General features: G+C 48.6%; 1 protein-coding gene and 1 long non-coding RNA gene across 2 annotated transcripts; one reads left to right on the forward strand and one right to left on the reverse strand.

Annotated features, from left to right (window-relative positions):
* Positions 1–18,149: 18,149 nt before the first annotated feature.
* On the reverse strand, positions 18,150–28,445 carry LOC119972679 (tumor necrosis factor receptor superfamily member 11B-like). Its single transcript, XM_038809782.1, has 4 exons — positions 28,328–28,445; positions 23,456–23,828; positions 21,731–21,913; positions 18,150–19,227 (listed from the first exon to the last, which is right to left on the reverse strand). Exons 1-4 carry the CDS (start codon positions 28,343–28,345, stop codon positions 18,899–18,901), a joined length of 903 nt encoding a protein of 300 aa, XP_038665710.1. The 5' UTR covers positions 28,346–28,445; the 3' UTR covers positions 18,150–18,898.
* A 22,868-nt stretch (positions 28,446–51,313) lies between these two features.
* LOC119972953 lies at positions 51,314–91,010 on the forward strand. The gene is made up of 3 exons (XR_005462192.1): positions 51,314–51,377; positions 84,318–84,427; positions 90,571–91,010. It is a non-coding gene; the product is annotated as an uncharacterized LOC119972953 (long non-coding RNA).
* The last annotated feature ends 53,169 nt before the right edge of the window (positions 91,011–144,179 follow it).

The raw sequence follows: 144,179 nt of genomic DNA on the forward strand, positions 1-144,179 counted from the left end.
AATGCGCTGGGTCAACTCAACATCTTCCTGCGCAAGGATGAGCCTTGTACAGTGCAAAAGGTCGTGCATTGGGCCCATCTAACTCAGACCCAGATGAGTGGCTTCTTCCCGGGAGTGGCGGATGTGTATGAAAGTTTAGGGCAGCACGGTAGCATAGTGGTCAGCACAATTGCTTCACAGCTCCCGGGTCCCAGGTTCGATTCCTGGCTTGGGTCACGTTCTCCCCATGTGTGCGTGGGTTTCCTCTGGGTGCTCCGGTTTCCTCCCACAGTCCAAAGATGTGCAGGTTAGGTGGATTGGCCATGCTAAATTGCCCTTAGTGCTTAAAATTGCCCTTAGTGTTGGGTGGGGTTACTGTGTTATGGGGATAGGGTGGAGGTGTGGGCTTGGGTAGAGTGCTCTTTCCAAGAGCCGGTGCAGACTCGATGGGCTGATTGGCCTCCTTCTGCACTGTAAATTCTATGAAAAGGTGTGGAAAGGAGCCAGGGAACCATTCCCACATATTTTGGGGGTGTACAAAATTGGCCAGCTTCCGGAGGGCAGTGTTCGAGTGTCTATCGGGGATTGATGGTGTGAAGCTGACACTGGACCCTATGGTGGCGATTTTTGGGATGTCGGAGTTGCCGTGATGGAGGAAGGGAAGGAGGTCGATGCCGTGGCTGCCGCCTCTCTGATTTCCCGGGGACGGATTCTCTTAAATTGGAGATCGGCAGCGCCATGTGCAGTATGGTTGGGGGACCGATATGAGTTCCTCAGGTTGGAGAAAATTAAGTTTGCCCTCAGGGGATCGGAGGAGGGGTTTGTAGTATGGTGGAGGCAATTTCTGTCTATGTTTGAGGATTTTTTTGTCACGTAGGGGAAGGAGGATGGTGGGGTTGGGGATTAAAAGGAGGAAAATTGAACAAACTATGTTTGGGTAGCACGGCAGCACAAGTGAATAGCACTGTGGCTTCACAGCACCAGGGTCCCAGGTTCAATTCCCCGCTCGGTCACTATCTGTGCGGAGTCTGCATGTTCTCCCCGTCTCTGCGTGGGCTTCCTCCGGGTGCTCCGGTTTGCTCCCACAGTCCAAAGATGTGCAGGTTAGGTGGATTGGCCATGATAAATTGCCCTTAGTGTCCAAAAAGGTTAGGAGGCATTATTGGGTTACGGGGATAGGGTGTAAGTGAGGGCTTAAGTGGGTCGGTGCAGACTTGATGGGCCGAATGGCCTCCTTCTGCACTGAGTGTTGTATGTTCTGTGTAATATTTTTTGTTGGTGCTATGTGGATGTTTTCTGAGAGTGTTTAGAGTAAATATATTTTTTTAAATGTTCAACATGTTATCAAATATATATGAGATCAAAGGCAATGACTCACGGGTGGCACAGTAGTTAGTTAGCACTGTTGCTTCGCATACCAGGGTCCCGTGTTCGATTCCTGGCTTGGGTCACTGCCTGTGCGGAGTCTGCATGCGTTTCCTCCGGGTGCTCAGGTTTCCTCCCACAAGCCCCGAAAGACGTATTTGTTAGCTGAAGTGGACACAGAACATAGAACATTACAGCGCAGTACAGGCCCTTCGGCCCTCAATGTTGCGCCGTCCTTTGAAACCCTTCTAAAGTCCCTCTACACTATTCCCTTGTCGTCCATATGCCTATCCAATGACCATTTGAACGCGTTTAGTGTTGGCGAGTCCACTACTGTTGCAGGCAGGGTTTTCCACGTCCTTACTACTCTCTGAGTAAAGAACCTCCCTCTGACATCTGTCCTATATCTATCTCCCCTCAATTTAAAGCTATGTCCCCTCGTGCTGGACATCACCATCCGAGGAAATAGGCTCTCGATGTCCACCCTATCTAATCCTCTGATCATCTTGTATGCCTCAATTAAGTTACCTCTTAACTTTCTTCTCTCGAACGAAAACAGCCTCAAGTCCTTCAGCCTTTCCTCATATGATCTTCCCTCCATACCAGGCATTCTTGTAAATCTCCTCTGTACCCTTTCCAATGCTTCCACATCCTTCCTATAATGTGGCGACCAGAATTACACACAATACTCCAAATGCGGCCGCACCAGAGTTTTGTACAACTGCAACATGACCTCATGGCTCCGAAACTCAATTCCTCTACCAATAAAAGCTAACACACCGTACGCCTTCTTAACAACCCTCTCAACCTGGGTGGCAACTTTCAGGGATCTTTGGACATGGACACTGAGATTTCTCTGCTCGTCCAAGAATCTTACCATTAGCCCAGTACTCTGTCTTCCTGTTATTCCTTCCAAAATGAATCACCTCACACTTTTCTGCATTAAACTCCATTTGCCACCTGTCAGCCCAGCTCTGCAGCTTACCTATGTCCCTCTGTAACTTGTCCACTCTGCACTGTCCACAACTCTACCGACTTCAGTGTCATCTGCAAATTTACTCACCCATCCTTCTACGCCCTCCTCCAGGTCACTTATAAAAATGACAAACAGCAGCAGCCCCAAAAAAAATCCTTGTGGCACACCACTAGTAACTGGACACCAGTCAGAGTATTTCCCATCAACCACCACCCTTTGTCTTCTATCAGCTAGCCAATTTCTGATCCACACTGCTAAATCACCCTGAATCCCATGCCTCTGTATTTTCTGCTATAGCCTACCGTGGGGAACCTTATCAAACGCTTTACTGAAATCCATATACACCACATCAACTACTTTACCCTCATCCACCTGTTTGGTCACCTTCTCGAAGAACTCAATGAGGTTTGTGAGGCACGACCTACCCTTCACAAAACCATGTTGACTATCTCTAATCAAATTATTCCTTTCCAGGTGATTATACATTCTATCTCTTATAAACGTTTCCAAGACTTTTCCCACAACAGAAGTAAGGCTCACTGGTCTATAGTTACCAGGGTTATCTCTACTCCCCTTCTTGTACAAGGGGACAACATTTGCTATCCTCCAGTCCTCTGGCACTATTCCTGTAGACAAAGATGACTTAAAGATCAAAGCCAAAGGCTCAGCAATCTCCTCCCTAGCTTCCCAGAGAATCCTAGGATAAATCCCATCCGGCCCAGGGGACTTATCTATTTTCACACTTTCCAGAATCGCTAACACCTCCTCCTTATGAACCTCAGGCCCTTCAAGTCTAGTAGCCTGTAGCTCAGTATTCTCCTCGACAACTTTGGCTTTTTCCTGTGTTAATGCAGACGAAAAATACTCATTTAGCACCTTTCCTATCTCCTCGGACTCCACACACAACTTCCCAGTACTGTCCTTGACTGGCCCTATTCTTACCTTAGTCATTCTTTTATTCCTGAAATACCTATAGGAAGATTTGGGTTATCCTTTATCCTACCTGCCAAAGACTTCTCATGTCCTCGCTTGGCTCTTCTTAGCTCTCTGAATTCTCCCTCAGTGTACCCTGTTGCTCGTTGTGTTCTCTCCTTAATTGGCTCTGTTTATGACGGTTAATACGGTCGCCTTCCTTAATTCTAATTACGTTTGCTCAAGAGTCGGCAGGTATCTTTCGATACCGCCACAAGGTTCAAAACCGAATACTGATCAAAGACTCGATACACCAGTTAGTAAGTTTGAAATCAATGCTCATTTATTTACACACACAGTCAAATATACTCATGCACAAAACTCTACCAACTAAACTATCACTACTACTTAGCTTCGGGTACCCACTCAGTCAGAGGAACAATGGCCGTTGTCCGGTTCTGAGGCTGCTGGTGTCGAGCTGGTACAGAATAGTAGCTAGGAGCGCCTATCTCGTAGCGTGCATTGAATTTGAACTTAGTTGTTACATAAGAACTAGGAGCAGGAGTAGAACATCTGGCCCCTCGAGCCTGCTCCACCATTCAATGAGATCATGGCTGATCTTTTGTGGACTCATCTCCACTTTCCGGCCCGAACACCATAACATTTAATCCCTTTATTCTTCAAAAAACTATCTATCTTTACCTTAAATACATTTAATGAAGGAGCCTCAACTGCTTCACTGGGCAAGGAATTCCATAGATTCACAACCCTTTGGGTGAAGAGGTTCCTCCTAAACTCAGTCCTAAATCTACTTCCCCTTATTTTGAGGCTATGCCCCCTAGTTCTGCTTTCCCCCGCCAGTGGAAACAACCTGCCCGCATCTATCCTATCTATTCCCTTCATAATTTTATATGTTTCTATATGTTTCTGGTGCAGCTGCTAGGCAGGCCTCTCGTTGCTTAGAGCCAAGGCGAAGAAGAAGGATTCTCTCTTGGGGGCTTCTTCTTATACCCAAAGGGGATTTACGTGCTTTTGGGCGGGCCTTGAACTTGGTCCCAATTAATTGGACCGTATCTTGATCATCGGTATCAATTTCCTCCAATAAAGGGGTGGGTGCCCTGATTGCTGGGTGGGCCCTAGGTGGCCATTGCCCTGCTTTGTTCTAGTCTCCTCTGGCGCCGGGGTGTCTGCTTTAGTATCGTTTACCTAAATGTTTCTCTTTTGTCCCCGGAGATGGCTCATTAGTATGGTAATGGCTTTGCAGTATCGGTCTTGTCTGGGAGCTACAGCTCCAATCAACAGACAAACCTTGCACCTGCGTTCTTTCTTAGCTGTCCATTTTTCCCTTCATTCTCTGCAAGTGTCCATTTTGCAATCGGGTCGTGGCCACCCCTGGTGGCTGCAACCCAAACAGGCGCCGGAGTGTGGCGACTAGGGGATTTTCACAGTAACGTCATTGCAGTGTTAATGTAAGAATACTTATGACAATAATAAAGACTATTATGCAGGTCTGTTCCAGGTTCCTGAACGTTATCAAAACCTCCATCCAGATTACTGAGTGACAGGATTACTTCCCTTCATCACCTTCTCCCAGGGACGAGGGCACAGGCAAGGAATGCCAATAAACTGGGTGCCATGCATCATTGGAGGTCCTCATTCAGAAAACCACCAACATCCGAAAAGAACGGTGTCAGTGTCTTAGCAAGCCAGTAGGGGCCCTTCAGTACAACCCAGAGTGAATCCTAGAGTTCATTATCATTAACTGTATACTTTGAAGTGTTGGAGGAATCAGCAACGACCAACAGAGATGTAGACAGCAAATCTTGAAGAAAGATTCTGCTGGTCAATCTCTCCCTGCTCCTACTACCAACACCCCCTTCTTCCATTTGGTCCAGTCCTGATATCTATCATATCAACGTCCTCAAACTGAACAACGTTCGTGTTCCTCCAACATAAATAATTTATGAAAACCGAAAGTGATACCAAAATCAAAAGATGTTTACTTTCCCACTCCCACAGACTCTATTCTTGATTTGAATTTGATAAAATTTCTGACCATGTGAGGTATTATTAAAAATACTGACTCATGTATCCTTGGAGGCTGATTTGAAAAAAATTCTGTTCTTGATTTGATTCAGACTTACATGTTTTTTCATTCCAGCTCCTTATCCTTTCTCATTCGTCTTTAATATGCCTCGGTTGACAGCACTCATCCTTTCTCTGTTTCCCCCTGCTTGTTTCTGCATTTACAAGCCTGTTTTAACACTTATAGCAATGGGTACAGATAAATCAGGATACATGAAACGAGCTACAATGTCAAATAATGACAATCAGGGAAAAATGACTAAGTTCTATAAAACAATAATTTTCACTTGTTTTTAATTAAGGAGGTTCCTAAATGCCTGTGTTAGATAAATACAAAAAAATAACTTCTCAACAGTACAGAAAGCCATGAAAATAGGTTGTAATGTATTTAAAACTGTGCAATGCTAACAAAAGTCAGTGATATGAGCTCATTCATTTGGCATTTAGAATTTGGACAGACCATTAGGGAGAGAGGGAGGGAAGGTAGGAAGGAAGTGAGGTGTAATGTGTTGGGCATAGTTCAATAGATCTTCTTGAGGTATTTTTAGTCTTAGGTACCTCAACAGTAAGTATTTACTAACTAGCAGAAACTATACATGTCAGTACAGTAAAGATTCAAGCTTGGAGCTGACCCCATGCTTGCTTAGAATCATAGAATTTACAGTGCAGAAGGAGGCTTCTACACACATCTCTGTCCAACGCTACCCTGACCCATTGGTGTGGGTCATGTTTCTCTTACATCACTTATGAGAGGTAATGTACTCCATGTGATCCCTTTATGTGACAACCTTTATACTTTAGCCCCCAGGTTTTTATCCAATGTACTTACAAGTTATCCCAGTTTGGCCCATTTATTTACATCATTACTACTTCCCCATCTCACCTACCACCACCTCAACTCTCTACAACCATAGGTTCAGGCAGTTTGGCGGTCCTATAATCCTCCTACATCTTGTTCTTTCTACTGTCACTGCAGGTAAATGTTGTTAAATCAGGGTTGTTCTGACATCTGGATGTCATCCTTAATTTATCTCCACAGGGTGGGACCCTTCGAGGGATAGGAGGAGACTCCTCCCATTTTTCCCAGCTGTACCCTCTGGGCCACCAACTAGGTATGACCGGGATTGGTCATTGTCTTTCCAGATGATAGTGCCTTCTCTCTCAAGGTCTTTAATCCAGACCTTGTCATCCTTTTGTACTTGTGGAAAGTATCTGGTGCGGAACCTTCTGTTGTAGGCAAAAGTGTGCTTCTGCCTGCAGGACTGCTCTTTGTCTTGGGTGCTCTGGTAATTCTTTATCAGAGGGCCTGTTAGAGCGCAGACCCCTCTTTATACCTTCCTGTATGACTGTGGGTATCTTGGGGAGCTGGTACAGTGGTGAAAGCTGGATGTTATGGCAAATTGGGGAAGCACTCCTTTTGAAATTGTGGGCCATATTGGACACAATCTCAGCTGGGATACCATGCGTCATGAATATCATTTTCGATGATTTCATTGCGTATCTGTAGTTGTCATGTATAGTTGCTTCACCTCAACCCACCTGGAAAGGTAATCTACCAGAACAATGATTTGCTGTTGGAGATGAACAAATAGCACATTTCCCATGGCCTAGTAAGGAACTATGTGGGCATAGGTTCTGGGATTGATCCTGGTTCTGTAGTGCACACACCTGGCAGTTCATTATTGCGTCCAGAATTGCTCTGGAAATGCCTGGCCACCGGTTATTGGATTGGGCTCATGTCTTGCACAATATGCAGGGGCTGTTTAGCACACAGCTAAATCGCTGGCTTTGGAAGCAGACCAAGCAAGCCAGCAGCACGGTTCGATTCCCGTAACAGCCTCCCCGAATAGGCGCCGGAATGTGGCGACTAGGGGCTTTTCACAGTGACTTCATTTGAAGCCTACTCGTGACAATAAGCGATTTTCATTTCATTTCATATGATGCCCAGGTTATATGGCTGAATTTGTTTAGACGATGTCCAGCTGAAGAGAAATTGGGATGACCAATATGGCTGTAATTTCAATGGCAATTTTTGACCACAGTATTTACTTTTTTCCAGGTGTTGTGTTGTCCAGGAATTTTAAAATTATAACTCCGTCCTACTATGCTGATTCTACACACTCTGGACTTCCATGGGATTTAATGGAGTCTTCTGCTGAAGTGAGGAATGTAATTTCTGCCGTCACCTTCCAAGTCTTTCATTGGAGCTTTTTCCTGGCACTTTCTTTCTGCGTCTTGGCTACTTGATCTTTTCCTCAGGTCAGAATTCTTTGTTCTTCAGTTTTCTAGGATTTTAATTTTCTTCTGCAGTCTCTGAAAGGTTTTGAGTTGTTACATTCACTGTGGCCATGTTATAATGTGGTGAGTGTAATTTGGTAAGTCTTTTTTTACATTTAAACTACCCAATTATTTTTTTTTCAATTAAGGGGCAATTTAGCATGGCCAGTCCAACTAACCTGCATATCTTTTGGGTTGTGGAGGTGAAATCTATGCAGACACAGAGAGAATGTGCAAACTCCACACGGACAGTGACCCAGGGCCAGGATTCGAACCTGGGTCCTCAGTTCCTTAATCCCGGTAATTTTGTAAGTCTTATTAAAGAATTTAAAGTCTTAGATAGTTCAACAGCAAGTATTTATTAACTACTAAAATACTGTACATAGGTACAGTAAATGTCCAAGCTAGGAGCTGTCTTCATGCTTGGTTTACACGCAGCTCTGTCTAACACTACCCTGACCCCTATGTGTGGGGCACGAATTCTCTTACATCACAGTGTGGGCAGACCCACCTCAATCTTTTTGTGCCAAACCTTTATACTACAGGGGGAACAGAGAGAGAGAGGGAAGAGGAGCAAGGAAGGAAAGAAGGAAAAAATAGCACCTTCCAGTCAATTAAGTACTCTTGAAGGTTGGCCAGTGTAGTAACTTAGGAAACACAGCAATTTGTGGACAGTAAGCTCCCGCAGACAGAAATAAGATCATGATCAAATCATTAGGTTTATATATGATAGTTCCATGATAAATGTTGGCCAGGGCACCTATGGGCAGTCCACTATTGCTCTTCTCCAAAACTGTGCTGTGGGATTATTTATACCCATCTGAGGACATTGTGAGCGGAATCGAGTATAAATAGGCCGGTTATTCTTCAATTATACCTTTGGTCCCTTCTTCCAAGTCATGTATATAAATTGTAAAAGATTGAGGCCCCAGCACTAATCCTTGTGGCAGAAGTATTAATCCAGAAAGTTGAGGAGATTTCTTTCATTAGATAGTGGTGAAGTTCTGGAATTCAATGCCTGAAAGGATGGTAGAGGCTGAAACTTTTACCATATTTAAAAACACTTGAACATGTGCTTGAAGCTCTATAATCGAATCAGAGCTGGAAAATGAGATTAGGCTGCATCGTTCATTTTAAGATGACATAAATGAGATCAGTTGAATGATCTCCATCTGTTGTCGTAAAAGGTTCATTTTTCTATGAATGGTCACAATTCAATTTTTGTGCTCAGAATGTGTCACTTACTGTCAGATTCTCTTTAAGTTTGAATTTTCCACATATAGAGCCCATGCTACTAAAACTGACAATTAAATGTGACTGTGTGCATTTGTATATGTACTTAAAGTCAAAAGTACTTTTCTCAATATTGTCTGTACTTATATTGTTAAGTATAATGCTGATGGCTTTTATTCTTGAGGAATATTGTTTGTACTTTATATCACACATATATAATACTGACAATTTTTACAGTCTCTAAAATTGGTACATCATGTGCGTTATAACATAATGTTTTCTCAATGAGAAACTCATCTAAATGAAAATAACTGAGGCAGCCGTTAACCATTATCAGAAGATATATTTTTGCCGTATTCCTTATTAAATATTCAACCATCGGGATATGTATGGAAACTTTAGATATTTTTCACAGCCCACAGGAGTGTTTCTCAGTTTCAGAGATGTAAAGCCTTGCTAAATCTATTACCTGACTGTACCTTTTGAAACACGAAGCCCAATTTGTGAAACATAAAATCATAAAACCCCTACAGTGCAGAACATAGAACATACAGTGCAGAAGGAGGCCATTCGGCCCATTAAGTCTGCACTGACCCACCTAAGCCCTCACTTCCACCCTACACTGTAACCCAATAACCCTTCCTAACCTTTTTGGACACTAAGGGCAATTTGTCATGGCCAATCCACCTAACCTGCACGTCTTTGGACTGTGGATGGAAACCGGAGCACCCGGAGGAAACCCACGCAGACACGGGTAGAATGTGCAGTGACCCGGGACCGGCATCGAACCCGGGTCCTCAGCACTGCGTCACTGTGTTGCCCTACAGGCTAGCTTTTCTTTCGAAATAATTCAATTGGTGGACTTCCGGTGGTGGCCATGGAGGAGTAGATCGCACATTCAATAGCTCCCACCTGAAACGGACTTTGGGATCTGTTTTTCCCAGATTTTTGTGGACTTTATGAAGTAAATCGGTGGAGTGAGCAATAGTAAGGAGGATTCCCCTCCCCCGATGTATGGATAGCTGGACCAGAAGTGGCCGGGTGAAACAAATTAGTCCCGATAGAGGGAAGCGAGGGGAGCTGGCAGTGCGGCGATGCATAGCAGACGGCAAGGACCAGGGAGCGATGGCTCACTGGCTGAAGTAGCAACAGATGGAGTTCTTCAGGAGTTGCTTTGCCGAGCTAAAAAGGGATACGCTTGACCCGATGAAAGCATCGATCAACCAAATGTCGCGACTGAGGCAGCCTAGGGGAAAGCAATTCAGGAGAGCGAATTAAAACTCTCCAACCAAGAGGACGAGATAACTGTGCTGGAGCAAAGGTGGAGGTGCTAGAGGACCACCACAAACAGATGCAGGAGAAGCTGGAGGAGCTGGAGAACAGAACCAGGAAGCAGAATTTAAGAATCGTTGGCCTTCCTGAAGGTATTGAGGGACCAGATGCGGGAGCATATGTGTCAGGTATGTTGGAGTCGTTGATGGGAGCGTGGGCTTTCCCTCGACCCCTGGAGCTGGATGGAGTGCACAATGCCCTGGCAAGGAAGCCCAAGGCGAACGACCCACTGAGGGCCATGGTGGTATGTTTTCACCGTTTTCTCGGCCAAGGAGCGCGTCTTGCGATGGGCCAAGAAGGAACGGAGCAACAAGTGGGAGAAGAGTGAGGTACGCATCTATCAGAAACTGGGAGCGGAGCTGGCCAAGAGACGCACGGGATTCAACCGGGCAAAGGCGACCCTCTTTCAGAGGGGGTGAAGTTTGGGGTGTTATACCCAGTGAGACTGTGGGTAACGCATGAAGACAGACACTATGATTTCGAGTCGCCAGATGATGTCTGGACATTTATTAAAGAGAAGAAGTTGGACTCGAGTGAAAAGGCACTTGAGCTTCGAAGATGAGAGGTGGCGGTGGTTTGTAATTGTGTTCTCTTTTAAACAAGATTGTATTTAGTCTTGAGCGAGAGAGTAGGTTGGAGGGATGATTGGAGGGTTCTTTGTTTAGTAAGTGGTTGATAAGGAGGTGGGGGGGGGGGGGAGGGGGGCTGAAGTTAGCATTACCCTTCGGGGATCTGGGTTTTGTTTTAAGTGAGTGTGTCTGTTCTGCTTTATGGTTATGTTAATGTCTTCTGGAGAGCTGATGTTTACTTACTGGGGAATGTTATTGTGTAAATAGGTTTTTTCTATGTGGGGAGAGGGGTCCGAACAATAAGCTGATAGTCTGATTGGCGCCCGGGGCGGGGGATATCGGGGTCAGCATGGAGCAGCTGACTCTCGGAAGCGTGGTGGGGGGTGAGTTAGTGTTGAGTTAGTGTTTGATTTGGGAGATTAGGTTTTTGGTGCTATAGTGGGGGGTGGGGGGGGGGGGGGGGCGGGTAGGGGGTGGCTGCTCTGTGGGCAAGGAAAACATTTTCTTCAGGGAATAAATGGGAGGTCAGGGGTGACTGCTGTTTAAGGGGGTCCACGGGGAAGCGGGGGGGGCATGGGTGTGAGGAGGTGGTAGCCCCCCCCCCTTCCCCCCCCCCCCCCCGTCCAGGCTGATTACGTGGAGCGTGAGAGGTCTGAATGGTCCAGTGAAGAGAGCACGCGTGTTCGCGCATTTAAAGAGACTAAAGGCTGACGTGGCAATGCTCCAGGAGACACATCTGAAGGTCACAGACCAGATGAGATTAAGGAACGGTTGGGTGGGTCAGGTGTTCCACTCGGGGCTGGCCTCGAAGACCGGGGGGGGAGGTAGCAATTTTGATCAGTAAGCGAATGGCATTTGAGGCTGGGAGAATTGTGGCTGATAAAGGGGGTAGGTATATAATGGTGAGTGGGAAGCTGGAGGGGGTCCGAGTGGTGCTCGTGAATGTCTACGTCCTGAACTGGGACAACGTGGATTTTATGAGGCGCGTGTTAGGTAAAATCCCGGACCTTGAGTCACACAACTTGGTCATGTGCTGGGAGTTTAATACGGTCATTGAACCCGAATTGGATCGCTCAAAATCCAGGACAGGGAAGAGGCCGGCGGCGGCGAGGGAGCTGAAGGGCTTTATGGAGCAGATGGGGGCGGGTAGACCCCTGGAGGTTCACACGGCCGAGGGTAAAGGAGTTTTCCTTCTTCTCCCACGTACACAAAGTTTATTCCCGGATTGACTTTTTTGTTCTGGCCAGGGCGTTGATCCTGAAGGTGACGGGGACGGAATACTCGGTGATTACAGTCTGGGACCATGCTCCACACTGGGTAGATTTGCTGCTTAAGGAGGAGAGATAGGCAGCGTCCACTGTGGAGACTGGACTGGTTATTAGCGGACGAGGTGGTTTGTGGGCGGGTGAATAAGAGTATCCAGAACTACCTGGAAACAAACGACATGGGAGAGGTATCGGCAGCGACGGCCTTGGAAGCTCTGAAGGCAGTTGTTAGAGGGGAACTAATATCAATCCGGTTTCATAGAGAAAAGATGGAAAGGGCAGAGATACTCCGAATGGATTGGAAATATGCGGAGGCCCCGGACGCGGGACTCCTGAGGGAGCGGCACAACCTTCAGGCGGAGTTTGAATTGTTGACCACAGGGAAAGCGGTAGAACAGTTGAGGAAAGCTAGGGGTGTGGTGTATGAATATGGGGAGAAGGCAAGCAAGATGCTGGCGCACCAGCTTAGGAAGAGAGAGGTGGCCAGGGAGATTGTGGGAGTAAAGAGTAAGGAGGGTAACTTGGTCTTAGACCCGGAGGGAGTGAATGAAGTTTTTAAGGAATTCTACAGCAAATTATATGAGTCGGAATCCCCAGTGGGTGCGGAAGGGATGAGACAATTTCTGGACCAGCTGAGGCTCCCGAGGGTGGAGGAGGGTCTGGTGGAGGGGTTGGGGGCACAGATCGAGATAGAAGAAATGATTAAGGGGCTGGAGGGCATGCAGTCGGGCAAAGCTCCTGGGCCGGATGGCTTCCCGGTGGAATTCAAAAATAAATTTCAGAGATATTGAGCCCACTATTGATGAGGACCTTTAATGAGGCGAGAGAGAAGGGAATCCTCCCCCCTACAATGTCACAGGCCTCGATCTCACTCATTCTGAAACGGGAGAAGACCCTGAACAGTGTGGGTCTTACAGGCCAATCTCATTACTAAATGTGGATGCCAAGCTATTGGCTAAGATCTTGGCGACGAGGATAGAGGATTGTGTCCCGGGAATGACAGGGGAAGACCAGACTGGATTCGATGTGGGCAGACAACTTAATGCCAATCTGCGGAGGCTTTTAAATATTGTTATGATGCCCTCGGAAGGAGAGGAAGCAGAGGTTGTGGCAGCGATGGATGCAGAGAAAGCTTTCGATCGGGTGGAGTGGGAGTACCTGTGGGAGGCGCTGGATAGGTTTGGGTGAGGGCTTTATCCGGTGGGTGCGATTGCTGCACAAGGCGCCTGTGGCAAGCGTGCGCACGAACCGGCTTCGGTCGGGGTATTTTAAACTGCACCGGGGGACAAGGCAAGGGTGTCCCCACTCCCCGTTATTATTTGCTCTAGCCATTGAGCCGCTGGCCATGGCGTTGAGAGCTTCAAGAAACTAGCAGGGGCTGGTCTGGGGGGGGGGGGGGGGGGGGGGGGGGTGGGGGGGTGGAGCATCGGGTCTCGCTCTACGCGGATGCTCTCCTCCTGTATATTTCTGACCCATTGGAGGGGATGGGTGGGGTCATACCGATCTGGAGGGAATTGGTAGTTTTTCAGGGTATAAATTGAACTTGGTGAAGAGCGAGTTGTTTGTGATCCAGGATAAACGGCAGGAGAAGAGATTGAGGGAGCTGCCGCTGAGGAGGGTAGATAAGAGCTTTCGTTACCTGGGAATACAGGTGGCCAGCAAGTGGGATTTGTTGCATAAACTTAATCTGACCCGGCTAGTGGAACAAATGGAAGGGGACTTTAAAAGATGGGACATGCTCCCGCTGTCACTGGCAGGGAGGGTACAGACCGTGAAAATGACGGTCCTCCCCAGGTTCCTATTTGTATTCCAGCGGGTGAATAAAATCATCTCGGGATTTGTGTGGGATTTGTAAAGAGAGTGCTGTTGGAATGCAGTCGGGGGGAGGGTGGGCTGGCGCTGCCGAACTTTTGCAACTACTACTGGGTGGGCCAACATTGCCATGATCAGGAAGTGGGTATTGGGGGAGGGGTCGGCATGGGAGAGGTTGGAGGCAGCGTCATGCAAAGCGCCAGTTTGGGAGCGCTGGTAACGGCACGGCTGCCGTTCTCGCCAGCCCGCTACTCCACAAGTCCGGTGGTGGTGGCGACACTGAAGATCTGGGGGCAGTGGAGGAGACATAAGATGGTGGAAGGCGCGTCCATCTGGACCCCCTTATGTAACAACCACAGGTTTCTGTTGGGTAGGATGGACAGCGGGTTCCAGAGCTGGCAGAGGGTGGGTATTAGAAGGATGGGTGACCTGTTTATAGATAGGAGCTTTCCCAGCCTGCAGGCGCTGGAGGACAAACTTAAACTGCCGGCAAGGAACGGATTTAGGTATTTACAAGTGCGGGCCTTCCTGAGAAAACAGGTGGTGGCCTTCCCGCTCTGCCACCACGGGGGATACAGGATAGAGTAGTTTCCGGTACCTGGGTGGGGGAGGGGAAGGTGCCAGATATCTACCAGGAACTGCTGGAGGCGGAGGAAACCCCGGTGGAATAGCTTACTGGCAAATGGGAGGAGGAGTTAGGAGGAGAGTTAGAGCCGGGACTGTGGGCGGAAGCTCTAAGTAGGGTCAACTTCTCCTCATCATGTGCCAGGCTCAGTTTAATCCAGTTTAAGGTGGTCCACCGGGCACACATGATGGCGGCGAGGATGAGCAAGTTTTTTGGGGTAGAAGACAGATGTGCGAGGTGTGCGGGAAGCCCAGCAAACCACGTCCATATGGTTTGGGCATGCCCGAAGCTTGGAGGGTTCTGGCAAGGGTTTGCCAGGGCAATGTTCAAGGTGATAGGTATGCAGGTGGTGCCGAGTCCAGAGGTGGCGATTTTATTTTATTTTAGGTGGCCTGTGAAGACAGAGCCATTTGGGAAAATGTCTAGTTTTTCACCATGTTAATGTTTAATGTTTACTGTTCTTTTTCTGTTTTTGTTATAAAATTTTACAAATACTTCAATAAAAATATTTTTTAAAAAAAGAAATAATTCAATTGAATTATTTTGCCCAAGCAAAAGGCGCTGAACCAAATTAAGGGTCCATAAATAAAATCACGGAAAAGATAGTTTTCAAATGAAGAAAAAGTGCATGCAAGTCTCACCTTTACACATTATTCCCCTGCTGGGGTTTCTACTCTTTCCCAGACCTTGGAGATGCAGGGTTAAATTGGGATGGGTCAGACAGAAAATGATGAATGGAATTCTGGGTACCTTTGCATGCGACATTTCAATTCTGGAGTAGCACTGTGGGAGGAGTTTGGGGAAGCCCCTGGCAGGATAAAATTTGTGCGAGGGGGAATGTTGAAAACATTCTGACTTTTGAATAAATCTTGTGGGCTCATTTGCTGCAATTTGTCCCTCTTTGCTTAAAGTCTTAGGCTTTTCAGACAGAAATTTGGTGAGCAATAGTGTTAGCAGACTAGTCAGGTATTTTGCATTTTTACAGTAAACATTGTTGTGATCGGATATAGTATTGCCATTACCTGTTGACGCATTAGTGATCAAGATTACTCACCACCACACAACTCTTATCTGTTGCAAATTTACAGTTTTGTTGATTTGTCTGCTACTGCTTTTATTATAATCTAATAGCCTGAGTCCTTACATAACTGACAGTCTGAGGCTCCAACTATTTAAGAAACAAAATGCCAGATTTGCACCGACACTCCTGACTAATTCCAGTCTTTAAAATCAAAATATTTGTTATAGAATACTTCCTCCCAACTTTGACTGTACCTGATCTAAATCTTCAGGTTATGATTTGTACAGGCAGCCCTCGGACTTACGAAATGACTGGTTCCTGAAAACCTTGTTGTAAGTCATATAACGTCATAAGTCGGAACCCATTTTCCCAGAGGACCAATGTTATAAATGGGGATTGTTTCCTGAACCGAGGCTAGAAATCACTTATGGGGCATCCAGCGGTCAAGAGCTCTCAACTCTTGCCCTGTCAAGTCGCTGGAGCAGCTTGTATGCCTGCCCTAGTTCTTAGTTAGTATGGGGATGCAATGACGCTTTCAATCACTGCCAGGCAGACTGAGTGACAGACTGAGTGACAGCTTTGCAGAACACCATCACTCAATTTGAAAGCATAACCTGAACCTTCCTGCCGCTTGCCATTCCAACTCACCATCTTTTTCCCATACCCACATGTCCATTCATGTGGGGTGGTGTCTTCCATGGAAGCAGATCACGACACTCTTTAAAGATGGAGCCCCAATCTCTGTGGAGTTTAATTTGCCAGCCCTATCAGGACCAGCCCTGCCAGAGTCACAGCGCAAACCACAGCCCTGGATTTATTTTTGACAGAGTGTCAGAAAATCTGGTCAGAAAACTTGGCTGTGTTTCTGGAGACAAACGCACCAGTTTTCAGTCAGAACACTTTGCCATTTGGGGGGGAAAATTCCCATAGAATTTCTACAACGCAGAATAAATCCTTTTGGCCTATTGAATCTTGCACGGACCCTCTGGAAAAGCACCCTACCTAGGCCTACTTCACTACCCTATCCCCATAACCCCATTCAATCTGCACATCTTTGGACACTAAGGGGCAATTTAGCATGGTCAATCCACCTAACCTGCACATCTTTGGGCTTCCACCCACTAACTCTGTTTCTCTCTCCACAGATGCTGCCAGACCTGCTGAGTTTTTCCAGCATTTTCTGTCTTTAGATCACTGTCAGATACCTGTATAACCTTGAACAGCTGTGAGTCTGAGTGTATATTAAATACAACATAAGCAAACATATAAATGCATTAAAATCATGATGGTTGTGCCAAAACAATTTATCAGAATATAACACTCATTTCTGTCCTAATAAAGGCAGTTTGATCTAACCAGTCATGCAGGTGGACAGTGCAGAACATCTGGCGCACATATGAAGATGCTGGTCTGGTGTTGTAAAGTCGAAATTGGGTATCAATTTACAAATCTTGGAAGTGCCGTTCTTCATAACTGGAACGTCAAAAAGTCGAGGATTGCCTGCAGTTGCTTTGTAAAATGGCCTCCATATCAATAGCTTGGATTTATATTGCACACATGCAGCTAGTGAATCAATGTCCCACTAGCACTTAGATTCATTTCCTCTCACCCCTGCACCAATGTTGTCTTCTGCACTCTGTTCTCAAGAAAGCAGTAAAATAATCAGTTGAACTATACTGGCAAGGGTTAAAAATACACGTCTGGTCAATTGCTCCTTTGAGTTAAATATAGAATCCCTACAGTGCAGAAGGAGGGCATTCGCCCATCGAGTCTGCACTGACCTATCGAAAGAACGGGGCCTCACGGTAGCATGGTGGTTAGCATCAATGCTTCACAGCTCCAGGGTCCCAGGTTCGATTCCCGGCTGGGTCACTGTCTGTGTGGAGTCTGCACGTCCTCCCCGTGTGTGCGTGGGTTTCCTCCGGGTGCTCCGGTTTCCTCCCACAGTCCAAAGATGTGCGGGTTAGGTGGATTGGCCGCGCTAAATTGCCCGTAGTGTAAGGTTAATGGGGGGATTGTTGGGTTACGGGTATACGGGTTACGTGGGTTAAGTAGGGTGATCATTGCTCGGCACAACATCGAGGGCCGAAGGGCCTGTTCTGTGCTGTACTGTTCTATGTTCTATGTTAACACACTACCGAGACCCACTCTCCCGCCCCATAATCCTGCGCATTGATCATGGCCAATCCACCTAATCTTTGGACTGTGGGAGGAAACTCATGCAGACACGGGGAGAAAGTGCAAACTCCACACAGCCATCCAGGTTTGGAATCAAACCCGTGTACCAGCCGCTGTGAGGCAGCAGTGCTAACCACTGTGGCACCCTGCCAGAGTTATTTGTGAATTGAATGGTCAAATCCAGCTACTGTATTGAAACGTAAAGATTATGCACATCAGAATAATAAAGTAAATATGACACTAGTAACAAACAGGAGAAGCAACACTCATGAATACACCAGGATTTGGACAGCAAGGCATACTAAACAATTTAAAGTTTAAAAAACATATTTAAAATGGATTCTGAATAAAACCATAAAATTGAGAAACATTCCTTAATATTGTAAAATGTAGATGGTGAAATAGTATTGGACAAGCTTGTGCCATCAAACAATGAAAGTAAATTGGAGAGAAAGAGACATGCTATCCAAGTTTTTCAACTTGCGCACATTAAGATAGCTCGCAAAAATAACAACAGTAATTTGGATTTGGATTTGTTTTATTGTCACATGTACCGAGGTTCAGTGAAAAGTATTATTCTGCGTACAGTCCAGACAGATCATTCCGTACATGAAAAGAAACATATAAGAGATGTAGGAAGAGGATCGGTATGAGAGAGCTCGCAGAGTTGCCATGCTCCAGCGCCATCTTGCTTTCCTGTATTCTGGAGAACCGCAATTTATACTGCATGAGAAGAGAGTGCTGATAGGTTGGCAAGTGGACTGGGTTTGGTGGAGGCGTTGCCATGGCTGCAGCATAGAACAGTTAACTGCCCTGCTTTGTTCAAATTCAAATTCTTTTTTCAGCAATTGTCAAGTTCCATAATACCAAACAAAAATATATTCTAATATGGCTGCTTCATTGTCACTACAGTGGAAACTTTGTTAAGTTCCTATACAAATGTGCTAACAATAGCTTAGCTATTACTAAAAAGAGAGACTTGTGACTGACGATTCTTTGTCTTGCTCCCAAGACAAAGGCCCAATTTCAAACACTCACAAGAATTTATACTCCAGGAGAAATGAATGCCAATTGGTGGGTGAGGCATTGCGATGAAGAATGTAACAGGAACTTTAGTGAGAACACACTGTGATAATTAATTATACAATAATGCTTGACTGGCAATGAAAAGTTATGAACACTGGTTTGGTTTTAACGAGTATTCTTTAGTTATGACAAAACTAAATTTACCGGAGCCGCATTCCGCTACTTTCAAAGCATTACTGCCCACTAACTTACTGAAAGTGCACAATTTGCCTGCTGTGCATTGACCTTATCTTTGAGGAACTTTTTTGACACTTTCCTTGCAACTTTATTAAGTTTGGCAGCCCTCAGAATTTTTACTAAATCTTCTGCGGTTACGTTTTCACCCTGCTGTTTCTTCCATTTGTCAAGGAAAAGCATAACCTGTTGATGCTCTTGCTCGTCATTCCATGTTTGCCGCATGTTTCTTCTGGTCTCATTGAGGAGTGCCTTCCCAAGACTGAACACTTTCCGTTCGTCGATTTTTTGCCGTGCCACAAAGTTAAAAAGTGCCTGTTCACACTCTGTAAACCCCTCTGAAACATAAAATGAAGTCAATTTTCATTTAGATTTGATTTCAATTCAAAGCTTAGATGGAATCATTTCTCAGAAATGTTAAGAATAATAGCTGGTTAGCAGGCTGTTACAAAGTTACAAAATCAGTTTTGCATTGCCATCATGCCGTGTCATAACTCTCGCGTTCTGATTCTCAGTTAACTAGGGCATTTTTTGTCAAAGTGCTCATGTTGGAAGGCTATGCTATAGGTTACATGGAGAGTAATGGATGGTCAGGAATGAATCACAAATATCGATGCAGGCCATGGCTGCTTTAAAGTCACAGGAAACATGGGGGAGGTGATTTTCAACAGTCTTTCATTTCTGAATTAATAGCTAAGCAGCTAAGGACCTTAAATAGCTTAAAAAGAAAGCTGTTTGAGTGATGAAAGTAAAAGTAGTCTTTGCACCAAATTGCCTGGCTGCAGTTTAGAAAGAGGAATGCACTGCATTGCAAGAGGCAGTTGGAATGTTACAGCACAAGGTGAAGCAACATGGGGCTGGATTCTCAACCCTGCCGTGCCACATTTCTGTTTCACCCCGCCGGCGAGGCGCTCCGTTACACCGGCTGGTCAATGGGTTTTCCCATTGTGGGGCTGCCCCACGCCATCGTGAACCCCCGGGCTGTCATCAAAATGGAGCTTCCCGCCTGGGGAATCCAGTCCATGATGTTTCCTATAAATTGCCGTTAAGTCCCAGGAGTATGACAGCTATTGGCTGCTATACTGCGTGCAACCTGCGTTGTTCAATGCTTATCGATTTTGCAGTGGGGTTGCCCTTGCCCAATCTACATAGGAATTAGGCCCACAAAAAAATTAATTGGGTCCCTTTTTAGGTGGAAGCTTATTCCAGGTACCGGGCCTTTTCAATCATGCATTTCATGCCTGTTGAAGGGCCTTTTGCTGAAATTACCATTGATGTGGGCTGTGGAATTCTCCAATGGACCAGAAGCAAGTTAGGAGAAGTAAAGGTGCAGCACACCAGCAGAAGTCCTCTTTCAACTCCACAGGAGTCACACTTGGACCTCACCCCCCTGTATCTTTCCCTCCTCCCAGTCTAACATAAAGGCTGTGACTAACAAAGTGGGCAGCCTCACATTTATCTCCTCATTAGGACAATAGTTCATAGAATTTGCAGTGCAGAAGGAGGCCATTCTGTCTATCGAGTCTGCACCGGCCCTTGGAAAGAGCACCCTACCTAAGCCCACACCTCCTCCCTGTCCCCGTAACCCAGTAATGCCATCTAACGTTTTTTAGACACTATGGGCAATTTAGCATGGTCAATCCCATCTTACCTGCACATCTTTGGACTGTGGGAGGAAACAATAGCACCTGGAGGAAACCCAGGCAGACACGGGGAAAACATGCAGACTCTGCACAGACAGTGACCCAAGCCAGGAATCGAACCTGGGACCCTGGAACTGTGAAGCAACAGTGCTAACCACTGTACTACCATGCACCCCCTGCCTGCCAAGGAATGGTCAGTGCCGATAGCTTCTGCTGAATTTGTTGATGAGGCTTAAGGGCCAATTTCCATTGATCCTTGAGCCTTTCAATGCAGGCACACGCTGGTCTCATTGCACTGAAAAGAGGCTCAGAGGAAAATTTGCCCCATGATATTTATAGATTTGGCAAACTAATGCTCAGAAAAAAATATTGGTGAGGGTCAGTGCTGGTACATGTCTGTTAGTGTTTTCACAGGGGATTTTCATAGTAACTTCATTTGAAGCCTACTTGTGCCAATAAGCGATTTTCATTCATTTAATTTCATTAGTGTAAGTACAATTGTGGTATTACAGATTCAGCAGGCCAATCTAAACACCTGAGCATGATATAAGGTCTGGGTGTCATCCTGAAAATGTAGATCAGTAGGACCGTACATGTGGCCGCCATATTTTAACCTACAACAAAATGAATACGTTCCTCCATATCAGCAGAATACAGATCTTACACTAACTCAGTCCTTCTACTTTTCTGAATGACAATGATTGGAGGGCCTACGTGCTTTCCCATCAGAAGAAAAACCAAGGTAAATTTTCCCAAAGTCAAATTTTCATTACAATAAGACAATGAAGTAAGCAAGTTGGCTTGCTTTCTGTTTAAACACATGTTTGCGGCTTTCACAAAAGAACAGGGTCACCTTGGTACACAGAGCAGATGTGCATTCTGCCTATAGTTATTTATATTAGCAACTCAATACAATGTGCAGATTTGTTTCCACTTCTGTGTCATTTAATGTGGAGATCTTTGAATAATGCACCAATAAATATTCAGACAAAATGAGGCAATGTTTTGTTCCTCCCTTTCCAACAAACTATCGTAGTCTTGACTATCTAGTTACAAGGGTGTATTACATGAACGTAAAAAATGTTTCATCCTGAACTACAATTACAAAGCTTGCTGGTTAGCCTGGAGGGGTACAATTTAACTGTTGCACATGTTTCATTCAATTACACATGTAAATATTTTTTTGTTGTTGAAATACCTCTAGCGCCATGGGGCTGGCAGGGGCTGCACAAATTATCATGCCACACAGTGCCAAGGATATCCAGCTTGAGGCCCAGTTCGGTGCAGTTTGTGTGTTTCTTACATGCCGCAGTGGTAGAACTCACTGAAGAGAAGAAGCCCCGAGCACATTTCCCACAAACTGTGTCTGCGTATGGTGTGCCTGATTAACAAAAGCAGTTAAGTGAATTCTACTTCAAGAAGTACACACAAAAATAAAAAAAACACAAAAAGTTGAATAACATAAAGGAGGAAAAAAATTATTTTGGAATGAATCAAGTGTTATAAATTCAATAAAACTACTAGACGTTTGTCTTCATTTTGGAAGTAGAATGCATTCAAAGCATTATTATGCACTCAGGTCTACTAAAACAAGGAGGATCAGAAATGTTCATTTATGAGTGATCACATGCTCCAAGTGTGTAAGATAAGTTAGGCAAACAAGATGTGCAAAGACAATGAGTGCGATTCAGCAACCCTGTCGTGCCCGTTTTGGATCAGGCCGTAATGGGCGAATCGTTCACGAGCCTCAAATCGGGCTCTGCGCCGGGCGCAGAACCTCATGGGAGACACCCGACTCCTTCCACCCAGTGCGATCTGGATCTCTCCCTCGCTGGGTTACATGGTGGTACCCTGGTGTGCTCCTGGCACATGGCATGGTGCCAGGATGGCAGTGTCAGTGTGCCCAGCTGCCATGTATGTATTTTCTTTTTATTTTATTTTCATGTACTAAATGATCTGTTTTAGTTGCTCACAGAAAAATACTTTTCACTGCACCTCGGTACACGTGACAATAAACAAATCCAGTCCAATCCAATGTTGGCACTGCCAGGATTCGGGCCCGGTGGGGCCTTTCCATTTAGAGGTGGGGGTTCCTGGGGGCCTTCCTGAGGTTGGGGTGGTGAGATTTATTGAGGGGGGGGGGATAAAAACCCAAAGGAGGGACCCGAAAACGTGGGGAGAAAGATCGAAGCTGCCGCTCAAAATGGGACACCCGATCTGTGAGGAGCCTTTCCTGCTGACAGGAAATCCCTCTAAGTGCGGCCTCGGCAGAGAGAATCTCCCTGAGACCAAAAACAATGGCAAAGTGCCGTTGAATACAGAAATATTTCTTGGCACATAAACACCCTGCTAAACGCGCTGTTCAGTGGACTTTAACTTGAGTCTGCTGAATTGTGCCCAATACCAGAACTGATATGTCATAAGTATCAGAAATGACTGGACAGGCTGGGGTTTTTTGAAAGAGAAAGTTGAGGGGTGTCAGAATGGAAGTTTTGAAATAGATTTGCTAAGGTGGATATGATAAAGATACTTTCACTTGAAGTGGAGGCCAAAATGAGAGGCCATAAGTAGAAGATAGCCCTTAAAAAATCCAATAAAACATTTGGGAGAAACTTCTTTACACAAAGAGTGGTTAGAATATGGAAGTTGTTACCACGTGGCATGATTGAGGTTTATAGAATAGATAGCTTTAGGGGAAGGTATATGAATACATAAGGGAGAAAGGAACAGAAGAATATACAGATAGTGTTAGATAAAGTATGGTGTGAGGACACTCGTATGGAACATAAACACTAACACAGACCAGTTGGACTGAAAGGCACTTTTCTGTGAGCTAAATTCTGTAATAGTTTTCAATTTTGTAAATACAAACAAAGATGTACATTTAAACTCGGTAAATTACAAAAAAAGCACATGATGGTACCTGCATTTTTCACTCCATATCCAGGGAGACATTCTTTCTGCTTCATACAAAATTCATATTTCCAGAAGAATCCATCTTTGCATGTGCACACTCTGTTGTGAGTCGCATTACATTCATGCTTAATGTATTGACTTTCTTTGCAGAAGTTATTGCAGTATTGGCATTTTTGTAGGTAATTCCAAAATTGAGTATAATGATTCGCTGAGCACGGTGCACAGATGGTGTCATGGTCATTTGTACAATGCCCCTTCATATATTGTCCTGGAGGGCAGCGGCTGCAGGTTCGGCCTTCATATTGAAAGGTAGGTACTGATGCCAGGCATTTCTCTGTACTTTCATAAATAATAAAGGCAAAAGCCAAGCTGAGCAATGACTAGGGAGAAAGAAAGGTTAACTTCAATTATAGAGGCAGTATCTCTTTGGACAATCAATGCAGCCCTACATTTAAAACTATGACAGATTAGTACTCCGGCTCACCAAACTAAAATGACATGTCTGTCTTGGGAGGGGGAAGAGGGCAATGGTGAAGAGCTTCAACGATGACCGCCTGACTCATCTACAGAAAATTGTAGACTGCCAACAGTTTAAAATAAATAAAGTAAGGGTGGGATATATCCTACTACAGATTCAATTATATTGAAAGAAACTATGTTATTTAATTGTCTTCTCCTATATTATTTAGTGACAGGCAGTTTTCTGTTAACATTGGAGAATAAAAAGGAAACTAATCCTCTTCCAGTGAGTGGAGATATTTGCTGGCTGAACCTATATTGCCATAATGAAAGTTTTTTTCCCTCCACAGTGGGTGGATGAACAGAAGGATTTCTTTAAAGTATAGTGACCTGACATCTTGAGTCCCTGCAATGCAGCACTCCAGAGTTAATAGCGTGCAGTTTCTGTTTCTCACACCCTGCAAATAGAGTAGCTGGTCTCAGTCATACTGTTATGGGGAAGTATTGAATTCAGCAAGCAATTCCTCAACGTCAGGGTAGATTGATTGATGGCTGAGTTAATCCTGACATGTGAGTTACATAAAAAGAAGTCCCACATACCATCATTCATAAAATGTTAATAAGAACATAGAACATAGAACATAGAACGATACAGTGCAGTACAGGCCCTTCGGCCCTCGATGTTGCACCGACATGGAAAAAAAACTAAAGGCTATCTAACCTACACTATGCCCTTATCATCCATATGCTTATCCAATAAACTTTTAAATGCCCTCAATGTTGGCGAGTTCACTACTGTTGCACGTAGGGCATTCCACGGCCTCACCACTCTTTGCGTAAAAAACCCACCTCTGACCTCTGTCCTATGTCTATTACCCCTCAATTTAAGGCTATGTCCCCTCGCGCTAGCCACCTCCATCCGCGGGAGAAGGCTCTCGCTGTCCATCCTATCTAACCCTCTGATCAGTTTGTATGCCTCTATTAAGTCACCTCTTAACCTTCTTCTCTCTAACGAAAACAACCTCAAGTCCATCAGCCTTTCCTCATAAGATTTTCCCTCCATACCAGGCAACATCCTGGTAAATCTCCTCTGCACCCGTTCCAAAGCTTCCACGTCCTTCCTATAATGAGGCGACCAGAACTGTACGCAATACTCCAAATGCGGCCGTACTAGAGTTTTGTACAACTGCAACATGACCTCATGGCTCCGGAACTCAATCCCTCTACCAATAAAGGCCAACACACCATAGGCCTTCTTCACAACCCTATCAACCTGGGTGGCAACTTTCAGGGATCTATGTACATGGACACCGAGATCCCTCTGCTCATCCACACTACCAAGAATTTTACCATTAGCCAAATATTCCGCATTCCTGTTATTCTTTCCAAAGTGAATCACCTCACACTTCTCCACATTAAACTCCATTTGCCACCTCTCAGCCCAGCTCTGCAGCTTATCTATGTCCCTCTGTAACCTGCAACATCCTTCCGCACTGTCTACAACTCCACCGACTTTAGTGTCGTCTGCAAATTTACTTACCCATCCTTCTGCGCCCTCCTCTAGGTCATTTATAAAAATGACAAACAGCAACGGCCCCAGAACAGATCCTTGTGGTACGCCACTCGTAACTGAACTCCATTCTGAACATTTGCCATCAACTACCACTCTCTGTCTTCTTTCAAATAGCCAATTTCTGATCCACATCTCTAAATCACCCTCAATCCCCAGCCTCTGTATTTTCTGCAATAGCCGACTGTGGGGAACCTTATCAAACGCTTTACTGAAATCCATATACACCACATCAACTGCTCTACCCTCGTCTACCTGTTCAGTCACCTTCTCAAAGAACTCGATAAGGTTTGTGAGGCATGACCTACCCTTCACAAAACCATGCTGACTATCCCTAATCATATTATTCCTATCTAGATGATTCTAAATCGTATCTTTTATAATCCTCTCCAAGACTTTACCCACCACAGACGTTAGGCTCACCGGCCTATAGTATTTTATAATACTATAAAATATGTATAATATTTTAAATATTTTATTTAAAAAAGTGATTTTTCAAATCAAATCCTGGTTTTAAAGACTATTTCATAGTAAATGGGAAGCATTTACTGGGCAGCACGGTAGCATTGTGGATAGCACAATGGCTTCACAGCTCCAGGATCCCAGGTTCGATTCTGGCTTTGGTCACTGTCTGTGCGGAGTCTGCACATCCTCCCCGTGTGTGCATGGGTTTCCTCCGGGTGCTCCGGTTACCTCCCACAGTCCAAAGATGTGCAGGTTAGGTGTATTGGACATGATAAATTGCCCTTAGTGTCCAAAATTGCCCTTAGTGTTGGGTGGGGTTACTGAGTTATTGGGATAGGGGGAGGTGTTGACCTTGGTTAGGGTGCTCTTTCCAAGAGCCGGTGGAGACTCGATGGGCTGAATGGCCTCCTTCTGCACTGTAAATTCTATGATAAATTCTATGATTATATCAGGTAAGACTTTGAGAATTTAGCTTGCCTGGTGTTTGAAAAATATTTAGACAAATATATCTGTTTGTCTTTTGTAAGTGGATTTTTATGTTAATTGCATGATAATCATTTAGATAATTATTACAAAACTAAATGTTGAGATTCTGAGTTTAGATGCCTGTTTACTGCATGCATCATTAATTTCCCAATATCTATGGTGGCAGATGAAGCTCCCCATCAGAGGTGCAACACAGAACATTTCCTCAATGAGTTGAGGGTATGGAAAAGAAAATGGACTGTAGGGAGTTGTGCTTCCAAAGGGTCAGAGGGTCAGGTTTAGGGAGGGGGGGGGGGGGGGGGGGGGAAGGGAGTCGGATTATCTCAGGATGGGTCAGGTTGTGGGTAGTAAGTTTGGAGCTGGTCAGTTCAGGGTGTTAGTCAGTTTGGGGGCATAATCAAGGGGGTGAATGGGTCAGGAAGGAAGTTGGATCTTGTCGGGAGGGGTCGTTGGGTTGAGGGAGCTTGGTCAAGTCAGGGTGGTGGTCTAATCAGGGTATTCAGGTCTGACGTTTGATTTGAGGGTCGGTTATGCTCCTCAGTTCAGTTAGTCTGGCTGATCACAGAGTTAGACCAGGTTTTAACCAGTGTAACATTTCCAGGGTAAGTATAAAGGCAAGTCCCACACATCTAGTCCAAGTGTCTGTCCTGAGCTTAGTTTTGGACACGTTTGTGAGGGTCCTGGGAGAGGAAATCAGCTTTTCAGAGGTTTAAGCTTCCCAGACAATTAAATTAAGTGTCTGTGTGTCAGGACTTCTATGGGTCATGATAGACATCTCCCAACTTCAGTCCAGATTTTGCTATTTTGGACATCAGAAGATTGGGGCCAATATGTTCTTTCCCTCTGCAGCCACTTTACTGAACTATAGGCCGCTTGCTGGAAAAGCTCCGTCATCTGCAATGAACACCAACACTTCTGACCATTCTGGGAGCTAATCCTGAGCCCAATCACCTCAGAAAACAATACATGAACTGAAGTAACCTTTGAGAAAGCAAGATCATTTTCAATTAAAACAAATGTCTTACAACATATTTGTTTTCATTACGTGTGGAGTTTGCACATTCTCCCTGCATCTGTGTAAGTCTTACCCCCACAACCCAAAGATGTGCAGGGTAAGTGGATTTGCCATGCTAAATTGCCCTTAATGGGAAGAATAATTGGGTACTCTAAATTTAAAATATATATATTCGGTTTCTAGAGTATCATAGAATCCCTACAGTGCAGAAGGAGGTCATTCGGCCCATCGAGTCTGTACTGAACCTCTGAAAGAGCACCCTACCAAGGTCCACTCCGTTCCCCCCCCCCCCCCCCCCCCCCAGTCACTTTGCTAATATAGCATCTAATTATTCTTAAATAGTTCTAGCAGTAACCACCACTCCAGCCTGAATCTCTGATAACAGATGACAACTCAGCAGACAAGAGGGGGACATCTCAATTCAAAAACCTGCTACATAAATAGAATGAGGAAGACAAAAAAAAGTTAAAGTATTGCATTTATATAGCGCTTTTCAGGACCACCAGCGTTTCAAAGTGTTGTACAGTCATTAGAGTGTTTTTGGAAGTGTAGTGACTATTGTAATATCGGAACATTAAAAAAATTAATTGAAAATAAAATAGGTTTCTGCCTTGCGAGAACCAAACCAATGTACCATTCACAAATAAATTATGATTGGTGCCGGTCACTTTCCTGTCAATTTCAGCACCTGCTTGTCCCGATCCCAACTTCATTGTTTGACTTACACATGGTGAAACAGTGAAGCACTCCCGCCTAAACTCTACGATAATCACGCCGAGGTCTTCACTATTTTAGTAGTAATCCCCCCTATATTCCCTCCATTCAGCTGTAATGCAATCTCTGCCCTGTCCATCATTCTGTATTCCGTCCAGTTTACTACTCACCGCTTTGCTGAGCTCCATCTAGCTCTTTGATGTGCTGCACAGGCGGGCGGATGCTGGATTCTATTCCCGAACCTGCAGAGGGTTTAAAGGCTCAAAGATCGTGATGGGAAATCCCCATTTTTGCGGACCTCCCTCCTTTGAGCTTACTCGTCCTCATTGGTTCGAAAGTGTTCAATAAAAAGCGATACTCATCAGCAGCAAAAAATCCTTTTGGGTGAATTGACTGATCAAACGCCTTATCAAAGTTTTGAACCAAACTGAGTGATGCAGGTCCTAAATTGACTCCCCCCCTCCCCAACCAGGTGCTGCTCCATCTAAAAATATAAAGCAACAATACTGTGGATGCTGCAATTCCTGAAACCAAAGTATAAATATAGAGCATAGAGCAAATTTCACAGCATCGGTCAAAAGGACAGACACGCTGGCATTCATCGACATGGCAACATTTAGGGGCTAGTGGAAGTGTTTATTGAAGCATTTGCCACTCTCAGGAAGTATACATTCAACTCAGTTCTTACTACAGGTCCATTTGTTTTATATTTATATCTTTCAATTTGGAAATGACGGTGCAAATTAATAATCTACATCAAGCAACATTATTTTCACGCGTCAGCCTTGATAGTTGTCTTCACACGGCATTATGAATAGGGGTGGAGGGGTTGACTTGGGATATTTTAGTGTGCCAGCCCTGACAGTGTGATGCCATTCTGTGCCTGTGGGTCACCCGCAGCATTAACCACGCAGCCAGTTTTGAAGAAGTGGAGGAAACTGCGCTCAGGAAGTCCCGCAGATGCTGCTTCATCGAGCTCAGAATAAAATTGCATTGTCACAAAAGTATCGGAAGCCTGAATCATCATCCTCTTTTTAAAAAAGAATAAACCTCTTCAGAACAAAACCGAAAGCCACCCCATCACCGTTGTTTTTTCAGCTCTCACTGGTGCGATGTGTACATGGCAGCGTTATTCTGTGTTTCTTTTGTGTTGTTTTGAAATCGCCCTTTCTGAGGAGATAAACTGGAAATGTCGTTTCCCGTTAGGATTCACTGCGGGGGACGAGTTTGGCACGCTGATTTATTCTGGTGTCCGAATTTTCCACAGCCATCTCCCCATCACACTCACATTATTCACAGCGTTTTATCCGAGCCAGTTCCCTCCCTCCGAGGCCTCCGAGTTTAGCCGTACCCTCCATGCTCTCTGAGTTTAGCCGTACCCTCCATGCTGCCCGAGTTTAGCCGGACCCTCCATGCTGCCCGAGTTTAGCCGTACCCTCCATGCTGCCCGAGTTCAGCCATACCCTCCATGCTGCCCGTGTTTAGCCGGACCCTCCATGCTGCCCGTGTTTAGCCGTACCCTCCATGCTCTCCGAGTTTAGCCGTATCCTCCATGATGCCCGAGTTTAGCCGTACCCTCCATGCTGCCCGTGTTTAGCCGTACCCTCCATGCTCTCCGAGTTTAGCCGTATCCTCCATGATGCCCGAGTTTAGCCGTACCCACCATGCTCTCCGAGTTTAGCCGTATCCTCCATGCTGCCCGGGTTTAGCCATACCCTCCATAGTGCCCGATTTTAGCCGTACCCTCCAATGCTGCCCAAGTTTAGCCGTACCCTCCATGCTGCCCAAGTTTAGCCGTACCCCCCATGTTCTCCGAGTTTAGCCGGATCCTCCATGCACTCCGAGTTTAGCCGTACCCTCCATGCTGCCCGTGTTTAGCCGGACCCTCCATGCTCTCCGAGTTTAGCCGTACCCGCCATGCTGCCCGAGTTTAGCCGTACCCTCCATGCTCTCCGAGTTTAGCCGTACCCGCCATGCTGCCCGAGTTTAGCCGTACCCTCCATGCTGCCCGAGTTTAGCCGTACCCTCCATGCTCTCCGAGTTTAGCCGGACCCTCCATGCTGCCCGAGTTTAGCCGTACCCTCCATGCTCGCCGAGTTTAGCCGGACCCTCCATGCTCTCCGAGTTTAGCCGGACCCTCCATGCTGCCCAAGTTTAGCCGTACCCTCCATGCTGCCCGAGTTTAGCCGTACCCTCCATGCTCGCCGAGTTTAGCCGGACCCTCCATGCTCTCCGAGTTTAGCCGGACCCTCCATGCTCTCCGAGTTTAGCCGTACCCTCCATGCTGCCCGTGTTTAGCCGGACCCTCCATGCTGCCCAAGTTTAGCCGTACCCACTATGCTCTCCGAGTTTAGCCGTACCCTCCATGCTGCCCGAGTTTCGCCGTACCCTCTATGCTGTCCGAGTTTAGCCGGACCCTCCATGCTGCCCGAGTTTAGCCGTACCCTCCATGCTGCCCAAGTTTAGCCGTACCCTCCATGTTCTCCGCGTTTTGCCGGATCCTCCATGCTTCCTGAGTTTAGCTGTACCCTCCATGCTCTCCAAGTTTAGCTGTGCCCTCCATTCTGCCCGAGTTTAGCCGTACCCTCCATACTCTCCGAGTTTAGCCCTACCCTCCATGCTGCCCAAGTTTACCCGTACTCTCGATGCGGTCCGAGTTTAGCCATACCCTCCATGCTCTCCGAGTTTAGCCGTACCCTCCATGCTGCCCGAGTTTAGCCATACCCTCCATGCTCTCCGAGTTTAGCCAGACCCTCCATGCTCTCCGAGTTTATCCGTACTCTCCATAGTGCCTGAGTTTAGCCGTACCCTCCATGCCCCGCCGAGTTTAGCCATACCCTCCATGCTGCCTGAGTTTTGCCGTACCCTCCATGCTCTCCGAGTTTAGCCGTACCCTCCATGCTGCCCGAGTTAAGCCGTACCCTCCATGCTGCCCGTGTTTAGCCGTACCCTCCATGCTCTCCGAGTTTAGCCGGACCCTCCATGCTGCCCGAGTTTAGCCGTACCATCCATGCTGCCTGAGTTTAGCCGTACCCTCCATGCTGCCCGAGTTTAGCAATACCCTCCATGCTGCCTGAGTTTAGCCGTATCCTCCATGCTCTCCAAGTTTAGCCGTACCCTCCATGCTGCCCGAGTTTAGCCGTACCCTCCATGCTGCCCAAGTTTAGCCGTACCCTCCATGCTGCCCAAGTTTAGCTGTACCCTCCATGTTCTCCGAGTTTAGCTGGATCCTCCATGCTCTCCGAGTTTAGCCGTACCCTCCATGCTGCCCGTGTTTAGCCGGACCCTCCATGCTCTCCGAGTTTAGCCGTACCCGCCATGCTGCCCGAGTTTAGCCGGACCCTCCTTGCTGCCCGTGTTTAGCCGTACCCTCCATGCTCTCCGGGTTTAGCCGTACCCTCCATGCTGCCCGTGTTTAGCCGTACCCTCCATGCTCTCCGAGTTTAGCCGTATCCTCCATGCTGCCCAAGTTTAGCCGTACCCTCCATGATGCCCGGGTTTAGCCGTACCCTCCATGCTGCCCGCGTTTAGCCATACGCTCCATAGTGCCCGATTGTAGCCGTACCCTCCATGCTGCCCGAGTTTAGCCGTACCCTCCATGCTGCCCACGTTTAGCCGCACCCTCCATGCTCTCCGAGTTTAGCCGTACCCTCCATGCTGCCCGTGTTTAGCCGTACCCTCCATGCTCTCCGAGTTTAGCCGTACCCGCCATGCTGCCCGAGTTTAGCCGTACCCTCCATGCTGCCCGAGTTTAGCCGTACCCTCCATGCTCTCCGAGTTTAGCCGGACCCTCCATGCTGCCCGAGTTTAGCCATACCCTCCATGCTGCCCGAGTTTAGCCGTACCCTCCATGCTCTCCGAGTTTAGCCGGACCCTCCATGCTGCCCGTGTTTAGCCGGACCCTCCATGCTCTCCGAGTTTAGCCGTACCCTCCATGCTGCCCGTGTTTAGCCGGACCCTCCATGCTGCCCAAGTTTAGCCGTACCCACTATGCTCTCCGAGTTTAGCCGTACCCTCCATGCTGCCCGAGTTTCGCCGTACCCTCTATGCTGTCCGAGTTTAGCCGGACCCTCCATGCTGCCCGAGTTTAGCCGTACCCTCCATGCTCTCCGAGTTTAGCCGGACCCTCCATGCTGCCCGAGTTTAGCCGTACCCTCCATGCTGCCCAAGTTTAGCCGTACCCTCCATGCTCTCCGAGTTTAGCCGGACCCTCCATGCTGCCCGTGTTTAGCCGGACCCTCCATGCTCTCCGAGTTTAGCCGTACCCTCCATGCTGCCCGTGTTTAGCCGGACCCTCCATGCTGCCCAAGTTTAGCCGTACCCACTATGCTCTTCGAGTTTAGCCGTACCCTCCATGCTGCCCGAGTTTCGCCGTACCCTCTATGCTGTCCGAGTTTAGCCGGACCCTCCATGCTGCCCGAGTTTAGCCGTACCCTCCATGCTCTCCGAGGTTAGCCGTACCCTCCATGCTTCCTGAGTTTAGCCGGACCCTCCATGCTCTCCGTGTTTCGCCGTTCCCTCCATGCTCTCCGAGTTTAGACGTACCCTCCATGCTCTCCGAGTTTAGCCGTTCCCTCCATGCTCTCCGAGTTTAGACGTACCCTCCATGCTCTCCGAGTTTAGCCGTTCCCTCCATGCTCTCCGAGTTTAGACGTACCCTCCATGCTCTCCAAGTTTAGCTGTGCCCTCCATGCTGCCCGAGTTTAGCCGTACCCTCCATGCTCTCCGAGTTTAGCCCTACCCTCCATGCTGCCCAAGTTTACCCGTACCCTCGATGCGGTCCGAGTTTAGCCGTACCCTCCATGCTCTCCGACTTTAGCCAGACCCTCCATGCTCTCCGACTTTAGCCGGAACCTCCATGCTCTCCGAGTTTATCCGTACTCTCCATAGTGCCTGAGTTTAGCCGTACCCTCCATGCTCTCCGAGTTTAGCCGTACCCTCCATGCTGCCCGAGTTTAGCCGTACCCTCCATGCTCTCCGAGTTTAGCCGTACCCGCCATGCTGCCCGAGTTTAGCCGTACCCTCCATGCTCTCCGAGTTTAGCCGTACCTTCCATGCTGCCTGAGTTTAGCCGTTACCATCCATGCTGCCCGAGTTTAGCCGTACCCTCCATGCTGCCCGAGTTTAGCCGTACCCTCCATGCTCTCCGAGTTTAGCCGTACCCTCCATGCTCTCCGAGTTTAGCCGGACCCTCCATGCTGCCCGAGTTTAGCCGTACCCTCCATGCTCTCCGAGTTTAGCCGGACCCTCCATGCTGCCCGGGTTTAGCCGTACCCTCCATGCTCTCCGAGTTTAGCCGTACCCTCCATGCTGCCCGTGTTTAGCCGGACCCTCCATGCTGCCCAAGTTGAGCCGGACCCTCCATGCTGCCCGAGTTTAGCCGTACCCTCCATGCTGCCCGAGTGTAGCCGTACCCTCTATGCTCTCCGTGTTTAGCCGTTCCCTCCAGATAAACGCGGGCAGCATGGAGGGTCCGGCTAAACTCGGAGAGCATGGAGGGTACGGCTACACTCGGGCAGCATGGAGGGTACGGCTAAACTCGGACCGCATGGAGGGTATGGCTAAACTCGGGCAGCATGGATGGTACGGCTAAACTCGGAGAGCATGGAGGGTACAGCTAAACACGGGCAGCATGGAGGGTACGGCTCAACTCTACAGCATGGAGGGTACGGCTAAACTCGGAGAGCATGGAGGGTACGGCTAAACTAAGGCAGCATGGAGGGTACGGCTAAACGCGGAGAGCATGGAGGGTACGGCTAAACTCGGGCAGCATGGAGGGCACAGCTAAACTTGGAAAGCATGGAGGGAACGGCTAAAGTCGGAGAGCATGGAGGGTACGTCTAAACTCGGAGAGCATGGAGGGTACGTCTAAACTCGGAGAGCATGGAGGGTGCGGCTAAACTCGGAGAGCATGGAGGGTACGTCTAAACTCGGAGAGCATGGAGGGTGCGGCTAAACACGGAGAGCATGGAGGGTACGGCTAAACTCGGGCAGCATGGAGGGTACGGCTAAACTCGGAGAGCATGGAGGGTACGGCTAAACTCGGGCAGCATGGAGGGTACGGCTAAACTCGGCGGGGCATGGAGGGTACGGCTAAACTCAGGCACTATGGAGAGTACGGATAAACTCGGAGAGCATGGAGGGTACGGCTAAACTCGGGCAGCATGGAGGGTCCGGCTAAACACGTGCAGCATGGAGGGTACGGCTAAACTCGGGCAGCATGGAGGGTCCGGCTAAACACGTGCAGCATGGAGGGTACGGCTAAACTCGGAGAGCATAGAGGGTACGGCTAAACTTGGGCAGCATGGAGGGTCCGGCTAAACACGGGCAGCATGGAGGGTACGGCTAAACTCGGAGAGCATAGAGGATACGGCTAAACTTGGGCAGCATGGAGGGTACGGGTAAACTCGGAGAGCATGGAGATAACGGCTAAACTCGGGCAGCATGGAGGGCACGGCTAAACTCGGAGAGCATGGAGATAACGGCTAAACTCGGGCAGCATGGAGGGTACGGGTAAACCCGGGTTGCATGGAGGGTCCGGCTAAACTCGGAGAGCATGGAGGGTGCGGCTAAACTCGGAGAGCATGGAGGGTACGGCTAAACTCGGAGAGCATGGAGGGTACGGCTAAACTCAGGCAGCATGGCGGGTACGGCTAAACTCGGGCAGCATGGCGGGTACGGCTAAACTCGGAGAGCATGGAGGGTCCGGCTAAACACGGGCAGCATGGAGGGTACGACTAAACTCGGAGAGCATGGAGGGTACGGCTAAACTCGGAGAGCATGGAGGGTACGGCTAAACTCGGAGAACATGGAGGGTACGGCTAAACTCGGAGAGCATGGAGGGTACGGCTAAACACGGGCAGCATGGAGGGTACGGCTAAACTCGGAGAGCATGGAGGGTACGGCTAAACTCGGGCAGCATGGAGGGTATGGCTAAACTCGGGCAGCATGGAGGATCCGGCTAAACTCGGAGAACATGGAGGGTACGGCTAAACACGGGCAGCATGGAGGGTACGGCTAAACTCGGAGAGCATGGAGGGTACGGCTAAACTTGGGCAGCATGGAGGGTACGGCTAAACTTCGGCAGCATGGAGGGTACGGCTACAATCGGGCACTATGGAGCGTATGGCTAAACCCGGGCAGCATGGAGGGTACGGCTAAACCCAGGCATCATGGAGGGTACGGCTAAACTCGGGCAGCATGGAGGGTACGGCTAAACCCAGGCATCATGGAGGATACGGCTAAACTCGGAGAGCATGGAGGGTACGGCTAAACTCGGGCAGCATGGAGGGTACGGCTAAACTCGGAGAGCATGGAAGGTACGGCTAAACTCAGGCAGCATGGAGGGTATGGCTAAACTCGTCGGGGCATGGAGGGTACGGCTAAACTCAGGCACTATGGAGAGTACGGATAAACTCGGAGAGCATGGAGGTTCCGGCTAAACTCGGAGAGCATGGAGGGTACGGCTAAACTCGGGCAGCATGGAGGGTACGGCTAAACTCGGACCGCATGAAGGGTATGGCTAAACTCTGGCAGCATGGAGGGTACGGCTAAACTCGGAGAGCATGGAGGGTACGGCTAAACTCGGGCAGCATGGAGGGTACGGCTGAACTTGGGCAGCATGGAGGGTCGGGCTAATCTCGGAGAGCATGGAGGGTACGGCTAAACTCGGGCAGCATGGCGGGCACAGCTAAACTTGGATAGCATGGAGGGTACGGCTAAACTCGGAGAGCATGGAGGGTACGTCTAAACTCGGAGAGCATGGAGGGAACGGCTGAACTCGGAGAGCATGGAGTGTACGTCTAAACTCGGAGAGCATGGAGGGAACGGCTAAACTCGGAGAGCATGGAGGGTTTGTCTAAACTCGGAGTGCATGGAGGGTACGGCTAAACACGGAGAGCATGGAGGGTCCGGCTAAACTCAGGAAGCATGGAGGGTACGGCTAAACTCGGAGAGCATGGAGGGTACGGCTAAACTCGGGCAGCATGGAGGGTACGGCTAAACTCGGACAGCATAGAGGGTACGGCTAAACTCGGAGAACATAGTGGGTACGGCTAAACTTGGGCAGCATGGAGGGTACGGCTAAACCCGGGCAGCATGGAGGGTACGGCTAAACTCGGAGAGCATAGTGGGTACGGCTAAACTTGGGCAGCATGGAGGGTCCGGCTAAACACGGGCAGCATGGAGGGTACGGCTAAACTCGGAGAGCATAGAGGGTACGGCTAAACTTGGGCAGCATGGAGGGTCCGGCTAAACACGGGCAGCATGGAGGGTACTGCTAAACTCGGAGAGCATGGAGGGTCCGGCTAAACTCGGAGAGCATGGAGGGTCCGGCTAAACTCGGAGAGCATGGAGGGTACGGCTAAACTCGGGCAGCATGGAGGGTACGGCTAAACTCGGGCAGCATGGAGGGTCCGGCTAAACTCGGAGAGCATGGAGGGTACGGCTAAACTCGGGCAGCATGGCGGGTATGGCTAAACTCGGAGAGCATGGAGGGTCCGGCTAAACACGGACAGCATGGAGGGTACGGCTAAACTCGGAGAGCATGGAGGATCCGGCTAAACTCGGAGAACATGGAGGGTACGGCTAAACTTGGGCAGCATGGAGGGTACGGCTAAACTCGGAGAGCATGGAGGATCCGGCTAAACTCGGAGAACATGGAGGGTACGGCTAAACTCGGGCAGCATGGAGGGTACGGCTAAACTTGGGCAGCATGGAGGGTACGGCTAAAATCGGGCACTATGGATGGTATGGCTAATCCCGGGCAGCATGGAGGGTACGGCTAAACTCGGGCATCATGGAGGGTACGGCTAAACTTGGAGAGCATGGAGGATACGGCTAAACTCGGAGAGCATGGAGGGTACGGCTAAACACGGAGAGCATGGAGGGTATGGCTAAACCCGGGCAGCATGGAGGGTACGGCTAAACTCGGGCAGCATGGAGGGTCCGGCTAAACTAGGGCAGCATGGAGGGTACGGCTAAACTCGGAGAGCATGGAGGGTACGGCTAAACTCAGAGAGCATGGAGGGTACGGCTAAACTCGGAGGCCTCGGAGGGAGGGAACTGGCTCGGATAAAACGCTGTGAATAATGTGAGTGTGATGGGGAGATAGCTGTGGAAAATTCGGACACCAGAATAAATCAGCGTGCCAAACTCGTCCCCCGCAGTGAATCCTAACGGGAAACGACATTTCCAGTTTATCTCCTCAGAAAGGGCGATTTCAAAACAACACAAAAGTAACACAGAATAACGCTGCCATGTACACATCGCACCAGTGAGAGCTGAAAAAACAACGGTGATGGGGTGGCTTTCGGTTTTGTTCTGAAGAGGTTTATTCTTTTTTAAAAAGAGGATGATGATTCAGGCTTCCGATACTTTTGTGACAATGCAATTTTATTCTGAGCTCGATGAAGCAGCATCTGCGGGACTTCCTGAGCGCAGTTTCCTCCACTTCTTCAAAACTGGCTGCGTGGTTAATGCTGTGGGTGACCCACAGGCACAGAATGGCATCACACTGTCAGGGCTGGCACACTAAAATATCCCAAGTCAACCCCTCCACCCCTATTCATAATGCCGTGTGAAGACAACTATCAAGGCTGACGCGTGAAAATAATGTTGCTTGATGTAGATTATTAATTTGCACCGTCATTTCCAAATTGAAAGATATAAATATAAAACAAATGGACCTGTAGTAAGAACTGAGTTGAATGTATACTTCCTGAGAGTGGCAAATGCTTCAATAAACACTTCCACTAGCCCCTAAATGTTGCCATGTCGATGAATGCCAGCGTGTCTGTCCTTTTGACCGATGCTGTGAAATTTGCTCTATGCTCTATATTTATACTTTGGTTTCAGGAATTGCAGCATCCACACTATTGTTGCTTTATATTTTTGGATGGAGCAGCACCTGTTTGGGGAGGGGGGGGAGTCAATTTAGGACCTGCATCACTCAGTTTGGTTCAAAACTTTGATAAGGCGTTTGATAAGTCAATTCACCCAAAAGGATTTCCTGCTGCTGTTGAGTATCGCTTTTTATTGAACACTTTCGAACCAATGAGGACGAGTAAGCTCAAAGGAGGGAGGTCCGCAAAGATGGGGTATTCCCATCACGATCTTTCAGCCTTTAAACCCTCTGCAGGTTCGGGAATAGACTCTAGGAATAGACGGGTTTAGCCATACGCTCCATAGTGCCCGATTGTAGCCGTACCCTCCATGCTGCCCGAGTTTAGCCGTACCCTCCATGTTCTCCGAGTTTAGCCGTACCCTCCATGTTCTCCGAGTTTAGCCGGATCCTCCATGCTCTCCGAGTTTAGCCGTACCCTCCATGCTGCCCGAGTTTAGCCGTACCCTCCATGCTCTCCGAGTTTAGCCGTACCCTCCATGCTGCCCGAGTTTAGCCGCACCCTCCATGCTGCCCGAGTTTAGCCGTACCCTCCATGCTCTCCGAGTTTAGCCGTACCCTCCATGCTGCCCGAGTTTAGCCGTACCCTCCATGCTCTCCGAGTTTAGCTGTACCCTCCATGATGCCCGAGTTTAGCCGTACCCTCCATGCTCTCCGAGTTTAGCCGTACCCTCCATGCTGCCCGAGTTTAGCCGTACCCTCCATGCTCTCCGAGTTTAGCCGTACCCTCCATGCTGCCCGAGTTTAGCCGCACCCTCCATGCTCTCCGAGTTTAGCCGTACCCTCCATGCTGCCCGAGTTTAGCCGTACCCTCCATGCTCTCCTAGTTTAGCCGCACCCTCCATGCTCTCCGAGTTTAGCTGTACCCTCCATGCTCTCCGAGTTTAGCTGTACCCTCCATGCTCTCCGAGTTTAGCCGTACCCTCAATGCTCTCCTAGTTTAGCTGTGATTCTCAGCTCTTTCACAGGATTTCACCGTGACCGTTGTTTCTCATAGGGGTTTACTGCAATGCTCATGCTTTGTCCAAGGATTCGGCATTGTGTTAGCCAAGAAAGAACGTGCATTTATGTAGCGCCTTGAGCCACCTCAAAGGCCTTTCCAATCAACTGCAATTTTGACGACTTGCAATGTCGAGAGACGCCACCACGAATTTGCACATAGCAAAATCCCGCAACAATAAATGAACAATCTGTTGTTGGTTGAGAATAATATATTGGCCAGGACAATTCCCCTGCTTTTCTTCAAAATAGTTCACCTTTAGGGGGCAGGTTTATTGTCAACTGAAAGGTCGCGCCTTTGTTAGTGGAGCATTTCTTCATGACTCCACTGGCTTACTGGTCCTAGATATGTTCAAGTCTTTGTTAGCAGGGCTTAAACCCACTACATCCAACTGGGTGGTAAGGCTGACAACGGCGGGCAATAGTAAACACAACAGTTACTTTCCAATGCGAAAAGTCAAAGCTCCTGGTGCAAGAGGTGCCCTTCCACTTTGCTTTGTTTTTATTCCTCGCGGTCTAATAACTTGATTGCAGTAATGTGTGTTGAATAACTTTGGAGGGGCAGAAATCTGTCCATTCTCTTACCATTGTAATTCTAAACACATATGTTATGGGCAAAGCACATGGAAACAAAGTGAAGTGACTTTCTTAGACTTCAGTTTCCCAAGGACGTTACCTGTCAGTGCTTCTTTAGAGAATAGGCGAAGTCATGTGTTGTCAGAAACATCATTAATACTTTAAGTCTAAAAAAACAAGTTACAATTACAGAGTTGCAGGACCTCGGAATGTGGCGACTAGGGGATTTTCACAGTAACTTCATTGAAGCCTACTCGTGACAATAAGCGATTTTCAACTTCATTGCAATGTTAATGTAAGCCGACTTGTGATACTAATAAAAATTATTATAATGCCTCCAGAAGTCCAATTTTCACACAGGCACATAGGAGAGAGAAAGACAATAGTGTGTAAGATGTTGAAACTTGTTGGAGGCACCATTTACACCGCATATTTCCACACACAGAAAATTATACACTAACCCTTTCAGAAGTTATAAAAGAAAATTACATATTGAAACTCGGTGATTTAGTCAAAACAAAACACAGTCACAAACAGGTAGCACAAAGACACATAGGTCAGCATCTTCCCAGACAAGTGGATACAGGTTTGGAAGGTGAGCGGGGTGGGAAAATGCAGGATATTGATGTCAGGCTGTGATTCTCGACATGTCCACCACCCTGTTTCAGTTTTGCTTGGGACAGTATTGAATGTAAGCGGGGAAGCCCCTTGGATCTGTTGGGCAAGTAATTAAGTAATTGTTGAGGTTGTTAAGCAGCCCCTTTAACTCTGAATCCTGGATTTTTTTCAGGCATGACACCAGCTTTCTGATGTGTCAGCAACTCGCCGAGGTCATGTGCCGGCAGAAAGAGCTTCTTCCGTGAAACTGGCAAGCTGGGAAGGCTTTGATCAGTTACACTGAAGAATCCCAGACACGGCCAGGCTGCTGTTCAAAACATGTCCTTCTCTCAGAAAGTGTTTTGGTTACTTGACAGGTGATTACAAACATTTTGGAAGGCACGTCACCTGTCTAGCAGTTCACTCACCTTTGTTGTGGACTCACCTTAAGAGACTGTGGCAGAATCTTCGGGTCCTGCTGATAGCGAACCCCTGCCGTGGCAGCGATGGGGTGCAAACAAGGGGAAATCCTGTAGACGGCGGCAGGACCGGAATATCAAGGGCAATAAATAAGTGTGACACTTCAAGAAGCTGATGGTTGGTGAATGGCGTTAAAGGAGGACATTTCAATCCAAGATTTCGACAAAGAACTCAACATTTTGTAGGGAATTTTGAAATAAAGTAAATCATTAGAGGGAGCGAAATCTTTGTCAATAATCCTACCAGGCGTCCGCCTGGAAAAGGCGTATAAAGTAGGAGATGTTTGGAAAGTTCAGTGCAGTAGACGGTGAAAACAAACACTCAAAAAAGACTCCGGTCAAACATCAGCCGATTTGCCTCGGAGGGTGGCAAATCCCGTTCTGTAAGTCATATCTCACATAACCGAGCTTGGTGGGTAGACTGACAGAGTAAGACAGATGTAAATGTGCTCAAACAAAAAGAGAAAATACTGGATAATCTCATCAAGTCTGCCATAATCTGTGGAGAGAACAGCGAGCTAACATTTCGAGTCTGGATGACTGGCGAAATAAATGTGCCCATTTACCCCGTGGTGTGTGTATTCATGTTCCAGTTCAAGTTATAATAAAGAACCCGTGTTGGCCTGACCATGTGTATATTTTTCATCTTCAAAAGATACTTGAGAATTATCACTACCTAGTCAATCAAACAGGGATGAGTGTGCAACCATTATGGCAAGATATTGAGTTTAATGAGTGTTTAAGATAGAATATGACACACTAATTATAGAGCAAAAACATGCAACCATGACAAGAAGCAAGTATTGGTCAAGATCAGACAGAATAGTTGGCATATGTGATCAGTCCTTTTGTTCTTCATCTTGACATCTCAAGCCTCTTCGGTGTGTTTGGCCAGAGCCTTCCTTGAGAGTTCACTGCCTACTGCAAAGAACTTTCCAAGTGTCTCTTATTTTATACCTTTTAACCAGGAGAGCACCTGGAAGGATTATTGATCAGGATTTTGCTCCCTATAAATATTTACTTTATTTCAAAATTCCCGACAAAGTGCTGAGTTCTTTGTCTCAACCTTGGAATGAAGGGTCTGCTTCAATGTCCCTTAATGCCTTTCACCAACCATTTGCTTCTTTAGCCGTCACACATATCTACTGACCTTGATCAATCAGCCTTATCTCATCTTTCCATGTCATGTCTCAAGCTGTCCTCCCTGACCAGTTTCATCCGCCCCATAACATTTCATCTCCAACACCAAAATAACTCCCAAAAGTTTCATTATTTGTATCTCTTCCACTATCAGTTATTTAAGTGTAAGACCTGCTAATAAGCTGTTCATAATGGCCTTTCAGTTCAGCTGTTCTTATTCTCAGCTGTTCATATTCTTTGTCAGGCTGTGGAACTTTAATGTTGTCCTGTAAAATACGCTCTATTTCCCAACACTAATGAGCTCAGGTGCTGAAGCAAACATCTTAGTCAGCAAGATTAAATGAAACATCTGGCACAGCTCTGTCCAGTGGTCATTTTAATTATCTGCCAGTTGCTCTCCCACTACAGTCTGATAGTTTGTTCATGGACCCTTTTTGGGATAGACATCATCACCTAAGGCTAACTATCTTATTCGTCTTGTTTCTGTGGAACTAAATCTGAGGTGGTTCCGGTAGAACAAAATCCAACTAACTTGTTCCTTTGCCTATTTCAAGCAGATTTTAAGCATATAGCTAATTTATAACACATGTTCAAGACAACATGTTGGTTCAGTGCAAGAAGGGTGCACAAAATATCATGCAAGCAAATCCCTCCTCTGGCACCTGTTGTGTTCACTTGCTTCCTTGATCATGATGGTACACATAGAACACAAAGATGTGACTGCAGCAAGTATTTATTCTTGATGGGTATGGTAGCACAGTGGTTAGCACAGTTGCTTCACAGCGCCAGGGCCCCAGGTTCGATTCCTGGCTTAGGTCACTGCCTGTGTGGAATCTGCACATTCTCCCTGTGTCTGCGTGGGTTTCCCCCGGGTGCTCCGGCTTCTTCCCGCAGTCCAAAGAAGTGGAGGTTAGGTGGATTGGCATGCTAATCCACCCAAAAATAAGTGTGCCCAAGGTGCCCAAAAATATTAGGCGGGGTTGCCCGGTTACGGGGATAGGGTTGAGATGTGGGGTTTACGTGGGGTGCGCTTTCCAAGAGCTGGTGCACATTCGCTGGCCCGAATAGCCTCCTTCTGCACTGTAAATTCTGTGTTCTATGGTACAACTATGTACAATTATACATAGATATGCCTAGACGCATATCACCATAGCAACAGGCCCATAATGGTTGCCGTGTAACAGCTGGAGGCATCTAGTTGTCCCTGGATGGGGCTACTTCTCATGGCCAGGCAGCTGTAACTTTGTAAAAGCAAATTTAACTTTGTTTGTGTCCCATAGTCTCCTGCTCAGATTGGCAAGTGCCACCTCAGGCGCCAGGCTTGTGAATCTCTGATTGCTGGAGTGCCTTCAATTGCCCTCCAGTGTCGAGGGCAAGCCCAATGTACGTGATTGGACAGTGAACCCATTCCCTGGCCTTTAATTGGCTGGAACGTTGAAGATTGCAGTGGACATGCCTACAGTATGCTGTGAGGTATTGGGATCCGGAACTAGTCCCTATTCCTTGTTGCCATCCCTGGACTGAAAGTCCAGTCTACATTTTAATCCCCATATTATAGAACATAGAACATAGAACAGTACAGCACAGAACAGGCCCTTCGGCCCTCGATGTTGTGCCGAGCCATGATCACCCTACTCAAACCCACGTATCCACCCTATACCGGTAACCCAACAACCCCCCCCTTAACCTTACTTTTTAGGACACTACGGGCAATTTAGCATGGCCAATCCACCTAACCCGCACATCTTTGGACTGTGGGAGGAAACCGGAGCACCCGGAGGAAACCCACGCACACACGGGGAGGACGTGCAGACTCCACACAGACAGTGACCCAGCCGGGAATCGAACCTGGGACCCTGGAGCTGTGAAGCATTTATGCTAACCACTATGCTACCGTGCTGCCCCTAATTATGCCCCTTGATTATGCCAATCAAGTGGGAGAATGGGTCTGATTGAGTTACTCTATGCGGAACTATAGGGGCTGGTTTAGCTCACTCAGCTAAATCGCTGGCTTTTCAAGCAGGCCAGCAGCATGGTTCGATTCCCGTACCAGCCTCCCCGGACAGGCGCCGGAATGTGGCGACTAGGGGCTTTTCACAGTAACTTCATTGAAGCCTACTCGTGACAATAAAGCGATTTTCATTTTTTTTTCATTTCAACTAACATAGACTCAATGGGCCAAATTTCCTCCTTCTATGCCAAAAATGACTCATGATACAAATAATGGACTGTTATCCATTGCTGGTTTGGCAGTCCAATTCTGATAAACATTTCAACAAAGCCTCTCAGTATGCCACTTCGAATAAGTCACTATGGAATCACACACGATGAACACAGACGGTATGGCCAAGACTTCTGGAGGTGGTCATGTGCTGATCGGTCACATACAGGGTGGCTCCTGCTTGAAGATTTTGGTTTTGGTTTTAGCCCTTTCTGCCAGATTAATGGGCTCTTTGGTCAGAAATTACGTGGAACGGGTGGGAATGGTGAGAAGTGGTATAATTGAATTCTCCTCCGAGGTGGAATGCTGTCGGGTTACTGCACTTGTCAGAAGTCGGATAAGGTGACGGTACTGAAGGTGGAGAATCTGCTTGGCACAGTTGAAGAAGGAGGAGGGGGCGTTATCCACCCCATTGCCAGTGGAGCAACTGATGATGTTGATTGAGGGGCTTCAGCAGCATTGGCTAGAGCATGGAATAGCCATATGGTTAACAAAGGCCTCCCCACAATTGTCTGCTATAGCGGTGATTCCTGATTTGGGGAATGATAATGAGCCAAAGAGATAACATTTCACGATGAGCACTGTTGATATTCTGAGCCAATAGAGGTTTTCCGGACTCTATGGATGAAATCTCCGAGGCAAAATGGGCTACTATCATTAGTTCATTTAGAACATAGAACAGTACAGCACAGAACAGGCCCTTCGGCCCTCAATGTTGTGCCGAGCCATGATCACCCTACTCAAACCCACATATCCACCCTATACCCGTAACCCAACAACCCCCCCCCTTAACCTTACATTTATTAGGACACTACGGGCAATTTAGCATGGCAAATCCACCTAACCCGCACATCTTTGGACTGTGGGAGGAAACCGGAGCTCCCGGAGGAAACCCACGCACACAGGGGGAGGACATGCAGACTCCACACAGACAGTGACCCAGCCGGGAATCGAACCTGGGACCCTGGAGCTGTGAAGCATTTATGCTAACCACCATGCTACCCTGCTGCCCAGTTTCATGAATGAAACTGGAGAACTTGTATAATGTACCTCTTGGTGTTGTCTGCAATGCCTAGTGTACCTCATTAACTGAATTTCTCCCTGTTTGGATGATCACTTGCGTATCCTCTGGTAGTGAACTTGCCTTCGACACACAACTTTTGGTGTATTTCTGGCCTCAGAATCTCTGTGCGTCATCATCAACAGAGTTGAATAACATTTTCAGACCCTGTACCCTGGGATCTAATAAGTTAAGTAGATATGTGGTGACGAATGCCAGGAGCTTAGAAAATGTTGTCTGTCATCCTGATCAAATGGCCTCCATAATGACACATTAACAGGAATACAAACAAGGCATAATGATGCCCATTGTCTATGAAGGAGTTCTGAATCACTCGAAAAGAAATGGTCCAGCCACCAAAGAAACTCATAGAAAATGACTTATGATAGTGCCTCCTCCTGATTTTTGACCACACTGAAAAATTTAGCAGTTCACAGACAGATGTCCCAGGAACACAACTGGCTTTATTTCATAACTTAGTGTGGTGATATAACCACTGTAGTTATGGGTACTTGCAGTAGGGGGATGTATGCCAGCCCCTGCCGGCTTGTCATATTCTATATTTTCCCCGCGTTTGTCTGTGATAGAGAAATTCAAACAGCATTCATTAGGTAAGCAAAACTGAACTTTATTCACTAATTAGAACTGCTAGCAGAAATGGCAGAAACTTGAAGTCGGAAGGCAGTCAATTACAAACTGCTGAGTCCGTCCCAAGTCTGCGATATTACAGAAAAAGAAGGCGATTCTTATACATTATAGGATCAAGATAACATGAATACAACTTGGTCAGGAATTTGATCGAAAGTAAAACATAAGTAATCATCGTTACAATGGCGTCACCTTGCTGACCTTTAGGGGACTGGAGTTTCATATCATTATCTTGTCTTTGTTTTAAGAAAGGGACAAATTTGTTTACGAACAGGAAGAGACAGTTGTTCAGCTTGTTATGTATTGAGACTGCTTCTAGGTTCATGATGAAGAGGCCTTATCTAGACTCTCAGAGTCACCCAGTTCTCAGGACATGCTGACCTTGGCTGTCTCTCTATTCTGTGCCTTAGGTTATATGAAAATCAGTTTAAATTCACTTGTACCAATAAAACTTGACTACTTTTCCCATCATGCCATTATTTGCTTCACACAATACCACACTCCCCCCTTTTGTCATATCATGACAACTAGCTAAATAGGTATATCCATGATTCGTTTGAAAATGCATTTACACAAGCAGGCAAGCAATCCTATCCCTAGTAGCATTAGTAGTAGTAGAATAAAGGCCTTAAAGATCCAGTCAAATAATCCATGACCCAATCACCCTAGCCAACCCGGCGGGTTATAGTCATGAAATTCACTGCCAATTTCTTGAATTTGAGCAGCCTGTTTCTTAATATGGTCGGCCAGGTTAGTGATATTTTCAGAGCCATCTGGAATGTAAGTACAGCACTCTTGGCCTATGATAGCGCACGTTCCTCCCTGCAAGGCTAACAGATAATCTAAAGCCAGTCGATTTTGTAATGCCACGGTCCGGACAGCCACTAGCTCAGCTGAGACCTCGGCCAGTGCCTGTCCAGTGTCCCTGGCTTCTGTTGCCGTTACGTTTGCCAGATGTTCCAATGCTGAGGCCATGTAGATCAGTTCGTTGGAAGCCTTGCCCGTTCCATACAAGGGAAAGGCCATCATAAGGAACTGTTCCGTTTTAGAAATTGTTCTTTTTGCTCGCGAGGGGGAGTGCTTAAGGGTGGGTAGGTGACGCATTTGGGGTACGACATATCCCAAAAAGCAGGACCCTGTCCAATTAATGGGGAGCCACGGATATGCTTTAGTGCCGCATATGAAATAGGTTCCATTGTAGGCTGTAAAATCATCAGCTGATGTCATCCAGGGGATTATATTGGTAGGTTGCACCTACTTTGCCCCATTAACTTTCCTTTCCCTGATTTATTAAAACATATGGAACCTTGAGCATTATACGAGTGGACAGTGAGGGAGGGTGGAGTTAAGGCATGATTATAGGTAGGTTGATACGAAGCTGAAAATTTAGTCATGTCATAGCCAGCAGATCTCCATATTTTAATATTCCCCCTATCTCCCCTGATGCCTGTTTGATTTTGTCGTAAAATCCATTCAGCTGTCTCTGCGGTATGAAAGGGGAGGGATTGGAGAGGTATTCCTTCCCTTGAATGGACGGGGATATGGGTACAAACCCAACACTTGCTAATATTCAATTTTTTGGCGTAAAGATATGACATATGTAAATAGGTATTGGAAGGCAGGTCTCGTTTAGTTCGCTTTTTTACTACCGAGTGGCCATTAAGGCTAAGTAGTCCAGAAAGTCCAAAAATTATACTGAAGATCTTCATCCTGTGTTCTCGTCTGGGTTGGAGACTATCTTCTTGCAATCGGATAGATGTATCCAACTTGAACATCCTTCAAGTTTGACCGAAGTTGGCGTCGTCAGTAGTACGAGGAATGGTCCGCTCCAGCATTGTCCTAGTTTCTTTCTGTCCCAGTTTTTTACCAACACGAGGTCTCCGGGTTTGACCACTGGATATCGAGGGACGGCTCTCCCTGTCGTTACTGGTAGATGTGCCTGTTTTACCTGTGAGTGAAGAAACTTCAAAGAAAGTGTTAATTGATTCAAATAGTTCTGCATTTGTTCCCCCATCACATGGAGATCTACTCCCTCTAGGGGCTTTCCATGGGCATCCCAGGGAGTCCTCATTGGCCGACCATAGACTATCTCTGCAGCTGACAGTCCGGTCCGTGAATGGGGAGTCACTCGCATGTGAAACAGTGCCAAGGGTAATACTTTTAGCCAATTTAACCCAGTTTCTTCAGTTAATTTAGATAATTTTTCTTTTAAAGTCCCGTTGGCTCTTTCCAGAATTCCTGCTACCTGCGGGTGATACGCGCAGTGCAGTTGCTGTTTAATTACAAGTGCTTTGCACAATTCACTATTGATCCGAGCTACAAAATGTGGTCCATTGACTGAGCTCACCATTTTGGATACCCCAAAACGAGGAATGACTTCCGTTAACAACAACTTCACTACTGTATGTGCCGTATAATTAGTGGTGGGGAATGCTTCAATCCATTTACTAAACACATCGATTATTACTAAACAATATTTATAGCACTGTGCTTTTGGCAATTCGATAAAATTAAGCTGTATAGAAGCAAAAGGATCATCTGGCAAGGGGGTGGTTCCCGGAGGGCATTTAATACCTTTACCCTTATTATGTTTCATGCAAATGATGCATCGATCCAGCCGCGTTTGCGCTGCTGTATTCAAATCTGGGTGCCACCAAGTTTTTAGAAGTAGCTGTACCACTCTCTCCTTGCCAAGATGGGTATAAGAATGCAAATAATTAACAAGTAACGGCAATAAAGAATTCGGAATACAAACTTGACCAACTGGAGTCAGCCAGAGGTCTCGTGTCAAGGAGTGCGAACACCCCATTGACTTCCATAGTGTTCACTCAGAATCAGAGGCGTCCCTCTGCAAATTTTGAACTTCAGCTATCTCTGGCATGCCCTTCGTCCGCAATGCAGGAACCTGGTTTAGAGCCTGATTAGCCCCACTGGGAACAATTAAAGAGGTTGATGAAGCTGCAGTTTTAGCAGCTGAATCAGCACGGGCATTTCCTAATTGAACAGGAGTGTCACCCTTCGTGTGCGCAACACATTTAATAACTGCCAATTGACGGGGAAGCTGAATAGCATCGAGGAGATTTTTAACCCAAAGGGGCGGCCGAAATCATGGGTCACGCCAAAGGCATATCTAGAATCAGTGTAGACATTAGTACTTTTGTCTGTAGCCAAAATACATGCTTGAGTAAGGGCAAAATAGCTCGGCTTTTTGTGCAAAGACAGGGGTCTGGAAGGCTGCTGCTTCTTGCACGTCAGTGTCGGTTACCACGGCATATCCCAACTGTGGGACGCCAAATGGGGAAATGCAGGAACTGCCATCAAGATAAAAAATTAGATCTGAATTATCAATAGGCCTGTCTGTTAAATCTGGGCGAGGTGCGGTAAGGAAGTGGTTCCGAAGCAAACAATCGTGTGGTGGGTCTTCAAGGTTATCGGGGGGCTGTTCAAGGAACACAGCAGGATTTAAGGTTGAACAATAATGAAAAGAGAGGTAGGGGTTTTGCAATAGTGAAACCTCATAGCGGCTCAATCGCGCTTGAGTCAGATGCTGGGTTTGCTGAGACATTAGGAGAGCCACGATAGAGTGTGTAGTATGCACTTGTACTGGCTGATGAAGGGTTAGATTAGAGGCTGCCTGTGCTAACAAATGGACAGCAGTAAGAATTTGGGTGCAAAGGTCTGTCATACATAGGTCGTCCTAGTGCTGGGGCGGTAGCCAGGGCATTTTTCAGAGTAATAAAAGATTGCTTTGCTGAATCAGGTAGTTCAAACTTAAGAGGAGCATTTTGAGAGGAGTACGGAGTTAATTCTTTAGTATATACAGTAACATTCGGAATCCATTGTCTGCCAAAGTTCACTAATCCTAAAAAGGCTCTCACCTACTTGGGCGATGTAGGAAATGGGGTCTGCAGTATAGGAATAATGCGTTCTTGAGTAAGGGAGCGATCAGTAGCAATTATTAGGACATCCAAAAATTTGACTTGTCGTTGGCCTTTATGAACTTTAGCGGGCGGGATCACATATCCCCATAAATTGAGACGGATGAGCAGGTAAAAAGAGTCACGTTGGTTAGCGATGAAATCAGGGCTGGCAAGGAGTAAGTCATCAACATATTGAATGATGGTGGAGCCACCAGGAGGTGCTAATGTCGCTAACTGGGAGTGACCAAACGCCATTCGGATGGTCTACCTATCTTAGGAACTGGAAGAATCGGGGTGTTACAGGGCGATTGGCACGGTATCAAAATTCCCTGTTGAAGGAACGATTGAATCATGACCGAGACTCCTTCTTCAGCCTCGGGCCGCAAAGGATACTGTGAAATTGAGGGCAAGGGCATATCAGGTTTGATTCTAATAACAACAGGAGGGACATTAGTGAGACCAACTTCGTGTTTGGAGGCTGCCCATAAATCTGCGGGTAGATCAGGAGTCGTAGATTGGGCTGAATGATGATGGTGCAGTGGACCAATGTGGACAAATGGGCGTTTAAAATATTCTAAAGTGCCTGCGGGTAGGGTTTGACTATCATTAAGGAAAGGATCAGCTTGTCCTCATAGTGCAGCTGCCAGAAATCCCAAGGACTTGGCACAGTAGCCTTCGTTGACAGAAAGGGTCACGTGGGGTGATACAAGTCTCGACTGACGCCATAGGCTGCGGGGTAAATCGACAAGAAAGGCAGACCTTTCTTTTGTCTTGGTAAATGCTCTCCAAATCGGGCGAGCATACTGTATGATTGTAGCAAAGAGTGACATGCGGATTGGGAATATCTAAGTGTGAGGGATCAAAATCAATCGACCACCACCGTGGAGTAGTGAATAGGGGAAAGTTTCGAAGCTGGGCCTGCGGGATAGGTGATATAGTAATGCCGTTATCAAGGCTTGGGTCACTATATTCTCTCATCTGGACTCTATCGGGTGTTTTAAACAGTGGTACTCAGGGTTAACGTTAGCTGCCAGCATAGAACACAGAGCAATCAGGCGCAGGCACAGAAGTTATTAAATTCTGCAGCTGGTGACCTCGTATTTGAGACAGTTCTATAAACATACCATTATCAATGCACTGTATTACCGCTCCGAATTTGCAGTGTCTGTCTGCCTAATAAGGTCAGGTGTCGTTAGTTGTTGTACATCCTTACTGCGAGAAGGCTATGAGTGGGACATATTTCAGTCAATTTTCAATATTTGTTATTTAACCAGTTTTTTGGAAAGAGACGTTACTGGATGTTTATTATTTCTTTTTATTTCAAATTCCTGACCAAGTTGTATTCATGTTATCTTGATCCTACAATGTATAAGAATCGCCTTCTTTTTCTGTAATATCGCAGACTTGGGACGGACTCAGCAGTTTGTAATTGACTGCCTTCCGACTTCAAGTTTCTGCCATTTCTGCTAGCAGTTCTAATTAGTGAATAAAGTTCAGTTTTGCTTCCCTAATGAATGCTGTTTGAATTTCTCTATCACAGACAAACGCGGGGAAAATATAGAATACGACATTTGGCGCTGCGAGAAAAAATCCAATGTTCTGAAGTGAGCTTCCATGAGGGACTGAGAAAAAGTGATCAAAGCCACGGCCCGGAGTAAAGAGACAGACGCCGGCACAAGGTAAGATTGACCTTGGTCTCTCTCTCTCTCGGATCTGTGCTGCGACCCCTCATCCCTGACGGAAGTAACTAAATAGGTGACGGTTCTCGAATCTAAATTTGACTGAGTACATTTTTTTTGTGTAATTAGCCGCAGGTCAGGGACATTGTTGATCTCGTTTTTCATCCGCATCAGATTTATACAGGCTGTCAGTAATTTTTTCGGGTCAGGGACCCTGTCAATAATTTTTTTCGGGTCAGGGACCCTGTCAGTAATTTTTTGGGGTCAAGGACCCTCCAATTTGATTTGGTGCCAGAAATTTTGTTTGAGCGTTTTTTTTTGCCAGGGGCACATTTTTACTGACATTATGCGACAAACTTTAGACAAAGCTAGGGGCAATTGCCCTCTATTTTTCATGTGTTTAGAAACCCCTTCTCAAGAACGTAATATTCGAAGATTGGCTGCAGCGCTGCTTTAAACAATAAATGAGGTAACGATATCTGGCCACTAGGTTACACAGGGATCTTGGAACTTTGACAATAGCATTGATGCAGAAAAAAAAGCAATCTGGAAAAAAAAATGCCGGTTTCAAATTGTTTAATTTTACAGTGGAAAAAAAAACAGTCCACTTAACGCAACGAACAATCACAATGAGTTGGAAAGATAACTCCCGCAAAAGAGATATTAATGAATGTGTGAATGGTAAAGCGAAAGATTGGGAGACTTTAAAATTGTAATGTGAGCTTTGGGATAGAAAACAATCAAAACACTAAAAAAAGCAATCTGGCAATAACAAACCTCCTGCCGGCAGAAAAGTAGGACTGACCAATCAGATTATAGGAAAGGAGGATCCTCCCAGTTACTCTGGCATGCCGATGTTCCCCTATTCAAGCGATACGGAAGACGAGGAGAATTTGAACCCTGGACCCCACCCTCATTTTACACTCCCCGATCTTACAATTCCACTTTCCCAAGTCCTGACGCCCACAGGGAGCTTGTGTATAAATTTGCATGTGAGTCACTCAGACCTTTAGTCTACAGTTGCAGATGGAGGGACAGCATCGTACAACAATAAAGCCTCTATTGTACTAGTCTCTCGGCTTTGAGTATAATTGTTAGCGCTACACTTAGACTGTTGTATAAAATTAACCAGGTATGAGAGTGAACAGCGTTCTCTACTGATGATAACCAGTGTTACTACATAATCAATTATTGGACTAGAAAGTGTGAATGCTCCATTTTAGTATCTGTCAAGGGCTTGATTGACAAACAGAAGTGTAATGACATTTGAATTATATTGTTCAAATGTCAAAGTAGAAAGAGTTCTTTTTTTAACAGACAATTTTATTGAGGTATCTTTGGCATTGTAAACAGTAACAATATACATAAGTGTGCAGATACCAATTACAAAAAACATAGTGCAAATAACAGTACCACTCTTGCAGATAGCCCTGCCTATTCTTCCCCCCTACTCTACACTATTCTACCACCCCCCCCACCCTTCGCTGACGATCAGTTCCCTGCGAAGAAGTTGTGGGGGCGTGAGTTTCCTCCGGGTGCTCCGGTTTTCTCCCACAGTCCAAAGATGTGCGGGTTAGGTGGATTGGCCATGATAAATTGCCCGTAGTGTCCTAAAAAAAGTAAGGTTAAGGGGGGGGGGGGTTGTTGGGTTACGGGTATAGGGTGGATACGTGGGTTTGAGAAGGGTGATCATTGCTCGGCACAACATCGAGGGCCGAAGGGCCTGTTCTGTGCTGTACTGTTCTAAAAAAAAAAGGTTGCCACCTCTGGGCGAACCCCATAGTGATCCTCGTTCTATAATACGAGAATAAATCTTATGAACATGTGAATAGAACGAGAACTCCTTCCCCGTCGCCCGGCGGATTCTCCAGGGGTCCACCATTTGTTCCATGAACCCTCTCAGTTCTCTTGCCATTACCGGGACCCTGCCCGTTCTGGAGCACGACAGGTCCAGGTCGGGATCGAGGACTGTATTAAAGTCCCCACCCAGAATCAACGTGTGCGAATCCAAGTCGGGGATTTTCCCCAGCAGCCTTTTGATGAAATCTACATCATCCCAGTTTGGAACGTAAACATTCACTAGGACCACCTTCACCCCCTCAAGCTTACCCCGGACCATGAGAAATCTACCTCCCCCATCCGCAACTGTGCTGTCCACCTCAAATTTAACCCGTTTGTTAATCATGATCGCGACCCCTCTGGTCTTAGCTAACCCAGCCCTTCCATAATCTATTCTGGTCCGCCACTTTCAAAAGTGTCTCCTGCAGCAACATTACATCCGCCTTCAGAGCCCGTAAGTGCGCGAACACACTTCTTGACCGGCCCATTTAATCCTCTAACATTCCAGGTAACAGTCCTGTTCGAACAATCGCTCTGGGACCAAGACAGAGAGAAAACAAAGAAAGAACAAAGCAACATTCCCAGAAGAAAAAAAAATCAAAGAGAACCCGAACAGCACCCCCAGCACCCAACAACTTAAACTTTGACTACCACTTTGGCTTTAACTTTAAAACTTTCAAACAGGCAAACACAAACACAAGAACACCCCCAATTTTAAGTAAAAGAGCATGCCGAACGACATCGCTAACACAAAGGGCAATCTGTGAACAAATGCAAACATCCCTTAGTACATTCTAACTTGAGTCCATGGGCGAGATTCTCCGCACTCCCGACGGTGCGGAGAATAGCGTGGCTCGTAAAATTTTACGGCCACGTTGTTCCGACGCCCTCCCGCTAATCTCCCCCCCCCCCCCACGCCCAACTCCCCACACGAATCGCTGCCGCCGTTTTTTTACGGCCGGCAGCGATTAACAGCTGATAGATGAGCCGAGTTCCCAGCCCTTTACGGCTGTTTTTACGAACGGCAAACACACCTGGTCTGGCCGTTCGTAAAAACGGCCGTAAACACTCGCATTTTATAACCATGGCACCGATTGGCACGGCAGTACCACGGCCGTGACAAGGGTGCCATGGGCCCGCGATCGGTGGGCACCGATTACGGGCAGCGGGCCCGATGCCTGCACACTATTTGTCCTTCCGCCGCCCCGCAGTATCCATTCGCGGGGCGGCTGAGGGGCATCCCGACCCGCGCATGCGCGGGTTTCGCGCAAATACGCGATGACGTCATCCGCGCATGCGGGTTGGGGTCTTCCAATCCGCGCATGCGCGGCTGACGTCATATGACGCGTCAGCCGGCGCTAACTTGGGCAAGCGGGCTTAACAAAATTCGTTAAGCCCGTGATGCCGGAGCTTACGGCGTCGGGCTGCTAGCCCCGACCGGGGACCAGAATCGGTTCCCGGTTGGGAAGTGGGGGGCTGGCGTCAAACCCGCCCGGGTTTGACGCCAGCCTTACGATTTCTCCCGGTTTGGGAGAATCGCGCTCCATGGGTCCTCAGTTCGGCACCAGTCCATGCCCCTTAGCGAAGTCCATCGCTTCCTCCGAGTTGTCAAAATAATGTTGCTGTTCCCGGTATGTGACCCAAAGCCGCGCCGGGAAAAGTAGCCCAAACTAGACCTTTTTTTTAAAACAGGATCTCTTTAATTTGTCTGTAGGCTGCCCTCCTTCAGGCCGCCTCCTGGCTCAGATCCTGGTAGATGCGCAGGATACTGTTGTTCTATGAGCATCTCCTCGTGCTCTTGGCCCACTGTAGAACCCGCTCCTTGTCCACAAACCTATGGAACCTGACCACCATTGCCCCCCCCCCCTTCGTGGCTGCCTCGCCTGCACTCTGTGTGCCCTGTCTAGCTCCAACGGACGCGGGAAGAAATCATCCCCCACCAGCTTCTGCAGCATGTCTGCCACAAATGCCGTGGCATCCACTCCCTCGGCTCCCTCCGAGAGCCCAATGATTCTCAGATTCTGCCGGCGAGACCTGTTTTCCAGGTCCTCCAGCTTGTCCATCAGCCTTGATTGCTGCTCCTTCAACTTACTAATTTTCACGTCCCACAAGACATGGAGGATTGATCCACAGGTGGGCATTTAATTGTCCACTCAATTGGCACAAAGCTGAGAAGGTCATCCGTGGGGCTTCCCACTCCATACTTAACCGGGTTGGAGGGGAGAAAATGGTGGGGTCCCCACGCATCACCATCTCATCTGATTAAATGCTCCTCTACCACCAAACCAGCTAGCCCACCACCAAGAGAAAGTCACAGATTCTGACCTTGCTCTGCAGCCTTTTGGATGACAATATTTCATGCAGTAGTAGGTGAAAATCTCAATGCTGTAAACATAGTGTAGGTAAATCCCCCTTAAACTCCTTCCCCCTATTCTCTCAACTGTCACCTCCAAAAATAAGTGTGAGGAGTTCATAAGCTTCTTTGTCACTATGGTGGATACCATCCAATCATCTACCTCTGCCACATTGTTTCCTTCCACTGGTGCACCTGACCAAATCTCCTGTAATGCTCCTCTTGCCCGAGCCTTGAAGTCACATCTTTCTTTCATTTCTTTTAGAGCTCCACTCACTGATCTCATCTTATCCATGGGCTTCACATCCTTATTCCTCAATGCTGTAACCACAAAACTGCTGACCAGCCAACCTCCCCTGCTGATCCCCATATTATTGTAAACGTGTCTTTCTCTTCAGGTATTGCTCCTCTTAAAGCTGCCAGTATTATCCCTTTCCTTAAAAAAGCCCCTTGCTTTGTAAATGCAAATATTGCCTTGGCCTGTCAGTGTGGGCGGCCGAGTTATTTAAAGTGATGTTTAATAGGAACTAATGTGTTAAGGTTAAGAAATGGCATGTAATCAGAGCTGAAGTAAAAGTTTAAATATTGATTTATTTTCTTTTGTTGTAATAACATTTGTTTATAAAATAACCAAGCCCTATTTCTTACATTATCACTCCTGGAATAAATCGATCTTTCCGCATTGCCTTAAAACTTAAAAAAGTTCTGACATCTGGTCCAGTCTCTTATCCATTGTTGAGAGCTGACCGGGCATCTGTAACAATATTTAAGACTTGGACGAGGGAAGTGAATGCACTATTGCCAAGTTTGCTGATGATGTGGAGATGCCGGCATTGGACTGGGGTGAGCACAGTAAGAAGTCTTACAACACCAGGTTAAAGTCCAACAGGTTTGTTTCAAACACGAGGTTTCGGAGCACTGCTCCTTCCTCAGGTGAATGAAGAGGTATGTTCCAGAAACATTTATAAAGACAAAGTCTGAGATGCCAGACAATGCTTGGAATGCGAGCATTTGCAGGTAATCAAATCTTTACAGATCCAGAGATGGGGAGTAATCCCAGGTTAAAGGGGTGTGAATTGTCTCAAGCCAGGACAGTTGGTAGGATTTTGCAAGTCCAGGCCAGATGGTGGGGGGTGAATGTAATGCGACATGAATCCAAGATCCCGGTTGAGGCCGCACTCATGCGTGCGGAACTTACCTATGAGTTTTTGCTCGGCAATTCTGCGTTGTCGCGTGTCCTGAAGACCGCCTTGGAGAACGCTTATTCGGAGATCAGAGGCTGAATGCCCTTGACTGCTGAAGTGTTCCCCGACTGGAAGGGACCATTCCTGCCTGGTGATTGTCACACGATGCCTGTTAATTCGTTGTCGCAGTGTCTGCATGGTCTCGCCAATGTGCCATGCTTCGGGGCATCCTTTCCTGCAGTGTATGAAGTAGACTACATTGGTTGAGTCGCACGAGTATGTGCCGCGTACCTGGTGGGTGGTGTTTCCACGTGTAATGGTGGGATCCATGTCGATGATCTGGCATATCTTGCAGAGATTGCCCTGGCAGGGTTGTGTGGTGTCATGGTCGCTGTGCTGAAGGCTGGGTAACTTGCTGCAAACAATGGTTTGTTTGAGGTTGCGCGGTTGTTTGAAGGCAAGTAGTGGGGGTGTGGGAATGACCTTGGCAAGATGTTCATCTTCATTGATGATGTGTTGAAGGCTGCGAAGAAGATGTCGTAGTTTCTCCGCTCCGGGAAAGTACTGGACGACGAAGGGTACTCTGTCAGTTGTGTCCCGTGTTTGTCTTCTGAGGAGGTCAGTGCGGTTTTTTGCTGTGGCGCGTTGGAACTGTCGATCGATGAGTCGAGCGCCATATCCCGTTCGTACGAGGGCATCTTTCAGCATCTATAGGTATCGGTTACGCTCCTCCTCGTCTGAGAAGATCCTGTGTATACGGAGGGCTTGTCCATAGGGGATGGCTTCTTTAATGTGTTTCGGATGAAAGCTGGAGAAGTGGAGCATCGTGAGGTTATCTGTGGGCTTGCGGTAAAGCAAAGTGCTGAGGTGACCGTCCTTGATGGAGATGAGTGTGTCCAAGAATGCAACTGAATTTGGCGAATATCCATGGTGAGTCTGATGGTGGGATGGAACTTATTGATCTCATCGTGTAGTCGTTTCAGTTATTCTTCGCTGTGGGTCCAAAGGAAAAAAATGTCATCAATGTATCTGGTGTATAACGTCGGTTGAAGGTCCTGTGCGGTGAGGAAGTCTTGTTCAAACTTGTGCATGAAGATGTTGGCATATTGAGGTGCGAATTTGGTCCCCATGGCTGTTCCATGCGTCTGGATGAAGAACTTGTTGTCGAAGGTGAATACGTTGTGATCCAGAATGAAGCGGATGAGTTGCAGAATTGCGTCTGGAGATTGGCAGTTGTCGGTGTTGAGTACTGAGGCTATTGCAGCAATGTCGTCGTCATGGGGGATGCTGGTGTAGAGTGCAGAGACATCCATTGTGACGAGGAATGTTCCTGGTTCAACTGGTCCATGGGTGCTGAGTTTCTGTAGGAAGTCCATCGTGTCGCGACAGAAGCTGGGCGTACCTTGTACGATGGGTTTCAAGATGCCCTCGATGTAGCCAGAGAGATTCTCACACAGGGTCCCATTGCCTGAAACGATAGGACGGCCTGGTGTGTTGGCCTTGTGTATTTTTGGGAGGCAGTAGAGATCTCCAATGCGGGGAGTACATGGGATGAGAGCACGTAGGGTGCTCTGAAGGTCTGGATCCAAGGTCTTGATCAGTCTGTTGAGTTGGCGGATGTGTGCCTTGATCAGATCTGCGGGTAACTGTCTGTAGTGTTCCTGGTTGTTGAGTTGTCGGTATACCTCTTTGCAGTAGTCCGTTCTGTTCAGTATGAAGGTGGCCCCTCCTTTGTCTGCTGGTTTGATAAGGATGTTGCGGTTGGTCTTGAGAGCGAGGATGGCGTTGCGTTGTTCTTGGGTGACTTTCAGGGCTGCCTTGTGAATGCGACTGATGAATCTGGCATTGACGCGACTCCTGACGGCTTGAGCATACATGTCGAGTCTAGGGCAGCGGCCTTCCGGAGGGGTCCAATTCGACTCTTTCCACTTCGGTCGCCGCACCGCAGATCTCTCGGTCTGCTGTTCCGGTTCATTGGTCGTCTCCTTGGGTTCGCTGTTGGCCTCTTGGGTCTGTGGAAGAATTCCCGGAGCCTCATTCACCTGATGAGTTCCTCAGTGTCTGCCGTGAGACTGATGGGGTCCATTTTGGTGGTGGTGCAGAAATTGAGCTCTCTGCTGAGGACTTCGATTTCGTCTGGTTGAAGGGTGTAGTCCGACAAGTTGACAATAGATTCCCTGTATTGTTTTCTACTGTGGTACCGGGGAAGCTTGGTTGCTGCTGGTGGTGATGCCGAGTTTCTCAAGCTTCCTGTTCTTGGTGTGCAGATAGGTGGCATAGTATCGTTGTCTCATCTGTTTGGCGGTGTTATGCAGCTGGTCTGCTGTGTCCTGAGCGCAAGTTGAGAATATGGCCTCTATCGTGGTTTCCAGGTTGCGTCGACTGCTGTAGAGCTGGTGTACGAGGTTTTTGAGGAGTGTGACAGAGGTGCGGCAGCAGAGTCTTTCAGCGTAGTCTGTGTTGTCGGTCGACTTGAGTGGGTTTATGATCTGTAGCCCTTTTGGGATCTTGTCTGCTTTTTTGCATCTTTGTAGAAACTTAATGTCAGTGTCTATATGCGCGATCTTCCTGGAGATCCTCTCCACAAAACCAAAGACTGATCAAAGACGCGATACACCAGTTAGTAAGTTTGAAATCAATGCACATTTATTTACACACACAGTCAATTATTACTCATGCACAAACTCTACTCACTAAACTACAACTACTACCAAAAGCCTATATTTCGCTTCGGGCGCCCACTCAGTCAGAGGAACAATGGCCATTGTCCGGTTCTGATACTGCTGGCTTCGAACTGGTATAGAATAGTAGCTAGGAGCACCTATCTCGTAGCGTGCGTTGACCTTAGACTTACTTGGCTGGTGCTTGGCGGGCCTCTCATCGCTGAGAGCCAAATGCCAAGGTGAAGATGAAGAGTTCAAGAGTTCTTAAGAGAGCGCTCTGACCTTGGGGACTCTGTTTTATACTCCAAAGGGCTTTGCGCCTTTCTGGGTGGATCCTGGACTTGGTCCCAATTAATTGGACCATGTCCCAATCATTTGTATTGATTCTCTCCAATAAAGGGGTCGCTCCTCGATTGCTGGGCGGGTCCTAGGTAACCGTTGGCCTGCCTTTGTTTTAGTCTCCGCTGGCGCCGGGGAGTCTGCCCTGGTACCGATTGTTTAAATGTTTCTCTTTTGTCCCTGGAGATAGCTCATTACTATGCTAATGGCTTGTAGTATCAGTTCTGTCTGGGATCTGCAAGTTCCAATCCATAGGCAAACCTTGCACATGCTTGTTTTCCTAGCACTGTCCAATTTTCCCTGTACTCTTTGCGAATGTCCATTTTGGAATCGGGACATGGCCACCCCAGGTGGCCATAATATACAGAATTGCTGATGCATATCATTACACCATGCACTAAATGCAGCACCTAGTGCAGGCCAGAAGATCGTTTCTTCAGATGTTGAGGCAGATTCTCACTACTTGACAATGGTGTTGTCCATAGAAGGGACAAAGCACAACACAATCAGTGGTTATCAGCATTGCTCACACTACTCGCACAAAGAATGACAAGGGCAAATGCATACCGATGGCACCCAAGATTGACTTTCTTGTGTATGAAGTGAGAGCAACTGGAATAAAGCCTACATACAACAACTTCAAAGCCATTCATACACTTCTGATCCTGTCTAACATGAAAGTGTTGGTATTGTTCCTCAGTAACTACCAACTTTTATCACAAATCTATTCCTAAGTACACTGTGACTGCAGAACCTGTCCAGAAGCCACGACACAAAGATGCACAATTGAAATGCAGAGCAAATAGAATTTGACTAATTGAAGTGAAAATAGCATCTCTGCCATTCCTCGCACATTTCCACCTACATGCAGAACCATATGCCACAACGAATGCATCAGGAAATGCGTTTGGAGCTGTATACCCACAGTACATTCAAGGAAGCGAAGGACCAGTTGCTAATGTGTCACACTCATTGTCAGAGTGGGGAGGTAAAAGCAGTGGCCTGAATCTGCACTTGTGAATATTGGCTAAGGATTCATCAGCCCTATTTATGGTAACTTTCATGATGTGCAAGTTATTGATGCAGGCTTATATGATGAAAACGTGATTGCCACGTGCGATGCTCTTTGCAGGTGTCCTTTTTTCTCATGGATGAAGACATCATTGCAATTGCCTGCGATGTCATACCATTCGTGCTTTAAATCGACTCCTCTACTTCAGAGCGGTGGGAATTGTTTATAGGTCACCGAGTGGATGGTACTGTTGGACAAGTTATAAATCAGGAAATTAGAGCAACATGGATAATACAGTAAAAATGGGTGATTTAAATTTACGTATAGACTGGATAAACCAAATTAACACTAATAATGTGGAGGATGACTTCCTGGAGTGTGTATGAGATGGCTTTCTGGTGTGGCACGTTGAGCAATGAATGAGCGATTAGACTATTTTAGATTTCGTCTTATCTAATGATAAAGTGCGAATTATTAGCCTTGCTGTCAAGGAGCCATTAGGAAACAGTTACCATAATTTGATAGCATTTTATATTAAGTTTAAAAATGACAAGAGTTCATTCTAAAACTAGGGTCCTAAATATGAACAAAGGAAATTATGAAGATATGAGGGGCGAATTTGCTGTGATGAACTGAGAAAATCCATTTAAAGATTTAATGTTAAACAAGCAATAGCCAAGGCTCTATTGGCAGCACCTTTCAAACCCCGCAACCTCCACCACCTAGAACAACAAGGTTAGAAGATGAATGGGAACACCACCAGCTGCAAGTTCATCTCCAAGTCACACAGCATCCTGACTTGAAACTATTGTTACGACCATCTGAGGGGAGGATCGCCAAAAAGTTGTTAATCTGGGCGAGACACTTTGCTTTGTCACCATCTGGCTGGGCTACTCCCAAATTGTTACAAACCCGGTGAGGGGGGCTGAATTGGGACCCTGTCTTTATTCAATCTTCTCTGCTGGTAGCAACAGAATTTCATTCAACAAGGTTTCCTTTCTTGTGGGTACCTTTCCCAGACGCAATAGTTATGTTTTAACTGGAGCCAATTTAACCAGGCTTTCTTGAGTTAAGATAGAGTGAATGGGGTAGCTTTCTTTACTGGCTTTTAACCAATTTTTTGAATATTCCTAGTGGATGGCAAATCTACAATCCTGTCCAGGCATCACATGCCTAGGATCTCTTGAGAAGCAATGGCTATAATTCCCTATTGTCTTTACCTGAGATGATAATCAGTCTCTGGATGCTTATAGAAATACCTCGGCTGGAAACAGCGAAGGGTTTCATTGCCCCTAAGAAAATCACCCTGCAGCCATTCCTGTCACCTTTGTGGTTTAAAAAAAAATAAAACCCAGGCCTCACTTAAAGACCAACATTTCTGTGTGCAATTCCATGGCTTTTCTCCATCATTGCAACCTCCCTTCCTAACAGCGCTATGTATGGGTGCACCCACACCGCATGGACTGCAGTGGTTCAAGAAAGCAGCTCACTACCATCTTTCAGGGGCTATTAGGGATGGCCAACAAATGTTGGCCTAGCCAATGACACCTACATCCTGTGAAAGAATAAAATAAAGGTGGCCTTGCATTAAGAGGAGAGTGAATATCAGTAGCTGCTGAGCAGATGGGGAGCTGAGGAAGTGTACAGACTGCAAGATAAGGTGATGTGACAAGTTACATGTAATAATTGACTGAGGAAGTTAGAGTGGGTGATGCACACAGCAGGATGCTGTAGAATGTGCCACTACACTCATCTTTTTTTGTTATGAAACTGCTCCTGGTATTGTATCCGTGAGTATTGCACCGCACTCCTGTTGCTCACCTCCAAAGCAATCTCCAGCATATCTTCACCCTCCCTGAGGCAGATTACTTCCTTCTATAATCAAGGAAGTATATGTTCCTGTGTGGCATTCCAGACTGCACTACAAAGTCTGGGGAGGTGGGTGGGGGGGTTGCATATTTGATTCTTCAGTTCAGGTGCTCTGTGCTTTGGTAGAGAGAATTCTTTTTTGTGATCCTTTTTTGTTGGCTGGTTGACTTCCAGATTCTGAGAGAGAGTTTTGGGGATATTCCTGCAAAAGGTGACTATTTTTGCAGTGGTCGTTCTTGGGTTACTGTTTCACACACCTTCAGTGTGGAGACCTCTAGCTGCCTTTCCTCACAGCACACACATACATACAGATCGGCAGACTGATACAGGCTGGTAGGCCAACAGGCATGCAAGCTGTAAGCTTTTAACCCCCTCCTTAGTGTATTCGAACTCGGGATCCACTTCCCAGTCTGGGAAGACAATTGCATCCAGGGTCTGCCAGATGAGATCACCATTCTTTTCCTTTGTCTTTGCCGGAGATAGTAATCAGTCTTTGGATGCTTTTAGAAGTACATTGTCCCTTGGAGAAACATCCTGCAGCCATTCCTGTCGGTGGCTAACTGTACATTCTCAGCCAACCTTCGGGTTTGTGCCCATTTTAAAATATAAAACTCAGGTCTTTTTAAAGTCCAATACTTCTGGGTATAATTACATGGCTTTATTTCCATCATCATAGCAATTGCAATGACTGACCTAAAAAGCCATTGACAGACATGTTGCACTAATTACAGGGTTTTCCATGAACTATCATGCCCCTGATAGTTCTTCCCTCCCATCCCTCAGTTTTACACGATGATTTAAAAAATATGTAACCACTACCATTGCCACAGCTATGCCGTTTAGAATGGACTTTTTAACCTGGCATACCAGTCAACGTCCTGACATTTTGAGCTTAGACCACATATGTGAATCACTTCTAACTTACAAAGAACATTTTTCTTTATTCTGTAGTTACTAATCTGAATGATATCACTGTGGTCAGAAATATAAATACATGAAAGTAAAGCCAGTTTCTTTTCCAACATCTGTCTCAAGGAGAAGCTATTTCCTAGAATGATTTTAGTTACTTACCCAAGCTGTTCATCCGAACAGATGACATTCATGTCAATGGATATCCAGATGGCAAGCTAGAATGTACAGAAAACCACAGTTTAAACATATATAGCCACCTTTAACATAAAACTTCCCAAGCTGCCTCACCGGAGGACTACAGAGAACATTGAATTTACAGTGCAGAATGAGCCTCAGAACTACACAGCGAGAAACTAGGTCACCAACAACATGTACAAACACACACCTCGTACAAACACACTGATCACAGACAGTAAAAGGGAATACATTCATTGGGCACGATTTAACCGGTAAAAATCTATGTCTGGTTTTGGGTGTATCTAATAGGGTGCTGGAGCACCGAGAAACACCCTCTATTCAACGACAGTATGCTATTTTGTTTTGGCATCGGGGAGTTTCTCTACATCGAGGCTGCACTTAGAGTCATTTCCTGTTGGCGAGCCCAGCAAGAAAGTCTCCTCACAGCTTGGGGTGCCATTTGGAAGGCTGTCCCTATCCCCTCCTCCCCCTTTCATCTTCTCCCAGTTTTTGACCACCCCCCCAACCTCAGAGGAGCCCGTGGGAACAACCCTTTGCCCCTCTTACATTTGGGAAGATTCCCCCAGGTCCAAGACATGGCAGTGCCAACCAGGCACCCAGACACCCTGGCACTGTCAAGGTGCCTGGGTGCCAGAGAGAATGCCAGGGTGACACCCATCCTTGTCTGCGACCACCTGGGGATCTCGAATGACATGAGAGACTCCCCCCAGGTGCCATTACAGCTGATCCACGTTTGTGGAAACCAGTCTTGACGAGGTCTCCCAGGCACGGCCGTTAGATTCCGGGCACCAGGAGAATCTCAAAAATGCATATCTGAATGAACCTAATGGCTCATATTTAATGAGTCCAGTGAGGGCAAGGCCCAGATCGTGATGTCTCGCCAGACTCTGTTCAATCCTGCAAGGCATTTTGAGCGTCACAGATCTCGTCGGAAGCCTCTCACGAGATTCAAGGGTCTAATCCCAACACCAAGTCAGGCACGACGAGGTCATTACATCACGCCCATTATTTTTTCCACAGGTGGGAGAGGTAAAGAGATAACACTTAATTTTCAACCTGGATCGGGAACCGGACACCTGGATCATTTCTGGATTCCATCGCTATGCAGCATCTGCACGCTAATGCCACGTTATTTTAAAATGCAAACCACCTCTTTGGACTGAGGTGAAAACTGACTCCAGAATGCAATGCTTCAATGCTCACAGCACCAATAACTGAGGTCGCCATTGTTTTTCAGACTAGCTGAGGCACGGGATTAGAGGGCCAGCAACCTCATGGCATAGATAAGTAGACAAAAAGTCAATAAAAACCTATTACCCCGCTTTCCAAAGACATGCATGTTAGGTGGACTGACCATGCTAAATTGCCCTTTGTGTCCAAAAAGGTTAGGAGGGGTTATTGGGTTATGGGGATGAGTGGAAGTGAGGGCTTAAGTGGGTCGGTGCAGATGGTGATATTAAAATCTTAAGCATTTAATTGGCTTAAATGCAATTCAATTAATTGATGCACATTTATTCAACTTCAAAGTACACTATTAGAAACAAGTTCATCAATATTGATGAAAGTTGACAACACTAAAACTGCCTCACAGACAATGGAAAAAGTAACTGTTCTGGTTGTCATTACTGAGACAGAATGAACATTGAATGAAAATTTTCTCAGATATTCAATTGTGGCATCATGATGTGCTCATTTCTTCCCAACCAGAAGACATGCCATTAATGGCAGATGATGTCCTCCCACTGAAGGTTCCTTCGTGGCGCCACTGACACACGTGCTGTTGGCCCCTCAGCAGCAACCACATGCAAGGGCGGCAGCAGTCCTGTGGACGTGGTGTGCAGAGTGGACTCTCTGGGCGGGATTCTCTGAGACTCTGCGCTGAAATCGTGCTTGGAGCGGGGGAGGAGAATGGACGTCAGACCCGAGATTGGGTCCGCGCCACTCCTGCGATCCTCCAGTCCCCGGAGAATTGCCAGCAATCGAGCAAGTGCGGTTGACGCGGTGCTGGTCGGGGGCCATTGAAAGAGGCCGCCGCGGAGGTTTTCCAAGTGCAGCTGGCCGAGTTCCCACTGGTGTGATTCTCTCATGGTTCCACCCGGTGGGCACTTGGCGTGACGGCTGCGGACTCAGTCCACGGCCGCCCTGATGGGGGGGGGGGGGGGGGGGGGGGCGTCGAGGAGATCATTCAACAAGCTCGCCTCCAGGACGGCCAGGCTATCAATCGGGTGTCACTGATCCGTAGGTGCGCACGATCTGGGGGGAGCCTATCTTCTTGGTGGGTCGGCCATGTTGCGTGGGGAAGTACAATAGTATCAGCAGCCGGAGCTGCTAGGAGCTCTCCGGGGCCCTGCCCTTACACCAGTCCAGAGTGTTTCTCGCGCGTTTGTAATGGGGGCATAGCCCCATTATTGGAGAGTCCCGCCCCCTGTTGTTAAAACCTGGATGGACTTGGCTCCCAGAGGTGGATTATTCATTGGCTACCTCCAGAAGTCCCCCTTCCACCTCTGCTGGATCCACCCAGAAAATTTACGGTGACGTGGTGAAATTGCAGAAGCAAGCATCTGTGTTGGTAAAGGCACTGCACTATTAACATCATTTCCCATTAGAATACTCATTTGAAGTCCTTACGCTTTGATTATAATGAGACAGGATTACGGGAAACAGCTTTGAATAGAATTTCAACAGCAGAATGTGCAGAATGATGCACCATCATTTGGACACGAGACAAAGATGTGATCCGAACAAAAGGCTTTAATGCACAAGATGTGTGCCCGGCAGCAGACGCACACAAGTAAACTTGCTCAGAATATAAAAACAGACAGTAAAAACTTTTACAAATATATAAAACAAAAAAGAGTGGCTAAGGTAAATATTGGTCCTTTAGAGGATGAGAAGGGAGTTCTAATAATGGGAGATGAGGAAATGGCTGAGGAACTGAACAGGTTTTTGGGTCGGTCTTCACAGTGGAAGACACAAATAACATGCTCACTTCTCATCCCTTCTCATTCTCTAAAGGACCAATATTTAACTTAGCCACTCTTTTTTGTTTTATATATTTGTAAAAACTTTTACTGTCTGTTTTTATATTCTGAGCAAGTTTACTTGTGTGCGTCTGCTGCCGGGCACACATCTTGTGCATTAAAGCCTTTTGTTTGGATCACATCTTTGTCTCGTGTCCAAATGATGGTGCATAATTCTGCACATTCTGTTGTTGAAATTCTATTCAAAGCTGTTTCCCGTAATCCTGTCTCATTATAATCAAAGCGTAAGGACTTCAAATGAGTATTCTAATGAGAAATGATGTTAATAGTGCAGTGCCTTTACCAACACAGATGCTTGCTTCTGCAATTTCACCACGTCACCGTAAACTTTCTGGGTGGATCCAGCAGAGGTGGAAGGGGACTTCTGGAGGTAGCCAATGAATAATCCACCTCTGGGAGCCAAGTCCATCCAGGTTTTAACAACAGACTCTCCAATAATGGGGCTATGCCCCCATTAAAAACGCGTACAGTGTTGAGGATCCGAGTTCGATCGCTGCCTTGGATCACTGTCCATGTGGAGTTTGCACATTTGCCCCGTGTCTGCGTGGTTTTCACCCCCACAATCCAAAGATGTGCTGGGTAGGGGGATTGGCCATGCTAAATTGCTCCTTAATTGAAAAAAAATAATTGGGTATTCTAAAGTTTAAAAAAATAAAAGCTGCAATAGTCTCTGTCTCAATTGCTATCTGTATAGAAGAATTCTGTGCTCCAAATTTCTCTGTGTAAAGAAATTTCTCAATCAATTTACCTTAGTATATCAGTCACAAATTTAGACTGATAACACTGAAATCGCCTTTCACTCTGCCCCAGTCAATATAATCCCTGTATGCAAATTATCTTCGCAGAATTTAACACTGAGCAGGTTTCAGGAGGGCTGGGGGCAGAGAAGTATGAAATGCACTCACTGGTCCGAATTTCAGCTTTACGCTTACTTAACTCCAGGGCCTCATTTAAAAATGCTGCTAGTCCTCTTTCTGCCTGGAATGTGAAGTGTGCAGAGACTGTTGTGTGTCTGTTTCCAGGTAACTGGTGTAGACCGAGTGGTCACGGGAGAACATGATCACAAGGCTACATGGGAGAGGTCACGTGGTGGGGAGCACGGGAAAGTAGTTACCCCAGGATCTCAAATATCGTTTGTAGCTGTGAGCTTAGAAATAAACTACCCTTGTGTGGTGAATGTAATATATATATATGATAATTCACACTGTCTTTGTAAGCGCAGTAGCGCTATCCTACCACTAGGGGGAGTAGCTCTGGGAGTACTCAGGAATTTGTACTGGGCTCCACACTTGGCTCCGCCCATGACTCCTCCCCCTAGTGCAGCTGTATAAATACCCTGTCCAGAGTCAGCCTGAGTTCACTAAGAGTTCATCAACGGGTAACAGGCTGGCTCTGAAGTAAGTCGATTAAAGCCTAGATTCATATCGGAAACACGTGTCTGGTGAATTGATGGTTCCATCAATTTAATCGACTTAAGAACAGTAAAGATCGATTATGGAATCGGCCCTCAAGCCTGGACGCCTGGAATTCGACCCGCAGGATGCAGAGGCTAAAGAAATCTTCTCCCACTGGATGCGGTGTTTCAAGGCCTACCTGGCAGAAGTGAGCACAGCCGAAACGACAGAGGATCAGAAGCTAAGTCTACTGCACGCGAGGGTGAGCCACAGAATCTCTACACAACTAAACTCGGCCAGTTCATATACTGCGGCGCTAGCAGTTCTCGATAAAATTAATGTAAGGCCTATTAATGAAGTTTATGCTCGCCATGTGTTCACAACTCGCTGCCAGCGGCCTACAGAATCACTCGCCGAATTTCTAAGGCAACTCAATAATTTGTCCAATGACTGTAATTACCAAGCGGTTACCGCGGCTGAACACAGGGAACTTGTGGTACGCGATGTTTTTGTAGCGGGCCTCAGGTCTAACTATGTGCGCCAACGACTGATGGAAAAGGGGGCCCAGGACTTAGAAACAACTGTGGAAGCTGCTACCACGATGGAGGTCTCCTTCCGCAGCCTTAACTCGTTCCCCGCGGACCCTGCGACCCAATCATGGGCCCCCTGCTACAGCCAGCCACTATGCTGCTCCAGCCTGCCATTTCTGCGGCCAGAACCAGCACCCGCGGCAGCACTGCCCAGCCCGCAACGCGACCTGCAGCAGCTGCGGGCGAAAAGGACATTACGCAAGAGTGTGCCTCGCTAAAAGGGCCCCAGCTTCCAACTCCCCAGTGACTCGAAGTAATCGCTCCCCTCACTCGCAGGCCCGCGGGGCCCGAAACGCTGCGGCCTATGCCCCGACTCTGCCCCCTCCAGCCACGTGCGATCCATGGGGGCCGCCATCTTGGAAAACCTCCACCACGCGGCCAGCCACGTGCGACTCATGGGGGCCGCCATCTTGGACGCCATCTTCCTCGCAGCCCGCCATGTGCGATCCACGGGCCAGATCGGCATCTCCGCGCTTGGACAACTCTGTGGAAGAATTCGAATTCGACTAAGAACTCAGAGGGCAGTCATCACCGGGCCACTCCAGCACAGCTGATCGAGCCGCCGACTACCCGCAACTCAGCGCAGTCACCCTGGACCAATCACGACCAAAGAATCTACGAAACTCGATGGCTCAGGTCCATATCAACGGGTACAAAACGCCATGCCTCTTCGACTCCGGGAGCACGGAGAGCTTCATACATCCAGACCTGGTAAGACGCTGTACGCTCCCCGTTTTCCCCGTGCAGCAAACGATCTCGCTCTCTTCAGGCTCTGATTCGGTCTAGATCCAGGGGCGCACCGCCGCGACACTCACAATCCAAGGCGCTAGCTACTCAAACTCTACGTTTTGCCCGAACTCTGCATAAATTAGTTAGCATAAATTGGTTAGCATAAATGCTTCACAGCTCCAGGGTCCCAGGTTCGATTCCCGGCTGGGTCACTGTCTGTGTGGAGTCTGCACGTCCTCCCCGTGTGTGCGTGGGTTTCCTCCGGGTGCTCCGGTTTCCTCCCACAGTCCAAAGATGTGCGGGTTAGGTGGATTGGCCATGCTAAATTGCCCGTAGTGTCCTAAAAAGTAAGGTTAAGGGGGGGTTGTTGGGTTACGGGTATAGGGTAGATACGTGGGTTTGAGTAGGGTGATCTTTGCTCGGCACAACATCGAGGGCCGAAGGGCCTGTTCTGTGCTGTACTGTTCTATGTTCTATGTTCTATGTTCTGCGCGCCACTCTTATTAGGCCTAGACTTCCAATGTAACCTCAAGAGCCTCACCCTCAGCTTCGGAGGGCCCCTGCCCCCACTTACGATCTGCAGCCTTGCTACGCTGCGAATTCCCCCCCCCCCCCCCTCCTCTCTTCGCCAATCTCACAAAGGACTATAAACCCGTAGCCACTCGTAGCAGGTGATATAGCCTGCAGGATAGGGTATTTGGCAGAGCAGAGGTCCGAAGGCTACTCAGTGAGGGGGTTATAGAGGCCAGCAATAGTCCCTGGAGAGCTCAGGTAGTGGTCGTTAAGACCGGGGGAAAATTCCGTATGGTGGTCGACTACAGTCAGACCATAAATAGATTTACGCTCCTCGACGCAGGATTGAAGACATGGTGAACCAGATCGCCCAGTACCGGCTCTTTTCCATGGTGGATCTGAAGTCTGCATACCACCAGCTCCCAATCCGCCCGAAGGACCTCCACTACACGGCATTCGAGGCCGATGGCCGCCTCTTCCATTTCCTCCGGGTCCCCTTCGGCGTCACTAATGGGGTCTCGGTGTTCCAACGAGCAATGGACCGAATGGTGGACCAATACGGGCTGTGGGCACCTTTCCGTACTTGGACAATGTCACCATCTGCGGCTATGACCAGCAGGACCACGACGCCAACCTCCACTGTTTTCTCCAGACGGCACAGAAACTGAACCTCACATACAACAAGGAGAAATGCGTTTTCCGAAGAACCAGACTAGCCATCCTCGGCGATGTCGTGGAAAACGGAGTCCTGGGCCCAGACCCGGACCGTATGCGCCCCTCTTAGAACTCCCCCTCCCCCATTGCCCCAAGGCCCTCAAACGGTGCTTGGGCTTCTTTTCCTACTACGCCCAGTGGGTCCCTCAATATGCAGACAAAGCCCGCCCACTCTTTAGGGCCACACGATTTCCCCTGTCAGCCGAGGCACGCCAGGCCTTCGACGGCATCAAGGAGGACATCGCCAAAGCGGCCATGCAGGCGGTGGATGAATCCACCCCATTTCAGGGGGAGAGCGACGCCTCTTGCAGCCACTTTAAATCAGGCAGGGAGACCAGTTGCATTTTTCTCCCGTGCCCCCTCCGCTTCAGAACTCCGATACTCTTCAGTCGAGAAATAAGCACAAGCCATTGTGGAGGCTATCCATCACTGGGGGCACTACCTCGCAGGTAGGAGGTTCACCCTCATCACCGACCAAAGATCGGTTGCCTTCATGTTCGACAACTCGCAAATGGGCAAAATTAAAAACGACAAAATTCTGAGGTGGAGGATCTAACTCTCCACCTACAATTACGATATCAAATATCAACCCGGGAAGCTCAACGAGCCTCCGGATGCCCTATCCCGCGGGACATGCGCCAGCGCGCAGATCGACCGATTAAAAGTCATCCACAATGACCTCTGCCACCCGGGGGTCACCCGGCTCGCCCACTACATCAGGGCCCGAAACCTGCCTTTCTCCAACGAGGAGGTAAAAGCGGTCACCAGGGACTGCTCGATCTGTGCGGAGTGCAAACCGCACTTCTATAGACCAGACAGGGCCCACCTGGTCAAGGCTCCTAGGCGCTTTGAACGCCTCGCGATTGATTTCAAAGGGCCACTCCCCTCAACTAACAACAACGTTTACTTTTTAAACGTCGTAGACGAGTTCTCCCATTTCCCATTCGCTATCCCGTGCCCCGACATGACCTCCCACACAGTTATTAGGGCCCTGCATAGCACCTTCACCCTGTTTGGTTTCCCCAGCTATGTGCACAGCGACCGGGGTTCATCCTTCACGAGCGACGAGTTGCGTCAGTACCTGCTCGAAACGGGCATTGCCTTGAGCAGGACTACCAGCTGCAACCCCAGGGGGAACGGGCAGGTGGAAAGGGAGAACGCGACGGTCTGGAAGACTGTCGTACTGACCCTCCGGTCTAGAAAACCCCAAGTCTCCCAGTGGCAGGAAATCCTCCCAGACGCGCTCCACGCTATTAGGTCCTTTTGTGCACGGTGACCAACCAGACCCCTCACGAGAGGGGTCTGGTTGGTCATTTTTTCCAGGGGCACTACCACGGGGGTCTCACTTCCGGCATGGCTGAGGACGCCGGGCCCCGTACTTCTGAAGAAACATGTCAGGGCACACAAAACCGACCCCCTTGTTGAGAAGGTGCGCCTGCTCCACTCCAACCCCCAGTACGCATTTGTCGGGTTCCCCGAAGGCCGTCAGGACACGGTATCACCTCCGGGATCTGGCACCCGCCGGATCCAGCGACCCCTTCACCCCCACAGAAGGACCTCTCACTCTACACCACATGCTGCCGCCCCCTTGCGCTCCCGAGCCCACGAGCTCGCTCCACCATTTCTGCGCCCCCGCGCAGTCCAGCCCCCAGCGCCCCCAGTCCCCGGTCGAACCAGGAGAGTATGAAGCTCAGATACAACCCTCCCTGGAGTCCGCCATCGTACCCCAGCAAACAACACCCATCCAGCCACCGCAAGAGGCTGCAACCCCGGTGCTCCGCAGATCACAACGGACAATTCGACCACCGGACAGACTGACGTTGTAAGCCGCCACCCCCGCCGGACTTGATTTTTTTGCAGGGGGTGAATGTGGTGAATGTAATATATATATGTATATATGATAATTCACACTGTCTTTGTAAGCGCAGTAACGCTATCCTACTACTAGGGGGAGTAGCTCTGGGAGTACTCAGGAATTGGTACTGGGCTCCACCCTTGGCTCCGCCCACAACTCCTCCCCCTAGTGCAGCTGTATAAATACCCTTGTCGAGAGTCAGCCTGAGTTCACTAAGAGTTCATCAACGGGTAGCAGGCTGGCTCTGAAGTAAGTCGATTAAAGCCTAGATTCATATAGGAAACACGTGTCTGGTGAATTGATGGTTCCATCACTTTGTTAAAAGTCCTTGATGTCACTGATTTAAGGAATCCACAACCTCCTACAACTGAGAAAGAGGATATGCGGGGGGGGGGGGGGGGTGGGAGAGGGAGAGGGGGGAGACCGTCTTGTCAGCTATCCATCTGAGGCAGTGCAGTTTTTTTCTGTTCCACAAAGGGAAGCTTTGAATTGGACATCCAGACCAGCCTCATGGGAGACTGTGTGGCTGGATTGTGCTGGTCTTTTTCAGAGCAATGTGCCAGAAATCTGCCAGACCAGTGCCAACACTTGAGGAATTTCAGGCACAAATTGGGTTCAGTGCAAATTACATTTCATATATGTAAACGATGTTGGGTGGGATTTTTCAGCCATTCCCGCCAGTGGGGTTTTCCAGCCAGTCCCACCATTATTGCCCCCCTCCCCCACCACAGGTTGCCTGGCGTTGGATGACATCCCCCGTTGACAGCGACATGACTGGAGGATGTGCCACTTACTAATGACCTCCACCACTGCAAAACATGCTGCAGGTCCTGCAAATCAAACTGGTCACTCCCTCAAATCAAATTAACCCCTTGTGTGTATTTCCACTGAACGTGTTTGTTGGTGTTCTGTTTTTGAAACCACACCACTCTTCTTAGAATTCCCCCTATACCAAAAAGGGTCGATATTCTAAATGGTGTACAGGGATTCTCACTCCCTGACTCCGATGCAGGCTTCAGTGCGTGCCATTCAGGTCAAACTATATTTTCAAGTTATCCCCCAGTATAACCCATACCTTCACCAAAGATTTTATCTACTTACCACTTAGTAGCATCGATGTCCCGGGTCCTGCATTGCTAAGTAAGTAACGTAAACTTTCAGGAATAAACCACTTTTTCAGGTCAAGTTAAGTTATTTTATTATTATATTTTTTCTTTTAAAAGCTGCAAATACTTTCTTTACAGAAAGGTAAAAAGATCTTGCTTCTGGATCCTTCCTGTTGGTTGAAGGGATCTTCAGGCCCACCTTGACACTCAATCTTCTTTAAATTCTGGTTATTTTGGGATGTATTCGCTGGTTAGCTCTGTTGCTGTGTCTTGTTGATCCATGTACTGAGCTATAAGAGCTAACTTTGCTAGCTATCTCTAAGGTGACTCTGACTCCTGTTTAAATTCTAATCTTCCTTAGATGTATAACTGTTTAAACTCGGCTACTTGCCTTGTCTTTCCCATGACCGAGCTCTCTCTCTCTCTCTCTCTCTCTGAGTTCTCCTCCCCTTCTCTCCTGTTGCTGTTTCTCTGTGCTCTGTGCTCTGTCTTTGTTGCTGCTGCTCCCTGGGTTTATATTCTCTTTCTAACAATTACCAAGTTTTTAGAGCCTTATTGTAAATTAACTTATTTCCCTTTGATTGTCAAAAAGTATCTTCGATGCAAACACTTGAATACAACTAATCATTCACCCTGGGCATAACGTCACCTCAGATCTGATTACATTATCCTTTGTGATGTTCAAAGTTCCTTTGGTTTCAATAGGTGTTACTTCCACTTCCTGCTTTTGAATCGCTTAATTTTCCAATTGTCCCCAGCTCATAACTTTGCCTTTGAATTTGACTTCAAATTGTGTCTCCCGTAGACAGGTCGTCTCCAATTTTCTTTTAATTGACTTGATGTCCATAGAATTTTACACTTTAGAATTTACACCAAATTCGACTGAGCATCTTCCATTCTTTCCAGCTGTTTACTAAGACTTTATTTCAATTAAGGTGTGAGACTTTGCTTTTAGCTGTATGCTAAAATTTAACTGAAAGACCTGCCTGTTTTAAACATTCGTCAATTGAAACCCTCATCCATGCCTTTCCAGATACTTCCTGAGATAGTTACATTCCATTAAGGTGTGAGCCATTGTTTTAGCTTACCACATGAAAACTATGTGTTTGATAATCTGCATTTTACAATCCTGTTCTTTGCAGCTGCTATTAACATTTTGTGGGATCTTTCCCTGTACCCTCTCAGACCAGATATTGCCAGACTTCCATGTTTCAAATGACACATTTTTCTGTATTTTCAAGAACAGTTCCTTCAGCAGAGCAGAGGGCAGCAGAGCAGAGCTACTGATCAGCTGTTCTGGGGAAATTTGCATACGTGCAATGCGGTCAGCCTAATTTGAAGGTGTACCTGCGAAGAAGACCCGAGGAGTTTGAGTGAAGGAAAGCATCCAGCAGAGGGCAGCAGAGCAGAGCTACTGATCAGCTGTTCTGGGGAAATTTGCATACGTGCAGTGCGGTCAGCCTAATTTGAAGGTGGTTTGTGGAGGGGCTGTTGTCAAGTGACAGTTAAACCCGAAACACTTTGTCAGTGTTTCCCCCCCTACCTCCTCCTCCAACCAAAAAAAAAACCCACGGTTGTTGGGAAGCGGGAGCAGGGGCTTGTCGTGAAGGTGAGTGAGTGCCTTTAAATTTGCTTACCTTTCAGCGGGAGCAGGGTTTGAGGGAATATCAGGTAAGCTCTTCCTTTCTTTTTCTTTTATTTTTCTTGGTTTTTTTTAAAATCTAGAGGTGATGTCAGGGAAGGCAGTACAATGCTCCTCCTGCAGAATGTTTCAGGTGAGGGACGCCGTCAGTGTCCCTGCTGATTTCATCTGTGGGAAGTGCACCCAACTCCAGCTCCTCAAAAACCATGTTAGGGACCTGGAGCTTGAGCTGGATGAACTTCGGATCATTCGGGAGGCAGAGGGGGTCATAGATAGGAGCTTCAGGGAAGTAGTTACACCAAAGACTGGAGATAGATGGGTAACTGTAAGAGGGACTGGGAAGAAGCAGTCAGTGCAGGGACCTCCTGCGGTCGTTCCCCTGAGTAACAAGTATACCGTTTTGGATACTTGTGGGGGGGACGACTTAGGGGTAAGTCATGGGGTACGGGCCTCTGGCACGGAGTCGGTCCCTGTTGCTCAGAAGGGAAGGGGGGGGAAAGGAGTAGAACATTAGTAATTGGGGACTCAATAGTCAGGGGCACAGATAGGAGATTTTGTGGGAGCGAGAGAGACTCACGTTTGGTATGTTGCCTCCCAGGTGCAAGGGTACGTGATGTCTCGGATCGTGTTTTCCGGGTCCTTAAGGGGGAGGGGGAGCAGCCCCAAGTCATAGTCCACATTGGCACTAACGACATAGGTAGGAAAGGGGAAAAGGATGTCAGGCAGGCCTTTAGGGAGCTAGGATGGAAGCTCAGAGCGAGAACAAACAGAGTTGTTATCTCTGGGTTGTTGCCCGTGCCACGTGATAATGAGACGAGGAATAGGGAGAGAGAGCAATTAAACACGTGGTTACAGGGATGGTGCAGGCGGGAGGGATTCAGATTTCTGGGTAACTGGGGTTATTTCTGGGGAAGGTGGTACCTCTATAGAGAGGATGGTCTACATCTGAACCTGAGGGGCACCAATATCCTAGGGGGGAGATTTGTTAGTGCTCTTTGGGGGTTTAAACTAATTCAGCAAGGGCATGGGAACCTGGATTGTAGTTTTGGGGTACGGGAGATTGAGAGTATAGAGGTCAGGAGCACAGATTTGACTTCGCAGGAGGGTGCCAGTGTTCAGGTAGGTGGTTTGAAGTGTGTCTACTTCAATGCCAGGAGTATACGAAATAAGGTAGGGGAACTGGCAGCATGGGTTGGTACCTGGGACTTCGATGTTGTGGCCATTTCAGAGACATGGGTAGAGCAGGGACAGGAATGGTTGTTGCAGGTTCCGGGGTTTAGGTGTTTTAGTAAGCTCAGAGAAGGGGGCAAAAGACGGGGAGGTGTGGCGCTGCTAGTCAAGGACAGTATTACGGTGGCAGAAAGGATGCTAGATGAGGACTCTTCTTCCGAGGTAGTATGGGCTGAGGTTAGAAACAGGAAAGGAGAGGTCACCCTGTTGAGAGTTTTCTATAGGCCACCTAATAGTTCTAGGGATGTAGAGGAAAGGATGGCGAAGATGATTCTGGAAAAGAGCGAAAGTAACAGGGTAGTTGTTATGGGAGACTTTAACTTTCCAAATATTGACTGGAAAAGATATAGTTCGAGTACATTAGATGGGTCGTTCTTTGTACAATGTGTGCAGGACGGTTTCCTGACACAATATGTTGACAGGCCAACAAGAGGCGAGGCCACATTGGATTTGGGTTTGGGTAATGAACCAGGCCAGGTGTTAGATCTGGAGGTAGGTGAGCACTTTGGAAACAGTGATCACAATTCGGTGACCTTTACGTTAGTGATGGAAAGGGATAAGTATACCCCGCAGGGCAAGAGTTATAGCTGGGGGAAGGGCAATTATGATGCCATTAGACAGGACTTAGGATGTGTAGGTTGGAGAAATAGGCTGCAAGGGTTGGGCACACTGGATATGTGGAGCTTGTTCAAGGAACAGCTATTGCGTGTTCTTGATAAGTACGTACCAGTCAGGCAGGGAGGAAGGGGTAGAGCGAGGGAACCGTGGTTTACCAAAGAAGTGGAATCTCTTGTTAAGAGGAAGAAGGAGGCCTATGTGAAGATGAGGCGTGAAGTTTCAGTTGGGGCGCTTGATAGTTACAAGGAAGCGAGGAAGGATCTAAAGAGAGAACTAAGACGAGCAAGGAGGGGACATGAGAAGTCTTTGGCAGGTAGGATCAAGGAAGACCCAAAAGCTTTCTATACGTATGTCAGGAAAAAAAGAATGACTAGGGTAAGAGTAGGGCCAGTCAAGGACAGTGGTGGGAAGTTGTGTGTGGAGGCTGAGGAGATAAGCGAGATACTAAATGAATACTTTTCGTCAGTATTCGCTCAGGAAAAAGATAATGTTGTGGAGGAGAATGCTGAGACCCAGGCTATTAGAATAGATGGCATTGAGGTGCGTAGGGAATAAGTGTTGGCAATTCTGGACAAGGTGAAAATAGATAAGTCCCCGGGGCCTTATGGGATTTATCCTAGGATTCTCTGGGAAGCCAGGGAAGAGATTGCTGAGCCTTTGGCTTTGATTTTTATGTCATCATTGGCTACAGGAATAGTGCCAGAGGACTGGAGGGTAGCAAATGTGGTCCCTTTGTTCAAGAAGGGGAGTAGAGATAACCCCGGTAACGATAGGCCGGTGAGCCTCACGTCTGTTGTGGGTAAAGTCTTGGAGAGGATTATAAGAGATACGATTTATAATCATCTAGATAGGAATAATATGATTAGGGATAGTCAGCATGGTTTTGTGAAGGGTAGGTCATGCCTCACAAACCTTATCGAGTTCTTTGAGAAGGTGACTGAACAGGTAGACGAGGGTAGAACAGTTGATGTGGTGTATATGGATTTCAGTAAAGCGTTTGATAAAGTTCCCCACGGTCGGCTATTGCAGAAAATACGGAGGCTGGGGATTGAGGGTGATTTAGAGATGTGGATCAGAAATTGGCTAGTTGAAAGAAGACAGAGGGTAGTGGTTGATGGGAAATGTTCAGAATGGAGTTCAGTTACGAGTGGCGTACCACAAGGATCTGTTCTGGAGCCGTTGCTGTTTGTCATTTTTATAAATGACCTAAAGGAGGTCACAGAAGGTTGGGTGAGTAAATTTACAGACGACACTAAAGTCGGTGGAGTTGTAGACAGTGTGGAAGGATGTTGCAGGTTACAGAGGGACATAGATAAGCTGCAGAGCTGGGCTGAGAGGTGGCAAATGGAGTGTGAGGTGATTCACTTTGGAAAGAATAACAGGAATGCAAAATATTTGGCTAATGGTAAAATTCTTGGCAGTGTGGATGAGCAGAGGGATCTCGGTGTCCATGTACATAGATCCCTGAAAGTTGCCACCCAGGTTGATAGGGTTGTGAAGAAGTCCTATGGTGTGTTGGCCTTTATTGGTAGAAGGATTGAGTTCCGGAGCCATGAGGTCATGTTGCAGCTGTACAAAACTCTGGTACGGCCGCATTTGGAGTATTGCGTACAGTTCTGGTCGCCTCATTATAGGAAGGACGTGGAAGCTTTGGAACGGGTGCAGAGGAGATTTACCAGGATGTTGCCTGGTATGGAGGGAAAATCTTATGAGGAAAGGCTGATGGACTTGAGGTTGTTTTCGTTAGAGAGAAGATGGTTAAGAGGTGACTTAATAGAGGCATACAAAATGATCAAAGGGTGAGATAGGGTGGACAGTGAGAGCCTTCTCCCGTGAGGCCGTGGAATGCCCTACCTGCAACAGTAGTGAACTCGCCAACATTGAGGGCATTTAAACGTTTATTGGATAAGCATATGGATGATAATAGCATAGTGTAGGTTAGATGGCCTTTAGTTTTTGACTTCCCATGTCGGTGTAACATCGTGGGCCGAAGGGCCTGTACTGCGCTGTATCATTCTATGTTCTATGTTCTATGTTCTAAGGGGGTTCCGAAAGTTTCGTTGATTTAAGTGCAAGGACATCCATAGATATGTTTGACTTTTGTTACCACTTACTAAAAAAATGATAACTGTGCCATTACTAAGGCTGAAGTCATCCGACTTCACCCCTGTCTCAGTTCATCTGCTCACAGCTCCAGTGTCCCAGGTTCGATTCCGGCTTGGGTCACTGTCTGTGCGGAGTCTGCACGTTCTCCCCGTGTCTGCATGGGTTTCCTCCAGTTGCTCCGGTTTCCTCCCACAGTCCAAAGATGTGCAGGTTAGGTGGATTGGCCATGATAAATTGCCCTTAAGTGTCCAAAATTGCCCTTAGTGTGGGTGGGGTTACTGGGTTATGCGGATAGGGTGGAGGTGTTGACCTTGGGTAGGGTGCTCTTTCCAAGAGCCGGTGCAGACCCGATGGGCCGAATGGCCTCCTTCAGCACTGTAAATTCTATGATAATCTATGATCATCTATGATTCATACCTCCGTTACCTCTGCACTTGACTATTCCAATGCTCGTTCGTCTGTCACATTCTGCCTCTGTAAACCTGATGTAATGCAAAACCCTGCTGCCTGTGTCTTAACTCACACCAAGTCCCATTTGACCCTGAAGGAAAAAACAGTTCAGGTCAGTGTTCTAGGGGCCTCACGGTAGCATGGTGGTTAGCATCAATGCTTCACAGCTCCAGGGTCCCAGGTTCGATTCCCGGCTGGGTCACTGTCTGTGTGGAGTCTGCACGTCCTCCCCGTGTGTGCGTGGGTTTCCTCCGGGTGCTCCGGTTTCCTCCCACAGTCCAAAGATGTGCGGGTTAGGTGGATTGGCCATGATAAATTGCCCGTAGTGTAAGGTTAATGGGGGGATTGTTGGGTTATGGGTATACGGGTTCCGTGGGTTTAAGTAGGGTGATCATTGTTCGGCACAACATCGAGGGCCGAAGGGCCTGTTCTGTGCTGTACTGTTCTATGTTCTATGTTCTTATTTCCACGTTTAACTTTTTTTTTGTTTTCACCTCTATGTTACTTAACTGACATTGGCTCCTGGCTATGGGCCCCAAGCACTGGAATTTGCTTCCTATACTTCTGCACCTCCCATTATTCTTTTAAGACGCTTCTTAAAATCTACCTCTTTTTAAATAGATACACCAACAATAAGCAATAATCAGTAAGAAATATGTCAATCCCCATATCAATAACAATGATCACATCCTCGCACCAAAACCAAAACATTTGCCCACGTGCCCGCATAAACAAATGACAAAGGAATCAGGAATCACCCATAGCCACTATTAACACCCATTGCCCCCCTCCCCCAACCCTCCCACCCACCCCACCAACTAATGTTCAATGTTATCCAGTTCTTGAAAGTGCATAATGAATAATGCCCATGAATTGTAAAACCTCTCTATCCTTCCCCTCAATTCAAACTAAACCTCAAGAGTCAAGAATTCCAACAGGTGCCCCCACCACGCCAGGGCACACGGTGGAGAGGTTGCTCTCCAATCCTTCAGGATCCGCCTTCGGGCGATCAACGAGGCGAAGGCTACAACTTCTGCCTCCGCCCCCGTTTCCAACCCTGGCTGTTCCGACACCCAAAATATGGCCTCCCGGGGGGCCCGGGTCCAGTTTCACTTGCACCACTTTAGAAATTACCCTACAAACCTCCTTCCTGTAATCCTCTAGCTTTGGACAGAAACAAAATATATGAACGTAATTAGCGGGCTCCCCCCGCAACGTTCACACACATCTTCTACTCCTTCAAAGAATCGACTCATCCTCGCCCTCATGAGGTGTGCTCTGTAGACCACCTTCAGATGTATCGGCCCCAAACTCGCGCACGAGATGGAGGCATTCACTCTCCGATGCACCTCACACCAGAACCCCTCCTCCATATCCTCTCCCAACTCTTCCTCCCACCTTGCTTTGATCCCTTCCAGTTGTGCCTTCCCCTCTTCCAAAATAGCTCCGTAAACCACTGACACTACCCCCTTCCCCAGTCCCCCTGTCGTCAGCACCCCCTCCAGCAATGTGGAGGCTAGCTCCTCCGGGAAGTTCTGTGTCTCCTTTCTGGCAAAATCTCAAACCTGCATGTATCCAAACATTTCCCCCTGTCCCAGCCCATACATCGCTTCCAGCTCCTTCAATCCTGCAAACTGACCCCGAAGAAACAAATTTTTCAGTGTCTTAATCCCCTTCTCCTCCCATTTCTGAAAATTTCCATCCCACTTCCCTGGCTCTAATCTGTGGTTCCCCTGAATCGGCATTTCCCTTGTGACCCAGCCCCCAACCCGAAGTGTTGGCGAAACTGCCTCCAAATTCTCAATGAAGCTATTATTACCGGACTCCCTGAGTATTTCCCTGGGGCTATCGGGAGCGGCGCTGTTGCTAGTGCTTTCAATCCCGACCCCCTGCACGTACTCTCCTCCATTCTGACCCACTGGGAATCAACCCCTCTGACCCAGCTCCTCACCTTCTCCACATTCACAGCCCAGTAGTAAAACCTAACTCTTTGGCCAAGCTTTGGTGAAGCATTTTGAGATGGTTTATCGCAATAAAGGTGGTATATAAATGTAAGTTATTGTTGTACACCTGTATAGTTTTTTTGAAGTTATTTTTGGTTGCTTGAAATCAGATTACTCATGTGACGGAATAGATACTCTGATTCATGTGACAAGCCCAGCAGTATTATCAGATTAAATGACTTTCTGAAATGCTGCCCGATTTCGCTGGTTAATGGAAAATTAGATTTGCCAAATGCAAATGAGTTTGAGCAGAAACATGTGCCGAAGAGGCCCTTCTGAAAACTGCCGCTGTTTTGAGCCCAGATTGCCATTTCTGCCTAAAGCACAACTCTTGACCAACATTTATATTTGTTCCAAAAGAACCAAATATTCACAAAATATTTGGAACCTACACCATTAACAGGTTAAACAATGTGTGATGAAAAGATTGATGTGATACTGCCTGTGAACTAAGATTCAGAACATGCGACTGTAACAGATTGCAGTTGAGATTGCATCAACGTACGACATTGTGGCACTCAAATTTAATACATAGGGACATATTCCGTGCTTGATTCTGATATTTTTCAAAGTACAAAAAGAATTCATTGTTAACCCAACTCCATTCAGTTGTGATCTAATGAGTCTTGATCCTTACAGTAAATGCTCCAGTCATCATGAACAGTGATAGAATTGGAATGCAAATGGAAATCTATCTGCGCAGTAAAACCCAGGTTGATGAAATTTAAAGTTGTAAAATTAGGCTCTGTAATAGGTATCGGTGCCAAGGGGAGCCTGAAGGTCCTTAAAGGTGCTGGCTGAGATCCAGCCATTTCACAGGGAGCTCGCCTGGCCCTCTATGCTGGGAATGCTGTTCGTGTGAGCATGCCATTCATGCTATGGCGGATTAATCAGAGGATGTACTGCCATGGCCCCAGGAAATAATTCTGGATTCACAGATGCCTGAACAAACTCATCTCCATGTGTGCACTAAATGTCAACGTTAATCAGTCCCACCTGAACATGTTTTCAATAGAACAAGAGATTAACCAGCTCCACAAGCACACCACCCCCACCCTTCACTAGCATTATAACAAGAGTCCGCCACCAGCTTGAAAGTGAGGTGCTTTTAAATTGTTTCTGCTTAGGTACAGTCATCGGAAGTACTGTGGTGTATTTTGGAAGTATCTTGACGAACTGATGCACAAAATCAAGGAGCGAGCAGAATTCGATGACTGGGGACTGTGGTTGCAGTGCCTCTGGAACTGCCACATGACCAACAAATGGGATGAGGACTGTAGAGAGGGGAAGCTTTGTGAAGGTCCCATTGTCCCAAGGGTTTGGATAGAGCACTCCACCTTATCCAGGAGTGCTGCCTTGGAAAGCTTACGTTCAACAAGGAAGTGGTGTTAGATGTGTCCCAGCTTTCTCCTGGTGCCTCACACCAGGACAAGATAACACTTCCAGTGGCTGGAAAGGTCATTATCACATTGACCATTTGTGTGCCAGGAACTTTCCATATAGGAGCAGGCACCATCTCGAACATCTCCAACGGTGCAGTCCATCGGAGATTTCAGGAGGCGATAGGGCTTCAAGCCTCCACAGAGAAACAGAGGGTGACTACTTGGGACTACCTGCAATGTGAATATTGCTTCCCACACAGGCAGCATGCAAATATCAGGCTGTCTGTTCATTCACATGACTGCAGCCACGTGCTAAGTCTGTCACTGAGTAATTGCCTGCCTGAGCAGGAGGAACAAAACCGAGAGAGGCTCAGTTTTCTCAGGTTCAAGGCGACTATTAAAGGCAGCCTGCAACTCTTCTTTTTAGGCTGGAATATAAGCTGGAAGGCATTCTAGCAGTGAATTCCCCCTGAGAATAAGACTAGAATGGTAGACAGTGTGCTCCAAGGTTCTGTGATACAATGGTGGTGGCCTTTGTGCAGGAGTTATACAGAAGAAGCGGAACCGTCTACCACAGAGGACCAGGAGGCGTCCAAGACAGTCATTACAATGGCACTGGGGACAGATAGCCATTGCAGTCAATGTCAGCAGTATAACTCCAGAGGGCCTGGATACAGTGACTCAAGAAGGTCACATACAAGTGGCCAACTTAAGCGAGTGCGAGTTCTTATCCTTACAACTGAGCCACTGGACTATGGTTGAATGCACCACCGCCACAACTCATGCTTCAGATTCATAGTTTCACCTCACCTTCACACATTTAGCATTGCTGCATTTTATAGTGTCCATCCATTGTCAGCTATTAAACCATGACAGCTACATCACTCAAATCATTGTACCATATTCACTGACACATTTCTCTCCTTCTTGCAGGGCAAGGTGGCATACAACCAGAGGCAGCAGCACATAACTGATGTGGGACAGGCACGGCTGTGTGCTCTCACCTGATGGAGTAGCCATGACTCAGGTCATAGCCACCGACGGCTGAACCCATGAAGGATGATCACATCCTCATACTTAATCCTCCTTCTCACATCGCATTTCCTCCTCATGCTTCAATTCCTTCTGATGGTCTAAATATGCACCTGTTACTTTCTCCCCATGTCCTCATCCTATTTTTGTGGATTTCTCCTTTCAGGTACCCAGGATCTGCAACCTGGCCAGGCAATGATGCAGGGGTAAGATATGGAAGAGGAAGATAGGACTAATGAAGAAGCGTGTGACTTGCTCTCACAGCCACCAGCTCAGGTACTGATGTACACATTTTAGAGGATAACCGAGCAATCGGATCTACATACCATGAGAGGTCGGGATCCAAAGGCCTCTAGGCAGGGCAGGGGACAGGAGCAGTGAAGGTGTCAGCTCCCCAGAAGGCAAGGTCTTCACTGGGGCCAACATATAGCTAAAGGCAAAAGAGAATACACACAAAAATATTTGGTGCATTTTGGCAGGCCATCCAAAAACCCTGCAGTCTCTGTCAAGGAGCATGGAGGAGATTGGCCCAAACCTTGCACCCGGATTGGTGTAGAGCTTGAAGCCCCTGGTTTCTAGTGTGGCCAACTACTGTACCACAAAGTACGCGCAGCTGTGAGGAAGTATCTGATTGCTGATGTCTCAGTTTCTCTTTGAACACAGCGAAAAAACGACCCAACACCTGAGTGCTGTAGTGGAAACTTAGCCTAAAGTCAGCTTGTTATCACAAACTCCCAGGCTGCTGCCATCAGGCAGATGCCAGTGTTCAGGGGGGGGTTGCAGTGTCTCTCAGCATCCCATGATACTGTCCTCCAACGGATTACTGAATTGTGGAGGTGTTCCCCAGGGGACCGTCGATGACATCGTGGAGCATTAACTTGCTATCGACTATCAAGATTTGTCCTCCCATTAGTGCCACTCCAAGGGGGAAACAAAGGAGATACAATTATTTATTTATTTTTACTTTATAATCTAATACTTTCAAAGCAAATTTGTACATCTGCAAGTTGCTTAATATCTAATTTTTTTTTTAAACTTGAGAGATCTTCTCATACTTGGAAATCTATCTTCTATGGACCGGAAATTCAAATTGCAGGGTTTAGTGCTGCTTATTGCAGGTTATAAGAATGTTTAATCATCCCTCGAAACCCAATTGATACTTCCCTCCCGGAGTTTCTATCTTGTCTGTTCCATCAGTGATAAATACATATTTTGCTGACACTGCGAGACCCGCATAAAATATTGTGATTATGGCTAGACATGACAATTGGTTACTATAATGATTTTCATACTGCGGTTACTATGCTGCCCATGGAGAGGAAAATGTAAGGCATAAAATGGCGCAAAGGAACTAGGAATCAGAAAATTCCGTTGTGAATGTTTTAAAAAGTAGACGATGCATTTTTAATTTTCATAAAGCTTTAGTTAAAAAAAGCAAGTGTTGGTTCATGGGCTAATTTGCAATCATCAAACTTTCATAAACCACTGACTGGATTCTCCGTTCCTGAGACTAAATGCTGATGCCAGTGGAACATGTGTGGTCTTTCACGACCAAAAAATTCTGAAAACCTCACTGATTCCGGTACTGGTGAGGGGCTAGCACCGGTGCCGACTGACACTCCCGCCGCCCGCGCCAATCTCGGCTGGAGAATGGCCGGGTCCCAGGCCACGCATGCGCATGGCTGACAATCTGCAGCGGTCTCACGGTACAACATGGCGCTAGCCATAGAACATAGAACATAGAACATAGAACAGTACAGCACAGAACAGGCCCTTCGGCCCTCGTTGTTGTGCCGAGCCATGATCACCCTACTCAAACCCACGTATCCACCCTATACCCCCAACAACCCCCCCCTTAACCTTACTTTTTAGGACACTACGGGCAATTTAGCATGGCCAATCCACCTAACCCGCACATCTTTGGACTGTGGGAGCACCCGGAGGAAACCCACGCACACACGGGGAGGACGTGCAGACTCCGCACAGACAGTGTCCCAGCCGGGAATCGAACCTGGGACCCTGGAGCTGTGAAGCATTTATGCCATGCTCGAACCCAACCTGCCATCTGCGACCCATAGCCCATCCTCTGGCCACCCCCCCCCCTCCAGTCCCCTCAGCCCTAGCAGAAGGTCCCCTGACCAGCGGCACGGATCCCAGCCGAGTGTGGCGGCGCTGGACATAGTCCGCAGCTGGCACACTAGGTTCACGACCGCTGGGACCACACGTGAACCAAGACATCAAGAACCCGGCCAATCGGGTGCGGAGCATCCCGGGTGGGCCGGCCAAAGACGCGGCAACGCCGTTGAAAGGGCACATGGCGTGCATCACGAGGACGCCAGCTTTGAGTGGGAGGAGCATGGCGGTCCGGTGTCAAACTGGAGCCCGCCCCAATTTCGGCGTGGAAATCCATTCTCCGCCCAATCACCAATTACGATTTAGGCTTCGGACGACAGAGAATCCCATCCCATTTGACCAATTGAACCAGGAAGTTAATTTCTTTCCTGTTCACTTCTTTGCAATGGAATATAATAGCAGACTACATAATTACATATTCAAGAGACAGCAGGAGTGGTTCGAGAGAAATAAAATACTGAGAGATATTCTGAGAGATGGTGACACATGAGCCTTTACAGTCTCTAAATACATTACTAAATCAATAATTTATTTTGTGACTCACTTTTACATTTAGAAAAAAATTGAAAACAAAGATTTGTTATTGTTCTGACTTTCACCACAAGTCATATTTGGCTGATGATGAATGTGCTTGCTGGAGAACAAAAAGCCTTTCTGGTTTCAGGGACTTTTCTGGAAATCATTAAAACATCTCTCTGCCATGATGCCAAAATACAATAAGACAAACATGTGCTCAGTAAACTTACAGGGTAGAACATCTGAGTTTCTCCTTGTCGCCCACTCTCTTTAACAGAAGATTGGCTAAAAAGTAAATAGGCTGGATTCTCTGGTCTGCCAGCTACGTATTTCTCGGTTGCGCGCTGTTCGCTGGCGACGGGATTCTGTACTCCCGCTGCTTGTCACTGGGATTTCCCATTGAAGCCACCCCATGCCGGCAGGAAACGCGCGGGCAGGGGTGCACTGTCAGCGGGAACAGAAAATCCCAACGGCTGGAGAAATTTGGTCGATGTATCTGCAGAGAACACAAAGGTCAGCACAAACTAATTACAGAACCACATGTGCTGCAAACCAAGTTCAAATATTGGCAACTTGGTAGAAGTTGTAATGGTCTGAGTAAGCTTGAGGTAATATGGGTGGCACAGTAGTACAGTGGGTAGCACTGTTCCTTCACAGCACCAGGGACCCGGGTTTGATTCCCGGCTTGGGTCACTGACTGTGCGGAGTCTACACATTCTCCCTGTGTCTGCGTGGGTTTCCTCCGGTTGCTCCGGTTTCCTCCCACCAGTCCCGAAAGATGTGCTTGTTAGGTGAATTGGACATTCTGAATTCTCCCTCTGTGTACCCAAACAGGCGCGGAGTGTGGCGTCTCGGGGATTTTCACAGTAACTTCATTGTGGTGTGTGATGAATGGTATCAGTAGCTGCTGTAACTGTACCTTACCTTTAATACATTGGCCCTTTAAGACCGGGCTTGGAACCCTGGGGGACTCCGCCTCTGGCTCCGCCCCCAGGAAACGGTATATAAGATGAGGCTCACTCGGCAGCATGTGGTGAGCACACTTCTCGGCTGCTGTTCAGTTCTCTGATGACTAAAGCCTTTGAATTACCAATCTTCTCTCCTGTGTCATAATTGAGGGTATCTCACGGTGTTAATGTAAGCCTACTTGTGACACTGATAAAGATTATTATTATGACAAATGGCTTGCAGGGTACTTGGTGGTGTTCTCATACATCTTCTGCTTCTTGTCCTTCTTGTACTGTACTTCTACTGTACTCACTATACACACATGACTGTGTGGCACAATACAACTCCAACTCCATCTACAAGTTTGCTGATCACACAACCATAGTGCGTCGGATCTCGGGCAGCACGGTAGCACAAGTGGATAGCATTGTGGCTTCACAGCTCCAGGGTCCCAGGTTCGATTCCCTGCTTGGGTCACTGTTTGTGCGGAGTCTGCACGTTCTCCCTCTGTCTGTGTGGGTTTCCTCCCACAGTCCAAAGATGTGCAGGTTAGGTGGATTGGCCATGCTAAATTGCCCTTAGTGTCAAAAATTGCCCTTAGTGCTGGGTGGGGTTACTGGGTTATGGGGATAGGGTGGGGGTGTGGGCTTGGGTAGGGTGCTCTTTCCAAGAGCCGATGCAGACTCGATGGGCCGAATGGCCTCTTTCTGCACTGTAAATTCTATGATTCTATGATAAGATGATGATGAAACGTGTCCTAGACCATTACCCAATCCCTCGCTTTGAGGTGGTGCTTGCATTTTCATGAAGCTGAACATGAGGGCTGGTTGATTTCAGTCGGCTAGAAAGCTGGTTTGTGATACAGAACAAGGCCAGCAGCGCAGGTTCAATTCCCGTACCAGCTTACCCGAATAGGTGCTGGAATGTGGCGACTAGGGGCTTTTCACAGTAACTTCACACTTGTGACAATAAAAGCTTATTATTATTATGAGCCACACGTACCTCCAGCTGGTCTTGGACCCCAGCTCGCGATGCTTCGTGATGATAAATACTCACCGAGGATTCTACGAATATACTCAGTTTCCTTTCGGGGTCTCCCTGGTGTGCACAATCTTCCAGAGAGTAATGGAGAACATCCTTTGGGGCTTACCTTGAGGGGCGGGGTACCTGCACTTCATCCTGCTTACGGGCTCTCCAACCAAGAGCACCTACAAAACCTGGCCAAAGTCCAGCCTCCGCCTCCGACGGTAGAAATGCACCTTCAATGCGCCTGAGGTCACGTATCTGGGTTACCGCATGGACTGCCATTGGCTACACCCATTTGAGGACAAGGTGCAGGCCATCAGACAGGCCCCAGTGCCTGGGGGGGGCGATGGAACTCCCTTCCGTCCTGGGTCTCGTGAACATAAAACAGAGAACAGTACAGCACAGTACAGGCCCTTCAGTCCATGACATTGTGCCGACCATTTATCCTAATCTAAGATTAAACTAACCTACACCCCTTCAATTTACTGCTGTCCATGTGCTTGTCTAAGAGTCGCTTAAATGTCCCTAATGACTCAGACTCCACCACCTCTGCTGGCAGTGCACTCCACACACCCACCACTCTCTGTGTAAAGAACCTACCTCTGACATCTTCCCTATACCTTTGGGCAGCACGGTAGCATTGCGGATAGCACAATTGCTTCACAGCTCCAGGGTCCCAGGTTCGATTCCGGCTTGGGTCACTGTCTGTGCGGAGTCTGCACATTCTACCCGTGTGTGCGTGAGTTTCCTCCGGGTGCTCCGGTTTCCTCCCACAGTCCAAAGATGTGCAGGTTAGGTGGATTGGCCATGATAATTTGCCCTTAGTGTCCAAAATTGCCCTTAGTGTTGGGTGGGGTTACTGGGTTATGGGGATAGGGTGGAGGTGTTGACCTTGGGTTGGGTGCTCTTTCCAGGAGCTGGTGCAGACTCGATGGGCCAAATGGCCTCTTTCTGCACTGTAAATTCTATGATAATAAAAACCTTCCTCCAATCACCTTAAAATTATGTCCCCTCATGACAGCCATTTCCACCATGGGGAAAAGTCTCTACCTATACACTCTATCCATGCCTATCATCACCTTGTACAGCTCTATCAAGTCACCTCTCTACCTTCTTTGCTCCAGTGAGAAAAGCCCTAGCTCCCTCATCCTTTCTTCATAAGACATGTCCTCTTGTCCAGGCAGCATCCTGGTAAATCTCCTCTACACCCTCTCCAAAGCATCCACATCATTCCAAAAATGAGGCGACCAGAGCTGGACACAATATTCTAAGTGTGGTCTAACCAGGATTTTATAAAGCTGCAGCCAAAACCCGCGCAGCTCTTAAATTCAATCCCATGTTAATGAAAGCCAACACACCATACGCCTTCTTAAGAACCCTATCAGCCTGGGTGGCAACTTTGAGGGATCTATGTACGTGGACCCCAAGATCCTCCTGTTCCTCCACACTTCCAAGAATCCTGCCTTTAACCCTGTATTCAGCATTCAAACTCGACCTTCCAAAATGAACCACTTTACATTTATCAAGGTTGAACTCCTTCTGCCACTTCTCAGCCCAGCTCTGCATCCCGTCAATGTTCTGTTGTAACCTGCAACAACTCTCAACACTATCTATAACTCAACTATTACAGGAAGTTTATCCCAAACCAGGCTACCCAATTAGCCCCCCTCCACAACCATGGAAATGGGTCAAGCCGCAGCGGGCCGCCTTTTCTGAAGTAAAGTGACAACTCTCGTCCTCCAAGTTGATGACCCGTCCAAGCCACTCATTCTGACGTGAAATGCTTCTCCTTATAGATTTGGGGCCGTCCTCACAGACACTCGCAGATTCTGAGAAGAACTACCTGCAGATCGAGAAGGAAAGTTTGGCCGTCGTCTTTGGAGTGAAGAAATTTCACCAGAATGTTTGTGAGCATACGTTTACACTATTCATGGACCACAAACCTTTATTGGGCCATTGAGCGACCATGCCAGATTTTCAGTACGCATGGCATCCCCAAGGTGTTGTCTCAATCATTGAGGCTACTTTTACAAGGGCAGAATTTGGTACTTTCATGAGCACCAATGGGATGGTCCTTCCAAGGGCTGGTGCAGACTCGATGGGCCGAATGGCCTCTTTCTCCACTGTAAATTCTGTGATTCAACTGCCATCTCTGTAAAGCATGCTCCTGATGATTCAGTGAATTGACATTTTTTTCGTCAAGAAATTTCAATAAACGAGATCCCCAACTTCCAATGAACTCAGGAGAATTGATTGTAATATCTATAGTTTTAGATTTTTTATAAAAATCATTTAAAAAAATGTATTTTTAAAATATAAAGAAACAATCAGTAGAGTTGACCCCATAATATGGGGATTGAAAGCACCATTATTCACCGACTGAACGAACACGACTACATGGAAATGCTTTGCACAGAGACAGAGAACAATGGAAACAGTTCACTTTCATGGATTGTATGCAGTGGAAAGGTTATGATCATGTGTATAATGTCTGTCTTTGATGCCTGGTGTGCCTGGGCAGGGATGAATCTGCGGGTAATTAGCGATAGGTAACAAACAAATGCTGGCTGAAGCAGCAATGGCTGCATCCCATGAAAGAAGTGGAGAAAAAGTAGAACAGGCATCTGCTGGTGCAAACTCACTTGCAATAGACGTGACGAATTGTGTAAAGTCAACACCACAGTAGATGACAAAGTCGCTTGAGCTCCCACATTCTGATCTCCTGCCACTGAATGGCAAGACATAGGAACAGTTGCACTTGTGTGGCACTGGCAACTGTAGTGAGCCAAGTGCGCAACACTGGAAAGAAATTGACTGTAAATGGTATCATCGTACGTAATTAAACTCTGAACTGTCTGTTCATTATATGCATGCTGCCCACTTGTGCAAGCATTGTGCACTAGAGCCATGGGCCATGTATTCACTGGATAGCTCTTTTCACCCAATAGCCACCCTCTGGTTTGTTGTGGTAGCTCAAATGCAGATGGCACTGTGGGTGCATTGGCAGAGAGGTGATTGCCGCAAGTCAAATAGAACCATTCATGGCTCTTGAGTGGTACCTTACTCTCCAACCAGTATCCAATTCTGAATCCCAGTGAGGGTGATAGTCATTGGAGCCAGAACAAAGTCCATTGAGCCACAAGTGATCCTGCTGAACGTGGGGTGAGGGGGCTGTAGGAAGCTTTAGAAAGCAATAGGGAAAGGGGATTCTATAGTTAGGGGAACAAAAAGGTGTATTTGTGGCCACAATGTGAATCCGGGATTGTAAATTGATCTTGATCACAAGATGTCACTGAATGATTGCAGAACACCCAGAAGACTGTGAGGAGGGTGCTTAAACAGCCAGAGGTCATCGTCCATACCAGTGCCAAAGACACAGATAGAAAGAAGGGTGAAGTCCTGCAGTGGATTTAGGGTAGCTACGAAGCAGACTAACAAGCAAAGCCTCAAAGGATTACTCCCAGTGTCACACATCGTGAGCATGAAAATAGGATGATAGGGCAGAGCAATGTGTGGCTGGAGAAATGGTGCAGGAGGGAGGGCTTTAGATTCCAGAGGCAAAGGGACCGCCTTCTAGAGACTGAACAGACTGCATCTGAACAGGATCATAGAACATAGAACATTCAGTGCAGAAAGAGGCCATTCGGCCCATCGGGTCTGCACTGACCCACATTAAGCCCTCACTTCCACCCTATCCCTGTAAACCAATAACCCCTCCTAACCTTTTTTGGTCACTAAGTGCAATTTAGCATGGCCAATCCACCTAATCTGCACGTCTTTGGACTGTGGAAAGAGACCGGAGCACCCGGAGGCAACCAACACACACACGGGAGTACGTGCAGATTCCTCACAATGACACAGTGGGGAATCGAACCTGGGACCCTGGTGCTGTGAAGCCACAGTGCCCAGCACGGTCGCACAAGTGGACCAGTGAGGCAATTTGTTGGTGCTCCTGGGAAAATTTGGCAGGGTATTGGGAATCAAGACATAGTATTAGGCAGGATATTTAGATGTGCGCTTGCGATTCAGGACATACAAGGCTATGGACCAAATGCTGGAAAATGGGATTAGAATCTCCAGGTGGGTGTTTTTGATAGGCGCGGATGCAATGGGCCAAAGGCATTTTTCTGAGCTTTATGACTCTATGACTTGAAAGAAATTGCACAAAGGATCAAAAAGAGCAAAATAGCACTGGAGTAGAGTCATAGAGCTTTACAGCATGGAAACGGGCCCAACTTGTCCATGCTGCCCAGTTTTTACCACTAAACTAATCCCAATTGGCACATTTGACCCATAATCCTCTAGCCCATTTTACCCATATAACTGTCTAAATGCTTTTTAAAAGACAAAATTATACCCACCTCTACCACTGCCTCTGGCAGCTCATCGCAGACACTCGCCATCCTTTGCGTGAAAAAATTACCCCTCTGGACCCTTTTGTATCTCTCCCCTCTCACCTTAAACCTATACCCTCTAGTTTTAGAATCCCCTAGCTTTGGGAAAGATGTTGACTATCTACCTTATCTATGCCCTTTATTATTTTGTAGACCCCTAAGCCTCCTATGCTCCAGGGAAAAAGTCCCAGCCGATTCAACCTCTCCTTATAGCTCAGACCATCAAATCCCAGTAGCATCTGAGTAAATCTTTTCTGCACTCTTTCTAGTTTAATAATATCCTTTCTATAATAGGGTGACCAGAACTGGAAACAGATTCCAAGTGTGGCCTTACTAATGTCTTGTACAACTTCAGCAAGATGTCCCAACTCCTGTATTCAATGTTCTGACCAATGAAACCAAGCATGCTGAATGCCGTCTTCACCACCCTGTCCACCTGTAACTCCACTTTCAAGGAGCTATGAACCTGTACCCCTAGATCTCTTTGTTCTGTAACTCTCCCCAACACCTAACCATTCACTGAGTACGTACCAATTCAATCTACCAAAATGCATCACCTCACATTTATCTAAATTAAACTCCAACTATCATTCATCAACTCATTGGCCCAATTGCTCAAGATCCCGTTGCAATGCTAGATAACCTCTTTCACTGTCCACTACGCCACCAATCTTGGAGGTGAATGGGTGGGGAAAGAGGGGAATTGGGGAAAGGAGGGGAATGTGGGTTAAAGGAGGGGAATGGGGTGAAAGGAGGGGAATGGGGGGAAGGAGGGGACAGGGGGGAGGAGAGGGTGAGTTGACGAATAAAGCCTCATCCTGTGAGAATCGGGCGATGGTGTAGGCCTCCTTGATCCTATGGGAATGTCGGATTCTTGCCGCTGCCAGTCCGCTATCCTCTGGCTTCTCTTGCGTGTCCTCCAACCTTTCCTGGTCCGGCTCCTCCTCCGCATGTCCCTACTCCTCCAGCATGTTGCCCTGCTGTTGTGCCAGGTTGTGGAGGGCACAGGAGGCCGCCACAAAGTGGGAGACCCTCTGGGGGGTGTACTGCAGTGCATCACAAGAGCGGTCAAGACATCGGAGCAGTCCGATGCACCACTCAATGACAGCATGGGTGGTAGCATGGGCCTCGTTATATCGGGCCTCCACCTTAGTTTCTGACCTCCGCAATGGTGTCATCAACCCTAGACCTCAGCAGGTACCCCTTATCCCCCAACAACCAACCCATCGCCCTGGGGTGGTTCTCAGAGATAGTTAGTAAGGCCACATTTGGAATACTGTGTTCAGTTCTGGTCACCCTATTATAGAAAGGATATTATTAAACTAGAAAGAGTGCAGAAAAGATTTACTAGGATGCTACCGGGACTTGAAGCTGGGAATCTCCGAGTGCACCAAGATATAGCTGTCATGCATGCTCCCTGAGAAGCGTGCACACACAGGCATGATCCGGAGGTGGTGGTCGCAGGAGAGTTGAACATTCAGGGAGTTAATGAATAGAATAGAATTCCTAAAGTGCAGAAGAAGGCAAACCCATCCTAACCCGCACATCTTTGGGCTGTGGGATGAAACCGGAGCACCCGGAGGAAACTCAAGCAGACATAGGGAGAACGTACAAACGCCACAGAGACAGGCACCTAAAGTCAGAATCGAACACGGGTCCCTGGCGCTGCCACTCTCGGTTGAGGGTGGGTGCGAGACCCTGATCGGGTTGGTCACATGGAATGTGAGGGGGTTGTGGAGTGCTGTGAAGAGATCGAGAGTTTTCTCTCACCTGAAGAATTTAACGGCCAACGTGATGCTTCTGCGGGAGACCTACCTGCGAGCGAGGGAAAGACCAGATACTGGAGGGGGTGGGTGATCCAGGTATTCCACTTGGGCTTGGATAGATCAAACCAGGTATTTGGGTGTCTGAATGGCCCGGGAGTGGCCCGGGAGTGGCCCGGGAGTGGGCACAGCTCCATAAACTGAATTACATCAGTTTGGTGAGGATGGCCAAATCAGATGTGCAAAGGTGGGATTGCCTGCCTTTTGTCCTTGGCAGGCAGGGCTAAGTCTGTCAAAATGAATATTCTTCCACAGTTTCTGTTTTTTGTTCCAATGTCTTCCACTCCAAATCTTTTTTGGGGGAGGGTAAGTCCAGGGGGAAGAGGCAGCAGACAAGCAGAAAAGGCAGCTGCAAACAGCAAATAAACTCTCAGCTACAGCCTCCTGGCATTTGCAACTAAGCAGCAAACCCAACTTGCAAATACTTTAGTTTATTAACAGTATCAAAATACAGAAGACAATACAATGAGGACACTAATGACTTGGCACCCAGAACACACTCACCCCGCTCCCTGACCTACATCAATAGAAAGGCACACCAGCCCAGCCCTCCGGAAAAGGCCACTGCAACACGTAGCACGGTGGAGGAGAGAGAGAAAAACATTCTACCCCACCCAAGAGGGGAACAGTTCAGCCCAGAACAGGTCCGGCACCAAACAAAATACAGAGCAACCATCGAAGGAGTACACAAAACAGGCAGGAAGACAACAAAATCACCAGCCGTACACCAAGGGCAAAATCCAAAGCAAGAACAATCAAACCACCCCACCTCTCCCGAAGACCCAGCAGCAGACCCACATCAGTGGAAAGGCACCCAGTACATGAACAGGAAAGTATGTGTGTGAACATCAGTGTGTACATTTCGGTAAATGTGACTGCATAAAGAGAATACGCATGAATAACTGCACATGCATGCCTGTTATAGTACATGAGCGTGAGAATGAGCAGCACAGATCACCAGAAAAAGTCACGCCGACACGGGGCACAGTGCAGGAAGGAGAAGTGTCCCGACGCAGCCCCCGGGCTGCGCAGTTGAGCTGGGCCGTCGCCACTCCTCCACTGCAGCATCGGCATCTGATCTTCCATCACCAGCCTGTCCGAGATTGAGCCACAGAACACAGGGGGCAATAACAGGTGACCCACAGGTCTAGAACTGAATACACAGTCAATGCACAAAACAGGGGCGTCAATCCCACCCCCGCCGTGGCCCGAATTCTCTGCCACCCGGGAATCAGCGGGGGCGGGAATCGCGCCGCGCCGTTCGGGGGGCCCCCCACCGTGATTCTCAACATCTGACATGTGGGAGGCTTTCAAATGTCCATTGAAAGAAATTCAGGACCGGCATGTTCCTGTGAGGAAGAAGGATAAATATGGCAAATTTCGGGAATCGTGGATAACGAGAGATATTGTAGATCTCGTCAAAAAGAAAAAGGAGGCATTTGTCAGGGCAAGAATGCTGGGAACAGACGAAGCCTGTATGGAATATATGGAAAGTAGGAAGGAACTTAAGCAAGGAGTCGGAGGGCTAAAATAGGTCACGAAAAGTCATTGGCAAATAGGGTTAAGTAAAATCCTTTTTACACGTACATAAAAAGCAAGAGGGTTTGACAGGGAAGGGTTGGCCCACTGAAGGACAGGGGAGGGAATCTATGTATGGAGCCAGAGGAAATGGGCGAAGGGCAGCACGGTAGCATGGTGGTTAGCATAAATGCTTCACAGCTCCAGGGTCCCAGGTTCGATTCCCGGCTGGGTCACTGTCTGTGTGGAGTCTGCACGTCCTCCCCGTGTGTGCGTGGGTTTCCTCCGGGTGCTCCGGTTTCCTCCCACAGTCCAAAGATGTGCGGGTTAGGTGGATTGGCCATGCTAAATTGCCCGTAGTGTCCTATAAAGTAAGGTTAGGGGGGGGTTGTTGGGTTACGGGTACAGGGTGGATACGTGGGTTTGAGTAGGGTGATCATTGCTCGGCACAACATCGAGGGCCGAAGGGCCTGTTCTGTGCTGTACTGTTCTATGTTCTACTAAATGAATAGTTTGCATCAGTATTCACCAAAGAGAAGGAATTGGTGGATGTTGAGACTGGAAAAAGGTGTGTAGATAGCCTGGGTCACAGTCAGATCCAAAAAGGCGAGGTGTTGGGCGTCCTGAACAATATTAAGGTGGATAAGTCCCCAGGGCCTGATGGGATCTACCCCAGAATACTGAAGGAGGCTAGAGAGGAAATTGCTGAGGCCTTGACAGATATCTTTGCATCCTCACTGTCTACAGGTGATGTCCTGGAGGACTGGAGAATAGCCAATGTTGTTCCTTTGTTTAAGAAGGGTAGCAATGATAATCAAGGGAACTACATGCCGGTGAGCCTTACTTCAGTGGTAGGGAAATTACCGGAGAGAATTCTTCAAGACAGGATCTACTCCGATTTGAAAGCAAGTGGATGTATTAGCGAGAGGCAGCACGGTTTTGTGCAGGGGAGGTCGAGTCTTACCAACTTGATAGAGTTTTTTGAGGAGATCACAAACATGATTGCTGCCGGTAGGGCAGTGGATGTTGTCTATATGGACTTCAGTAAGGCCTTTGACAAGGTTCCTCATGGCAGACTGGTACAAAAGGTGAAGTCACACGGGATCAGAGGTGAGCTGGCAAGATGGATACAGAACGGGTTAGGTCATAGAAGGCAGAGAGTAGCAATGGAAGGATGTGACTAGTGGTGTTCCGCAGCGATCAGCGCTGGGACCTTTGCTGGTCGTAGTACATATAAATGATTTGGAGGACAATGTAACTGGTCTGATTAGTAAGTTTGCGGATGACACAAAGATTGGTGGAATTGCGAATAACAATGAGGACTGTCAGAGAATACAGCAGGATTTAGATCGTTTGGAGACTTGGGCGGAGAGATGGCAGATGGAGTTTAATCCGGACAAATGTGAGGTAATGCATTTTGGAAGGTCTAATACAGGTAGAGATTATACAGTGAATGGTAGAACCCTCAAGAGTATTGACAGTCAGAGAGATCTAGGTGTACAGATCCACATGTCACTGAAAGGGGCAACACAGGTGGAGAAGGTAGTCAAGAAGGCATATGGCATGCTTGCCTTCATTTGTCGGGGCATTGAGTGTAAAAATTGGCAAGTCATGTTGCAGCTGTATAGAACTTTAATTTAGGCCACACTTGGAGTATACTGTTCAATTCTGGTCGCTGCACTACCAGAAGGATGTGGAGGCTTTAGAGAGGGTGCAGAAGAGATTTACCAGGATGTTGCCTGGTATGGAGGGCATTAGCTATGAGGAGAGGTTGAATAAGCTTGGTTTGTTCTCACTGGAACGAAGGAGGTTGAGGGGCGGCCTGATAGAGGTCTACAAAATTATAAGGGGCATAGACACAGTGGATAGTCAGAGGCTTTTTCCCAGGTTAGAGGGGTCAATTACTAGGGGGCATAGGTTTAAGGTGTGAGGGGCAAGGTTTAGAGGAGATGAACGAGGCAAGTATTTTTACACAGAGGGTAGTGGGTGTCTAGAACTCGCTGCCAGAGGTGGTGGAAGCAGGGACGATAGTGACGTTTAAGGGGCATCTTGCCAAATACATGAATAGGATGGGAATATAGGGATACGGACCCCGGAAGTGTAGAAGATTTTAGGTTAGTCGGGCAGCATGGTCGGCACAGGCTTGGAGGGCCTGTTCCTGTGCTGTACTTTTCTTTGTTCTTTGTTTGACCCCTGGTTCTAGACACACCCACCATCAGGAACATCCTCCCTGTATCTACCCTGTCCAGTCCTGTTAGAATTTTATAAGTCTCTATGATATCCCCCCTCATTCTTCTGAACTCCAGCGAGAACAATCCCAACCTAGTCAATCTGTCCTCATATGACAGTCCCGCCATCCCTGGAATCAGTCTGGTAAACCTTCGCTGCACTCCCTCGAGAGCAAGAACATCCTTCCTCAGAGAAGGAGACCAAAACTGCACACAATACTCCAGATGTGGCCTCACCAAGGCCCTGTACAATTGCAGCAACACATCCCTGCTCCTATTCCCGAACCTCTCGCAGACCAACATACCACTCGCAGCGCAGTGAAGGCCAACATACCATTAGCCTTCTTTACTGCCTGCTGCACCTGCATGCTTACCTTCAGCGAATGGTGCACAAGGACACCCAGGTCCCGCTGCACACTCCCCTCTCCCAATTTACAACCGTTCAGGTAGTAATCTGCCTTCCTGCTTTTGCTTCCAAAGTGAATAACCTCACACTGAGCCAAATTATACTGCATCTGCCATTGATTTGCCCACTCGCCCAACCTGTCCAGATCATGCTGTAGGATCCCTGCATCCTCGTCACAGTTCACCCTCCCACCTAACTTGGTATCATCTGCAAACTTTGAGATGTTACATTTTGTTCCCTCATCCAAATCTCTGATATATATTGTGATTAGCTGGGGTCCCAGCACCGATCCCTGTGGTACCCCACTAGTTACTGCCTGCCAATTTGAAAAGGACCAAAATTCCTACTCTTCGTTTCCTCTCTGCCAAGCAGTTTTCTATCCACCTCAATACATTTTCCCCAATCCCATGCGCTTTATTCTTGCACAATAATCTCTTATGTGGGACTTTGTCAAACGCCTTCTGAAAGTCCAAATATCACATTAATGGCTCCCCCTTGTCAACTGTACTAGTTACATCTTCACAGAATAACAACAGATTTGTCGAGCATGATTTCCCCTTCATAAATCCATGCTGACTCTGACTTATCCTGCCACTGCTTTCTAAATGTTCCGCTATAAAGTCCTTGATAATGGATTCAAGAATTTTCCGCACTACCAATGTTAGTCTGACTGGTCTATAGTTCCCTGCTTTCTCTCTACCTCCCTTTCTGAATATTAGAGTGATATTAGCTACCCTCCAATCTGCAAGGACTGTTCCAGAGTCTAGAGAATCCTGGAAATTGACTACCAATGCATCCACTATTTCCAGATCCACCTCCTTAAGCACTCTGGGATGCAGATTATCAGGCCCTGGGGATTTATTCGCCTTCACTCCCATCAATATTTCCAACACCATTTCTCTACTAATATTGGTCTCCCTCAGTTCTTCCCTCTCACTAAACCTTTTATTCTCCAACATTTTCTGGTATCTGATTTGTGTCCTCTTTTGTGAAGACAGAACCAATGTATGTATTCAATTGTTCAGCCATTTCTTTGTCCCTTATTATACATTCTCCTGTTTCTGTCTGTAGGGGGCTTATATTTGTCTTTACCAATCTCTTTCTCTTCACATATCTATAGAACCTATTCGTATCAGTCTTGATGTTCCCTGCAAGCTTACTTTCGTACTATACTTTCCCCTTCTTAATCAATCCCGTGGTCCTTCTTTGCTGAATTCTAAACTGCTCCCAATCCTCAGACCTATTATTTTTCTTAGACAATCTGTATGCTTCTCCCTTGAATCGGATACTATTTCTAATTTCCTTTGGAAGCCATGGATTGGCCCTCTTACCCATTATACCTTTGTGCCAGAGAGGAATGAACAGTTGCTTCAGTTCCTCCATGCATTCCTTGAATGTTTACCATTGTCTATCCACTGTCATCCCTTTAAGTAACTCTCCCCAATCTATAAAGGCCAACTCATGCCTCATATCTTCATGGTCTCCGAATCAACTACTTCACTCTCCATCTTGATAAAAAATTCTTATCATGTTATGGTCGCTCATCCCCAGGGGATTGCCAGATTGACAATGATTCCCTTCTCATTACACAGTATCCAGTCTAAGATGGCCTGCTGTCTTGGTTCCTAAATATACATACTCCAGGAATTCCTCCTCTACGGCATTGTGGCTAATTTGATTTGCCCAATCTATGTGCAGATTAAAATCACCCATGATCACCAATATTCCCTTGTTACATGCATCTCTAATTTTGTGTTTAATGCCATGTTGAGTGCTGTGTATTTCTAGATGCGGGTTCACTGGAACGGTCAGCTCCAAGACGGCAGTCTAAGTGTCAAATCAGCATGACATAATGATTGACGTGAACATGCAGCTATCCTGCATATTTCTGTTGAATGCTCCCTGTAAACACGCTCACATGTTCACTGAAGTGGCATCTGGTATGGGCAACAAACGAAGTGGGCACATGCTTCACAGAGGCCATTTTAGAGGCAAAATGGTCCCTGTAGCTGTCAGAAAACAGGCAGCTCAAAGCCAAATTTAGTGCTGATGAAAAGCCAATTGTTTGCTGTAAGATGGGACTGTTTTCTATCCCCGCCTCCAGCTCATTGGTGGACATAATGCTGTCAATAAGCATATTGATTATCTGAAGGTCTCCTCATAGGTTTTAAACGCCTGTATTGACTCATATATGATGGAAGCTTCACTCTTCTCTTCCTCCCAAAGACTACCACAGATTGACGTAAATGATCACCACTAAAATAATCTCCTTTTAAATAATTATGCTTTAAACAGTTTGTCAGTTTTTTATGGGGATAGGGCAGGGGAATGGGGCTGGATGAGGTGCTGTTTCAGAGGGTCTGTGCCAACTTGATGGGCCGAATAGTCTTCTTCAGCACTGTAAGAATTTTATGATTCTCTGATTGCAAGCCCTCTCATTTGGATCGATTCCTGATGCCACGCATGGAGGGACTCTACGCAAAGCTGGCTGGAGGACACTATTTTTCTAAACTTGACATGAGTCATCATAACAATAATAATCACTTATTGTCACGAGTAGGCTTCAATGAAGTTACTGTGAAAAGCCCCAGTCGCCACATTCCGGGGCCTGTTCGGAAAGGCCGGTACAGGAATTGAACCCGCGCTGCTGGACTTGTTCTGCATTACAAGCCAACGTTTTAGCCCACTGTGCTAAGCCAGCCCCATACCTTCAATTGGAGATAGATGTGACATTCAGAAAATTTGTGACCATTAATACTCATAGGGGTCACTGTGAATACACAAGGCTGCCATTCAGGGTGCCATTGGCTTGAGCTATTTTTCACAGAGTCATGGGATGCATCTTCCTAGGGCTTCCGTGGGTGCCATTTATTTGGATGACGTCCTGATCACTGGAGCCACCGAAAAGGAGCACCTGAGCAACCTAGAGGAAGTCCTCCGCTGGTTTTCTGAGGCAGGCACTGCTTTAAGAGGGGAAAATGCATTTTTCACACAAAAGAGGTCACGCATTTAGGGTACTGGGCGACAGCGATAGCTTGCACCCGATGGAGGAGAAGGTGCAGGTAATCAAATAAGCTCCCACTCCTGAGAATGCGACCGAATTGCAGTCGTTCTTCAAAGTCGTGAATTATTATGCAAAATTCATCCCTAACTTGGCCATCATCCATGTCCTGCTGCACACCCTCATGAAAATGCATCAGGATTGGGGTGAAGAGTGCTGCAAGAAGAAGCATTTGCTCAGATTAAACAGCGAATGTCATCATCAAGCTTGTTGACCCACTACGACCCCACAGGGTATCTTTTGGTCACATGTGATACCTCTCCATATGGGTTTGGGGCAGTGTCATCCACTGTATTGATGATAGAACAAAGGGGCCGATAACCCACACATCAAAGCCTTTGATCGAGGTGGAGCGCAATTATGCTCAGATCGAGAAAGAAGGGCAGGCCGTCATTTTTGCGGTGAAGAAATTCTACCAATACATTTATGGGGGACAGTTTATGATTGTAACAGACCACAAGCCATTGCTTGGGTTCTTTAATGAGGACAAGGCAATTCTGCCGACAACATTTACCTGGATACAGCATTGGGGTCTCCTGTTAGCGGTGTATGAGTACGTGTTTGAGTATCACCCGGGCATGCATATGGCAAACACGGATGCTTTGAGCCAACTTGATTGCCGACATGCCCCCTATCCCTGACGAGGTCATATTGGCCTTAGATTCTATGGATGCCATGCCAGTCACCACTGTACGAGTTCGTCACTGGACGCAGAAGGACCCAGTCTTGGCGAAGTTAAGCCATGTCATCTTTCACGGGGGTCAGCAAGGAAAACATGCTGCAGAACTGTGTGTTTTCGAGGTCAATCAGTAAGAGCTCAGCTTGGAGGATGCCATTCTCCTGTGGGGAGCTTGCGTTCTAATTCCAAGTCAGGGCCCATACAATGGATACCCATGGGGTGTCAACGGTGAAAATGCTTGCCTTGAACTCAGTATGGTGGCCAGGCTTGGATTGCTTCGATTGGTTCGATGTTCTTGCATTTCAAATGGTTAGATGTCCATTGAATGCCATCCACCATTTCAAAGGCTGCCATCGAGAGACCTCTCATTCAGCACCCATGGCATTCCGGAGGTATTTGTCACGGACAAGTGGTACCCCATTTACTAGCGAGAAGTTTGAGGAGTATACGCACTTTACAAAGTCAAACGGGGTGAAGCACATCTAGACCACCCCACACCACCTTCCTCGACCGGTCTGGGAGAATGAACGGTACAGGCATGAGGAAACAGGCCACGGGATCCGTGCAAACCAGATTGGCACATTTTTGTTCAACTTCCATACCACGCCACACATAACAACTGAAGTGTCACCAGCGGAACTGCTAATGGGCCAGAGGCTGAGAATCCGCCTTAGCTTGGCATTCCCCGATAGTAGCAGGAAAGTAGAATGGAAACAAGATCTCCAGAGGCAGTACCGCAGAAGATGGACGCAGGATCAAGGTTTTTGAGCAGGGGGCACAGTTTGCATCTTGAACTTCGGAGACGGTGTCTGGTGGCTACCAGGGACCATGGCGGAATGGACTGGACTGGCATCAGAAACGGTGAAAGCACGGTGGAAAAGCATGTGGACCACCTCCAGAGCCCCACCGAATGAGCAATCTTTTCATCAGCACAAAATGGCCTGGGGGCAAGACCCCCCCCAAGGGCCCTGACACAGAGGTGTGGGAGGTGCAGGACTCGGGGTCCGACATGGAGACTAAAGCATCCATGGTTTCGGATGACAGTCCTGTCGGGGAATGGGTGCCAGTGGCTCCCCCGAAGACAATAGGCGCAAAAATGACATTCCCCAACACGCTACATCTCCCCAATCAGTGGTGAAACCATGGGCGAAGCGGAGAAGGAGGCCTCCTCTACCCTCCACAACAGAGGGACTTGCTGACTTTGGGGGAGAGGGATGTTTTAATCCCCACGAGACACAGGAATCCTGCCCGAATCCTGCCCACAGGAATGACCTGATCGATCTCCCTGTGGAGTACGATTTCCCCTACTAGGGGTGGATGCCCAACAGCGGGTCTCATTAATTTCCCGAGATAAAAGCCAGCTCAGAAGGGAATCAGCATCTTCGGATCCTCCCGGCTGGGACTAAGTGTGCTCTTCACCACTGTTTGGTCTTACTGTCAGTAAGAAAATAAACTTCTTGGATTTACCTTTTCGGAACTCTTTATTGATTACTTTAACTTCAAAGGGCTTTAAATCTCGTGACAGGGATTTTTTTGAAATGCAGATCTTCCATTCAATTTTACACAGCAATACATTGCATTAGCTATTGATTGACAGTTTTATTACTCCAGAGGCAGCTGCATGGTGTATTGTTCATTGATCATTCCCTTCACGCTTGAATGCATCTTCATTACTCTGCTATGATGCTAACCACAAAGTCTATGATGTGGAGATGCCAGCGTTGGACTGGGGTGAGCACAATAAGAAGTCTTACAACACCAGGTTAAAGTCCAACAGGTTTGTTTCAAATCCCTAGCTTTCAGAGCACTGCTCCTTCCTCAGGTGAATCTGAGGAAGGAGCAGTGCTCCGAAAGCTAGGGATTTGAAACAAACCTGTTGGACTTTAAGCTGGTGTTGTAAGACTTCTTACAAAGTTTGTAAACACTCTTGCTATCATTGACAGCCCTTCACCACATTAGAAGCAGCTTTCAGAATCACAGAGTCACAGAATAATACAGTGCAGAATACTTCAGCCCATCGTGTCTGCACCGATGCATGAAAAACACCTGACCTGCCTATCTAATCCATTTGCCAACACTTGGCCCATAGCCTTGTATGTTATCACATGTCAAGTGCTCATCCACGATATGAGCCATCCCACCTTTACCATCCTTCCCAGGTAGTGCATTCCAGACTGTTATCACCTTTTGGGTGAAAATGTTTTTCCTCAAATCCTCCCTAAACCTCCTGCCCCTGAACTTGTCAACTCTTGTAACTGACCCTCCAACTAAGGTAAACAGCTGCTCTCTATCCACCCTGTCCATGCCCCTCATAATCTTGTACACCTCGATCAGGTCACCCCTCAGTCTTCTCTGCTCCAGTGAAAACAACCCAAGCCTATCCAACCTCGCTTGATAACTTAAATGTCCCATCCCAGGCACCATCCTGGTGAATCACCTCTGCACCTCCTCCAGTGTAATCACATCCTTCTTATAATGCGGTGACCAGAACTGCACACAATACTCCAGCTGTGGCCTTACCAAAGTTCCATACAACTCCAACATGACCTCCCTAGTTTTGTAACCTATGCCTTGATTAATAAAGGCAAGTATCCAATATGCCTTTTTCACCACCCTGCCCTTCTGTCTTCAGAGATCTATGGACAAACATGCCAAGGTCCCTTTGTTCTTATTCTTTGTTCATTGGAACTTCCCAGTGAAGGACCATTCATTGATTCATTAATTTCCTTGCCAAATTGCCCCTTCCGAAGTGTATCACCTCACAATTTTTGGGTTAAATTCCATGTGTGACTTTTCTGTCCATTTGACCACCCATCTATATCTTCCTGTGACCCAAGGTGCTGAACCTCACTGTTAACCATCCGGCCAACCATTGTGTTATCCGCAAACTTACTGATTCTTGCGCCCCCCCCCCCCCCCCCCCGCCCCCCCCTCCTCATGTGGTCATCTATACCATTTTTCTAAATGCTAAACGATAGGCGACTCAGGGGTACCCCACTAGACATTGGCTTCCAGTCACTAAAGCAGCCATCTGTCATCACCCTCTGTCTCCTACAGTTCAGCCAATTTTGAACCCACCTTATCAAGTTACCCTGTGTCCCATGAGCATTTGCCTTCTTTTTAAGTGTCGCATGTGGGAACCTTGTCAAACCTTGCTAAAATCAATGTAAACTACATCAACTGCACGACTCTCATCTACGCACCTGGTCACATGCTCAAAAAATTCAAGCAAATTTGACGTCCTTGTTTCACAGCAGGAAGCACTTAGCTGCCTCTGCTGAGGGGGTTTATGGGGGAGGGGGTTGATGGGTGAAGTTGGGTCACCCTCATGCATGTATGCACGCTGTGGGAGGTGGTGACCCATTATTCCCATGGTGATGGGAGGATGAACATCCCTATTTGTCAGCGGCGGGATTGGGGGAGGGGGAAGGGGCAGGAATTGCATCCAGGGGACGCAACGTGTGGGTGGGGGGGGGGGGGGGGGGGGGGGGCACCACCAGACCTCTGTAACGGGTTGCCCGCTCGAAGTGACAGCCCAATACTGGGATTCCAACAGAATCCCGTGAGCTGCCTGCCATGCATAAATTTACATGGGAGATCACATATCGGGCCCTGCTCCATTGCCAGTGGAGAGCAGGAGGAATTCTATTCCGGTGGGACCACTTATTTCCCTGAATGGAGAATCGTGCCCGTTACCTTTTTTTTTAATAAACAATTTTATTAAGGTAGTTTTTGGCTTTGTAAACAGTTACAGACATCAACAGAAAGAAAGCAAAAAAGGCAAAAATGTGCAAACATCCACGTACGTTCAATACTTCAGTCGTAACATACTGCACAAGCCCGCTCCTCTCCCACCGGTACTTCCCGCCAATTTATCCCTCCTACTCTACTCTACTCTACCCCGCCCCCCCCCCCCCTTCCCCTCCCCTCCCCCTGCTGACGCTCACTCTCCCGCAAAGAAGTCAATAAATGGTTGCCACCTTCGGGCGAACCCCTGTACAGAACCCCTCAAGGCAAACTTAATTTTTTCCATACCCAGGAAACTCGACATGTTCGCAAGCCACAACTCAGTCTTCGGGGGCTTTGAATCCCTTCATGCCAATAGTATTCGTCGCCGGGCTATCAGGGAAGCAAAGGCCAAAACATCGGCCTCTTTCTCACCCTGGACTCCCGGGTCTTCCAAAACCCCAAAATTGCCACCCCTGGACCCATCGCCACCCTTGTTTTTAGCACCCGGGACATGACGCCCGCAAATCCCTCCCAGTACCCCCTAAGCTTAGTGCATGCCCAAAACATGTGAACGCGGTTCGCTGGTCCTCTTGCGCACCTAGCGCATTTGTCCTCTATCCCAAAGAATTTGCTCATCCGCGCCACCGTCATGTGGGCCCGGTGAATGACCTTAAATTGAATCAGGCCGAGTCTGGCACATGTTGCGGTCGAATGTGCCCTACTCAGGGCCTCTGCCCACAGCCCGCCCTCCATTTCCCCGCCTAGCTCCTCCTCCCATTTGAGTTTCAGTTCCTCCGCCTGGGACCCTGCCTTCCTCATGAGCACCTTATAAATATCAGAGACTCTACCCTCCCCTTCTTCCCCCCTAGAGACTATTCTGTCTTGGATCCCCATTGGCGGGAGGTGTGGGAAGGATGGGACCTGTCTACGCCCGTTACATTTTTAATTAATTCTATATAACGTATTCCAAACAAATTGTGACCGAGTTAACATTTCCACTGCTGATTGCTGTTGGCAGCTTTGAAAATAGAACAAAGAACAAAGAAAAGTACAGCACTGGAGCAGGCCCTTCGGCCCTCCAAGCCCGTGCCGACGTTGCCTGACTAAACTACAATCTTCTACACTTCCTGGGTCCGTATCCCTCTATTCCCATCCTATTCCTGTATTTGTCAAGATGCCCCTTAAATGTCACTATCGTCCCTGCTTCCACCACCTCCTCCGGCAGCGAGTTCCAGGCACCCACTACCCTCTGTGTAAAAAGCTTGCCTCGCACATCTACTCTAAACCTTGCCCCTCGCACCTTAAACCTATGCCCCCAAGTAATTGACCACTCTACCCTGGGGAAAAGCCTCTTCCTATCCACCCTGTCTATGCCCCTCATAATTTTGTAGACCTCTATCAGGTCACCCGTCAACCTCCGTCGTTCCAGTGAGAACAAACTGAGTTTATTCAACCGCTCCTCATAGCTAATGCCTTCCATACCAGGCAACATCCTGGTAAATCTCTTCTGCCCCCTCTCTGAAGCCTCCACATCATTCTGGTAGTGTGGCGACCAGAATTGAACACTATACTCCAAGTGTGGCCTAACTAAGGTTCTATACAGCTGCAACATGACTTGCCAATTCTTATACTCAATACCCTGGCCAATGAAGGCAAGCATGCCGTATGCCTTCTTGACTACCTCCTCCACCTGTGTTGCCCCTTTTAGTGACCTGTGGACCTGTACACATAGATCACCCTGACTTTCAATACTCTTGAGGGTTCTACCATTCACTGTATATTCGCTACCTGCATTAGACCATCCAAAATGCATTCCCTCACATTTGTCCGGATTAAACTCCATCTGCCATCTCTCCGCCCAAGTCTCCAAACGATCTAAATCCTGCTGTATCCTCTGACAGTCCTCATCGCTATCCGCAATTCCACCAACCTTTGTGTCATCTGTAAACTTACCAATCAGACCAATTACATTTTCCTCCAAATCATTTATATATACTACGAACAGCAAAGGTCCCAGCACTGATCCCTGCGGAACACCACTAGTCACAGCTCACCAATTAGAAAAGCAACCTTCCATTGCTACTCTCTGCCTTCTATGACCTAGCCAGTTCTGTATCCACCTTACCAGCTCACCACTGATTCCGTGTGACTTCACCTTTTGTACCAGCCTACCATGAGGGACCTTGTCAAAGGTCTTACTGAAGTCATATGGGCATGGTCTGCTGGGCTCCCTGAGCACCTAAAATACATGTCCTCGCTCCCAAAGAATCGGCTCATCCTTGTCCCGGTCATGTGAGCCCTATGCAGCACCTTAAACTGTATGAGGCTAAGCCTTGCACACAAAGAGGAGGAGTTCACACTTCCTAGGGCATCCACCCACATCCCCTCCTCAATCTTCTCACCCAGCTCCTCCTCCCATTTACCCTTCAGCTCCTCCACCGAGGCCTCGTCTACCTCCTGCATCACTTGGTACGTTGCCGAAATCCTCCCCTCTCCAACCCACACCCCCGAGAGCACCCTGTCCTGACCCCCCCGCGGGGCCAACGGAGGGAACTCCGTCACCTGCCGCCTGACACACCCCCTTACATGCATGTACCTAAAGGTGTTCCCCAGGGGGAGCCCGAACTTCCCTTCCACCTCACCCAGGTCTACAAACTTCCCGTCTACAAACAGGTCCCTCAACCTCCTAAAACCTGCCCTGTGCCAACTCAGGAACCCGTCGTCCATTCTCCCCGGGACAAACCGGTGGTTCCCCCATATCGGGGATCCCATCGAGGCCCCCATGTCCCCCCTGTGCCGTCTCCATTGCCCCCAAATTCTGAGGGTAGCCGCCACCACCGGGCTCATGGTATACCTCATTGGAGGGAGCGGCAGCGGCGCCGTTACCAATGCCTCCAGGCTCGTGCCCACACATGACGCCATCTCCATCCTCTTCCATGCTGCTCCCACCCCGTCCATCACCCACTTATGCACCATCGCTGTGTTGGCAGCCCAATAATACCCACAGAGGTTGGGAAGCGCCAGCCCCCCCCTATCCCTGCCCCGGTCCAGGAACACCCGTCTCACCCTCGGGGTCCCGTGCGCCCACACAAACCCCATAATGCTCCTGTTAATCCACCTGAAAAAGACCTTCGGGATAAGGATGGGGAGGCACTGGAACAGGAACAGAAATCTCGGGAGCACCGTCATCTTGACTGATTGCACCCTGCCCGCCAGCGACAGCGGCAACATGTCCCATCTCTTAAACTCCTCCTACATTTGCTCCACCAGCCTAGTGAGGTTAAGCTTGTGGAGGGCCCCCCAGCTCCTAGCCACCTGGACCCCCAAGTACCTGAAGCTCCTCTCCGCCCTTTTTAGTGGGAGCCTGCCAATCCCCCCTCCTGGTCCTCCGGGTGTACAATGAACAGCTCGCTCTTCCCCAAGTTGAACTTGTACCCTGAGAAATCCCCAAATTCCCTGAGAATCCTCATCACCTCCGGCATTCCCCCCACCGGGTCCGCCACATACAACAATAGGTCATCCGCATAGAGCGACACTCGGTGCTCCTCCCCACCCCGCACCAGCCCCCTCCAGTTCCTCGGCTCCCTCAGTGCCATGGCCAGGGGTTCAATTGCCAGCGCAAAAAGCAGGAGGGATAAGGGACACCCCTGCCTCGTCCCTCGGTATAACCAAAAATACTCCGATCTCCTCCCATTCGTGGCCACGCTCGCCATCGGGGCCTCATATAACAGCCTCACCCACCTGACAAACCCCTCCCCGAACCCAAACCTTTCCAGCACCTCCCACACTCAACCCTATCAAAGGCCTTCTCCGCGTCCAACGCCACCACTACCTCCGCCTCCCCTTCTACCTTTGGGGCAGCACGGTAGCATAGTGGTTAGCATAAATGCTTCACAGCTCCAGGGTCCCAGGTTCGGTTCCTGGCTGGGTCACTGTCTGTGCGGAGTCTGCACGTCCTCCCAGTGTGTGCGTGGGTTTCCTTCGGGTGCTCCGGTTTCCTCCCACAGTCCAAAGATGTGCGGGTTAGGTGGATTGGCCATGATAAATTTCCCGTAGTGTCCTAAAAAGTAAGGTTAAGGGGGGGTGGGGTTGTTGCGTTACGGGTATAGGGTGGATACGTGGGTTTGAGTAGGGTGATCATTGCTCGGCACAACATCGAGGGCCGAAGGGCCTGTTCTGTGCTGTACTGTTCTATGTTCTATGTTCTACCGCCGGCATCATTATAACATTCAAGAGCCTCCGTATGTTGGTGTTCAGCTTCCTTCCCTTCACGAACCCCGTTTGGTCCTCGTGGATAACCTGCGGCACACAGTCCTCTATCCTCGTGGCTAAAATCTTCGCCAACAGCTTGGCGTCCACATCTAAGAGTGAGATCGGCCTGTATGACCGACACTGCAGGGGATCCTTGTCCCGCTTAAGGATCAAGGAAATCAGCACCCGAGACATCGTCGGGGCAAAGCCCCCCCCCCCCCTCCCCCCCCCCCCCTCCCTTGCCTCGTTGAAGGTCCTAACCAACAGGGGGCCCAACAGGTCTGCATACATCTGATAGAATTCGACCGGGAACCCATCCGGCCCCGGCGCCTTCCCCGACTGCATGTTCCCTATCCCTTTGACCAGCTCCTCCAGCTCAACCGGCGCCCCCAGTCCCTCCACCTGTCCCTCCTCCACCCTCGGGAATCTCAGCCGGTCCAAAAAGCGCCCCATTCCCCCGTCCTCCGCTGGGGGTTCGGACCGATACAGTTCCTCATAAAAGTCCCTGAAGACCCCATTAATGTCTACCCCCTTCGCACCACATTCCCTCACCTATCCTTAACTCCACCAATCTCCCTGGCCGCATCCCGCTTACGGAGCTGGTGCGCCAGCATCCTGCTCGCCTTCTCCCCATATTCATACACCGCTCCCTGTGCCTTCCTCCACTGAGTTTCCGCCTTTCTGGTGGTCAACAAGTCGAACTCAGCCTGGAGACTACGCCGCTCCCTCAGCAATCCCTCCTCCAGAGCCTCCGCGTATCTCCTGTCCACCCTCACCATCTCCCCCACCAGTCTCTCCCTCTCTGCTCTCTCCTCTCCCTGTGGGCTCGAATGGAGATCAACTCCCCCCTGACCACCGCCTTCAGTGCCTCCCAGACGGTCCCCACTCAGACCTCCCCATTGTCATTGGCCTCCAGGTACCTCTCGATACATCCTCGAACCTGCCCGCCCCCCTCCTCGTCCGCTAGCATCCCCACCTCCAAGCGCCAAAGCGGGCGCTGGTCTCTCTCCTCCCCCAGCTCGAGGTCCACCCAATGAAGGGCATGATCAGAAATGGCTATCGCCGAATACTCAGCATCCTCCACCCTCGCAATCGGCGTCCTAGTCATAACGAAAAAATCAATCCTGGAATAGGCCTTATGCACATGGGAGAAGTATGAAAATTCCCTGGCCCTCGGCCTCGCAAACCTCCATGGATCCACTCCTCCCATCTGGTCCATAAACCCCCTCAACACCTTAGCCGCCACAGGCCTCCTACCCGTCCTGGATTTGGATCGATCCAGTGCTGGATCCAGAACCGTGTTAAAATCCCCCCCCCCCCATTATCAGGCCTCCAAATCTGGAATCCGGCCCGGTATGCGCCGCATGAAACCCGCATCGTCCCAATTCGGGGCGTATACATTGACCAGCACCACTCGCTCCCGCTGCAGCTTGCCGCTTACCATCACATACCTCCCTCCGCTGTCTGCCACCACATCCGACGCCTCAAACGACACCCTCTTCCCCACCAGGATCGCCACCCCCCGGTTTTTTGCATCCAGCCCTGAAAGAAACACATGGCCTACCCATCCCTTCCTCAATCTAACCTGATCCGCCACCTTCAGGTGCATCTCCTGAAGCATGGCCACATCCGCCTTCAGCCCCTTCAGGTGCGCAAACTCGCGGGCCCGTTTGACCGGCCCATTCAGTCCCCTCACATTCCAGGTTATCAGCCGGAGCAGGGGGCTACCTGCCCCCGCCCCCGCCGACTAGCCATTACCCTTCCTCAGCCCGCCACGTGCCCGCGCCCCCCGCTCGACCCTTTCCCCACGGCGGCAAACCCCTATCTCGACCCCCTCTACATACTCCAGCTCCTTCTTGGCCATTCCAGCAGTAACCCGGTACCCCCCCCCCCCCAAGCTAGGACCCCGCCTAGCTGCGTTGCTCCCTCCATTGCACTCCCGCAAGTCAGCTAACTCCTGCTGACCCCGGCCACTCCCGCCACTCCTCCATCCCCTCCCAGAGTGGGGCTTCCCCTCCTCCCCAGTGTCCAGAGGAGGGCTTTCCTCCTCCCCCTCCCGCTTTCAAGCGGGAAAAAGCCCGTGCTTCCCAGCTCCGGCCCCGCCCCCGTCAACCCTCAGCTCGGGACAAAGCCGCGCTTTCCACCTGCCCAACCCCACCTCCTCTAAAGCAGCTCCCTTTATCAGCCCGGTCCCCTCGTGGGGCCCCAACCCCACTTCACACCATCAGCCCCCAACACTGCAGGTCTGCCCCCCTCCTCGAGCCCATCCAACAAACCCAAACAAAAAACAGTGCCCCACCCGCCCTGAAAACAACAGAGAACCCCCCCCCTCAAAATATAACACAGTTACATGCAGACCCCCGCACCCAACCCTCAGTTCGAGTCCAACTTTCCGGCCTGCACAAAGGCCCATGCCTCCTCCGGGGCTCAAAGTAAAAGTGTTGGTCCTTGTAGGTGACCCACAAACGCGCCGGCTGCACCATGCCGAACTTCACTCCCTTCCTGTGCAGCACCGCCTTCGTCCGATTGTACCCGGCCCTCTTCTTTGCCACCTCCGCACTCCAGTCCTGGTAGATCCGTACCACCTGCTGCTCCGCTCCTTCTTGGCCCACCTGAGCACACACTCCCGGTCAGCAAACCAGTGGAACCGCACCAGCACCGCCCGTGGTGGCTCATTCGGCTTGGATCTTCTTGCCAATATTCTGTGGGCCCCCTCCAGCTCCAGTGGCCCCTAAAAGGACCCAGCTCCCATCAGCGAATTTAGCATGATGACCATGTCTGACCCATCCAGCCCTTCCGGAAGGCTCAGGATCCGCAGATTTTTCCGCCTCGACCGGTTCTCCATCTCCTCGAAACTCTCCTGCCATTTTTTATGGAGCACTTCGTGCATCTCCACCTTCACTGCGAGGCCTAAGATCTTGTCCTCTCTTTTGGAGGCGTTTTGTCGGATCTCTCGGATCGCCACCCCCTGGGCCGTCTGGGTCTCCAGCAGCTTGTCAATTGAAGCCTTCAACAACTCCAGCAGCTCCGCTTTAAGCTCCCTGAAGCAGCGCTGGAGAGTCTCCTGCTGCTCCTACGCCCACTGCCTCCATGCCTCCTGGTCTCCGCCCGCCGCCATCTTGTGCTTCTTTCCTCGCTTCTGCTTTGGCGCTGCAACCACTTTCTTACTCGCCCCACTCCTTTTTTTTTCTTTTTTTTTCTTTTTATTTATAAATTTAGATTAGCCAATTATTTTTTCCAATTAAGGGGCAATTTAGCGTGGCCAATACACCTGCTCTGCACATTTTTGGGTTGTGGGGGCGAAACCCACGCAGACACGGGGAGAATGTGCAAACTCCACACGGACAGTGACCCAGAGCCGGGATCGAACCTGGGACCTCAGCGCCGTGAGGCGGTTGTGCTAACCACTAGGCCACCGTGCTGCCCTTACTCGCCCCACTCCTGGTCCAGGCCATATACTGCTGGGGAAATGTTGCTGACTCCTCCCCACGTCAGGAAACATCGAAAAAGTACCGCTGGGGGCCCTAAAAAGAACCCAAAAGTCCATTCCTGGCGGGAGCTGCCGAACGTGCGGCTTAGCTCCGCATAGCTGCAACCGGAAGTTCTCTACCTTAATATTTTTCAAGACGCCCAACACCTCATCTTTTTGGATCTCAATGTGACCCAGGCTATCTACACACCCTTCTCCAGACTCAACATCCACCAATTCCTTCTCTTTGGTGAATACTGATGCAAAAATATTCATTTAGCATCTCGCCCAATTCCTCTGGTTCCACACATAGATTCCCTGCCCTGTCCTTCAGTGGGCCAACCCTTCCCCTGGCTACCCTCTTGCTTGTTGAAGCTTATACTGTGAATATCAAACTTTATAAAGAATGGGTAGAGGATTGCAGGAAATTTAATTCTGTATGCTATCTCAAATTCAACCAACAAATTATAATCATGTTCTTTTCTTTTAATTTAATGCCAAAGGTGTTCCTATAGCCTGGCCATAGATAAACTATGAAGTGAATGTGTGATGTACTCATTTATGTGTCCCGTAAGCAGTGATTTTGGATTTCATATTATTGCAGTCACGAATGTCGGACAGAGAATCAAGTGTCAGTCTGCTCGTAAGCCTTTGATGTCTCTACAGATATAGAAATACCTTGCGGTCTTCCACAAAACATTAATAATGATGAGGAATAAAGCAATCATGCCTGTGTTTAAAAATCACTTCTTATATGTGTGTCACCCACACTATGCAAATTCCTCTCACTTTTATCTGTAAAACATATTGGGCGCGATTCTCCGCAAAGGCAGAGAGTCGTGAAGGCTGCCACGAAACCAGCCGTGTTTCACGGCAGCCTCCGCGCCCCCTCCCGGGACCTGATTCTGTCCCCGGTCGGGGCTAGAATCGCGGCCCCGTGAACTCCGGCATCGCGGGCTTAACGAAGTTAGCGACGGCTGACGCATATGATGACGTCAGCCGCGCATGCGCGAATTGGACGACTCCAACCCGCGCATGCGCGGATGATGTCATCCGCACATATGCGTCAGACCCGTGCATGCGCGGTCCGTAATGCCCCTCAGCCGTCCCGCAGACTTATCCTGCGGGGCGGCGGAGGGAGAAAGAGTGCGCGGGAATCGGACCCGCTGCCCGCGATCGGTGGGCACCGATCGCGGGCCCATGCCAATCGGTGGCATGGTTGTGCAGAACGGCACTTTGCTGCCGTTTTCACGAACTGGTATAGCAGGGGTATTAAAAAATCGTGAAAACGGCCGTAAAGGCCTTGGAAATCGGCCCATCGGCCAGGGGAGAATCGCTGCTCGCCGTAAAAAAACGGCGAGCAGCGATTCGTGTCGGAGGGCGGGAAAACAGCGGGAGGGCGTCGGACCAGCGTCGCCGTAAAAATTTGCGCCGCCCGCTATTCTCCGCCCCATCGTGAGTGCGGAGAATCGCGCCCATTGTTGTTATGAGATTTCTTAGAATTTGTAAAGTTAGTTAAATAAAAACAAGTTTATGCAGAACCAAAATAGTTCCCAGACCAACTAAAATTCTCAGTGAATTAAAATCTCTAGTACTTCGAAAAGACATGAGAGAATGGATTCCAGGTAATAATCTGATGTAGTTCGCTTTTTTCATTAATGTTAATGCTGAAGTTAGCGTGAGTATAAAATGAAAAAAAAAAATGTTTTGCGTTCCTGCTGACTTTCATTTTGGAGGAATTTTTCCACTCTGTTCTGGGAAGTCATATGAACAACTAGAAGTTGTTTTGTTTTGAAGTTTATGATACCATTGTATAGAGATGTCTGACAATTGCATATGCCACAAACCATTTCAAGGACTGAACTGTTATAGTAAAATCTCCTGCAGGAATAATTATCCTCCTCCTCACTGTACCATGCCGGTAGGGGCTGGTTTAGCACAGGGCTAAATCGCTGGCTTTGAAAACAGACCAAGGCAGGCCAGCAGAACGGTTCAATTCCCGTACCAGTTGCCAGAATATGGCGACTAGGGGCTTTTCACAGTAACTTCATTTGAAGCCTACTTGTGACAATAAGCGATTTTCATTTCATGCCCGAAGACTATGGTGACTATGGTCCACGATTATGCTTGGCAAAGTGCCGCAATAGAACATAGAACATAGAACAGTACAGCACAGAACAGGCCCTTCGGCCCTCGATGTTGTGCCGAGCAATGATCACCCTACTCAAACCCATGTATCCACCCTATACCCGTAACCCAACAACTCCCCCCCTTAACCTTACTTTTATTAGGACACTACGGGCAATTTAGCATGGCCAATCCACCTAACCCGCACATCTTTGGACTGTGGGAGGAAACCGGAGCACCCGGAGGAAACCCACGCACACACGGGGAGGACGTGCAGACTCCACACAGACAGTGACCCAGCCAGGAATCGAACCTGGGACCCTGGAGCTGTGAAACATTTATGCTAACCACCATGCTACCGTGCTGCCCCAAATGGAGGTAGGAACACCCGAGGGGGCGAACGTTCGGAGGGTGGTCCAGCCCCAGGGAATAGTTGCCATCCAGATGGGTCTCGAGCTTCTGGAAAGGGTGGTCTCATTGATGCTGGAGATACAGACACAGAGCCGGGGACGACAGAAGGGGTTGTCAGCAACCATCCAGTGCCTGCAGGAGCAGCTAGAGTAATCCAACCGCCTTCAGGGGCAGGAGGTAATGCTGACCATCCATGCCACCCAGCACGGGTGACATCCGCAGACCAGACCCGCCGTTACTGTCAACCCAGGACCCGCATCCCGTAGTGAGGCAGGCAGAATTCACAGAGGGAGTTGCGGAGAGAGGGCGTGGGGGGGTTGGTGCAGGGAGGATGGACATGGGAGGGGGTTTGTGGAGATGGGATGGGATGTTCATGCGCTATCGGCCAGGCCCCCCTGTCGGGAACCTGGAAGCGATCAGAGCATCCCGCGCAAGGCAGCCCAGGAGCACAAGTTGCACGGCCTCCTGTGCCTTCCCGGGCCCCATGCCATGCCCATCCTGGCCCTCCCACACATCCTCCTCATGGAGAAGACCTGGGGCGGGATTCTCCGTTGCCCGTCGTAACGCGGGTTTCCGGCGAGAAAAATCGGTGTTAATCACTCCGGCGTCGGGGCCTTCTTTTAAGCTGGCAATCTCCGTTCCCGGAGGGGCTAGCAGCTGACTGACGCGATACGCGTTAGTTTCACCAGCTGCGGAAGTGGTGAGACCCGCCGTTTTTTGGAGGAGGAGGAGGAGAGAGACAGACCCGGCATTTGGGGGGGGGGGGGCGGGGAGAGACCCGGCATTTGGGGGGGGGGGGGAGACCCGGCATTTGGGGGGGGGGGGAGACCCGGCATTTGGGGGGGGGAGGGGGGGGAGACCCGGCATTTGGGGGGGGGGGAAGACCCGGCATTTGGGGGGGGAGACCCGGCATTTGGGGGGGGGGAGACCCGGCATTTGGGGGGGGGAGGGAGACCCGGCATTTGGGGGGGGGAGGGAGACCCTGCATTTGGGGGGGGGGTTGCGGCATGGGGGGGGGGTTGCGGCATGGGGGGGGGGGGTTGCGGCATGGGGGGGGGTTGCGGCATGGGGGGGGGTTGCGGCATGGGGGGGGTTTGCGGGCAGCGGCGTGCAGAGAGGGGGGGGCGACGGATGCCCGGGGCCAACGCACCGTCGCCCCCCCTCTGTACGCCGCTGCCCCCTACCCCAACCCCCCCTCACCACCCCTACCTCCCTCCCCACCACTCCTACCCCCCTCCCCACCACCCCTACCTCCCTCCCCACCACACCCACCCCCCTCCAACGCCGCCCCCCATCGCTCGCAACGCCGCAACCCCCCCCCCCCCCAACGCCGGGTCCCCCCCCCTCAACGCCGGGTCCCCCCCCTCAACGCCGGTACCCACACCCCGTCCCCCTCCCTCTGAAGGCCGGTACCCACACCCCCCCCTCTCTCCTCCCCCCCCCCTCTCCTCCCCCCCCTCTCTCCTCCCCCCCCCTTCCTTCCTCCCCCCCCTTCCTTCCTCCGTTAGTGGGGGGGGAGGGGTGCGGCGTTAGTGGGGGGTGGGGGGTGGGGGGGGTGCGGCGTTGGAGGGGGGTAGGGGTGGTGAAGGGGGTAGGGGTGGTGAGGGGGGGTTGGGGTAGGGGCAGCGGCGTGCAGAGGAGGGGGGCGACTGATGCCCGGGGCCAACGCACCGTCGCCCCCCCTCTGCACGCAGCTGCCCCTACCCCAACCCCTCACCACCCCTACCCCCTTCACCACCCCTACCCCCCTCCAACGCCGCACCCCCCCCCACCCCCCACCCCCCACTAACGCCGCACCCCTCCCCCCCCCACTAACGGAGGAAGGAAGGGGGGGAGGAGGAAGGAAGGGGGGAGGAGGAAGGAAGGGGGGAGGAGGAAGGGGGGGGGAGGAGGAAGGAAGGGGGGAGGAGAAAGGAAGGGGGAGGAGGAAGGAGGGGGGAGGAGGAAGGAGGGGGGAGGAGGAAGGGGGGAGGAGGAAGGAGGGGGGAGGAGGAAGGAGGGGGGAGGAGGAAGGAAGGGGGGAGGAGGAAGGAGGGGGAGGAGGAAGGAGGGGGGGAGGAGGAAGGAGGGGGGGAGGAGGAAGGAAGGGGGGGAGGAGGAGAGAGGAGGGGGGTGTGTGGGTACCGGCCTTCAGAGGGAGGGGGACGGGGTGTGGGTACTGGCGTTGAGGGGGGGGACCCGGCGTTGAGGGTGGGGGGTTGCGGCGTTGCGAGAGATGGGGGGCGGCGTTGGAGGGGGGTATGGGTGGTGGGGAGGGGGGTTGGGGCGTTGGAGGGAGGTAGGGGTGGTGAGAGGGGGGGGAGGTTGGGGTAGGGGGCAGTGGCGTACAGGGGGGGGCGACGGTGCGTTGGCCCAGGGCATCCGTAGCCCCCCCTCTCTGCACGCCGCTGCCACCAAACCCCCCCCCCATGCCCCCCCCGATGCCGCAACCCCCCCCCATGCCGCAACCCCCCCCCCCGATGCCACAAACCCCCCCCCCCCGATGCCGCAACCCACCCCCCGACACTGAACGGCGTCAACCATCATCAATGGTTGACGCCGTTTTAAAGCAACTTTGATTTGCGCCGACGTGACCCATGGCCACGTCGGCGGGACTTCGGCCCATCCGGGCCGGAGATTTGAGGTAAGTGAAAAAAAATTGAAATCCCGCCGGCGCCAGCTGTTTTCACAGGCTGCCGGCGGGATTTGCACAACGCCGGTTTTTGGCCGGTGGGAGATTTCAAAACCCTGCGGGAGCGGAAATAACGCCGCTGCCCGCCGATTCTCCGACCCTGCGTGGGGTCGGAGAATCCCGCCCCTGGTATCCGTCCCCCTCCTCCAGCAAGTTGCCCGCCTGCTGCACAATGTTGTTAAGAACGCAGCAGGCCACCACAATGTGGGAGACTCTCCTAGCGCTATACTGGAGGGCTCCTCCAGAGTGGTTTCTTCCCACAAGTCCCGAAAGGCGTGTTTTGTTAGGGGAATTGGACAGTCTGAATTCTCCCAGAACCGCATCTTCAGGACGCCGCCGATTCGCCACTCACTCACAACCCTTGGCCACAGCATGGGTGTCGCTGCGGCAGGTCTTAGCTTTGGTCTGTAGCCTCCATATAGCACCATGAAGGCAGTGGATAACCCCTGTTGCCTAAGACCAACCCCTCACCCCAGGATGTGCCTCGATGATGTCGGAAACCGTCGCGTGCCCCAGGATGAAGATGTCATACATACTGCCCGGGTATCGGGAGCAGACGTGCATGACTTGAATCGCTTGAGCAGATACCAGTTGCACGTGCATTGAGTGGAACCCTTTTCGGTTTGTGAAGGCCACACCCTCATGCGTGTGGTGCTTGTAGGGGGACATCAGTCTCGTCGATCACCGCCAGCACCTGGAGCAGCCCGGCGGAGGCAGCGAACCTGCTGACCAGGCATCATGGTGGCCTTAGTGCACATTGAAGCTGATATATTGTGCTGACCGGGCATACTGAGCTTCTGTTACGGTCGGATGCACTTATACCCGCCCATGGCCGGTGGCATCGAAGATGGCGGCAAATGTTCAGGGCCACCGTCGAGGGTGGCACAGTAGCACATTGGTTAGCACTGTTGCTTCACAGCACCAGGGTGCCAGGTACAATTCCTGCCTTGGTCACTGCCTGTGCGGAGTCTGCACATTTCCCCCGTGTCTGCGTGGGTTTCCTCTGGGTGCTCAGGTTTCCTCCCACAAGACTCGAAAGACGCGTTTGTGAGGTGAATTGGACATCCTGAATTCTCCCTCTGTGTACCCAAACAGGCGCTGGAATGCGGCGACTAGGGGATTTTTGCAGTAACTTCATTGCATGTTAATGTAAGCTTACTTGTGACACTAATGAAGGTTATTATTATTATCTTGGCAAAGATTGGTGGGAGACTAGAGGACTGGGAAATCTTTAGGAGGCTACTAAAAAAGCTACTAAAAAAGCTATAAAGAAGAGTAAGATAGAATATGAGAGTAAACTTGCTCAGAATATAAAAACAGACAGTAAACGTTTCTACAAATATTTAAAACAAAAAAGAGTGGCTAAGTTAAATATTGGTCCTTTAGAGGATGAGAAGGGAGATTTAATAATAGGAGATGAGGAAATGGCTGAGGAACTGAACAGGTTTTTTGGGTCAGTCTTCACAGTGGAAGACACAAATAACATGCCAGCAACTGATAGAAATTAGGCTATGACAGGTGATGACCTTGAGAGGATTGTTATCACTAAGGAGGTAGTGATGGGAAAGCTAATGGGGCTAAAGGTAGACAGGTCTCCTGACCCTGATGGAATGCATCCCAGAATGCTAAAAGAGATGGCTAGGGAAATTGCAAATGCACTAGTGATAATTTACCAAAATTCACTAGATTCTGGGGTGGTCCCGGCGGATTGGAAATTAGCAAACATGACACCACTGTTTAAAAAAGGAGGTAGGCAGAAAGCGGGTAATTATAGGCCAGTGAGCTTAACTTTGGTAGTAGGGAAGATGCTGGAATCTATCATCAAGGAAGAAATAGCGAGGCATCTGGATAGAAATTGTCCCATTGGGCAGACGCAGCATGGGTTCATAAAGGGCAGGTCGTGCCTAACTAATTTAGTGGAATTTTTTGAGGACATTACCAGTGCGGTAGATAACGGGGAGCCAATGGATGTGATATATCTGGATGTCCAGAAAGCCTTTGACAAGGTGCCACACAAAAGATTGTTGCATAAGATAAAGATGCATGGCATTAAGGGTAAAGTAGTAGCATGGATAGAGGTTAATTAATAGAAAGCAAAGAGTGGGGATTAATGGGTGTTTCTCTGGTTGGCAATCAGTAGCTAGTGGTGTCCCTCAGGGATCAGTGTTGGGCCCACAAATTGTTCACAATTTACATAGATGATTTGGAGTTGGGGACCAAGGGCAATCCCGTCTGGTCCTCCCCTATTACCCCGGGACACAATTCTCTATATGTGTGGTCAAGATCTTTGCCAGCAATTTAGCATCCACATTTAGCATGGAGATTGGCCTATACGACCCACTGCTCTCCGGATCCTTAATTAACCCGCTTCAAAATAAGGGAAATCGATGCCTGCGATAACGTTGGGGGCAGCACACTCAGCTCCTTTGACTCATTAAAAGCTTTTACCAGCGGGCGGCACGTGGCGCAGTGGTTAGCAATGAGACTGCGACGCTGAGGACCCGGGATGACACCTGACGTCCAATGTAATAATGATGCCTCCTCAGGGGTGCGAGATTGAGGTGGTAGTGGCCATGGATGAAGAAAAGGCCTTTGATCGGGTGGAGTGGAAGTACTTGTGGGATGTCCTGGGCAGGGATTTGTGGATTGGGTCCGGTTGCTATATCAGGCACCGGTGGTGAATGTAAGGGCAAACCGGGTTCGATCGGAATATTTTATTCTGATTTGGGGGACAAGACAGGGGTGTCCACTCTCCCCACTACTGCACTGAGAGCATTGAACATTTGGAGGTGGATAGTGAGAGGGGGGTGGAACATAGGGTCTCGCTCTATGCGGATGATTTGCTCCTTTATATAACAGGGGAATTGCAGGAATTATGGGGATACTGGGGGAATTTGGTTGATTCTCAGGTTACAAACTGAATATGGACAAGAGTGAGGTTTTTGCAATCCAGGCAAGGGGGCAGGAAAGGAGACTGAAGGAGATGCCACTCAAAGAGGTGGGAGGGAGTTTTGGGTACCTGGCGATTCAAGTGGCAAGGGACTGGGATCAGCTTCATAAACTAACTTTGGGCAGGGTGATTGAGCAAATGAAAGGGGACTTCCATAGGTGGGATGTTCCCCCTCTGTCACTGGCTGAGATGGTACAGTCTGAGAAAATGACAATCCTCCCGAGATTGCTGTTCGTGTTTCAGTGTCTTCCAATCTTCATCCCCAAGGCATTTTTTAGGAAGATGAATGCTGCGATCTCGGGTTTTATATGGGCCGGGAAAGCTCAGAGGGTGAAGAAGGTCCTTATTGAGCGGGGAGGGGGGCTTGGCCCTTCCAAACTTTATTATTTACTGGGCGGCTAATATATGGATGGTAAGGAAATGGATAGTGGGGAGGGGTGGGTGTGGGAGCGAGTGGAGGCGGCATCTTGCAAGAGCACGAGTCTGAAGGCTTTGTTAACGGCACCTCTGCCGTTCTCGCCGGCTCGGTACTCCACAAGCCCAGTGATAGTGGCAGCCTTGAGAGTGTGGGGGCAATGGGGCAATGGACCCAATAGAGGCAATGAGACTGGAGGGGGTGTCGGTGTGGTCACCGATCTGTGATAATCACCGGCTCTCTCCGGAGGGGGCTGGACGGGGGCTTCAGGAGGTGGCAGAGGGCAGGGATTGAGAGATTTGTGAATCTCTTCATTGTGGAGGGTTTCCCGAGCCTGGAGGAGCGAGAGGAAATGTTTGAGTTGCCGGGTGGGAATGGATTCCGGTACCTGCAGGTATGGGATTTTGTCCGGAGGCAGGTCCCGAGCTTCCCCCGCCTCCCACTAATGGGACTACAGGATAAGGTGATGTCAAAATAGGGGCTTTGGAGGGAGGGTCTCGGAAATATATAAGGAACTGTGGAGTGGGAAGGGGTTCCAATAGGGGAGGTGGAGAGGAAGTGGGAGAAAGAGCAGGGAGGGGAGTTGGAAGTGGGGTTATAGGAGAATGCCCTGAGGAGAGTCAATGCATCCTCGTTGTGTGCCAGGCTTAGCCTGATCCAGTTCAAGGTGGTGCACAGGGCTCTCATGACTGTGGCCCGGATAAGTAGGTTTTTTGGGGAGGTGGAGGACAGGTGTGGGTGAAGTCCTGTGAATCATGTGCCCATGTTTTTGGTGTGTCCGAGGCTGAGGGGCTTCTGGCAGGGATTTTCAGATGTCATATCAGAGGTCCTGGAAGAGAGGCTGACTCTGAGCCCAGAGATGGCAATATTTGAAGTGTCAGAAGATTCGGGAGCCAGGGGGGAGAGAGGCTGACATTTTGGCCTTTGCCTCCCTGGTGGCCCGGAGACAGATTTTGCTGGCATGGAGGGACTCAGAGCCTCCAAAGCCAGGGGTTTGGGTCAGTGACATGGCAGGGTTTCTTAGACTGGAGAAAATTAAGTTCAGCTTAAGCAGTTCATTACAGGGGTTTGCTCGGAGGTGGCAGCCGTTCATCGACTTTTTCAAGGAGAATTGACTGTCAGCAGGAGGGGTGGGGGGGGGGGGGGAAGTGGGAGGCATGGAAGTGACGATTAAGGGCAGGGAATCTAATGTATGGGTAGTTAGGATTTAGGGCTGGGGGGAGTTGGGTATGTTATTGTTGAGTTTTTGCTAGTGTTAGATCTCTCTTGTTTAAAATGTTAAAATTCTAAATGCCTCAATAAAATATTTCTTCAAGAAAAAGGATTAGTGGACTTCTATGACAGCAAAATGGTGCCACACCTCGGCCAATTCACTGCCATGAAGAGGCTAGCACCAACGCCATAATGAACACAATCGATCCCAATGAGAAATGGTGCCGGATTCGCCGGGTTTGGGACTGGCACGCAGGAGGCTGACAAGCTGCAGCCGCATATACACATTCCACTCCCCACACACACCATCCCAGCCAACAAGGAGGCTGACAAGCTGCAGCCGCATATACACATTCCACTCCCCACACACACCATCCCAGCCAACAAGGAGGCTGACAAGCTGCAGCCGCATATACACATTCCACTCCCCACACACACCAGTCACAGCGGGCCATGGCTGATAGTGTTGGCGGCATTGCCCAGGCGCTGGCCGACGTTGCACAGTCACAGAGGGAGGTGACCCAGTCCCAAAGGGAGACGGCGCGGTCACTGGCTGATGTGGCACAGACCCAGAGGGTGGTGGCATAGCCGCAGCGTGATGTGGCACAGTCCCAGATGGAGGTGGTCCACTCCCTATGCTCCATAGCTGCGAGAATTCAGACCCTTGTCGTGTTGAGGGTGGGCATCCAGGACTGGCAGCGCCAGGTGGTGGGGAAGCCTCAGGGTTTAGCTCTACTTGAATCCCCGTCCTATGGAGTAGCCATGGGGCCACCGGGCACCCTGAGGGAGGAGGAGATGATGAGGCCCATACTAGTGACTCCCACTGGGGAGGTGTCAGAACATTGCAACACTTTGGACTCCCCCCTCCTGTCCCTGGTGTATCACATTGGCAATAGGCAGAACAGGGCAGCACCATGCCACCTGGGACACCCATCCAGGCCCGGCTGCCCCAGAAGGTAGCCACAAACTCACAAGGCATGAATAGCAGCAGGCCACTCCCACTCCTGATGTATCGCCTGGGGATACACATAGATGTAGTGCTCGGGCCTCACGGTAGCATGGTGGTTAGCATCAATGCTGCACAGCTCCAGGGTCCCAGGTTCGATTCCTGGCTGGGTCACTGTCTGTGTGGAGTCTGCACGTCCTCCCTGTGTGTGCGTGGGTTTCCTCCGGGTGCTCTGGTTTCCTCCCACAGTCCAAAGATGTGCAGGTTAGGTGGATTGGCCATTCTAAATTGCCCATAGTGTAAGATTAATGGGGGGATTGTTGGGATACGGGTTACGTGGGTTTAAGTAGGGTGATCATTGCTCGGCACAACATCGAGGGCCGAAGGGCCTGTTCTGTGCTGTATTGTTGTATGTATGTATGTACCAGAAAAGTGGACACCAGTTAGGTTGGCAAGGGTAAGGGCAGCACGGTGGCACAGTGGTTAGCATTGCGGCCTACGGCGCTGAGGACCCGGGTTCGAATCCCGGCTCTGGGTCACTGTCTGTGTGGAGTTTGCACATTCTCCCCGTGTCTGCGTGGGTTTCACCCCCACAACCCAAAGATGTGCAGGTTAGGTGAATTGGCCACGCTAAATTGCCCCTTAATTGGAAAAAATAATTGGGTACTCTAAATTTATAAAAAAAAAAGGTTGGCAAGGGTGCAGGACACAGTTTAACGATAGAGGCTAGGGCACAAATCTGTATATATATTCGTTCACATTAAACACCTGTGCGTAATGTTACAACTTGCCTCGGAGCTCTGACAGATGGGTGTGAGAGATTGGTTGGTCTTGGCTGGCCACGGGGCGGGGGGGGTGGATGGTGTTGCAGACATTGTGTGTGGGCCTGCCCCGGGGACCGCAGTTCAGCCAGCGCTATCGCCCCAGTATCCCACCCCCATCCCAATATTCCCACCTCCGCATCCCTAGGGATTCAATGGGGCCGTACGATGGAATGGCTAGCTCACATACAGAGCACCCAGGTGGACAGTGGAAATTGTGACTGTGGGCAGGGATCAGATGTTATCAAACGGTATGGAGTGCAAGAGCTCATTATCATCTTCCTCCATTTCAGGATAAGACCTGCTGTTATGCCAACCCAGGGCCGGTAGTGAGGCAGGTAGGAATAACAGAGGGGTTTGCAAGCAGGGGGAGGGGGCGTGGCACAGGGAGGTTGTTCATGTGAGGGGTTTGGGCTGGGATGCAGTGCCTGTGCCCCTGGCAAGTCCACCTAATCGGAGCACCTGGAGCCGATCAGAGTGTCTTGTGCGCATCGGCCCTGGCACACATGTGCGCCATCCCATGTCTGCCCGGACCCATCTCCTGCCCATCCTCGCCCTCTCCCACATCCCCCTTGTCAGACAAGGATTGACGGTCAGCCACCTCCCCCGCGCATCACCCTTCTACTGCACGATGTTGTGGAAGATGCAGCAGGCCACAACGATGTGAGAGACACTCAGCGCTATATTGGAGGGCTCCTCCAGAGTGGTCCAGGAATCTGAGCCGCATCTTAAGGATGCCGAAACACCACTTCATCATCCTTGGCTGCGTCATGTGGGTCGTTGTAGCGGGTCTCTGCGTCGGCCTGTGGCCTCTGGATAGGTATCATCAGCGATGACCACAGTGGGTATCCCTGTCGCCCAGGAGGCAACCCCTTAGCCGGGGCTGCGCCTCAAAGAGGCCAAGAACCGTTGTGCACACTGAAGGCGTTGTGCACACTGTCCCGGTATCATCCGCAGATGTGCGTGATGCGCATCTGATGGTCACACACCAGCTGCATCTTCATCGAGTGGAACCCCCTTTGGTTTGTGAAGACCGGCCTGTCATCTGCAGGTGCTCGTAGGGGGACATCCCCTGGACCTCGGGCAGTGATGGAGGTGAACCCCACAGCCCAAGCACCCTGGTGGGCTTGGTCCACATTGAAATGGATGTATTGTTCTCACTGGGCATATAGGGTTTCTGTGATGCCGTGAATGTACCTGTGCAGTGAGATCCCGGACAGGTCCCACTCAGCGCTGGGAATGACCCTGTGATGTAGAAGTTCAGGGCGACCGTCACTTTGATGGCCACCAGGAGGGGGTGTCCTCCCCCATTCCCCCACTGTGTCAAGTGCACCATGATCCATATGTCACACTGTCTCCCTGCTCAGCCTCCGTCTTTGATGGAATGCCTGGCCGGGTAGGTCCTTGAATGACAGGCGCTGCCGGTACACTCGAGATCTCATGCAAAGCCTTCTTTGCACCTCCTCCTCGGCCTGTTGGGAGGCTGGTTCTCCATCTTCACCAGCTGCCTCCTGTTCCTCTTGGGCAGGCTCCGCTGCTGCAGGGTCCTCCTCCTCGAGCAGCTCCAGCGCTTATAACCGCAGTGCACAACCAGGGCTGTGGCGACTAGCAGGAAGGCCAGCAAGGCTGGCTGAATTCCAATATGCATTGTCTGCAGGGGGTGAAAGGATGGCATGTCAGCATGGCGCGTAGCCCCCATGCCCAACCAGGTCCAACAAGTTAAACGGTGTCCCCGGTTGTCACTGCGGACCCTGCCCCGCATGTCTCCCATCAACCGCCACCCCCCTCCCCCACCTTAATGCCCTGGGCCCGGTCGTTACCTGGCACCGTGGGGTCTCTGGCCTGCCGCTCATATCTGCTGCCAGGGTCAGCTGGTGCTACCCTTGCCCGCGGAATACTCTGCGGCCCCCATCCCGCACCCTCCTGTAGGGGCTACTGTAGGCATTGCCCACGATTGCGTAACCATATGTCCTATCTCCTCTCTCTCTCTCTCATCAGCCAGGACGTCTACTTCCCAATTTTTAAAAGCAGAACTGAGCCTCTCCGTCGGGAATTCCTCTTGGTGGAGGCGGAGCATTGTAGAGGCCCCGGAGAATACCAGGTCAGGCCCGATTCTTTGCCCAATTGCCTTTCCTGATTTTGACGTCAGCTGAGGGAGAATCCTGCCCAGGGATGCGACCGTAGCACCACTCAACATTTTTAATAGAATTTACAGTGCAGAAGGAGGCCATTTGGCCCATCGAGTCTGCACCGGCTCTTGGAAAGAGCACCCTATCCAAGGTCCACACCTCCACCCTATTCCCATAACCCAGTAATCCCACCCAACACTAAGGGCAATTTTGGACACTAAGGACAATTTATCATGGCCAGTCCACCTAACCTGCACATCTTTGGACTGTGGGAGGAAACCGGAGCCCCCGGAGGAAACCCACGCACACACGGGGAGGATGTGCAGACTCCGCACAGACAATAACCCAAGCCAGAATCGAACTTATGACCCTGGAGCTGTGAAGCAATTGTGCTATCCACAATGCTACCATGCTGCCCCACAATGCTACCGTCATCTAATTATATGGCGTGCAAATTCATGAATCATCCTTGCCCTAAGGAAGTTTTAAATGGCTCAACTCTGTCACGCATGGGAACAAAAGTATTTTTTTATGGATTGCAAGTAGGAGAGAAACAAGCCATTCAGCCCAACTGGTTTGTGCAGTGTTTGTGTTCCACCCAACTATCATTTTCATTGTACACAAAATACCTTTTCCTATTTGCTAATTTTGAATCATTCCTGAGTTTTATACACTCTTTGACCCCCATGGTTTCATAGTAGGCTCTCAATCCAGTGAATAGGGCAACTGCACAGACCAATGTCAATAAACAATTAAAATTGCCCAAAAGATTTTGCAATTCTGATGAGGGAACTGCTGGTAATTACCGGCAAAAGCAGATAAAGTTCAGAGAAAACATGGACGGGATTCTCCGATTCTGAGAATAAGTATTGATGCCTACGCAGAATTTGTGGACTTTCACGACAGCAAAATTGCCGCTGCATCTTGACCAATGAAGCAGTTAGCTCCGGCGCCACATTGATTCCAATGAAAAACGGTGCTTTATTCGTTGGTTCCGTGATTGACAGTCAGGAGGCTGACAAGCTGCTGCCGCATATACACACTTCACTCCCCACGCATACAGCATCCCAGCCAACAAGGAGGCTGACAAGCTGCTGCCGCATATACACACTTCACTCCCCACACACACCATCCCAGCCAACAAGATGGCAGCAAGACGCACGGCCTCATGTTTCACGGGTGCAGAGCTTGAGACCCTCCTGGACGCCGTGGATGAGAGGCGGGTGACCTTGTACTCCGGCCCAGGAAGCAAGCTGCCAGTCACCGCTATTTGCCGTGCCTGGGTGCAGGTTGCAGAGACCGACAGCGCCGTGGGCCCCACCGTCCAGAACGGCCAGATGCACCGAAAAAAACTGCACAACCTCCTCAGGGCAGTTTGGGTGAGTAGCCAACACTGTGCCCCTGGCACCAACCCCCATCCCACACACCTGTAACCGCTCCCCCCACCCCGCCCACCAGGAGGGAGGCTGAACCACCACCCTGCACCAGATGCAGGCACCCATTCCGGTCGGCGGCCTGGAGGAAAGGGAGGTCGCTGAGGTGGAACAAAGAACAAAGAAAATTACAGCACAGGAACAGGCCCTTTGGCCCTCCCAACCTGCGCCGATCCAGATCCTTTATCTAAACCTGTTGCCTGTTTTCCAAGGATCTACTTCCCTCTGTTCCCTGCCCGTTCATATATCTGTCCAGATGCATCTTAAATGATGCAATCATGCCCACCTCTACCATCTCTGCTGGCAAAGTGTTCCAGGCACCCACTACCCTCTGCGTAAAAAACTTTCCACGTACATCTCCTTTAAACTTTCCCCCTCTCACTTTGAAATCGTGACCCCTTATAATTGACAACCCCACTCTTCGAAAAAGCTTGTTGCTATCCACCCTGTCCATACCTCTCACAATTTTCTAGACCTCAATCAGGTCCCCCCTCAACCTCCGTCTTTCCAACGAAAACAATCCTAATCTACTCAACCTTTCTTCATAGCTAGCACCCTCCATACCAGGCAACATCCTGGTGAACCTCCTCTGCACCCTCTCTAAAGCATCCACATCTATCTGGTAATGTGGCGACCAGAACTGCACACAGTATTCCAAATGTGGCCTAACCAAAGTCCGATTCAACTGTAACATGACCTGCCGACTCTTGTACTCAATACCCCATCCGATGAAGGTAAGCATGCTGTATGCCTTCTTGACCACTTTATTGACCTGCGTTTCCATCTTCAGGGCACAATCGACCTGAACTCCCAGATCTCTCTGTACATCAATTTTCCCCAGGACTCTTCCATTGACCATATAGTCCGCTTTTTAATTAGATCTTCCAAAATACATCACCTCGCATTTGCCTGGATTGAACTCCATCTGCCATTTCTCTGCCCAACTCTCCAATCTATCTATATTTTGCTGTATTCTCTGACAGTCCTCCTCGCTATATGCAACTCCACCAATCCCAGTATCATCTGCAAACTTGCTCATCAGACCACCTATACCTTCCTCCAGATCATTTATGTATATCACAAACAACAGTGGTCCGAGCACGGATCCCTGTGGAACACCACTAGTCATCTTTCTCCATTTTGAGACATTCCCTTCCACCACTACTCTCTGTCTCCTGTTGCCCAGCCAGTTCTTTATCCATCTACCTAGTACACCCTGAACCCCATACGACTTCACTTTTTCCATCAACCTGCCATGGGAAACTTTATCAAAAGCCTTACTGAAGTCCATGTATATGACATCTACAGCCCTTCCCTCATCAATTAACTTTGTCACTTCCTCAAAGAATTCTATTAGGTTTGTCAGACATGACCTTCCCTGCACAAAACCATGCTGCCTATCACTGATAAGTCTATTTTCTTCCAAATGTGAATAGATCCTATCCCTCAGTATCTTCTCCAAAAGTTTGCCTACCACTGACGTCAAGCTCACAGGTCTATAATTCCCTGGATTATCCCTGCTACCCTTCTTAAACAAAGGGACAACATTAGCAATTCTCCAGTCCTCCGGGACCTCACCCGTGCTCAAGGATGCTGCAAAGATATCTGTTAAGGCCCCAGCTATTTTCTCCCTCGTTTCCTTCAGTAACCTGGGATAGATCCCATCCGGACCTGGGGACTTGTCCACCTTAATGCCTTTTAGAATACCCAAAACCTCCCCCTTCCTTATGCCGACATGACCTAGAGTATTTAAACATCCATCCCCAGCCTCAACATCCGTCATGTCCCCCCACATGTGTGCGTGGGTTTCCTCCGGGTACTCCGGTTTCCTCCCACAGTCCAAAGATGTGCAGGTTGGGTGGATTGGCCGTGAAAAATTGTCCAAAATTCTATGATTAACCTAGGACAAATGTTCGTGACAAATAGGCGCAACATCGTGGGCTGCAGGGCCTGTTCTGTGCAGTATTTCTCTATCTATCTATCCTTGGTGAATACCGATGCAAAGTATATCTTACTCATTTCCTCTGACTCCACACAAAAATTCCCTCTTTTGTCTTTGAGTGGGCCAATCATTTCTCTAGTTACCCACTTGCTCCTTATATACGAATAAAAGACTTGGGGAGTTTGTGGAGTTCCGCCATAGGTGAGGAAGTGAGACCCTGCTGAGTTCCAGTTCCCCATGGCATGCGTGTCAACCCCTCCATCCCATCACCACCCCCACACCATCCTCGCCCTCACCCCCACCCTCACCCCCACACTATCCTCATCCCCACCCTCATTCCCACACCACCCTCACCTTACACTACTCCCCCATCTTGTCTTGTGTCTTGCAGGAGCAGCTGGAGATGGGGCGATTCCATCCAATGTCCTCTGCCCCAGCCAGGGCCACAGCTGGAGCCTCCCATGAGCCAAGCAGCAACGCGAGCAGCTCGGACACCAGCCCTCCGCCCGAGACTCAGGAGACCCTGGAGCTCGAGTTGGAGGATGACACTGATTTCCCATCACAGCTGTCTCCAACACACCTCTACCATCCCAGAGACACCTACCTCGATTGCGCACTTCAGGAAAGAGACTTCTGGGGCACTATCTGGTGCTCACCACACAGCAGACCCAGTTCAGCAGGTGGAGGTAGGAACTCCCGAGGAGGTGGACGGTCAGAGGGTGGGCTGACCCCAGGGACCAGCTGCCGTCCAGATGTGTTTTGGGCTTGTGGAACGGACAGTCCCTTGGTTCTGGAAATGCAATTGCAGAGCCAGGGACTTCAGTCCCTGGTGGTGTCCCTCAGGGATCAGTGTTGGGCCCACAATTGTTCACAATTTACATAGATGATTTGGAGTTGGGGACCAAGGGCAATGTGTCCAAGTTTACAGATGATACTAAGATGAGTGGTAAAGCAAAAAGTGCAGAGGATACTGGAAGTCTGCAGAGGGATTTGGATAGGTTAAGTGAATGGGCTAGGGTCTGGCAGATGGAATACAATGTTGACAAATGTGAGGTTATCCATTTTGGTAGGAATAACAGCAAAAGGGATTATTATTTAAATGATAAAATATTAAAACATGCTGCTGTGCAGAGAGACCTGGGTGTGCTCGTGCATGAGTCACAGAAAGTTGGTTTACATGTGCAACAGGTGTTTAAGAAGGCAAATGGAATTTTGTCCTTCATTGCTAGAGGGATGGAGTTTAAGACTAGGGAGGTTATGCTGCAATTGTATAAAGTGTTAGTGAGGCCACACCTGGAGTATTGTGTTCAGTTTTGGTCTCCTTACTTGAGAAAGGATGTACTGGCACTGGAGGGTGTGCAGAGGAGATTCACGAGGTTAATCCCAGAGCTGAAAGGGTTGGATTACGAGGAGAGGTTGAGTAGACTGGGACTGTACTCTTTGGAATTTAGAAGGATGAGGGGGGATCTTACAGAAACATATAAAATTATGAAGGGAATAGATAGGATAGATGTGGGCAGGTTGTTTCCACTGGCAGGTGAAAGCAGCACTAGGAGGCATAGCCTCAAAATAAGGGGAAGTAGATTTAGGACTGAATTTAGGAGGAACTTCTTCACCCAAAGGGTTGTGAATCTATGGAATTCCTTGCCCAGTGAAGCAGTTGAGGCTCCTTCATTACATGTTTTTAAGGTAAAGATAGATAGTTTTTTGAAGAATAAAGGGATTAAGGGTTATGGTGTTCGGGCCGGAAAGTGGAGCTGAATCCACAAAAGATCAGCAATGATCTCATTGAATAGCGGAGCAGGCTCGAGAGGCCAGATGGCCTACTCCTGCTCCTAGTTCTTATGTTCTTATGAGGGGTTGTCAGCGATCATCCAGCACCCGCAGGTGCAGTTGGAAGATCCAACCATGTGATGCCGACCATGCGTGCCACCGAGGCCAATACCGCACGGATTGTTTACGCGGTGGAGGCATTGGGGGCGGGGTTTTGGCTATGGATCGGCATGTCCAAGGCCATGAGCATTTTTAGCAGGCACTGGCCGTGGCCCAGGTCAGGGTTGCCACCTCACAGGCAACCATGTGTCAGAGCCACCTGGACATTGCAGCAGCACCCCTGAGCGTGGCCCAGTCACAGCAGGCCATGACTGGGAACATTGGCGGCATTGCCCAGGCGCTGGCCAATGTTGTGCAGACACACAGGGAGGTGGCCCAGTTCCAGAGGGGGATGGCACAGTCACTGGCTGCTGTGACATAAACCCAGAAGGTGGTGGCACAGTCAATGGATGATGTGGCGCAGTCCCAGGCGGCGATAGTCCACTCCCTGTGCTTCATTTGGATTTGTTTATTATCATGTGTACCAAGGTATTGTACCGAGGTATGAAAAGTATTGTTCTGCGTACAGACCAGACAGATCGTTCCATACATGGAAAAAACATAGGGCAAACATAAATCCACAATGTAAATACATAGACACAGGCAGCGGGTGAAGCTTACAGGAGTGTAGTACTATTTAGCAGAGAAGATGTATGAAGCGGTTAGGTCAACCCATAAGAGGTTCATAGAGGAGTTTGGTAACAGTGGGGAAGAAGCTGTTTTTGAGTCTGTTCGTGCATGTTCTCAAACTTTTGTATCTCCTGCCTGATGGAAGAAATTGGAAGAGTGAATAAGCCAGGCGGTGGGGTGAGGGGGGATCTTTGATAATGCTACCCGCTTTCCCAAGGCAGCGGGAAGTGTAGACAGAGTCAATGGAAGGATGGCGGGTCTGTGTGATGGACTGGGTGGTGTTCATGACTCTGTGGTTTCTTACGGCTTGGGCCGAACAGTTTCCACATCAGGCTGTGATGCAGCCAGATAGGAGGATGCTGTCCTGTCCAATCAGGCGTCTTGTCTTGCGTCTTGCATGATGACCTGGCGATGAGGTGGGTCTTTCTGATGTCCCCGCCCCCAACCACAACCCCAAACCCATGAGCAGAGAAGTGAGGATGAGGACATGGACCCCATTGGGGTTTCTTGACTTGCAGCCTGATACATCCGTGCGCAACAGTCTGGGGGTGACACAGATCTCCCATCATAACTGCCTCCAACACCCGCCACCGTCACAGAGACACTCACCTCAGCTAGACACTTTAGTGAAGAGGCTCCTGGAGCACTATCTGATGTGCATCACACACATGTTGTAGGACAGCAAGTGGAAGTGGGTACGCCGAGGGGATGGACGGTCAGAGGGCAGCCCAACCCCAGGGACTAGCTAACATCCAGGCAGGTTTCGGGCTTCTGGAAAGGGCGGTCCCATCGATAGTGGAGATGCAGACACAGGGCCTGGGACTACATGAGGGGGTGTCAGCAGGTATCCAACTCCAGCAGGTGCAGTTAGAAGAGTTGAACAACCTGCAGGAGCAGGGGGTGGTGCTAACCATGTGCGTCACCCAGGTCAACACTGCATGGGTGGCATCCGCAGTGGAGACCTTGGGTCAGGATGTCCAAGGCCTGGAGCACTCTCAGCAGGTGGGAGCCGAGGCCCAGGACATGACTGCCCTATGATAGGCAGCTATGTACCAGGACCACTTTGACAGTGCAGCAGCCTGGCCCAGTCACAGAGGGCCATGGCTGAGGGCAGCAGTGGCATTCCCCAGGTGCTGTATGATGTGGCACAGACCCAGAGGGAGGTGCTGCAGTCACTGGCTGATGTGGCACAGACCCAGAAAGTGATGGCACAGTCGCAGCATGATGTGGCAAAGGCCCAGAGGGAAGTGGTTCACTCCTGAACTCCATGGCTGTGAGCATCGAGACCCTGGTCGGAGTGGGCATACGCCTCCAAGACTGGCAGTGCCAGGTGGCAGGGGCATCTCCGGGGTTAGCTCTGCTCACACCCCCATCCCATGGAATAGCCCAGCAGTCACGGGGCACCTCAAACGAAAAGGAGGTGATGGGTCCCGTGCCTGTGTCACCCTCAGGGGAGTTGCCGGAACAGTACAGCTCCTCGGATACCCCCTCCCCCCTGACGCATCACATGGGCAATGAGCAGAATAGGGTGGCACCACACCACCTGGGACACCCGAGCAGCAGCCAGGTCCAGCAAGACCTGATCACCCCAGAAGACGGCCGCCAAAGGGGAGCCAGGTCACAGGGAAGGAATCATAGCAGGCGGCGGCACGTGGCGCAGTGGCTAGCACTGGGACTGCGACGCTGAGGACCCTGGTTCAAATCCCGGCCCTTGGTCACTGCCTGTGTGGAGTTTGCACGTTCTCCCCTTGTCTGCATGGTGTTCACCCCCTCAACCCAAAGACGTGCAGGTTAGATGGATTGGCCACGCTAAATTACCACTTAATTGGAAAAAAATAATAATTGGGTACTCTAAATTCCTCAGTGCTCTGTCAGAAGGGTGTGAGGGATGGATTGGCCTATTTAGGCTGGCCGCAGAGGGGATGCAGGGTGCTGGTGGGTAAATGTTCGGGGTGGGCTTGGCCCAGGGACCCCAGTTCAGCCAGCGCTCACCACTCTGGTGTCCCAACCCCACTCCTCCCAACCCACCCCACTGTCCCCACCTCCACCACCCCGAGGAGTTGATGGCACCACGTGATGGAATGGTCAGCTCGCACGTAGGGATCACCCAGGCGGATGGGGAAAAGTGTTACCGGTGGCAGGGGTCAGAAGTTGTCAAATGACAAGGAGCAGCAGAGCTCATCCCAGAGCGGGTTGTCATCATCCTTCATTCCATGGATCAGACATAGAAACATAGAAGCAGGAGGAGGCCATTCGGCCCTTTGAGCCTGCTCTGCCATCCATTATGGCTGATCAAGTTCAATACCCTGATCCCGCCTTCTCCTCAGATCCCTTGATCCTTTAGCCCCAAGAGCTATATCTAATTCCTTCTTGAAATTAAACGTTTTGGCCTCAACTACTTCTTGTAGTAGCAAACTCCACAGATTCATCACTCTCTGGTGTAAAGTAAAATGGGAAAGATGTCATTCGAAACATGAAGGTCTGATAAAGCCCGAAGTAATATGAGAAGAAGCAAGCAAAAATCCCACAAAGGGTCAACAGCATTCAGAAAAGAGAGTTTGAAATGCAGATAGCCTTTATCACACAGGCGTTAAGACAGTTTACGCTGTAATCTGATACCTTTCTTTCAAGTTAGAAAATTCTAGCAAATTAAGTTTTTAGTTACATAAAGGGAACAGTACATAGAACATAGAACGATACAGCGCAGTACAGGCCCTTCGGCCCTCGATGTTGCACCGAATTGGAAAAAAACTAAAGGCCATCTAACCTACACTATGCCCTTATCATCCATATGCTTAACCAATAAAATTTTAAATGCCCTCAATGTTGGCGAGTTCACTACTGTAGCAGGTAGGGCATTCCACGGCCTCACTACTCTTTGCGTAAAGTATTCCACACTTTTATAGAAGTTAATTAATTTAGCAAACAATTGATTAGAATTGCCAGAATCTTAAGTGAATTACGTGAAATAATGTGCATTTGTGAGTAAAGAAACTTCATGTCATCAGTTAAAAGTGGAAGTCAGGAAATAACGGTTGAGTCTCCCAAGGCATAAATTAACACCAAACAGGAATCAGTTTAAACATGACAAGAACCTGATGTATCACTTCTCTAAGATTTTTACCAATGCTTATCATTGAAACATCCTCTTGTTAGACATGATGAAACTAGACAAACAAAATTACACAACTGAGCAGAAGATATTACTTGAAGATAATAAAATGTAACCGGCAGGGGTGTGAGAAGAGTAATAAGTATCCTGCATAGCTCACAGTCATCATCACTTCCAGTTCTCAGAGCTGCTTCGGTAGATGGGAATGACTGAATGCAGGAGCCGAACAGGGGATCAAAGTTATTGAGAACACCCACAGATAAGAAGTGAGATTGTCAAGTGGGCCACGAAGGTCCAAACAACCAGAACAGAAAATCCAGAAGCAAGATATTTTTTACTTGTAAAGACAATGACGTTATCTTTTGAAGTAAAATAAAGTAAATTAAAAATGTATTCTAACCTGAAGTAGTGGTTATTGCAAAATTGTCAACGTTTACTTCACTATACCAGAGTAGATAACTCACACTTCACAGTGCCAGGGTCCCGGGTTCGATTCCCACTTGGGTCACTGTTTGTGTGGAGTCTGCACGTTCTCCCCATGTCTGTGTGAGTTTCCTCCGGGTGCACCGGTTTCCTCCCACAAGTCCCGAAAGACATGCTTGTTAGGTGAATTGGACATTCTGAATTCCCCTCTCACTGTACCTGAACAGGTGCCATAGTGTGGTGACTGGGGGATTTTCACAGTTACTTCATTGCAGTGTTAATGTAAGCTTCCTTATGACACTAATAAAGATTATAAATAAATAAGATTATTATTTATCCACATTATGCTGCATCTGCCTTGCATATGCCCACTCACTCAGCCAGTCTAAATTCTGTATCTCTGTATCCTCCTCACAGCTCTCCCTCACCAAACTTTGTGTCATTTTGGAGATTTGGAGATAATATATTTAGTGTCCGTTTTTAATAATAATCTTTATTGTCTCAAATAGGCTTGCGTTAACACAACAATGAAGTTACTGTAAAAAGCCACGAGTCGTCACATTCTGCTGCCCGTTTGAGAAAATGGAAGAATTCAGGATGTCCAAATTACCTAACAGCGCGTCTTTTGGGACTTGTGGGAGGAAACCGGAGCACCCGGAGGAAACCAACACAGACACAGGGAGAACATGCTCAATGGTCTATAGTTCCCTGTTTTCTCTCTACCTCCTTTTTTGAATAGCGGGGGTTACATTCGCCACCCTCTAATCTGTAGGAACCATCCAGGCTCCAACGAATTTTCAAAAATTCCTGAAATACTCTGGGATGCTGATTATTAGGTCCTTGAGATTTGTCCGCCTTCAATCCCATTAATTTCTTCAAAACCATTTCTTTACTAATGCTAATTTATTTCAGTTCCTCACTAAAACTTGTGCTTCTCAGAACTTTCAGCACATTATTCATGTCTTCCTTTATGAAAACAAAAGCAATGTATGAATTTAGTTCCTCAGCCATTTGTTTGTTCCCTGTTATGAATTCCCCGGTTTCTGATTGGAAGGGCCAACATTAGTTTTTATTAATCTTTTTCTCTTTACATACCTATAGAAATTTTTACAGTCAGTTTTTATGTTTCCGCTGTTTACTTTCATATTGTAGTTTCCCCTTCTTAATCAATCCCTTGGTCTGCCTTTTCTGAATTTTAAACTACAGTATAATAATCTTTATTGTCACATGTAGGCTTACATTAACACTGCAATGAAGATATTGTGAAAAGCCCCTAGTCGTCACATACCAGCGCCTGTTCGGGTACACGGAGGGAGAATTCAGAATGTCCAAATTACCTAGAACAGTACAGCATAGAACAGGCCCTTCGGCCCTCGATGTTGTGCCGAGCTTTGTCCAAAACCAAGATCAAGCTATCCCACTCCCTGTCATTCTGGTGTGCTCCATGTACCTATCCAATAACCACTTGAAAGTTCCTAAAGTGTCCGACTCCACTATCACAGCAGGCAGTCCATTTCACACCTTAACCACTCTCTGAGTAAAGAACCTACCTCGGGCATCCCTCCTATATCTCCCAGCCCGAACCTTATAGTTATGCCCCCTTGTAACAGCTACATCCACCCAAGGAAATAGTCTCTGAACGTCCACTCTATCTATCCCCCTTATCATCGTAAAAACCTCTATTAAGACGCCTCTCATCCTCCTCCACTCCAAAGAGAAAAGCCCTCGCTCCCTCAACCTTTCCTCATTAGACCTATCCTGCACGCCAGGCAGTATCCTCATAAATCTCCTTTGCACCCTTTCCAATGCCTCCACATTCTTCCTTTAGTGAAGTGACCAGTGTAGCCATCTAAGATGGACACTGGGCTACAAAATGGAGAACTGCTAAGGCTGCAGGGAAAAACAGTTTTAGTGAGGACAAGCAGTTTTCAGAAGACTAATTTGCATTCTGCACGTACAGAAACCAGTTTTTGGCCAGGTGCAGAGTTTCAGCCAAAGGTGCAAATGGAAACAGATCTGCATAGTAATGAGGTGATCCAGATCCAGACCCCGCACAATAGAAACATTTAAGTATCAATGGATACTTTTGAGTAGACACCCAGACAGAATGGCGCCACAGCAACCAACACAAAGAGCCGTAGGGACCGCCCCACCCATCGAGGAACGACCCTCAGATTGGGGGGGTTTGGAAGATATCGATTGGGAAAGGCCCAATCGATACCTGGCAGGTAAAAGGACCGCCCCAAGGGGGCACGGACTTCTAGGACCTATAAGAATAGACCCCGCACATGGTTCGGTCTGTTTTGTTGCTCCGGCTCTGCTTTGCTGCTACATCGCATCCTGACTCCAGTTCCATCACCTGCCGTTGAGCCATCAGCCATCGAACTGTAAGTGCCAACACAACGATCGCTACGTGATCCAGACCTTGCTAGATCCTGACAACTTTAAGAATCTGAGAGGTGCAGACCAAGAACGGGACGAAGGCCTTGTCCCCTGACCTTGCCTGTTCCTGTCTAGATAAGTATTTTAGTTGTTTAGTATTAGAAGTAAGTTAGTCTCTTTAGCGTATGCATGTGTATTTATTATATTTGTTATAATAAACACCAATCGTTTGGACTTACTAATCGGTGTACAGATTTATTACTTTGAACCTGACCTTGATATACTTGTGACGGTGTCTAAATACGGCACCTGGCGACTCCGAGCATAATTACATACACAGAGCCATAGTAGTGTTAAGCACACGGCCTTTAAACGGAGGCGTGTTAATCACACTCCAGTAAAACGAGCAACACCAGAACTGCACACAATACTCCAAATATGGTCTCACCAGGGTCATGTGTAGTTGCAGCATATCACCGTGGCTCTTAAACTCAAGCCCCCTGTTAATAAACGTTAACACACTATAGGCCTTCTTCATGGCTCTATCCACTTGAGTGGCAACCTTCAGCGATCTGTGGACATGAACCCCAAAATCTCTCTCTGTTCCTCCACATTCCTCAGAAAACTGCCGTTGACCCTGTAATCCGCATTGAAATTTTTTCTATCAAAATGAATCACCTCGCACTTATCAGGGTGAAACTCCATCTGCCATTTTTTGGCCCAGCTCTGCATCCTATCAATGTCTCTTTGCAGCCTACAACAGCCCTCCACCTCATCCACTACTCCACCAATCTTGGTGTCATCAGCAAATTTACTGACCCACCCTTCAGCCCCCTCCTCCAAGTTATTGATAAAAATCACAAATAGCAGAGGGCCCAGCACTGATCCCTGTGGTACACCGCTGGTAACTGGTCTCCAGTCTGAAAATTTTCCATCTACCACCACCCTCTGTCTTCTATGTGATAACCAGTTACTCATCCAATTGGCCAAATTTCCCTCAATCCCACACCTCCTTACTTTCCTCATAAGCCGACCATGGGGAACCTTATCAAACGCCTTACTAAAATCTATGTATACAACAGCAACTGCTCTACCTTCATCTACACACTTAGTTACCTCCTCAAAGAATTCAATCAAGTTTGTGAAGCAAGACTTACCCTTCATGAATCTGTGTTGACTATCCCGGATTAAATTGCATCTTTCCAAATGGTCATAAATGTTACCATTAATGTTACCATTCACTTCCATTAACTTACCGACCATCGAAGTAAGACTAACTGGCCTATAATTACCAGGGTCATTCCTAGTCCCTTTCTTGAACAGAGGAACAACATTTGCCATTCTCCAGTCCACTACCCCATTTACAGTGAGGACCCAAAGATCAAAGTCAAAGGCTCTGTAATCTCATCCCTTGCCTCCCAAAGAATCCTTGGATATATCCCATCTGGCCCAGGGGACTTGTCGACTCTCAGGTTTTTCAAAATTACTAATACATCCTTCCTCAGAACATCTACCTCCTGCAGCCTACCCACCTGGATCACACTCTCATCCTCAAAAACATGGCCCCTCCCCTTGGTGAACACTGAAGAAAAGTATTCATTCAACGCCTCTCCTATTTCTTCTGACTCCATGCACAAGTTCCCACTACTGTCCTTGACCGGCCCTAACCTTACCCTGGTCATTCTTTTATTTCTCACATAAAAGTAAAAAGCCTTGGGGTTTTCCTTGATCCGACCCGCCAAGGACTTCTCAGCCCCTTCCTAGCTCTCCTAAGCCCTTTAGAACGATACAGCGCAGTACAGGCCCTTCGGCCCTCGATGTTGCACCGACATGGAAAAAAAACTAAAGGCCATCTAACCTACACTATGCCCTTATCATCCATATACTTATCCAATAAATTTTTAAATGCCCTCAATGTTGGCGAGTTCACTACTGTTGCAGGTAGGGCATTCCACGGCCTCACCACTCTTTGCGTAAAAAACCCACCTCTGACCTCTGTCCTATATCTATTACCCCTCAATTTAAGGCTATGTCCCCTCGTGCTAGCCACCTCCATCCGCGGGAGAAGGCTCTCGCTGTCCACCCTATCTAACCCTCTGATCATTTTGTATGCCTCTATTAAGTCACCTCTTAACCATCTTCTCTCTAACGAAAACAACCTCAAGTCCATCAGCCTTTCCTCATAAGATTTTCCCTCCATACCAGGCAACATCCTGGTAAATCTCCTCTGCACCCGTTCCAAAGCTTCCACGTCTTTCCTATAATGAGGCGACCAGAACTGTACGCAATACTCCAAATGCGGCCGTACTAGAGTTTTGTACAACTGCAACATGACCTCATGGCTCCGGAACTCAATCCCTCTACCAATAAAGGCCAACACACCATAGGCCTTCTTCACAACCCTATCAACCTGGGTGGCAACTTTCAGGGATCTATGTACATGGACACCGAGATCCCTCTGCTCATCCACACTACCAAGAATTTTACCATTAGCCAAATATTCCGCATTCCTGTTATTCTTTCCAAAGTGAATCACCTCACACTTCTCCACATTAAACTCCATTTGCCACCTCTCAGCCCAGCTCTGCAGCTTATCTATGTCCCTCTGTAACCTGCAACATCCTTCCACACTGTCTACAACTCCACCGACTTTATTGTCGTCTGCAAATTTACTCACCCAACCTTCTGTGCCCTTCTCTAGGTCATTTATAAAAATGACAAACAGCAACGGCCCCAGAACAGATCCTTGTGGTACGCCACTCGTAACTGAACTCCATTCTGAACATTTGCCATCAACCACCACCCTCTGTCTTCTTTCAACTAGCCAATTCCTGATCCACATCTCTAAATCACCCTCAATCCCCAGTCTCCGTATTTTCTGCAATAGCCGACCGTGGGGAACCTTATCAAACGCTTTACTGAAATCCACATACACCACATCAACTGCTCTACCCTCGTCTACCTGTTCAGTCACCTTCTCAAAGAACTCGATAAGTGAGGCATGACCTACCCTTCACAAAACCATGCTGACTATCCCTAATCATATTATTCCTATCTAGATGATTATAAATCGTATCTTTTATAATCCTCTCCAAGACATTACCCACCACAGACGTTAGGCTCACCGGCCTATAGTTACCGGGGTTATCTCTACTCCCCTTCTTGAACAAAGGGACCACATTTGCTATCCTCCAGTCCTCTGGCACTATTCCTGTAGCCAATGATGACCTAAAAATCAAAGCCAAAGGCTCAGCAATCTCTTCCCTGGCTTCCCAGAGAATCCTAGGATAAATCCCATCCGGCCCCGGGGACTTATCTATTTTCACCTTGTCCAGAATTGCCAACACTTCTTCCCTATGCACCTCAATGCCATCTATTCTAATAGCCTGGGTCTCAGCATTCTCCTCCACAATATTATCTTTTTCTTGAGTGAATACCGACGAAAAGTATTCATTTAGTATCTCGCTTATCTCCTCAGCCTCCACACACAACTTCCCACCACTGTCCTTGACTGGCCCTACTCTTACCCTAGTCATTCTTTTATTCCTGACATACCTATAGAAAGCTTTTGGGTTTTCCTTGATCCTACCTGCCAAAGACTTCTCATGTCCCCTCCTTGCTCGTCTCAGCTCTCTCTTTAGATCCTTCCTCGCTTCCTTGTAACTATCAAGCGCCCCAACTGAAACTTCATGCCTCATCTTCACATTGGCCTCCTTCTTCCTCTTAACAAGAGATTCCACTTCTTTGGTAAACCACGGTTCCCTCGCTCGACCCCTTCCTCCCTGCCTGACTGGTACGTACTTATCAAGAACATGCAATAGCTGTTCCTTGAACGAGCTCCACATATCCAGTGTGCCCAACCCTTGCAGCCTACTTCTCCAACCAACACATCCTAAGTCATGTCTAATGGCATCATAATTGCCCTTCCCCCAGCTATAACTCTTGCCCTGCGGGGTATACCTATCCCTTTCCATCACTAACGTAAAGGTCACAGAATTGTGGTCACTGTTTCCAAAGTGCTCACCTACCTCCAGATCTAACACCTGGCCTGGTTCATTACCCAACACCAAATCCAATGTGGCCTCGCCTCTTGTTGGCCTGTCAACATATTGTGTCAGGAAACCCTCCTGTACACATTGTACAAAGAATGACCCATCTAATGTACTCGAACTATATCTTTTCCAGTCAATATTTGGAAAGTTAAAGTCTCCCATAACAACTACCCTGTTACTTTCGCTCTTTTCCAGAATCATCTTCGCCATCCTTTCCTCTACATCCCTAGAACTATTAGGTGGCCTATAGAAAACTCCCAACAGGGTGACCTCTCCTTTCCTGTTTCTAACCTCAGCCCATACTACCTCAGAAGAAGAG

Source organism: Scyliorhinus canicula, chromosome 10, assembly GCF_902713615.1.
Source record: "Scyliorhinus canicula chromosome 10, sScyCan1.1, whole genome shotgun sequence".
Classification (NCBI taxonomy): domain Eukaryota; kingdom Metazoa; phylum Chordata; class Chondrichthyes; order Carcharhiniformes; family Scyliorhinidae; genus Scyliorhinus; species Scyliorhinus canicula.

Coding starts and splice junctions, on each gene's coding strand:
- LOC119972679 (XM_038809782.1), bottom strand. Junction 21,914..23,455: donor ATATGGAGTGAAAAATGCAG/GTACCATCATGT, acceptor TTTGTTAATCAG/GCACACCATACGCAGACACA. Junction 19,228..21,730: donor CCAGCCCCATGGCGCTAGAG/GTATTTCAACAA, acceptor TTTATGTTTCAG/AGGGGTTTACAGAGTGTGAA.